This window comes from Globicephala melas, chromosome 6 (assembly GCF_963455315.2).
Source record: "Globicephala melas chromosome 6, mGloMel1.2, whole genome shotgun sequence".
NCBI lineage: Eukaryota > Metazoa > Chordata > Mammalia > Artiodactyla > Delphinidae > Globicephala > Globicephala melas.
Window position 1 is genome coordinate 44,963,336 of NC_083319.1, and position 103,983 is coordinate 45,067,318.

General features: G+C 40.1%; 2 protein-coding genes and 1 non-coding gene across 8 annotated transcripts; 1 reads left to right on the forward strand and 2 right to left on the reverse strand.

Annotated features, from left to right (window-relative positions):
- Positions 1 to 7,382: 7,382 nt before the first annotated feature.
- On the reverse strand, positions 7,383 to 57,659 carry OSTF1 (osteoclast stimulating factor 1). 3 transcript variants are annotated; one of them, XM_060300837.2, is made up of 11 exons: positions 57,242 to 57,659; positions 35,601 to 35,647; positions 29,538 to 29,588; positions 26,692 to 26,755; positions 24,756 to 24,809; positions 22,991 to 23,098; positions 21,821 to 21,870; positions 18,735 to 18,813; positions 15,436 to 15,534; positions 9,593 to 9,623; positions 7,383 to 9,179 (listed from the first exon to the last, which is right to left on the reverse strand). In XM_060300837.2, the coding sequence occupies exons 1-11, from the start codon at positions 57,273 to 57,275 to the stop codon at positions 9,140 to 9,142; spliced, it is 657 nt and encodes a 218-aa protein (XP_060156820.1). In that variant the 5' UTR covers positions 57,276 to 57,659; the 3' UTR covers positions 7,383 to 9,139. The 3 variants fall into 3 exon arrangements, with proteins under 3 accessions (XP_060156820.1, XP_030732846.1, XP_069901840.1); XM_030876986.3 differs by lacking the exon at positions 9,593 to 9,623 and having other exon boundaries at positions 57,242 to 57,652; XM_070045739.1 differs by lacking the exons at positions 35,601 to 35,647; positions 57,242 to 57,659 and adding an exon at positions 32,580 to 32,644.
- Positions 45,283 to 45,355, reverse strand: TRNAA-UGC (transfer RNA alanine (anticodon UGC)). Its single transcript has one exon. It is a non-coding gene; the product is annotated as a tRNA-Ala (tRNA).
- Positions 57,660 to 57,756: 97 nt separating the features above from the next.
- On the forward strand, positions 57,757 to 92,585 carry NMRK1 (nicotinamide riboside kinase 1). 4 transcript variants are annotated; one of them, XM_030876989.2, is made up of 10 exons: positions 57,825 to 57,984; positions 58,512 to 58,615; positions 70,552 to 70,605; positions 74,989 to 75,079; positions 75,375 to 75,423; positions 82,186 to 82,333; positions 82,414 to 82,485; positions 83,099 to 83,205; positions 85,459 to 85,542; positions 89,752 to 92,585. In XM_030876989.2, exons 3-10 carry the CDS (start codon positions 70,577 to 70,579, stop codon positions 89,769 to 89,771), a joined length of 600 nt encoding a protein of 199 aa, XP_030732849.1. In that variant the 5' UTR covers positions 57,825 to 57,984; positions 58,512 to 58,615; positions 70,552 to 70,576; the 3' UTR covers positions 89,772 to 92,585. The 4 variants fall into 4 exon arrangements, with proteins under 4 accessions (XP_060156821.1, XP_030732849.1, XP_030732848.1 ...); XM_060300838.1 differs by lacking the exons at positions 57,825 to 57,984; positions 58,512 to 58,615 and adding an exon at positions 57,757 to 57,817; XM_030876988.2 differs by lacking the exon at positions 58,512 to 58,615.
- The last annotated feature ends 11,398 nt before the right edge of the window (positions 92,586 to 103,983 follow it).

Genomic DNA, 103,983 nt, shown 5'->3' on the forward strand with positions numbered 1-103,983 from the left:
ACAAACTGTTACATTCATGAAGTGGAATATTGCCTAGCAATTTTTAAAAAAGGAACTGTTGATACATGCAACAGATTTGGATAATCTCAAAGGCATTATGCTGAGTGAAAGAAGTTTGTCTCAAAAGATTATATATACTGTATGACTCCATTTACATGACATCCTGGAAAAGACAAAACAGGGATGGAGACCAGATCAGGAATTGACAGTAGATGGAGTGATTGGGGTGGAGTAGGGGGGAAGGGTGTGACTAAAAAGAGATAGCACATAAAGTTATCTGGGGTGATGGAACTGTTCTGTATCCTGATTATGGTGGTTATACAAATATATACACGTGTTGAAATTCATAGAACTCTACATAGAAAAGGGGAAAAAATCAATTTTACAGTATAACTTTTTTTTTAAAGCACACTTAACTCTATGCCAGGCGCTATGTTATCTGAGGCAAAAACAATGAGCTCAATGAGATAAGGAGTGAATATAAACACAAAGTAACTATGGCACAAAAATATTTGATATATGATAACTGAAAAGTAAAAACAGCAAATGTTACAGGAAATTAAAGGAGAAAGAGATAATTTCCAGCTTAACTGAACAGAAAATGCTTCAGAGCAGAGGTTGCCTTGGATTTCAGTTTCAAGAGCAAGAGAGGACAGAGGATCATTCCCTATGGAAAATAGTCAATTAAATAATTATGTCAATAGTGTGCAGGAAGGAACGGAACAGAAAGTGCCTGAGTGCAGAAAGTGAGTCTGGTTAGATGGCAAGGAATTTGGGGAGAGCCTGAGCTGGGAAAGTGCCTGAGTGCAGAAAGTATGCCTGGTTAGATGGTAAGGCATTTGGGGAGGGCCTGAGCTGGGGTGCTGGCCATATAGCACAGCAAGCCTTTCTAGGCAGCTAGACCCACACCTGCAAGGTACCCTGGAGACCATGTATAAGGTTCGCCTGGTCCACATCTTAATTTTATTCCCACCAGTTGAGTTTTTTGCCTCATTTACAAATGTGGGGCACATCTTCATCTTCCTTGCTGCAACTTTGGCTCTTCCTAATTATACTGTCTCTTAACTGCAGTTTGTCCTCAAATCCCCAAGGACATCCCTTTCCAGCTTATTTTATTTACCAGCAACCTCTACTCAGATGCTACCCCCAAAACAGGGTCACAAACTCCTCCTTGAGAATCCAGGCAGTAGTAGTGGAAATGGAAAGGAAAGCACAGATTGAGAGACATCATTTTGGAGTTAGGATTGACAAGGGTTGTAAATTGGATGTAAGGGATAAAGGAACAGGGAAGAAAGAACAAATACAGGTTTTAAAGTTCTAAAAGGAGGAAATGCAGATAGTGATAATTTTATTATTATCCAACAATTGCATTTAAATATTAGTTTGCTTTAATCAATATTTTAAAATGAAACCAATTTTTCTTCATTAAAAAAATACATGCAGGGCAATAAAAACATGTTCGAGAACAGGCCATTCCGACTTCAAATTAAAACCTTAAAAGTATTTTAAGCAACAGCATGATGTAATCCAATTTTTTAAAAAATCAAATAATAGACAATTCCTCAGATCACAATTAAAAACTCCTTACTGGTGTGGAGATGAGAGAATTTTCATGGATTTTATAAAATACAGAACAAGAAAATAGTATATAATCAAAGTATTCTTTAAAAATAAGTATTGGTGACTTTTCTCACAATAAAGAAATTATGTTGAAAGAGAAATAAAAATGACATATAGAGAATAAAGTTTGTTACAAAACTTGCAGTAAAAAGGAAAATTTGATAGTACTGGATGTATATTGTTACGGTTTTAGTACTAAACCACAATTGTATGCAGCAGAAGGGATCCACAAACTAATTTGAACACAATGAGATTTTTCCTATTGGTATGAATTTATGTGAAATCATTACTAACACACCAATAAAAAATACAGGCAGGCCATTAAAATAAGCAAGGCACATCAGTGAAAACTGAGGAAGTGAAACTGGCCTTTTATTCTTACTCACTTGAAGTCATTACAAAGTTTACTGGGCTCTTGGTTCAAAGGAAACATAATAGACACAAATATTTACCTTTTTACCATGGTTTCATTCTTAGGATTCCTAGGTGGGTCTAATGACAATGCTGTTAGACAAGTACTAAGTAAAACCATTCAACATATTTAGTTATTCTTCAGCTTAAAAAGGAATTCCTTAAATGCAGAAGTGTTATCAATATTTGCTGAATATTCAGCAATATTCATTGCTGATAGATGAAACAGAGAGAAAACACAATGAACACTGATATTCTGTGATTGGACATACTCTATGGAATTGAGTCATCTTATTGTAGTAACTCAATAAGTAAAATTAGAACACAAGAGTTTCAACTCCTTTTCATCTAGGATAGGTAATAGGGGCCAGCCACAAAACACAGATGATAAATTCAATCCTTTCAGATTTCACTTTGGCTAGCATTTCCATTTCTTCCCATACTAACCTTTTATCAGGAGATAAAATTTTAAAAAAAATTGATTCAATTAGGCCCTTCCCATTCCCCCCGTGTGTGGCTAAAATGTAGTTAGAGAAAAAGAAAAGAGGACGGCAAGTCAGAGCTGAAGATAAAGAACATGGAAAATCGTCTAGAGGAAAAAAACGCCTGAAGTAGGAAAACAGTCTCTCACACAGCAACATGATTTAGAAAGAAACACCCATGGCAGCTATTTCGAATCCTCTGCATCTGATTCCTCCTTGGTGATCAGCTCTGCCATTAATTTACTGTTTCTAATTAAGACGTCACTTCTGGGCCTCAAGCTCCAGCTTTTAAAAAGTGGAGAGGGGCCAGAAATTAGAACGAATAAATAACATCTGAGGAATGTTCAAGGATGCAATTTAAGAACAATTCTCGTACAAAAAGTTTTCTTGCTGAAATTTCCCAGTGGGGAATAAATGCTAAATAATCAGATGTAGTGGTAGTAACAATTCACGTAACAGTACAGAAGAAACCATTACTAACTAAAAATGAAAAATGGAGAGAGAGAGAAGGCAGAGTTTCCATTTTGAAGAGGGAGAAGAAAGGCATTCACAAATTTGATACAGTATCTGTAAGTAGTGACCAAGTGGTTAAAAACGTGGAAATCGACACAAGAGGGAGGAGATATGGGAATATATGTATATGTATAGCTGATTGACTTTGTTATACAGCAGAAACTAACACACCATTGTAAAGCAATTATATACTCCAATAAAGATTTTAAAAAAAAACAAAACGTGGAAATCATATGACTCATAGAAAAGCAGTATCCCCAGCACTGATGAATGCAGACCTAAAGATAAGCAAAAACCTCCCACTACACCACAGCACACTCATACTCAGCTGGGTTGAAGACCTCCAAGTGCCCTTTCATCCTGAGATCCACCATCTGAACCCCATTTCTGAGATTAAGTGCAGGGGTTCTTCATGTGTCCTGCTGCAGATCAGGGGGTATCACATGATGGAAAACTGACACAGCAACCACAGTGACTTATGCTGTAATCTGAGATTCTCAAAAATCAGATCCTTGATCGAGGTCCTCTAAAAAATTGCAGCAATGACACTTGGCATTCATACAAGGAGCCAATGTCACCTGATCCTCATTACAGGGGCATCAAGGGGCCTGGCTAGTGTCACAGCGCTCAGAAATGACAGGGCAAGGGCTACAGGCCAGGTTTCCCTGAGTCCTGGTGTCATGGTGACAAATCCTCTCTACCTGAGAGCTTTTCGGAGCTGTGGACTTCCCTGCAGCTATTTCTAGTTTCAGTCAATGACTGGCTTTGGCTGATTCTCCACACCACCCAGTACCCAAACAGGCCTCACTTCTACATCTGAAACTTCCTCTTGGAATAAGAAGGCATTTTCCTGGTGGCCCCAACAGTTCCCCTCCTGGAGTGGCAAATGATGAAATACCCAATTTAGTTCTTATACTATCGCCTTCTTGTTCAAAGTTAGTGAGGATTCTATGATACTTTACTTCCAGGTGTCTTAGATTCTCTACTGTATGTCATTGACACTGGGAGACCAAATTCTTGAAGCTTAGACCTTACGGGGGAAACATACAAAGCTGAAAAGCTTATCCATTTAAATAGACACATTGTTCCCATTTTGAAGGCGTATGTAAGAGCAAGATGCTAACACCAAATTAGAAATCATCCAATTCCAATTAGAAATCACCACATACCAAACATTGGACCTATGGTCTTTCTAAGCCCATCAAACCACTCCAAAGCAACAATATAAAGCTGAAGCGGTGGTAGAGACATTCTCCTCACTTGACGTTTGAATTATTTTAATAATAACAACAGTAATAACCAGGTCTTTTCAAGTTACACATCTCTTCCTGTAACTCACAGAAAGTATATTTATCTTGAAAAATGCTACTATCACAAGTAAACACATCTAAATGACTGTAAGGAAATATCATTGTCCTCCACCCATTTTAAAAGCATTTTAGGGAATCCCACTCTTCACAATAATGGTGCCTTTGAAAAACATTGTTAATACATTCTTCATCTGTACACATCTATTTGTTTTTCATGAAAACTTCCTCATCCAAGCTTATGAGTATAGCCAACATTTATTTAGCCGTTACTCTGCCAGGTACTCTCCTAAGTCATTTACACAGATCATTTTATTTAATCCTCTTAACTTTAAGCAGTAGGTACTATTACATCCCCCATTTTACAGTTAAGGAGTCTGAGTGTTTTAGGTAACCTGTCCAGGTCACTCAGCAACAGGCAACAGAACCAGACTTGAATCCAGAGAATTCTACTCCAAAGGCCATACGCTTCGCCACTTCTTGAAGCATTCTTATGATTTCATATCAGAACTATGGGTAATTTAGGAAAGGTCACCATTCCTCCTTTGCTGTTTAGCCTCTTTCCTCCTTGTCTCTTCTTCCATCTTCCTTCCTGCTTCCTCTCAGTCTCTCTAACTCGCACCTTTAGATTCCTCAGTTTTCTTTTCCAGCCACAGCCAGGAACCTGGCCTCACTCCAGCTCCTAGCTGGCAACAGTGCAAGTTTAGGTGGGAGCCTGTTGGGAACGATGAGCAGATGGCCATTGGCAGAAGACACAGCGGAACTGCCTCGGAAGCGTGAGGTTACCTGCATGTCCATGATGACCTCCCATGCTTGGGTGAGAAACATTCTCCGACCCTTCCCAGGGACGCATTTATTTTCATGGTGAGGTGGAAATATGTGAGGAGCCCTCAGACTCTCAGGGAAATGTTGAATTTAGCAATGCAAACTCAGAGCAAGATGAACAGCTGCTATTCTAGACTTTCCTTCTTTCATACTCTGTCTGCTATGCATTGAGTTGGAAATTTTGGAAACTTAGGGGTACGACCTGCTTCATTAAATCATATTTCTTCAGGGTTACTGGGAACCAAAAAGTTTTGCCAAAATTTTTCTGGGGAAAAAAAAGGAGATCCTTTATTAAAAAAAAAAATGTTTTTTTAGAGGGTTGGTGTAAATAACATTCAATTACATTAGCTCAATTTATTAGATACTACATCCAAAGCTTGAGTTGGAAAAGGAGCTGGTCTCTGTCTACATATTTTTCTGGCAGCATGTGAATGGCGTCACCTGTCAGTTGCAGTAGGCAGCAGATGCATGAGCTCAGGAGTCGGCCAGACCTGCATTTCCACCTTCCAGCAGTGTAACCTTGAGCCACTTACTTAACTTCTTCAAACCTCAGCTTCTCTGTAAAAAGGTAGGGGCGTTAATGTTCGCCGCCCCAGGGTTGCTGTAAGGATCAAGTGACATCAAGTCTATGAAAGTACCTAGCACAGAACTAGCAGAGTAGGCATTTAATAAATGGTTGTTTTATTTAATTTTACGTCATTTTACGGGAGAAGATGTACAGACTTGTTATTAAGAAATAAGGAGACAGAAACCGTAAATTTGTGGTCTGTAATTTTTCCTTCATTTAAGAAAACTGTTCACCAAAGCTATATTTTCAGTTAAAAAGAGAGAGCAAAATCTTTTGCAATACCTCTCCCACCAAAACCTCAACTTTTAGTAATCAGACACTTCGAAGTTTGACTGCACAATGTATGGCTATCTGTGTATTACTGCTACACACATATTTACAACATAAAATTCACGAGAACAAACACAAAAAAGTCAACAGGGAAATGCTGATCGTCAGATGTAAATGTTAGGCTCTTGTGGCCTATCAGAAATCATCATTTACAAAGAAAAGATGAAAAATACGTGATTCACAAAAGAAAAAATATCAGTAAATCAGAAATTCTACACAATAAAGAACAGTTATGAGGAAAGTTTATACGGAAACATTATGTTTTCAACTCTGCCTAAAATTATCTCAGATTTCAGTTTTAGCATTATTTCCAGTTTGATTTTTAAGATAAAAAAAATACGGTCACCACTGCTTTGCTCAACATTTCCCTTTGGGTAACAACATACCCAATCCTATTTTAAAAAGCAGCCAATGGGGGTGCTCACTGAAAAAACAGAAACTGACAACTGTAATGCATGCCAATCTAGCAACAAATAATTTGCAAGACACCAGTCCCAGAAAGAAACTAAAATGGGAAACTATGATTAAAAACTGTTCTTTGCATGAGGTTACTGGGCCTATAGCTGGACAAGTCTCCCACTGCCCAAGGGGCTGAAAGGCATTTTCTATGTAAAGGATGCAGTGTCTGGGAAGGAGTTCAGGCCACAGTGACTGTCAGAAAGCTCGGGTTACAGCAAAACCTTCAAAGTCATTTCTAGAATATAATCAAAGCTCTCCTCTGCACAGAGTCAGAGTGGTGGCAAGTTCCTGGAACTGAATTTTTTTGCTGAGTTCAGCATTAAACAATCTCTGCAAAAGCTCAGATAAGCTAGACTGAATAAACAAGCAGCAAAGTAAATTTTCCCATGGAGTTTCAACCACAGCCAAATGCATTGTGCTGTTTCAACCAAAAAAACTGTGCATATACCTAAGTCTACCCTCCACTGCCAAAAAAACTATACATAGTTGGCCAACTTTCTAGAATTCTCTTAGTTTTGATAATGTTAAAAGCAATGACAGTGAGGCTTCTTTTCCTCAAATACATTATAAGTCTACAACAAGCACGTAGTACTTTCATAAAAATTATCTATATTCCTACAAACTGTGTTCTCTCTACTGATGTTAAAAAAAATTGAGTGGGGCTTCCCTGGTGGCGCAGTGGTTGAGAGTCCGCCTGCCGATGCAGGGAACACGGGTTCGTGCCCCGGTCCGGGAAGATCCCACATGCCGCGGAGCGGCTGGGCCCGTGAGCCATGGCCGCTGAGCCTGCACGTCCGGAGCCTGTGCTCCGCAACGGGAGAGGCCGCAACAGTGAGAGGCCCACGTAATTGAAAAAAAAAAAAAAATTGAGTGTTTAGTTGGCATCTATCCTGATTACCCCCGGTCCAAAGTATACAAGAGTAAAAAGTGAGAGATTTCCAAAAGCTTTTTGTTAAGGCACAAGCCCTATTTTAAAAAACAAATCCTTAAAAGGTTCTGTGGGAACAGAATTTCAATGAGAATTTCATATATTCAAGTTTATGCTTATGAAGCAATAAAAATGTTTAATTAAAATTTACACATTTGTTTTGAAAATAAAATACTAATTTTAGATTTTGTGCTCATCTTTCGCTGTTACTACTTGTACAGATGTCCTTCTACTAAAATGTATTTGGGGTATTTGATAGACCTCTACCAGGCTTCTCAGGGTATCCTTTCTCAAAGCACCCACAGAGAGAAAAGCCAAAGTCACAGACAGAGGAAACTCCTCTAAAGGCAGTTATTCATTTCCTGAGCTAACCCACTTCCTTCTTCAGACATTTTCTTCTCTTCATCAATGTGTGTTTTTGAAATTAGCATCAAAGGCTTCTTGCAAAATATACTTCTGGGTCTGGGGCCTGGAATCCGGGCAAATGCCAATGGCTGTGTCATTTCTAATATCATCACTGCAGTGATACAAGATTAGAATCTCAAATGAAGTGTCACTTCAGTAGTACAGAAGGCTCCCTGCAATGTTAAACTGATGTTTTAGCAAAAGAATCCAGATCATTACGAGGTAGAGCCATGTTTAGAGAAAATAATTGTCACCAAAGTGAAAAACTGAACGCTACTCCACTATGAAAAATTATAGCAGCTTCCATAATAAGGAAATCAATTTTTTAATCTTTTAAACCTTAAGCAAACTTTAATGAGTTGCTGGGTTTCTTCATATTAAGGCCAACATTGGAGAGAAAATTGAAAGTCTCATAATTATTAAAGTTTATATATTTTATTAGAAATGTATCTCCTCAATGACTGTTGTCTTCACTTTAATCAAAGCAGATATAGAAGGCTGAACAGAAGTTTGGCTACTATGCCAACTGGATCCCCCAAGACACTGAGAATCTCCCGACCTCCACACGATTTCCATCCCAGACCCCCTAAAGAAGGGGAGGGGCTTAGGGAGCCCTACTTTGTCATGTACCATCAACAAAATACACTGTATCCAGAAAAAAAAAAAAGAAAGAAAGAAAGAAAATTTGGCTACTATGATTCTTCTGTGCTAATAATACAAAATGTTATTTAAAAAATCAAATCAGTCTTTACCTAAATATAAATATAAAAAGCTTTATTTATTTACCAGCAAAGAGTGATACCACAAAACAAAGGAAATAAAGTCTCTTAAAATGTTTATTTTTGTCAGAATAGCTGACGATTTTCTATTAAGTCTTTCAGTTTATTATTATAATAAGCATTCCCCCCTTGAAAAATCCATTCAAAATATCTCAATCCTTGAGGTAAAGAACTTTAAAAAAAAAAATCCCGATTTTTTTTAAAGAAAAAATTTCTTAAAATTCTTTTAAGCTTGATAAATAGAAATAATCTCTTCTTGTTCTACTCTGGTGAACAAAAATGTACTTTATACAGCAAAATATCCAGTCACTTATTGGCAAACTGAAGGTGAGACCTATTCATTTACATGTTTTATTCAAACAGTGCAATACTGCCACGTTCATATAGACTTTTTTTTTCTTTTTTTACAGTTACCAACACTCTTCTGGCAAAGACAAGGTTTTGAAATGGCAAAAGCAACACAAGTTTTAGATCTCAAAGCTCTGGAAAGGAATTAATCTGAGTCTTCATCATCAAGATAGTCCTCGGCATTGCTTAATGTTCGGACTGCATCTAAAAGGAATGGGGGAAAAGCAAAACAGAGAAATTACAAATGGCTCAGATTTTGTTTTTACTTTCAAAGCTCCTGACAATTCAAAACACTGTAATCTTCCCTCAGACCTACGGGTTGTATTTTCTCCAAGGATATTTTTCTACTTTTGCTTTCCAGTCTAACTGATTAGTTTCTGTTGCCACAGAGGCTGACAAATACATATGTCTGCATGTTACCTAGACATGCAGAAAAGTAAAGCACATGGTGCTGAGGTACCATTAGTCTATCTTAAACAAAATACGACAGCCACATGCACCATGACCAATGTGGAACACACCAGAAGCCCGTCCACCCTGACAACTGTGCATCCAACCTCCTTTCCCAATGACAAGTGCACAGGTGGCTTCAGTCAGTCGACAACCTGTGGCCTTACCTGAGGGCAAGGTCACTGGGTAGAAAGATAACTAATGAGGGGGGGAAAAGGAAAAGAAAAAGAAAGAGAATGAAAACACAAAAGCTTCAGTTTCATTTTAGAAAACATTGATAAAGTATACTCAGAAGCAAAAGAAACTGAATTGAAAAATAAAAGTTTTAAAATAGAAAGAGCTGAACCCCATCAAATGTTAAGTCAACCTTAAACAGAGTTCAAAAGGAAGACATCTGATCTTTAACTGTTCACCTGTCCAGTCAAATTCAAACTGTCTCGTCAAATTCCTATAGCAACAGGTTACACGAGGTATAGTTTTAAGGGGAAAACTGAAATGCAGTATAAGCACATTGTTAGAGCTCAATAAATGTATGTTATATATAGCACCCAGAACATGGTCTCTAAATACTATAAGCCCATGCTCATTGGAGATATGACTGATTCCAAGTCTGGGGAAGAAACTGTAAAAGAGAGACCTGAAACCTCTTGTTATGCCATAAAACAAGGATCCTAGCAAAGACAGCATCATTTTAAAAGGGCTCAGGATCCAACCAGAAGAGGCCTCCACTAGCCAAAGATAGGCTACCAGTAAGGAAACTATGCTGGATTAAAACACAGCAAATATTTCAACACACACCAAAGAGAATTCATTGGCCCCCTTCGAAAAATAACAGGGAACCAGCAGGTTATTTTGAAAACTCTTAAAAGGTAAATAAAAATCAAGGCTTTATTCTGCCCCTGATATACAAACTACTGCTCGAGTAACCAAAGAGTTGATAAGGGGAAATTTTTCTTTATAGAATGTTCCAACTAATAACCAAGAAAGGAGTGACAAAATTAGAATATCACCATTTTGCAACCATTAGTGAAATAATGAATCTAGACAATGATCTATGGATGCTAACATTGCAGGACAAGTGACAAACAGATACTATGCGCCTCTGATAGAAGAACACAATTTTCTTTATGAAGTATTCTTCCCTCTATCCCTAAGATAGATAGATAGATACATAGGTAGATAGATAGATCGATAGATGATAGATAGAATCCAAATCTAATCAAACCTCTAGATGTAACACCAATTGACAAAAATACAGAGGACAGAGGAGCATGACAACACCATGGGAATGCATGCATGCAATGTCTACACTGGGAAATTCAGGGAAATTGGTCCAGTTTCTTTAACAAATAAACTGCAAGGCTAAACAAAGAGGAAAAGGAGAGGGAAAGGAAACATTAATTGAAAAACAAAGAAACAAGAGACATAGCTATCAGTTTGGACCCTACTTAAAAAAACATAAATAAATAAGCAAAGAATAAAAAACATGTAAGAGAAAATGGTAAATTTAGACCATCACAAGACGTTTGATGATACTGTAGTTTTTTTTAAGTCTTCATAGGTTTAGAAAAATGATTATTGAAAAAAAAAGGAAGGGGCAGGGGAGAGGGCAGGGATATAGAAACCGATTTATCTTATACAAGAGAGAAAGAAAGGTAAAAGAACAAGTGGCTTTACGCAGAACAGAGGTGGCCTTCAACGACTTCAGCTTCCAAACTATTAGAAGTCTCCGGGTTGACTGTACTCTTCTCCATTCTCCTTAAGAGGAGTTCTGGAGACCTGGGAGGAAGGTATTTTGTTCTGTTCCATACACACCCACAAACTTCAGGACTGGCCATGAACTTGGTAAAAGTAGCCTTTTAAGCTAAAGACAAAAAGACAAATAGCAAAGCTCTTCCCCTTTCTACTTTGCTACTACAAACCTGTGTTTTTCAATATTGGAGATATTCCTTGTCCTTCAATGGTTACTTTGGCACTTTGCTTTAAGCAAGAGGAAGATGACTGGCCACGGTGCAAATTCTGACCAAATAAAGTGAGAGCCAGGCAAATAAACTTCTCCTTCCTTCCTTCTGTGGACTGCTCTGAGGCACAGTTTCTCTGGAAACTTCTCATATGGCCAAGTGCTGATAATTAGCGGTATCTTCATAGCCCGTCTTGGGGCATGACTATCATGGTAATGTATCCCCTAGCAGTGCTTCTCAGCCTCCCCTACCTCACTTCCATATTTTTTCTCATTCTCACTGCCCTGGATTTACATGTTCCAAAGCACCAGAACTTAGATAGACAAACAAACAAATAAATAAACAAACGGTGGAGGGATAAACACAATAACATGTAAAATCTCATAGACGTGTTACGTGAAAGAAGTTAGACACCAAAAAGCACACACTGTTTGATTCCATTTATATCAAGTTTGAAAACAGGCAAAACTAATCTATGGTGAGAGAAGGAGAGGATTCTGAGGGAGGCTTCTGTTGTGTGGGAAATGTCCTCTATCATCTGGGTTATGGTTAATAAGTTTAAGCACAGTGGGAATCCCCTGGCGGTCTAGTGGTTAGGACCCTGCACTTCCACTGCAGGGGGCCCAGGTTCAATCCCTGGTTGGGGAACTAAGATCCTGCATGCCGTGTGGCACGGCCGGAAAAAAAGGTTAATTTCATTGTGGATTAAATCAGGTTAATGAATTTAAAAAAAAGTGTAAGCACAGTAAAAAAAAAAATCATCAAGATGTACACTTAAGATTTATGTACTTTACTTAATGTAAATTATACCCTAGTTTTTAAAAATTGGAAAAAGAACTGAAAGGTTCAATCCTCAAGTATGCCTTGACCCCACCCTATATCCTAAAGTTACCCTTCATGGTAACTGTAACATGTAAATTATTTTGTCCTTATAAGAAATTCAAGATGTGGTGGTTTTTTTTGTTTTTTTTTTGGTTGTTGTTTGTTTGTTTGTTTTTTTGCTGTACGCGGGCCTCTCACCGTTGTGGCCTCTCCGGCTGCGGAGCACAGGCCCCGGACGCGCAGGCTCAGCGGCCATGGCTCACGGGCTCAGCCGCTCCGCGGCATGTGGGATCTTCCCGGACCGGGGCATGAACCCACGTCCCCTGCATCGGCAGGCGGACCCTCAACCACTGCGCCACCAGGGAAGCCCTCAAGATGTGCTTTTAAAAGTGGACCACGATGTCAGAATATACCTCCTCTGGCTTAGAGCTCATGCTGGCAATTTGCTATATGGCCAAATATTCAAACTCTCATTCCAACGAGGATCAAAATACAAATTAAAATTTTTTAAACTGGATAATTGGGCAAATGAAGAAAAAGAAAACAGAGAAAAAGGTAACATGAAAAATGAAATACGAAGATTCATTTCTTGGCTCTGTGTGCCAGGCCCCAAGATTAATTACCTCATTACTGAAATCAGTAGAGCACAAATTTAGGAAGGTAAACTAAAGAAACTTGGAGTAAACAGAGAAACAGAACACCAACGTCCCTGCCCTTTTCTACAAAGACTACAGAAAAATGAGGAGAAAAAGAGAAAAGTTTGCCACCTGCCTCTTCCAGCTCCAGTTGTTCATGTGGAGGCTTCTGGGTGTAGCTCTCTGGGGTCTGAGCAGGTGTGATATTTTCATTGTCTGTCACCATCAAACTCATAGTGTGCATGAGACCCTGATAACCGTTAGCTCATAAGAAACCTTACTCCTCAGTCAGGATGTTTTGGAGGTGCCCATATAGCGGCAGGAAGTCAGTGGCAGAGAAAGGAAATTAGGTCATAGTCCTTCTTCCTGACCCAACCAAGGCAGCAGGGCGTGAGAGGTCCACCTCAAGTAAAAGTGTTTCAACCACATGGCTGCAAATACGGCTTCTCAGTCAAAATGTAGCTAGGGAGCACCACTCAGCTGGTAAACACTTTCTCACTCATTTGGTAGACCCTATACACATCTATGCATGAGTAATTACTTTAAAGAAAGACTTGCTCTGCCAGCAAACATTCATGGCTTAAATAATTAAGAAGTCCCTAACTGCTTAATAGTTTACATTATACCTGAACTGAGGTTAAATAAGAATCTGGAACAAACACTTATCTGAAATAAGGGACAAACGGAACAATGGATTTGTGAGAATTATGATGGGAATTTGATGATAGGTAAGGAAGATGATTCTGGGAAGTTCCCTTGGTAAGCCACAAAGAGAGGGGGGCTGTTTGCTTTCTTTAATTGACTAAAGCAGGAAACCAGGGGACTGATATACTTTGCTGCTTATGCTAGAAATGGAATATGGGACAGCATAATATTGACTCTTCTCATAAATCAAGGGATACCTGAGGGAGAAATAAGTTTTCCAAGGGTTCAAACATTAATGGGAATTTGATTCAAATGATAGAAACAGAAATGAGCATCTCATTACCCAAGTTGGAGAACTCTGAAAATAATAATACCCTAAGGATAAAATGAAAACACATGCACTTAGCCTCTATAATGGAAATTTCTAAAAAGGTGTCTTGGTGATTCTCCACCAACATGAACCAGTCTAAACTTCAGACTCTAAAGCGATACTAAAAGAGTCCAGAATGATGAGTAGCAATGCAAAGACTTGCAGAAGGTGAATCCTCCATTATACTAGTTCCTTTCTAGAAAACGGCAGTAAAAATATATCCATTACAGGCTTATACTTCAAAGTGGAATTAAAGTGCCAAACAGGAGATAATTAAGTAGAATAAGGCTTGAGAAGTGAGAAAAAAGAGATCAAATGTTCCCTCCAACCAAGCATCTTCCACCTTTCTTTTTTTCTACCTCTCTGGGTTTCTCATGGGCCAGGAGACTGATGATAAATGAAAGAGGGACAGAGGAGAGGTGGCAGAGGAGAGGTGGCAGAGTTCACACCCCGCCACTCCCAGTACTCCTTTCTGGAATCACCATGTTAGAATGAATCTAGGGGAGCACATTCAGCAGGCTATATACTGAGAAGTCTAATCAACAGCCAATCTCTGAATAGTAATCACGAACAGTGCAAATGTGTTTAACACCTCTATTTCCTTTAACACCTTTTCAAAACCACCACACAAACTCTTCATTTTTATAGAATTGCATGTGAACTTTTCAAACCTCTTCTCCTACATCAATAGATATTATCTTTAAGAATATACACTCTATCTTCAGACTTCCCTGGTGGCGCAGTGGTTAAGAATCCACCTGCCAATGCAGGGGACACGGGTTCGATCCCCGGTCTGGGAAGATCCCACATGCCGCGGAGCAATGAAGCCCGTGCGCCACAACTACTGAGCCTGCGCTCTACAGCCCGCGAGCCACCAGCTACTGAGCCTCTGTACCACAACTACTGAAGCCCACGCATCTAGAGCCCGTGCTCCACAACAAGAGAAGCCACCGCAATGAGAAGCCCGTGCACCGCAACGAAGAGCAGCCCCCACTCGCCGCAACTAGAGAAAGCTTGTGCGCAGCAACAAAGACCCAACACAGCCAAAAATAAATTAATTTTTAAAAAAAGAATATACACTCTTATCTTTAAAAAACCACGCATAGAACTGTGAAGAGATACCGATACATTTACAAAGTCTAGAATAATTTTGATTACAAAATTTTGATTACAAATAATTTTGATACCCTCATTTAAAATAGAAACAAAATATAATCATAAAGCTCTTGAATGCATAATTAAAAAATATTTAGTGATAACCACTCATAAAAACAAATCTGAAATGAGAATATGGAAACAATGGTTCTCTGATAAGGACTGTAATGGAAAGCAAAGTAATTAGAACTTGATTGCAAGGAATAAAAGAAACATACTAATCATAGCAAAAAATCGATGTCTCTTCAAATTTGTTTGCATAAAGGTATTCTTCCATGTTGAAGTTCTGATTCAGACCAAGGATGTAAAATCTAACTTCAGAATCACCTGAAGAATTTACCAAGAAAAAATCTTCCCTAATATTAAATCGATAACTCTTAGTCATGATGGCATCAGGAGGAAGAAGGATTAAAATCAAGTACCTGTTCCCTGTTTCTTTTTCAGGAGAGATGCACAGGCAGCATTAGTAGCCATGTCCAGGGCCAGCTTCTTCTCATTGTTTCTTAAGTCTGTTCTAGCACCTTCCCCAACACAAGAAAGTAAATTAGGTGTTTTGAAGACTCTATAGTAGCAGCCAAACCTTTTTTTTTTTTTTTAGTTTCTTTTTTCTCTTTTTCTTTTCTTTCTTCCAGTTATATTGAGATATAATTGACACACAACACTGTATAAGTTTAAGGTGTACAGATAATGATTTGACTTACGAACATCATGAAATGATTATCACAGTAAGTTTAGTAAACATCCATCATCCCATATAGATACAAAATTAAAAGAATATAAAATTTTTTTTTCCTTGTAATGAGAACTCTTAGGATTTACTCTCTTAACAACTTTCTTATATAACAAACAGTAGTGTTAATTATATAGCAGCCAATCCTCTTTCCATCAAAACTAATCACTTTTGGCAGAACTAACTAGAGAACCATTCTGGCCCCTAACTAGGCTCTTTCCAAACAGTAAAACTTTCTCAAAACAGTAATAACATATTTGGCAGCTTTAATCAGGGAGCTTATTGCTGCACCTGTAATAATTATACACAATTAAAATATAGCCTTCCTTTCGAGTCCCTATAGAATTGCATGTGAACTTTTCAGTGAGGAGTTGACTGTCCCTGTGGACAGTAAATCAGTTAGACTCAACGTGCCTTGGCACGAGTTTTTGGAGATTAAATTCAATACACCCTTTGCCTCTTCTTTTCAAGAAGGTCTTTAGAAAAGACCATGTAAGTTGAGCTTGAGGAGATTAATATTTATCTTAAGTATACTCTCATGCTTATTAGCAGAATTAGTAACACTAAAATCTAGAGGCAATCCATTGTTCCCACAGCCCATCTTCTACTCCCTTTTTTCCTTGTCTTTATTATGTGATAAATTACATCAGAATTCATAAATCTTTCTCATTGTCAAAGATTCAAAAATACAGATGTATGCTGAACAAAAGCTTATGTCTCATTTCAGCCTGCAACTAACCCCTTCCTTCCCCATCTTCTACCTTCCCCAGAGGTGACCATTCCCAACAAGTGGGCATCAGTTCCCATCTCCCTTATGTGCAAGAATGCATTCACAGACATATGTGGACATATACACAAAATCATACTCCATGTATTAGTCTGTAATTTGATTTTTTTTTTGCCAATGATATTTTCCTTTTTTTTAGTTGATGTACAATATTTATAAGTTTCAGGTATATAACATAGGGGTTCACAATTTTCAAAGGTTATATTTCATTTATAATTGTCACAAAATATTGGCTATATTCCCTGTGTTGTACCATGTATCCTTGTAGCTTATTTATTTTATACACAGTAGTTTGTACCTCTTAATCCCCTACCCCTATCTTACCCCTTTCCCTCCCTCTCCTCCCTGGTAACCACCAGTTTTGATTTTTTTAACTTAATAATATATTATCGTATTCATTCCTTAGTAGTACACATACTTATAACCCAATCTATTTAAATATTTATAATTATTCCATTTTGTGGGTATTCCAAAATTTATTTAACCACTCCTCTATTGAGGGGTGTTTAGGCTTTTCCTAATTTTCATTATCACAAACAATGCTGCCGTGAACCTCCTTGAACAACATCTTTGTTTATATGCATTTCTGAAGGATGGTTTCCTAGAAGTGGTGCTGAAATGTAACGATATGTATGTTTTCATTCTGCTAGCTACTGTTAGACTGCCTGCCAAGAAGGCTTACCAATTTACACTCTCTGCCACAGTGTTTGAGAGTGCCATTTTCTCTACAACCACATCCTCGTCAGTAAACAAAATATAAATGTCCTAAAACTCAAAGGCACAAAAATACTGTCAAGAAAAGAATAGTATGTTTAATTAGGAATACGGTGACCATGTGTGAAAATCTCTCATGAACAGATTTAGATATCCACAGCTGGCGTTATAGGGAAAACCTCATTCTCTCGCTGTACTACAGGTCAAACATCCTGCAGGTTCATAGTTCTGTGACTGATCATACCTTACTTTACACTTGAGAACTCACATACATGATTTCTGTCAGGATGGGAAATGTTCAGAGACAGGATGCTAGAGAAGAAACTCAACCATTTCCTGTGTCCCTCTCAACCAGCGCTGCCCAGAAGAAAATTATGTGAGCCATAGACGTAATTTAAATTTTTCTAGTGGCTACGTTTTCAAAATGTGAAATTCATTTTAAGAATATATTTCGTTTCACCCAGTATATCCAAAGTGTTATCACTTCATCATGTAACCAATATGAAAATTACTGTGCTACTTCACTCGTTTTGTTTCTACTAAGTATTCAAAATCTGGTATTCATCTTACACTTACAGCACATCTCAATTCAGACTAGCCTCCTTTCAAGGGCTCAGTAGCACGTGTGGTTAGTGGCTGCCATAGCAGACAGTGCAGATGTTGGCATACCTCTGGGGGGCACTACAGTGGTCCTCAAGGTGTCTGATCTTTTGCACCTGGAGTTTACATCATCAACATCCTTTAAATCAAAAACATTTCCTCTCATATAACCCACAACATTGCTCCAAGGATCCCTAATGATACTGCATCCATGTGACATGTAGGCTGGGGATTCAAGCATCCTATATTACAGCCTTCTAGACCAGGGTGCAGTACGGGGTGATATCCCTGGCCTTCTATAAGGGTTAACTAATATTTGTGGGACAAACAGATGAATGGATGGTGAGTCCATAATTTCACTGCTGCTTCTGACTTGTGTAAAAACAGGGAATCAACGTATCTTCTTGTTTTCTGTACATCTAGCATCTGCTCAGCTCAAAGCAGGACATCGCAGCCACAGCATTCCTTCTTATCTATCAAGCTTTCCTGTGAGAACAGGGGCCTCAGCAACTTCACCCATACAGCTTTCTTAGAGAGCTCTCCTCTGTATGTGTGCATGCACATGTGTGCGCATGCACACACACACACACACACACACACACCTTCTTTCTGAGGCCCTTTAATCCTGCAGAAATGTACAATAAATTCTTACTGAGGGTAATATATGTGATTTTAAAGCTTACCAAGCTTTTGAGTTAAAATTAAAAGCTTACACAAATCACCTCAATTTTATCTTATGATAACAACTCCGTGATGCAGACAGAGTAGAGACCACAATTCCAGTTTTAAAATAAGAATCCTATTGTTTTCCCTACTATTTCAAGTGGTAAAAGTGGACGTAGCCTATTTTTCAGGGTAAGCAAAGACCAGAAAAACTAAGCACACTTTACCTTTTGCCAGAAGCAACTGGACAATATCTGCATAACCCTTCCAGGCAGCAGCATGCAAAGCTGTGTCTCCCAACTTGTTCTATGGTGATATAACAAGAGAAAGCAGCATTTTAAAAAGAGAGTGTGGATTGAAACCGTGCATGAATTTAGGTTTACTCTAACCTAAGTAAATCTAAAATGAGAACGAAGTTATAAAATCATATAAAATTCCAAAGAGGGAAAGGAGACTCAAAAGATGAGAGGTGAGTCATTTGGGGAAAGGGAATGGGATGGAAGAGGAGAAGTGGAAGTGCACAAGTGGAAGTGCAGATGCCTGCAGAGGGAGACGCCAGGAGGAAACAAGCAGATTTGTCTCCGCAGAAACCAGCATGAATTAGGAACTGGAGATGCCTGGAGACACGAGAGCAGGAATGAGGCATGGGAGTGAAACCAAGAGTACTGGGTGAAAGTGTTTCTCCGGAGTAATTAGAACCCCAGAACCCCAGATCACCTTCCTTTCTCCCTGCTGCCAGATGACCCAGTACACATGGTAGAATTACCCTGTTGAGAAATTAACCAGATAGCTTCCAAGCTCATGGAACTTGCAGGCACAAGAGAAGGTGGCAATTAGGCTAGGAACTAAAAGCAGGGGGCTAGCTGAAAAACCTGCAAACTGAGCAGTAAGACCCCTCTCCCAGATGCCTTTACCTACCCCAGTGCCCCAGTGTGTACAGTCTAGCATCTACGCCCAGGGAGGAGGCTGGAGAATACTTTTCTGGGAGAGCTGAACAGTCCCAATGCGGGGGAGGAAGGGAATATTTTAACTGGCATCTGGGTATAAGCCAGCAGAACATCCAGGACCTCACCACTTCACCCTACGGAGGAAACCACCAGTCAATAAGCCCCACAAGCACACAGTGCTTTCAGTCACACTCAAACATGAATGGACAGACAAAGGTACTGTATATTTGAGGACAGCCTCCAATATCCAAAGAAAGATCAAAACAAAGCTAATGGATTTCAGAGGAAAAAGACACAGTGTAGTGAATAGCAGAAAATGTTTTAAAATATGTATATAATTAATATATCAGAGATATAATATGACATTATGTTAGGAAATGACAAAAAGATGCTATGTAAAAGTAAAAATAAGAGTAAAAGGAGGAGCTTATGGTAGAAAGAATTCTAAGACAGCCCTCAAGCTCCCTGCCCCCTGGGATACACCTCCCTGTATAATTTCCTCCCCTTGAGAGTGGGTGAGACCGGTGAATATAACAGGATATCATGCCCATATTTTCTAATCAGTTGATGTTTACCCTGGGTGGACCTGACCTAGTCAGGTGGGCCCTTATAAGGAAAGGCATAGCACCAGCAACACAATCTCCTGCTGGCCTTGAGGAAGAAAGCAAACAGCCATGTTGTGAACTGTCCATCAGGAGGGGTGGTCTCTAAAAGTTGAGGGCCTCAGTACCATAGGTGCAAGGAACACAATTCTCCCAGCAACATGAATGAACTTGGAATAGGACTCGAGCTCCACATGAGAACCCCACTCCAGCCAATACCTTGATTCCCACTTGTGAGACCCTGAGCAGGAAACCCAGCTACGCCACCCAGAATTCTCACCTACAGAAAGCATAAGGTAAATGGGTATATTTTAAGTTGCTAAATACGTGGCAATTTGTCACACAGCAACAGAGATCTAATACAATGCTCTGGGGAATTAAAAAGGCGACCAAAATCAAACACAAAGATGAGAAAACCTCTGAGGAAAACTAAGAAAATTAGAGGCTCAATCTGAGAGCCTACTAATGGGCATTCGAGAACCAAAGAGCAAAGGAAACAGATAAAAATATATAAGAAATAATACAAGATATTTTTCCAGGCTGAAAGAGTTCACTACCATTTTCAGGCAAAGACCCATTCTAAAAGCACATCATTGTGAAAGTTTGGAATACCATGGATAGAGTAAAATTCTAATCATGAGAAAACGCAGGGAATTTCCTGGCCGCCCAGTGGTTAGGACTCTGCACTTTCACTGCTGAGGGCCCAGGGGCCTGGGTTCAATCCCTGGTCAGGGAACCAAGATCCTATAAGCCTCGCAGCACGGCCAAATAAAAAAGGGAAAAAGCAGTTAATACACAAAGAATGGGACTCAAAAAGGCATCAAACCTCTCAAAAGCAACCCTGGAAACTAGAATACCATGGAGCCATGCCTGTAAAATTCTGAGGGAAGTCATTTTCAACCCAGAATTCTATCAGCCAAATAGTCAAGCCCAAGCTCCCCTTTCTCAGGAATTTACTTGAAGGTATTGTTCAACAAATGGAAGACAGAGGATCCAGAAAAGTGAGGACACAATACAGGAGAGAGGTGAAGCGTTTCCCAGGAAGACAGCAAAGGGCACTAGAGACCAAGTTGCTCCAATCAGAGAATGAAGATGGAAGGCTTCAGTATGATTCCAGGAAGAAAAGAAAGAAAGCAATTATCTTATACAATTTAGAAAAGTATATCAAGAGAGTATAAAACAGTGTCGAGGTCTTTGTGAAATACCAAAAAAAAAAAAGCACTAAATAAAAGTCAATAAATACAGAAACAAAAAAGTTACACAAGCAGTGAATGATATTTAAATAGCCATAATACCATAAGCATTATATAGTAATATAAGCAAAAACTATGCTATGTATGAAACATTAGGAGGACCGGAGGAGGAAAGATTGGGCGCTGGGTGCTGGAAGATGACAGCTGGGCGGTTGACAAGCGTAAACCTTCACCTACCAGATAGGATACCAAAATACTTTATGAAGATGATGAATTATTAGACAGCTCCACAAGCATATTCCTTAGTAACATGAAGGTAAGAGGAAAGCACTAAAAGCTGAAAGTGATATACGAGGAGGAGTATGGCAGGAATTGGGGGCTTTATGCAATTTGGACTTTAATCATAATTTTTTAACTATGTGCTTGTTGTATTTTGATTAAAAGTTTTATGAAAAATAATAAATGGGAAAAGGTGAGTTCCAAGACACCAAGACAGGATTTTACACACACATAAGCTGTACCAGGAGAGCAAGGTAGGTGGGTTAAATGGCTTCTGCATAAGCAATCTCACCTGTTGGTTCAGTTCAATGTTTGGTTGAGTAAATAGCACTTCCACTATATCTGAAATTCAAATAGAAAAGATTTTTTAAAGAAGGAGACTAAAAGTCTGACAAAACTCAGCATAATAATTTTAAAAGAGAGGATTCTTTTTAGAAGAATCATCAAGAAAATCGTTATAACAAAGTTTTCAACATTTATGTAAATAGAAGACCTAAGACTATAAAAGGTAGAATTACTCAGGGAAAATTTTTTTCTAATATTTTGGCTTTTGTATTTTCACATGACATCTATGATAGGAATATTTTTACATTTGCTGGGGCACTTAATATTCATACCACTAATTTGTGTTTAAATTTTCCTTTGGCCACGCTATTTAATTTGTTGGATTCTTTGTTTCTCATTACTGTTGGGATCATTTTCTGTGTGTTGTAGAGAGAGGGAGAAAGAGAGTGGGTGTGGTAGATTCTCAGCCAGGCTGAAATACATCTAGAAATTCCATTTGTCATTATTATTGATTATAACAGAGGAAGTTATCAACTGAATCACCAACTCAAGCAAATGCTGTCTCTTTCCTAAATCTTAAGCTTAGAATGTAAATCATAAAAGCTTCCTGGGAGGGCTTCCCTGGTGGCGCAGTGGTTGAGAGTCCGCCTGCTGATGCACGGGACACAGGTTCGTGCCCCAGTCTGGGAAGATCCCACATGCTGCGTAGTGGCTGCGCCTGTGAGCCATGGCCGCTGAGCCTGCGTGTCCAGAACCTGTGCTCCGCAATGGGAGAGGCCACAACAGTGAGAGGCCCGCGTACCGAAAAAAAAAAAAAAAAAAAGCTTCCTGGGAAAAACTAAGTCAGAGGAATCAATTCTGGTCCTTTCTTCTGTGAGATTAGACAGTGGGGGTTGTTTTTATATTACTGTTGTTTTCCTGTTTTCTCAGACCTTTGCAAGTCTGAGAGAGGAAAGGAAGCTTCCACTCCTTCAAGTGAAAAGGTCTGTGTAGTGAGGCTGGCCAATCACATTCTACCTACTGTTTTACAGAGCTTCCAGGGACTGGGCTTTTGGCTGACATTCTGAAAAATTTGAAAAGAATACCAATTTTTTTTCATTTGTGTAACTCTGGCTCCCCTAGATGAAGCACATTTTCAGTAGCACAGATATTTATGATAACAAACAAAATGTAATACCTTTGTGACCCCCGTGACAAGCCCAGTACAAGGCGGTGCTTCCAGCTTTGTCCAAGCCATTAACACCTACTCGGTTGTCCAAACACTCTCTCAACCAACTCAAGTTGCCTGAAAACATTTTACATTTATAAAAACACATGAAAAAGGGTTTTAGTTTTCTTCGTTTTGCTTTTCAATCAATTTCATCCTGCATAAATTCGCATTTGCAAAGGATTAATCAGTAAGTCTGAAATTAAAACCTGCCCCATAACGCATTCTCTATGGTACATTTTGACTTCCAGTTTATTAATGGAAAGCATTAACATCAATTTTTAATGGTAGGTTAATGGGAAGAGTTGCCTAAATGGGTCCATTTAAGGTATTTTTACCCTGTAAAAAAAGCTTTTTTTTCCTTTGTGAAATCCTGGAACTTCGGGAAAAAATTTCAAACCTAAGAACAAGCAGATACTACTCATATTCATATTTAAAATGCATTTTCAGTTCCTATAAGAAAAGAAAAACTAAATAACCTACTCAAAGCTGCTGCTCTTATATGTTAAAGTATAACTATTCATTTAATATCCTGTGGCTAATGCCCTAAATATCTAGTTTACAAAGAATTTTTTAAATGTCAATTTAGTAGTTCTACTTATGCACAATCCTAAACCAATAATTTCCTTTTGCACATTCAGATTTCAGAAATATCTACAATTAAATGAAAGAGAGCTTACTGTGGCCTTATAAAAAATTCCCCACGATCTACAGCAGGGTTTCTCAACAGCGGCCCTACTGACATCTGGCGCTGGAGGGTTCTTTGTTATGGGGGCTGTACTGCACGATGTTTAGCAACATCCCCAGCCTCTACGCAAAAGGTGCCAGCATCCCGCCAGTTATGACAGTCAAAATGCCTCCAGAGGACTTCCCTGGTGGCGCAGTGGTTGAGAGTACGCCTGCCGATGCAGGGTACACGGGTTCGTGCCCCGGTCCGGGAAGATCCCACATGCCGCGGAGCGGCTGGGCCCGTAGGCCATGGCCCCTGAGCCTGTGCGTCCAGAGCCTGTGCTCCACAACCGGAGAGGCCACAACAGTGAGAGGCCCGCGTTCCGCAAAATAACAAACAAACAAACAAACAAAAAAATGCCTCCAGATACTGCCAAATGTCCCAGGGTTTGCAGAGAGGAATTACCCTCTGTGGAGAGCCACTGATCTATGGAACAAAGCCCCACGTACAAGCCCCATCCCTGGTGCTTCCTTCCTCCCCAACCCCAACCTCACCATTCATACTTGCAATATACTAACACTCTCCCAGGTGCTGGACCCCTGAGAAGCCCCCACCCTCTGCCCTCCTGTTACTCATTCTGGCCTCTATAGCCTGTTTAACTGAAACACACTTCAACCGCTATACTTATCACACCATCTTGTAATGATCTGCTACACACATCTCTCCCCTGCCAGACTTTGAGCTCTGCGAGTCACAGAGCATGACTTTCCACTTGCAACTAAGCACAGGGCAGGTAAGACTCAAAAGTTATTTGTTGACTGACATTTTAAAAATTAAAATCACACATTTCTATAGAGTGAAAGAAGGCCAGAACAGAGATTGCCTCTGGGGGAGGCAAGGATTTAACTGGGAAGGGAACTTTCTGGGATGACAGAAATGTTCTGGATCTTGATCTGGGTGTTGGTTACACAGGTAAATGCATTTGTTAAAAGTCATCAAACTACATAATTAATATGTCTGTGTTTTACTGTACTGTTTATCTCAATCAAAAAGAATCAGACCTACCTCTTTTTGCAGCTTCATGCAATGGATTGTCAATGGATTCTGCCTGCTCAGCCACTAGATGGAAAAAAAAAAGATGCAAATCAATGTTGAGAGGGCCACCCAAAGGATTCCCTGAAGCCAGTTCAGTGTCCCAGCTTCAGAAGTGCCAGGACCTTCCACCATACAGCTTCCCTTACTTAATGTGAGTTTTTAAAAATGGCAGAAAATCAAAAGTGATGTTTTGTGCTTTGAAAGAAGCTGAATTATGTGTCAAAAGAAGCCAAGCTAAGACAATAACACAGCAATTAACTGGGAGTATAAACAGAAACAAACATAGCCATTAACTGGAAGTATAAATAGAAACAAACAGATCCAAGGTCTGCCAACCAGTTTGCTCAAATATTTCACCAACAAATTTAGTCAGGAAAGTGCAAAAGAAAGCATTTGAGGTTCCTTTTTACATTCTATAAAAACACCCTAGGGCTTCCCTGGTGGCACAGTGGTTGAGAGCCCGCCTGATGATGCAGGGGACACGGGTTTGTGCCCTGGTCTGGGAGGATCCCACATGCCGTGGAGCGGCTGGGCCCGTGAGCCATGGCTGCTGAGCCTGCACGTCCGGAGCCTGTGCTCCGCAACGGGAGAGGCCACAACAGTGAGAGGCCCGCATACCACACACACAAAAACAAACAAACAAAAAAAACACCCTGCTTTGAAGATGGCTAAAAATAATTGTCTCCCTTGTGTGTGTGGATATGAAGGGTGAGGTAAAGGAGAAATATTTTGCTTTCTATATTCAGAATGGGCAATCAGCATACCTGCCTGCCCCTAAGGAAGGTGTATTCACTGCTGTCCTAGAATCAGTAGGAGTGACCACATGAAGACTGTTGTTCAAATGAGACTTCACACCCACCCCTCCCACCACAAAGGGCTGTAACTAGATACTCCCTTGGCTACCAGGGATCTAGCAACTGAGAAACATTTTGCACCCTCAGTCTATGACCAGCTGGAGAAGTTGTTTATTTGGGATTTCAAAGGTTAGAGGAGTGTAGAAATGCTTAGTCTTTTAAAATCCAGAATGATATGGCCCTTAGACCAGGTAAGTGGGGCCCATGTGTTGAGCCCCAGGTCTCACTCATTTCCCTCCCCCCACTTTCTCTCCTCCCCTCCACCTCCTCCCCTCCGCTCCCCTAGGAGCTCTGAATTGCCTTCCTTGAAATTTCTAAGTCCCCTTCCAGTGTTTGGAACTGGTGCCTGATGTCAGCCCTATTGGTCTAAGGAAGTATCTAATGCTAAAGTCCAAAGGAACCTTAGAAGTGATTTAAATCAAACCCTCTTGTTATACAGATGGAGAAACGGTCCCAGGGGCAGCAGTTAAGTACCCTAACTAAGGTCCCTTGCTGTTAGAAGTGGAAGAAGGATTAAAACCCAGGACCCTTGTTTATCAATCCTGTGCGCTTTTTACTTTACTCTGCTGATTTCTACGAAAGTCTGCTTTGTCCCCCTTCCAACTAGAAGTGCGTCTCACTGCTCAAGTGCCTCAAACTGCCCTAATGTTCATTTAATGAACATCACTGCCCCAAACATTAATTAACATAACAAGGCAAGGTTACTTCATCACAAAAGAAAGGGGGGCTAGTCTAAAAAAAACAAAGAAGAAAGAAAAGAAAAAGAAAAATGTCTAAGCGTTGAATAAAGTAAAACTATAAGTATTTTCCTGGAAACCTTAGATTCTTTCAAGAATGTTACAATGCATTTTCTTAAGCCAAGGAGTCAAGTTCAAGTACATCCAGCATCCATGACCACTCTATTAAGAGGAGGCTCAGAGTAGAACATGCCCTAGGCTGGCAATGACTCCATCGATTTCTCAGCCACAGCAGGAAGCAGAAAGGCCTCAGGAACCAGATAACTGAAAATACACAAAGTACAGCCCAAGTAAAGCCACCGCTGCCATACTTACCATAGTTGCTTGGGATTAGTCCCGTCCTGCCTTTGGAGGTGCCTTTCCACCAATTGGTATCACTCTGGTGAAAGAAGAGTTAAATTAAGTGGGACCGAATCCAGTTTACATTCAGTCATTTTTAAAACCATGTGGCGCATATTGGCCTCCTTTTGGCCTTTTCAAAGGGTAGAGCAGTTGACACTTTTTGTTTTATTTTAGATAAAATACAACATACTTCCAATTCAAATGCAGAGTTACTGCTTTACCAAATGTCCATCAGCCCTGGTCACACTGATCAAGCTTCCTCACTCCCTAGTTATGGATGTCCATTCCCCTTATCATTAAATTACAAATATACACACATCTGCCTGCAAAAAATCAAAGACACTTCATCATAGAGACTCCACATTCAAACAAATCAAACAGAGATAATATGAAAGAGAAGGGGAAAAATTATGTTTGGTTTAGACTATCTGTAGGATTTTTTGGTCCAGAGTCTAATTTCTCTTACTCTCAAGATATGCATATATTTGCTTTTCTAAAGATCTCTTTATTTCACCTTTGCTTTTTTGGTAACTTTTTATCATAGAAAAATTCAAACCTATACCAAAGTAGAAGGAACCATATAAGGAACCTACACATACCCATTTCCTAACTGCATGAACTATTTACTCATGGCCAATACTGTTTCATGCATATCCTCACGTACAACCTCCCTCCCCTTCAGATTATCCTGAAATAAATTCTAGACACCATATTCTTTTATCTGTAAATATTTTAATACGAATCTCTGAAAGATAAGGACTTTTCCATAATAATAACACCATTATCATGTATTATTTTGTTTGCTAGCTTAAAATTTTTTCAACAATAATTCCTTAATATCATCAAATATCTACAATACTCAAAATTTCCAGTAGGTCTTATAATAAAGTCCATACAGTATGATTGATTGATTTGCCTCTTAAGTCTCTTTCAGTGTATAGTTTCCCCATTCATTTTTTTTTTCACTCCTTCACAATAGACTTTTCATAGAAACTAGTTTGTTCCGAAGAGTTTGGAAGAGTCTGGATTTTCCTTGTTGTATCCCTTGTTATAAAAAAATGTGTTCCTCTGCTCCCTGTATTGCCTATAAATCGGTCATTAGTTCTAGAGGCTTAATTAGATTCAGATTCAATTTTTTAGCAAGACTATTTCATGTGTAGCATTGATTCTTCCATCAGGAGACACACAATGTCTCTCTTTTTGTAACATTAGTAACCACTGATGAGCATTATTTGGATCCATTATTTCATAAGGGTTGCAAATGGTGACAGGCTAATTCTATCATTCCTTCTTCATTTAAATAACTAGAATATTACTTTAAAGACGAACTTTCCCTCATCAACTCTCAGGTTACCCAGAGATAAAGTTCACGGAGAAAGGCACAATAAATACTGATTCTTTTCCTTTAGAGTTGTCAGAATAAATACTGATTCTTTTCCTTAAGAGTCATCAGAATAAAAAGTTGGTTCCCTAGCATTCTCTCAGGTTGACCAATGATTTTTGTTTTTAAGTATCATTAGGAGCTCATGAATTTAAATAGAGTAGATTTGTTTCAATCCTTGGAATTGTTGCCCTAACTGATTGCTCAAATTGTCCTATCTTTGACCAGTGGCAGCCTCTTCAATTTAGTTCTGTGTCTTTCCAGTGGGACCCTAGTAGTCTTTGGGAGTTTCCTTGCTTTCTAAGAACAAGATGTCCTGGGATTATCTTGTACCTTTCCTGCCCCCAACCTGGTACCAGACATTTCTCAAAGGAACTTTGTTCCTTTTAATGGGAAATAACATATTATTATTATTGGTCTTTTTTTTTTTTTTTGGCCTTTTCAAAGGACAGAGCAGAAATCCTTTTGTTTATTTTATTTTAGATAATATACAACATACTTCCAATTCAAATGCAGAGCGACTTAACTTCATTGATCTTACATCTATCTGTACATCCTTTCTTGCAGGCTGAAACTGCCAGTTTTCTACATCATTGACTTAATGACTCATTTGCTCTAAACTGCAGTACACATGCATCAATCTCAGAATAACAACACCAACACTTCTCCAACATCATGATTAAAAACTGTTTATAATTTGGGGGTAGAAGTTCTTTTTGTTCTTCATATTATTCTACTAGAGATATTCAGTTGAAATGCTGAGTTTTAAAGTCACTTGGAATAGTTCCTCTCTGTGTGTCATGCCAAATACCTGGGGTACAACTAAGTTCATTTGATTCATTCTGCTTTTAATTTTTAGGGATTGCTTTTTATCATTTAATTTAATTTTATAACTATGCAAAAGTTTACATGATTCCAAAGACAGATCTCCAAAACAAGGTGTAATTTTTAAAAAGTCTATATTCCATCTATGTTTCCTCTACCCTTTTCCCTTTCCTTTCAGAGAAGAAACTACTTTTTAAAACTTTATGACTCCTCCTTTGACTTTTAATTTTAAATTGAGGAAAATATGTATATGTATATCCTCTCACCCTTTCTTACTTACATTAGCAAAGGCACACTATCCACATTTTTTTCACCTTGCTTTTGTTCACTTAAATTACTCCATAATATCATATAGAGATATTCCTCACTCCTTTTTATAGCTGCATAATACTGTTTGTAGATACAGCAAAGTTTATTGAACTATTTTCCTATTGATGGAGTAAGGGCTACTTCCAATCTTACGTTATTACAAATTATGCTCAGTGAGTGAACTTGGGTATATGTATTTCTATACAGATATACATGTAAATAATGTACAATATTACAGCTATACAAAATAGTCTTATACATCTTTAGTTCATGCGTGGTATGACAAAATATTGGCTGGGCTTACCATGTCAGTAATGTAGATAATATCACCTTCTTCAAAGTACAATTCATCTGGCTAAAAAAAAAAAAAAAAAATTAAGTTTTACTCCATGTGATTTTTTCATGAATTAGAATTCAATGATGATGATAATTATACAAATTCCACATTCTAAAATCCTTATAGACAGCGTAGTTTTTATATACTTAAATCTGCACATAAACCATATAACATTATTGACAAGCTAACACATGCACAGAAATGTGAATTTTCCCACGATAAACTTCAAAGAATATAAGAAATAAGAATTCCTCCCCACACACCCACACACCTTATTTTCTTCCCCAATGAAAGCAAGGCATTTTTATACCAAAAAATAATATTAATAAAACTTTTTCATTGTAAAAATTTCAAAAGGTGATATATATTTTTTCATAAAAGGATAAATGTCTAGAACTAAAACCATGAAAAATAGCTAGAAGCTTGGCTCTCTCCTAAACTATTAGCCTTCAATCCTTAAACACTTTCATATCAACATCGCTCTCTACTTATTTTGAGAAAACCATTATCTTAACTCTTCATGTTCAGAGAGAATGAATATCTTATATATGAGAACAGTTAATACATAATTCAACCATTAATAAGACTAAAGAGGGCTTCCCTGGTGGCACAGTGGTTGAGAATCCGCCTGCCGATGCAGGGGACACGGGTTCGTGCCCCGGTCCGGGAAGATCCCAAATGCCGCAGAGCGGCTGGGCCCGTGAGCCATGGTCGCTGAGCCTGTGCGTCTGGAGCCTGCACTCCGCAACGGGAGAGGCCACAGCAATGAGAGGCCCGCGTGCCACAAAAAAAAAAAAAAAAAAGACTAAAGAGCCGAAAGATATGAAGCAGCAACTCGTTCTAGATCTTAAGCAAGCTCTAAGGGGTTAATTAATTACACAGACAATACATGCTCTTATACCAGCCAAATGTCCTACAAACTCCCTGAATAAAGCCAGGCACTTTAATTAAATATCTTTTTCCCATCAGTAGATAACACTTATCAGCATGACTGTATGAGTAAATAAAATGTCTAGGGAGTTCCCTGGTGGTCCACTGGTTAGGACTCAGCGCTTACAGTGCTGTGGCCCAGGTTCAATCCCTGGTCAGAGAACTAAGATCCTGTAAGCCGCCTGGCGTGGCCAGAATCTATATATATGTATATTTATGTCTACTGATGAGCAAGTTTCAGATATTGGGAAATGTTTACATTGTCATGCTAAGTGAAGAATGTAGGGCACAAAATTTTACATAGGATAAGATCATAAGCACATATTAGTTTCATAATGCTGGTTGGAAAAAAAAAATTTTTAAAGGCTTTGATATTTGATTCCAGTTACTGCTCCACACAAATAAAAATTATGCTAGTGAAACAAATTATTTCATTCTTTCATTTTCCTTTTGTTTATCTCTCTCAGCTGCAGACTACGGCAGTAAATGTGACTCTGCAACAGTCATTTACTGAGTTTCAAAGATGATCTCTATTATTTTTATAACTATTTCCCCGTGAATATAGATGAAGACTATATCAGCTATATCATGCTTTAAGCAACCATAATTCATATTTAGATGCAATATGCATTCAAATATAAAAATTAGCAAATGATGATTAATGAAACTAAAAAATGTGAGTTCCTCTAAAAAGCACTTTCTGAAGCATTTCTTAATTTACACTTCGATCTACAGAGACTAGACTTACACATAGCATATCTATACAAAATTAGTTGAGCCTGTGTAGATCAATGACATACATTTTAATATTATTGGAAATAGGCATTTGGAAGAAAAAAAGTAAAGCCTTCTAAGACTTTTCTCAATTTTTCCCTAAAATGTCCTGATGATCTATGATCAATATTACTACCAATATGTGATGGATATAGAAAGTGATTAGGGAAACAAATTGTTTACTTTAGCACTTCCCTGCCGTTAACTGGCTCACTTCTCAGAGGCCAGAAAGGTGACTCACTGCCACCATAGCATCCCAGCTGGTGGGATGGAGTAGCCATCCTTACAACAGTAAGGAATGGGTGGGGAGAATGAAGCAGGATGCAAGGAAGTAAAGAAAACAGAATATATGTGAAATCTTAGCATTTTTCTGGAGTGACTGAGTTTCTTGGAGTTTTGAAAGAGTTCAATGTCTTGAAGAGAAGCTAACCTTGCCCACTTACGTCTAACAATCAATCCTCCTCAATCAGTGCTTACGTTGAAGTGAAGGAGTCATGTCTAAAACCACAAAAGTCAAGTTTGCCTGAATTTCCACACTTAATAAGATCATTCACCCTTGAAACAAAAGGCACATTTTGAGAAAGTGCCAAACACATAACTTAAAAAACAAAGAACATACACAAGTCTCTGTAATTAGTCTTCCTCATAAAAAGGAATAAAGCCTGGAAGAATGGGAAGTCAGTGTTTAATGGGTACAGAGTTTTCTTTGGGGACAGTGAAAGTATTTTGGAACTAGACAGAGGTAATAGCTGTACAACATTGTGATTGTACTAAATGCTTCACTGTTCACTTTAAATACAAAAAATTGTTAATGTTGTGTTATGTGAATTTTACCTCAATTTTTAAAATCATATGGTATTTGTAAATAATTCTTTTCTTTTGTGGTTTGGTAAAAGGCATGATTTGGAAACTGTCACCAAGTACAGTCATTTCAAAACTTCTTGCGCTGTTTCGGATTTTAAATTAATGGCTGCTCTTCCATAGCAGTGCCTGCCTCAGCTACCCATTAGATCAGACTTGTTTTTCAACTAAGGGAGCAACAAAAGGCAGTCGATTTCAGTTAGGTAAAAAAAGGTCTCGCTAAGTTTTCATCCTGAGAAAAGAGAGTGGAACGTTTATTTTCTTTTCAATCAATAGCTCCCAGACACACAATGCTACCCCCGCTAAAATATCTTCTTCCAAAGAAGCTAGGGGCGGTTTTTCCTAATGTAGCTGAGGAGGTCGTTTACCAAATTCTTCAGACTGCTGGTGGCAATATAAACGACAAGGTAATTTCATGATTTTAAAACTCAGATAGATTTGTACCTCCGATATTCACACTTTCCATTAAGAAACCACTTGCAGGACACAATGTAAATGTTCAGTGAGGATCGACTTTTAAATTCTTGGCATCGTATTCAGGGACTATGATGGGAAAAGAGTGACACAATCAAGTAAGCACTTGTCTATTTCTAGTCTGTTCTTTGGTTTTTAACCACATTCTTCTTTTCCTCTCTCCTTGAACAACCACAAGGTATCAGAACAAGTAAATTGTTGGCCACTGGGATGTTATAGGGATGAGTACCCACTTGGTAATGTATATCCTGTTCCATATATTCTTGGTAACATATAATTCTCAAGGCATTAATTTTGGTTGGTTTATGCAAATATGTATTTTATGAAAAATTTTGGAAAGACCGTGACGTCCTTTTGAAATTTTCCACATTTGTCAACCTGGAGCCCTGAGAATTAATAAAAAGAAAAAAAAAATCAAATTCTCCACAGATGTTCTCATTTAGCACTTTATAGTATTATCATGTGCCTGGCACTGGTCTGGACACTTAGAATCTCACAGCAACACTGTGAGGTGGGTGCTATTCTTATCATCACATTATAGATGAGAAACTTGTCCAAGGCCATACAGCAGGTACATGGTAGACCCTAAACTTGAACCGTGACACTCAGATTCTGGAGTCCCTGCCCTTCATCACCACCTCTGCTTTCTCTCATACAGAAGGGTCATGCATAGCCATTACTGGTTGCCATGGTGTCATGATCAGGATAAAAGGCAATGGCTGTGGAAAATATCTGTTGTTTCTCTCTTCCCCACCCCAACATAATGCAATACAACAAAATCAACAGCAGTGCCTTATACTTGCAAAGCATACTTAACGTCATTTGATCCTACAACAGCCCATTAAGGCAGGGCTGGGTCATGGGTATAATCTCCATCTAACAGCCAGTCTCAGAGAGGTTGAAGAACTTGCCACAAATCACACAGTTAGTGAGTGGTAGGGCTGGGCTCCTACTTCAGCTTTTGGAATCCCATCCTAGGGCTCCTTCCCCTACATATAGTGCTATAAACCTAGAGGAGTCCAGCAAATGTTACATGATAGAGAGGAGGATCCTGCTGGTTTCCTTGCAGAAATCAATATACCTCCAGCACACAGGAAATGCTGTTCTCTCTCCATCAGTGCAACACTGGTCTATCCAGTCTTACCAGGCCTCTATATGACACTTTATTGGATTGGGGGTTGGGTAAGAAATAAGAACCAAACAGGGCTGGGTGATGTCAGGACTACCTTGCCTTCATGCACGACAGAGGAGAGAAATGCACTGACAGGAAGAACCAAGAGTGACAAGCTTCCCAGTGGATCACCGAGATGAGTTGGGTATTGCTGTCCCTATCCCCTGAGAGTAGTACAGTAGCTAAAAACTGGACCCAGGTATTTCTGGGGTGCTGTACATGTCAGTGATGGACTCACAGAGTCCAGCTCAGCCCTTCCAACTTCTTTGTCTCAATGACTTTTAGGTGAGTTTAGGATATCCTGGGGTACACCCATCCCACTAGAGAAGATGGCCACTGGGCCCAGGGGAGAAAGACCAAACCGAGCTTGTCCAAAAGAAATTCTCATTCAGAAAAGTATGTTAAGATGAACCTAGTTCTAGGGTGACATTCAAAATACTGAACAACTGGTACAGCATGGGCACTTAAGCAGTCAGGAAGACCCCTGGGACCTGATCAGCCAGACACCTCCCCTTCAACGTCTGTATTGAGGGGAGATGGAGAGGAGCAGAGTGTGGGAGCAGCAGGGCATGAGGTAGCCATTACTGACCATCCAGCACACACAGGACGAATTAGCGGCACTGCTCTACAGCCTAGGATGCTTGGGACCATGGATATTAAAAATAGCATTTTAAATGTGGAATATTCAAAAAACCTAGTGAATTAAATGTCTGTTTTCTCCTGCGCATTCAATAATAACCAAGACTTTTAAAAAGCTGTAGAGGGACCTCCCTGGTGGTGCAGTGGTTAAGAATCTGCCTGCCAATGCAGGGGACATGGGTTTGATCCCTGGTCCAGGAAGATCCCACATGCCACGGAGCAACTAAGCCCGTGTGCCACAACTACTGGGCCTGTGCTCTAGAGCCCACGAGCCACAACTACTGAGCCCATGTGCCACAACTACTGAAGCCTGCGTGCCTAGAGCCCGTGCTCCCAAACAAGAGAAGCCATCGTGATGAAAAGCCCGCGCACCACAACGAAGAGTAGCCCCAGCTCGCCGCAACTAGAGAAAGCCCTCACGCAGCAATGAAGACCTGATGCAGCCAAAAATAAATAAATAACAGTAGAGAGACTCCATCCTGGAAAAGAACTGGAGGTGAATTAAAGTAATCAATACATCAACCAATCAAAACTATGTGTTAAGAGTCTATGAATATAGCAACCACTACCCCTTCTAATAGTAACAATGACTCCTTAACAGTAACAGCAGCTTTACACAATCTCACTTAATTCTCACTAAAACCCTATGAGATTATTATTATTTTCACTTTACAGATGAGTACACTGAGGCACAGAGGTTAGGTAATTTCTGAATTTACCAGGTCACACAGCTGCTAAAAGAGGCAGAGCGGGTCCTAAACGCTACTGTAAGTTCTAAACCCCTGTGTTCTGCACCCTAGACACTGTGCTGGTGAGCAAGACTGCAATGCCAAGTGCAGAAATTCAGAGGCGGGAGAGACATCCCACTCCTCCATGGGGTGATCAGAAAGTCTTTATGGAAGAGGAAGTGTGTGATCAAAGCTTAGAGAGGTGCAGAGCCATGAGTCTACAAAGAGTTCAGACATGAGTTGTACTGTGCACCAGATCCAGACTGGAATGGTCCACGAAGGGGAAGGAGTGGAGGATGGCAGGACTAGAAAGGGGGCTGGACCACAGAGGACTCTGTCCTTAGTCAAATGAAGGGCTGAAGCAGCTGATGACCATTTAGGACAGAGGAAGTATCTAAATGAAATCACTTTTGGTTTTTATGTCAATTTGAAAGTGAAAAACTGAATACTTACAGTTCTGGGTTCAAACGTATAAAGAGCTCTGAACACTTTAACTTGCCCTGAAAGAAAGGAAAGAAAAAACACACGATCAATTCTTCCATTTCTAAATTTGCTGTAAACAGTATTTTCCTTTATATTCTTCAGAATTCCTTAACTAAAAGCCCCTATGAGAAATTTATTTTGGAATTAAGTGTTTTTTCTGCATAGGAGGTATTTTTAAAATATTTGTTAAATGAAAGTATGAATAAACACATACCTTCCCCCTCTCAAACAACAGGAGCTACCTAATTATTTGTACTTAGCTTCTGTCCTATGTAGAACCTCTCCAACCCTAAGATCTAAGTTTAAAAACAGAAAGGTGAGAGTTTAACATAAAGAGATACTTAATGGGACAATCAACAGTAGTTGAATATTCTTAAATTAATGGCTTAGGATTTTATATTTTCCAAGAGAAAAGAAAATATCAGGGAGAAAAATTGTACCTGTTGGAGAAATCTGTGATTCCATTAAGTCCCACAACAGAGTTCAATAACTATCCAAAAATGAGTCATGTTCATGAGAGCTGTCCATTCTGCCAAACCATCTCTCTCTTTCTATGTCCCTTTGCTGCATTTCCATAACACCTGGTATCAGAATAACTGATTTGCTGGCCTGTCTCATTTGAGGGCAGGAACCCTGACTTGTTCAATCTCCTGGCATCTGCCTGACATATAGTACGAACTTAATAAATGCTTGCTAAATAAATATATAAGTATAAGAACAAATTCAAACAGTGTCGGAAAAAGCCTACACATATCAAAATAGAAGAACTACCTACTTAAAATGTGATAACAGTTCAGTTTCAGTACTGGAAGGACCTTTAGAGATGACCACCTAGTCCAAGGGCATTATTCAGAACAGTGGTCCCCAAGGTGGGACACAGGAAGACTACTTCAGAAATTATGTACATTTTTATCTTATTCATTTTCATTCCTATTTTAACATGTTTTAAAATATAACAGCATGATTGGGACTTCCCTAGTTGTTCAGTGGTTAAGAATCCACCTTCTAATTCAGGGGATGCAGGTTCTATCTCTGGTCGGGGAACTAAGATCCCACATATCGCGGGGCAACTATGCCCGCATGCCACAACTACTGAGCCCATGAGCTCTGGGGCCCGTGCGCCACAACTAGAGAGAAGCCCATGCACCGCAACGAAGAGCCTGAGTGCTGCAATGAAAAAAATCTTAGTTGCGTGCCGCAACTAAGACCTGATGCAACCATAAATAGATAAATAAATATTTAATAAATAAGTAAATAAAATATAACGACATGATAGAATACACATACAACTTATAAATACATTTACTGGGAGTAGTCAAAACCTTTTGCTGATAGAATGTTAAGCATTATGAGGGTAGGTGTTTTGTTTTATGAATGATATATCCAAGTACCTAGCACAGTGCCTGACACATAGGAAGCGCTTAATAATTATTTATTGAATGAATGAAGAATGGATGAATTAAGGAATGGAAACATGTACTCAAAAAAAAAGTCTGAAAACCAGCAGTTTAGAACAGCACTGTCCAATACAACTTTATGCAATGATGGAAAAGCTCTACATCTGTGCTACTCACATATAGCTACTGAGCACTTGAAATATGGCTACTGACGAACTGATTTTTACACATCATTTAATTTGAACAAGGTTAAATTGCCACAAGTGGCTGGTGGCTAGCATACTGAATGACACAAATTTAGAACATCAGAAAATGAGAAATGACATGATGTCCATTAAGAAGGGACTATGTAAATCAACTCTGATTCAACCTTATGATAAAGTCATTTAAAAAGAATGCTGCAGACAGACCCACAGACACTGATGTAGCAAAAAGCCTGCAAAATATTCAGTGGAAAAAAACAAAACACGTTATAGAACAGTATGCCAAGTACCATCTATTTATGTTGACAGCACACAAACATCTTGAGTGGAAACACCAATTATGGGAATCTTCACATTCTACTTTACACGCATTGTTTAAATTTATTACACTGAGCGTGTATTACTTTTATTATCAATGAAAACAATAAAGATACTTTCACTGCGGGTATAGCGGGGTGGGAATCATTCTTTCTTCTAAATGCCCTAATATAGAAGAGCCGTTCAAATCCCCTGTTACTTAGTGTGGCTGCAAGAAAACATTATTTCTGCGATCTGAATTCTAGTGCAACTTCTAGAAGCAAAAGTGAAAACTCTTTTTTGTTTGGAGTTTGTTTTTTACCCCACACCCTTAGACCTAAGAAAGGAAACATTAAATGGAAGGAGGAGCTGCCAGGAGAAATATTTTCTGCTGACCTGTCTCTGAGAGGAGAGATTAACTATCTTGATTACTTCAAACTTTCCAAAGAGAAGTTACACAAGGAAGCATCCACTCGTGACCAAACTCAATAATGACAGAATTTTCTTGCTCCTTTGAGGGAAGGGCAGGGATGACACAGGCTATGTATGATTTTGGAAACAAGATCCAATGTCAACTTAACGAGCTTAGAGAAAATTCAGTATAAATTTTAAAACCTGGAAAAAGAAAACTTGGAGTGTGACTAAGCCGCTGAATTTTGTAACTGTATCTTTTGCGATTGTCTTACTTAAAATGTTCACAACTTAAAAGGAAGTTGGAGATTTATTTGCATCTTGATTTATACTAAACAGAGGACATCAGGCAACCCTCTAGGCCATTATATGAGGGAACGCTCTCTCTATGTAATGCTGTAGAAAACACTTTCACATACACGATCCTTTTTCTCAATTAATGTTGAGACATTAGCCCCTTGTGGGTCCCTTTTAACTCATATATTATAAAAGTTCTAGGCCTTAATTTATTACATTCCCAAAGCTGAGTCAAGTAGAAATGAAAGAATACAAAGAAGCAGGCAGAGGTTATGAAATAGCATAAAGAAGCAAAACAGATGACTTTCAACCCTGGATATAGCCTCTCAAGAGAACAGCAATTAATAATACTTAATTCACTGATCATTTTTACATCATATTTAATTCAACTGTGTGCAAGATTCTATAGCACAGGTTTACACAGAGTACTAAAGGGGAAAAAATCAGGGTACTCTGTGTTTCTATAGTATCGTCCTTGCAGACATCCAAAACACAAACAAACAAAAAAACAATCTTAATAAGTCATCAAGAGCAGGCACTGATCAATTCCAAACATATTTAATGAAGGCAGATTCACAACGTAAAATAGTTGTGTTCTTGTATGTGCAGAGAGGCTAAATTAGATGCCTTCTTCAGATACCCTCCATCTTGACCATTTTCTCACAGAAGTTTGGTTACATACAACGAAGGGAGAAAGTGGAACTGAGAAGATGGCATGAATTACCTGAAGTCACCCTGGAATTCACCCTGAATTAAGACTGGAAACAGGCCCAATCTTTTGCCTGATGCTTTACGTGACTCTCATAAAAATGAACTAGCATGTGAATGGTGTTAAGGATTTCAGCAGGGCTGGCCTCCTAACATAAGCAAGATAAGCAAATTCCTATGACACCAACAGCTGCTGGCTCCTCACCTTGCCAGGCACACCCTTCTCTTTTCTTTGCAACCCCACCTAGACCCTGTAGTGAAAGGCTGAGTCCACTAGTCATCAGCCAAACACTATTTTCCTCTGGAGTCAGGCTGACCGCTTCCCCTACTACCACCTCCCAACCTCCCCTCACCCCCGACTTCAATAAACTAATCCTTGTCCATAGCAGTTGAGGCTGATAGAGGGAAGGGGATCTGGGATGGGGTCTCGAACAGGCAACGAGTAAGAGAATTTGCTGTTTCTGAGGTCTGCAAAAAGAATATGTATTGTTGCAGCACTAAGGCCCTGAAGTAGCACATAGAAGGACTTGGGGCTTCCAAACTCAAACATACAATTTCTAATCTACTTTATTCTCTGTTGGTGGAAGAGTGGAGGAAAAGCTTCTAGAGTGAGCCACTAGGACAGCATTAAAAGCAGACTGCTCACCACAATGGATAGACATACCATAAATGGCAAGAAGAATGACTATTCAAAACATCAGAACTTAGTCATCTGTAACAGACCGACTATTTCATTTACATTCTGCTGAAAAATGTTGGGAGGCATGAGACATTTTAGATGGACTTCATTTAAAATGGCTATGATAACTACTACACACCCACTATGATAGTTAAACCCCGAAACACTGACAACGCTAAGTGTTAAGAAGGATATGGAACAACTGGAATTCTCAGACATTACCAGTAGGTGTGTAAACTGGTACAACCACTATAGAAAATTACTTGGCAGTAGCATTAATTCATTTTTTATGTCTTAACATGTCTTTGAGATCTTAAATGCATTTCTGAGGAAGAAAACCATCCTTATTTTGCATACAAAAATGACCCCTCCCAGACAATGTCACTATCCCCAGAGTACAGTGAGTCTCAACATTTTTAAACTCTAGATCATGACATATTAGTAGATGGTAAAACTAATTTAGTGGCTTTTAAAAATATTAAATAAAACAGAAAAGACCAGAGTACTGTAAATAATAGAAATAATTATGGCTTTGTGAAACTTTTGTTTCACTAGGAGGACTGGACAGATGGATGCAGAAATGAATGTTTATTTTAGAAATTTACCAAATACACACTTTGGCATAATGCCAAATGGCCAAATATTAAAATCAACATTTGCCAAAGCTAAATGTTGCCTTTACAGAATGAACTACTGGGAAAGAAGAATAAATCTGAAATTTTATTCAAAAATTAATTATGATTACAATTTTATTATTAAAAATCCTGGCAGAACCATATTTAAAGTTTGATATAAAAGGGCAGGAACCATAATTCCTCAGCACTGTCAACTGCAGCCTGATAAAACTTCTGCAAAACTAAATAAATGTTCTCTTTAAAATGAGGTCTGTGTAAAAGCAAGATATTATGGTGCTACTTCTGCCAGTGTAGCTGTTTCTGATGATGATTTTGCCACCAAGTTAGTAAGCTGTCCTTCCTCCCTAATAGAAACTGACTGAAGTCAAGACTTACCTCCTCTTCATCTCCCGGGCTTGAAGATTTGCTCAATGCTGGTGATGCAATTTCATTGAAAGCAATCCCACAAAGGAGACAACCGTTTCCCCCAAATTATTAGGGACTGTATTCTCTCAACACTGTCAATCCACACCTATGATTTTTACTATTTATATAATAACATTTGGACATATAAAACTCATAGCCTCACAATCATCATTAATTATCACAATATTTTATTCTCCAATAAAAAATGTACATTTATACTTTCAGTTGACTGAGGGAATTTTCATATATAAAGTACAAAGAGGCCATTTGAATTAAGTTACATTTAGAGTATGTACCTATCTTTCAAAGTGAATATTAAGAAAACAGTAAATCCAAATGGCATGCCGTTTGCATCACTGGCATGGCATAAGGGATACCTATGCAATCTACAATCCTTGATCAAGTACAAGTCTTGGTGTGCCAAAACTGACACTGAAGTAGGCATTCCATCATTTGGTCAGTCATCCAAAGCTGAATGGCAGACTTTGGAAGAAATATGAGGGGAAGGTAAACTTCTGTGTACCCCTATGCTCGTGTGTGTGTGTGTGTGTGTGTGTGTGTGTGTATTTTTGAATGTACCAGGTCATGAAGTAAAACATATATATTTCTTATTGGAGGTCAAGGTCAAAAAAAGTTTGAAAGCCACTGCTCTAGACCATCTGATCAAGTTAGAAATTTGCTACAGGACTCTAAAGAATGGGTAATATTCTTCTACTTTATGAATCTCAAAATTCAGCCAGCATATAAAATATAATATTCTCCTATCACCCCCAAAAGAAGATATTATAACCAATTTTAGATAATTATAACCAATCAAAAAGAGAGATGAGGAAGGGAATTATTTGAACAAGGAAAAAATATAGAAAAATAAGAATTTACTATGTACATATATTTCTCACATTTATCTAAGCAAATGCAGGGAGTATTAATCTTAATTTATATCCTGTGGGTATAAAAAAATGTGTCTCAGGGTAAGTAAAAGTATTAATGTTATATCTACGAGGCATATTTAAATTATTCTATTAAACAAGCATGATGAAACAGGATGTTTTCTGCTCAAAAACAAAAAAGAAGGAGTCTATGTGATAGTATCCAAGAGTCAAGGTCATCATTTCTATTGCTGGGGTGAAAGGAAACAGCTGTGCTGTTAGGCCAACACGGGGCTCCCCTGGGCTTTGTGGATTCCAACGCCCATAAATGAGGTGGTCAGTTCAGAACAGGCTTCAGGGTGACGACCTCTATTTGTCAGTCCACAAAAGCCCAGTGCTCTTGAAAAATAAATGTTTTTCTTGCAAAGAAAATCATCATGTGAGTAGAGCAATGTCCAAGAGTTTCCAATGTAAAGAATAAGTTTCTTCCCTCATACTTATATTCTTGGATGAATTAAATCAAATCCAACGAACTCTATTTGCATATACCTTTAAAGGCTATAACTAACAAAAAAGACTATGAACGTCATGTTTTCATCTCTCCTTACTCCACTACCACCTCTCCCCTGCTTCCACCCTATGCAATCCAAAGGGGGAAAAAAAAAACACTAAAGAATTTGAAACGTGTCTTGACTGCAGCTGCAGGAATGGCAGACTCATTAAAAACAGTAGGCAGTGTGTTTTCTGACAAGAGGGTTCTGTTTATTAACAGTGTGCCTTTCTTATCCATTTTTTCCTTTGCTTTATACTTTGCAGTGCCTTTCGGCAAAGCTGGTTACTTTCACATCTTGAGGGGCCATATCTGCTGGTTATTTTTATTTCTTCTCTGCGGTATAACACAGAAGTCCGTAAGAGCAGGGTTCAAAATTTCAAAAGACAAGCTCACTGCCAACCATGTCTTGACTGGTTAAAAATTAGACAAAAGAGCAATGGCCTGTAAAACCCTTCATCTCTAGACACCGTGCTTCCAGCATCAGTTTGAAAAGGAGACCGGGGAGGAAGAATGGAAGAAAACTATTTATTTCAGTCCTTGGAATTTAAAGAAAAAAGGCCACAGCACCTTCTGCAAAAGGGCAAGATGAGTCTGAGGGCTGACTCATGACAGCAACGCCTGTTTCTGTACAACCTGTGAGCTAAGAATTAAGAATGGGGACATGTGTATGCATATGGCTGATTCACTTTGTTGTACAACAGAAACTAACACAGTATTTTGAAGCAATTATACTCCAATAAAGATTAAAAAAAAAAAGAATGGCTTTACATTTTTAAATGGTTGGGAGGGAGCGGGGGAGGGAGGATCGAAAAAATATTTCATGACATATGAAAATTATCTGAAATTCAAACTGCTGTGTCCATAAATAAAGGTTTTCTGGAACGGAGCCAATATTTGTGTATCCTCTACGGCTGCTTCCCCATTCCAATGGCAGGGTTGAGTGGTTATAACAGAGACCATCTGTGGCCCACAAAGCCTAAAATATTTACTATCAGTACCTTTACAGAAAAAGTCTGCTGCCCTCTATCCCATGGTCCCCATTTTCCTGTGAAGGACAAGTCAGACCAAAGAAGCATATGTCACAGGCTGAGGAGCTGTTGGGCCTGCCTCTCACTGGCCCCGCAAGCAGTCTGGGGCTCGTCCTCGTCCTAGGGGAAATGAGTGCATACATCCAAGATTGAAATAGAAAATTCCCTAACACTGGAACCTCTAATCTAAAAGGGAATGACCCATTTAAGCTCACATTTATGGGACACTTACCACGGACCAGACACCGTGCAAAGTGCTGACTTGCAGCAACTCTTTTAATCCTCAAAACAATCCTGGGACATAAATACTTTATTAAGACTATGTTACAGCTGAGGAAACGGAGGTTAGAAGGGGTAACTAGTCCAGGTCTACACAGCTAGGAAGCGGCAGAGATGAGGTTTAAACCCATGCTGTCTGGCTCCAGGGCTCATGCTCTAAACACTCTGGATGTGACTCCAAAAGATCTGAGCTGTTCATGCTGGCACACGGGATTAAAGGGGTTTAAACAAACGTATACATGTAAAGTACTGAGTGCAGTTCCTGAGGTATTGCATGTGCCCATAAGTGTTAGCTTTTATTAATTACTATACGTTTTTATCTTATTCCTTATTCCTTGAGTTTTTATCTTCACTGGCAAGATGGCCTTATCAAAACCCTATATATTACATATATCCTGTATATTCGATATATATATCCTATATTATATATATACCCTATGTATCCTGTATATTAGATAATTTATCATTCACAAGACCCCCACAGAGAAACTGAAATGCTTTTGTTAAGCAAACAAAGCATAACATCTAATATTATATCCCTTAGTGGCTATTAAAAAATTCAGTGGGGGGCTTCCCTGGTGGCGCAATGGTTGAGAGTCTGCCTGCCGATGCAGGGCACACAGGTTCATGCCCGGGTCCGGGAGGATCCCATATGCCACGGAGCGGCTGGGCCCACGAGCCATGGCCGCTGAGCCTGCACGTCCGGAGCCTGTGCTCCGCAACGGGAGAGGCCACAACAGTGAGAGGCCCGCGTACAGCAAAAAAAAAAAAAAAAAAAAAAAAAAATTCAATGAGAGTTTTAAGTTGTCATTTTTGAAACCTATAGTCATTGTCCTCAGTCAGCTCAAGCTTCCTCAACAAAATACTATAGACTGGGTGCTTACGCAGCAAACATTTACTTCTCACAGTTCTAGAGGCTAGGAAGTCCAGGATCAAGGTGCTGGTCAATTTGGGTACTGGTGAGAGCACTCTTCCTGGCTGGCAGATGGCTGCCTTCTCACTGTGTGCTCACATGGCCTTTCCTCTGTACAGGCACAGATAAAGAGATCTCTCTTCCTCATCTTACAAAAACACTAATCCCATCATGTGGGCCCCACCCTCATGACCCAATCTAACCTTAATTACTTCCCCAAGGCCCCATCCCCATCACACTGGGGGTTAGGACTTCAATACATGAATTTTGGGGGGGCATAAACATTCAGTCCATAACAGCAATGAATATAGAATTACAGAAATGCATGAACATGTAAATGCATACATATGTTGTTATACAGGTTACCACAATAATAATAAAAAAAGGATTTATGGGGGCTTCCCTGGTGGCGCATTGGTTGAGAGTCCGCCTGCCGATGCAGGGGACACGGGTTCGTGCCCCGGTCCGGGAAGATCCCACATGCCACGGAGCAGCTGGGCCCCTGAACCATGGCCGCTGAGCCTGTGCGTCCGGAGCCTGTGCTCCGCAACCGGAGTGGCCGCAGCAGTGAGAGGCCCGCGTACCGCAAAAAAAAAAAAAAGGGATTTATCATGATCTTTAAAAAAATTAGCTTTGGGGGATATGCTTATGTTATGTAAATATCATATCACTGGTGGTAATTTATACATACAATCAGCTATGTAATATAAAGATATTCACAGAAGAAAAACTGGGAGGAAACAACACAATGTAATCTCTGGGTGGTAGAACTATGAGTCATGTTTATTTTCTTCTCTATTTTCTTAATTGTCTACAAAGAATACAAATCCCATACATAACCAGGAAAACATGGTCTCTTTTAATGCCCTATTGAAGGACAACCTAAAAATTACGTGTACTTTATTTATCGGCAGAGTATTTATTAACATGAGTCCTTTTCTTTTTTTTGGCCACACCGCACGGCTTGTGGGATTTTAGTTCCCCAACCAGGGATCGAACCTGGGCCCTCAGCAAGCAGAGCATGGAGTCCTAACCACTGGACCACCAGGGAATTCCCCTCCTTTGTCCTCTTTGACTCTCTGATCTCACTACTAAGAAAAAGAATTGGTGGAAAGACAAGCAACTGTAATGCCAAGTATGCTCACAAAAATGAGAATACAGGGATCATGTAAGCAACACAGACAGTGGGTAAACTCTTAGGTCAGTGCTGGCTGTATGGGAGAGGGCACACACTTTGTTTTTGGAAAAATGACAGGAGTGGCAAAGAGAGGCAGACGACAGGGTAGGGCAGACCTGGGAAACAGAGCAGTATACAGACAGAGGGGCTGGAGGCCAGAAAGGGTGGCCTAGGAATGTCACGTAGATCAATGTGCCTGAAGCCTGGCAGGAGAAATGGTGAGAGATTAGGCTGGGGACCAGAGCACAGATGGGCTAGAGATTTCTCAAATTTTTCTGATACCCACATTAAGAAATATTTTGCACATCAGGACCAAGGAAACACACACACACACACACACACACACACACACACACACCCCAAAAATTTTTCACCAAAAATACTTATCCTTACATTTACTGTATGGATGTGTGTAACCAGTGTTTAGAGACCATATGGAAATTTTTCAGATTTAGATATCTGGTACTCCTTGCAATAATAAAATATTCTCAGAATATATTAAAAAATGGCCTTGGAAATTATTTTATTTCAAGAGATTTTTTTTTTAATTTGAGCAAATAATAAATGGACAAGCTTAAACTTCAGACTTCATGAATGACTAATTCCTTGGGAATTAGCACATGGGAAATAAAAATTTGCAAAAACAGCAACAAAAATGGTTTTAGCCCTCTATAAAGACACACGCTAGCAAGATAACATGATGATAAAAATGTTTCCTTTATTTCAAGCAGAACCCCTTTAAAACCTGATATAGGGACAAAGATATACACTGTATCTAAAGGAAGAATAAGAGAATCTCTAGAGATATAGAACAGAGCTTAAGTAAAGTACTCACTTCATGCTTACCGGATGGACACACAGGGGTCAAATCTGTAGCGAGAGCATTTTACTATTTCTAGTTAATCCTAGAACTCTTGTATAATAATACAAACTCTGGATGTGTGAAAAATATTATCAAACACAACAGGAAAAAGTAATTAGATGGCAAAGAATAAGCAATAACCTTGAAACTGAGCCCCTCTCAGTTCAGAAAAAGAATTAAAATTTTCTTCTGCAGCACATATGAGAGACTCTGAAAAAGTCCCTATCCACCACAAACAATAAATGCTGGAGTGGGTGTGGAGGGAAGGGAACCGTCTTGCACTGTTGGTGAGAATGTAAATTGATACAGCCACTATGGAGAACAGTATGGAGGTTCCGTAAAAAACTAAAAATAGAACTACCATACAACCCAGCAATCCCACTACTGGGCATATACCCTGAGAAAACCATAATTCAAAAAGAGTCATGTACCACAATGTCCATTGCAGCACTATTTATAATAGCCAGGACGTGGAAGCAACCAAAGTGTCCATCGACAGATGAATGGATAAAGAAGATGTGACACATATATACAATGGAATATTACTCAGCCATAAAAAGAAACTAAATTGAGTTATTTGCAGTGAGGTGGATGGTTACCTAGAGTCTGTCAGACAGAGTGAAGTAAGTCAGAAAGAGAAAAACAAATACTGTATGTTAACACATATATATGGAATCTAAAAAAAAAAAATGGTTCTTAAGAACCTAGGGGCAGGACAGGAATAAAGACAGACGCAGATGTAGAGAATGGACTTGAGGATAAGGGGAGGGGAAAGGGTAAGCTGGGATGAAGTGAGAGAGTGGCATGGACTTATATACACTAGCAAATGTAAAATAGATAGCTAGTGGGAAGCAGCCACATAGCACAGGGAGATCAGCTTGGTGCTTTGTGACCACCTAGAGGGGTGGGATAGGAAGGATGGGAGGGAGACCCAAGAAGGAGGAGATATGAGGATATATGTATATGCATAGCTGATTCACTTTGTTTTAAAGCAGAAACTAACACACCATTGTAAAGCAGTTATACTCCAATAAAGATGTTAAAAAAAAAAAGTCCCTATCCAAAATTATAACAGAACCAAAACCAGGAAAGTGAATTCAGAGAGGCCATCTATAGGAAACCAACAAGATGTCTAAGACATTCATTCCTTCTAAGATCATCTACTCACTAAGACAACAGCTTTTAAACTGGAAATTGTTTCCCTAATTGCATCCTTTCTCAAGTCACACAACAGTGCTCCTTCAAAAGGTTTATGAAGTATTCCAAAGGGTCACGTTCCTGGCATGAAAGTGGTGAGCCTTGCCCAGTGGCCCCAAAAACGTTGGACATGACACCTCTAGTGGAACTACGCCCATCGGCCATTCCAGGGCCAGACCTGGCATTGTTGAAGACTCAGCCCTGGCAAGGGGATGCCCTAGGTGATGAGTTCCTCTGCCCAACTCACCTGGTCCTGAAAGTCAAGATTGTCTATGGAAAGGAGGGGCTACAGCTGGAAGGTCTGGGAAGACCCAAAGAGACCAAGTGACTCCTGGAAAAGGTCAGGGGAGAATCTTAACCCCAAGAAATGTTCAGGTATTTTCCCAAACCAGATCAGCCGTTGGGAGGAGGAACAGAGGAAGAGAGAAGGGAGTCCTTAGGATTTCCCCTAGAGAAGGACAAGGCTACAGAGAGACAAACAAAAAGCTCTAGTTTTCTGGGGTTATAATTAACATAGGGTAATAATTACCGGACCATTCTTATGAAAATCTCCTTTCTACTCAAGGCCTTGGGCAGGAGCTGTGATAACATTCCTGAGGGTTCTACACTTGCTTTCAGTGACTAACCTCAGCCACTAGAAGGCCCAAGGCACCTTTCACAACTACTCCTGAGACTGCAAATTGCTCTGGACTTTTTCTTAACTCTTTTTCATTAATGGATGCCCAGAAGATCACGTCTCTTTTTTATTAACACACGGTCATGGGGGAAGGCAAAGTATTGAAACATTGGAATTTGTTCTTAAACTTCTAGGAGTACTGCTGGTCCCTTCCCTTGAGCTTGCAGAACTATTCGCTGTTTACAATTGTGGATGGGTAGACAGTGAAAATAACCTCTCTGCCCACAGGGACAGAAGAGGGAAAACTCCACGCTCTCTAGGGCAGTGGCTTTCCACCAATATGCAACGGTCATCCAAATTGCAGGCTTTCATAATAATTACTAGGAATTTGCCCTCCTTCAGTACCCACCGTCCAGATGCAGAAGTACCCCGCCTTCTCTTGTCATCTGTCCTAACAAACTGAAGTTCTTTACCTATAGTCTTAAAGATGTTTAGTGGAAAATTAACACTCAAGAGCACTATAATAATTTTTAACTATGAAACAAATTTTTTGTGTGTGAGTTCTAAAGTTATAGCAATAAAACTTATTCCCATCAGTACAATTCTATGTTATTAACACTCAAGAGCACTATAATAATTTTTAACTATGAAACAAATTTTTTGTGTGTGAGTTCTAAAGTTATAGCAATAAAACTTATTCTCATCAGTACAATTCTATGTTATTAACACTGTCATTATATCAGAAGCCCTGTAAGCATGTAAATGTTATTTTCTTTAAAAAGTTGGTTTCTTGTGTCAGATCTACATAACTGACAGAGCGATGGGTGGGCTGAGAACCACTCTCTTAGAGGAAGACTGTCAATCCTCTTTTAGAGAGAAGCACTGAAAACCCTCCTTCCTGGAATGAAATGTGAGAATTTCTATACGGCGAGGTCTGAACTTGAATTCATGGCTTAAAACTATCACCTCCAATAAAGACAGGAACAAAAAAAACAAGGAGAAAAGGGGATTCTGAACAGTATTTTACACAGAGAATTAATTTCTAAAAACTAGCCAAAGGGCTTCCCTGGTGGTGCAGCGGTCAAGAATCGGCCTGCCAATGCAGGGGACATGGGTTCAAGCCCTGGTCCAGGAAGATCTCACATGCCGCAAAGCAAAGTAGTGCCACAACTACTGAGCCTGCCCTCTAGAGCCTGTGAGCCACAACTACTGAGGCTGCATGCCACAACTACTGAAGCCCGCGCACCTAGAGCCCGTGCTCTGCAACAAGAGAAGCCACCACAAGAAGCCCACGCACCACAACGAAGAGTAGGCCCCCCTCAGCACAACTAGACAAAGCCTGTGCGCAGCAATGAAGACCCAACGCAGCCCAAAAAAACAAAAAACAAAACTAGCCGAAGATATATTCTTAGATCTCAAATCTATGGAGCTGATATTATTGAGTTATAATTAATGTCATACATTTTCCAAACACAAACGTCCACATGATGGCTACATTTTGCGAGGGTCTTACTGGAATCCGTGCATGCAGACCCCAGACACATTTCTGCAGAGCCATCCCAACGTTGCCTTCTAGGCAGCTGCAAAAAAAAAAAAAAAAACAAACCCAAAACTCCACTGCCCTGTGTAGCCAGAGACCTAAATGAAATCAGATCAGACCTAATTAAGAATACATTATGTCCCCACCCTAACCCACTTCCCATCCTTCTCTCTCTTTTCTCTCTCTCATAGAAATCTGGATTTATGAACTGCCTTTAAAAAGTATTTAATTCCTCCATGTTTGCATTCACGTGGCACTGAACACTGATAGTAGCAGGAAGATGGGTAGGGCTTATCGAAAATGTCCAGGGCCTCTATAAAAAGCACAGGATGAAATCATGTAGAAACTTGGGGAATTATCTGAAAAGTCAGCCTAAGGCAATAAAAATTCAGAATCAGATTTAGAATCAAATGAAAAACTGAGGCCCAGAGTAGTCTAGGGACTGCTTATCAAAGTGACCTAGCAAGTTAATAAAAAAAAAAAAACTGGGACCAGAACTTCACCCCAAAACTAATGTCCATTTCCCATTACTATATACTGCATCCCTCTCCTCCAGATCACAGCTTGGTTCTAGAATATCTGCCCTAATTAGCCCATCTTTATGCTTAAATTCCTATTACTAAAGGCTAGTTCATTTGAAAAGCGAATTTCTGTCTCAGAAATCTTACTTATAGCTTATTTTTTAATGTAAGCACATTGGGGAAGGGGATTTTGATAAATCAATGATTGGTTTAATACTGCAGGTGAATTTACTCATCAGATGTGAAGCAGTGAGTTTATTCTCAGAGGCCCGTGGAACTAAGACAAGAGGAAACCAAGTTCCAGGTGATGCCAGAAACGAAAACCAGAATGGTCCTGAGTGGGATATTATAAGGCTCTCTGGGCATGTGGCCCTGGTCCCAGAGGTACCAAAATCAGAGCTCCAACAACAACTGGCTACGGCATTCAGGTGTGCCAAAGGTTAGGTCTGAAGGATGGGTGCCCCAGGGGAAATCCATCTAAGAGCAGACACAGACCGATGCCAATCCTAAGGTCACAGCATATTGGAAAGGCACGGGTGCGTTAGCCAAAGGGCCGTACGACATGGAGCACGTGTCCAAGCAAGCTAATGACAAGGGTTCAGGGCAGCAGATATCCCAGGGCCAGTTAATAAGAGAGTGCCTGGCTAGATGTCAAAACATCAGAGAGACCCAGTACCAACCACGAATCAGGAAATGGGCAGGAACCCATTATGGAGAACAGAGCTCCTACTAAACCAGTGTCAAGTCCTAGGGACCATTTAGAGACCCAATATTTAGGTATAGAATTGGCCCTCAAGAGTGGCAAGGTGTTAGGCAAGAACTAGAAGCAGCCCTATGGATGGGACAGACTCCCTGAAAGAGGAAGTGGGCAGTCACCCTAAGCAGTTGACTCCCACTTCACGGCTCTGCTTAACGTAGGCCCAGGCTGTGGTTAGCAGCTGCTTGGGTGTCTTAGATTTAGAACCTGAGTACAGACGAATAACAGAGAATGATTTACTCCTCAACAGAAAAACAACGTCGAAAACTATCTCCGGTTTGGTATACCGTTCAGAAACGAACTTTGGAGGGAATGGTGTCTGTTGCTATGTTTGCCAGCCAGTTTCTTTGCCTGAAAAACCAGTTTAGGTCCTCCCAGGGCTACTGTCAACAAACTTGCACTGACTCATCAAAACAATGGGCCCAAAAAGCAGCCCCCAAACCCTGTAAACATGGATAGGCAACATTTTAGAGATAGTTCTAAGAGTCTGGTTTCCAAGAAAGGAAATATGAGACTCTGGAATCTTCCAAATCTGGAGCCTTGAGATACCTGCCAACTGTGCCAAAAGCCTGGAGGAGCTCCTCTCAGCCTCTAGCTGCCCTCATCTAGGCTCAGAGATCTGGAATTGGAGGGGTCCTCCCCCTAAGCATGGATTGGGTCAAGCAATTCCAAGAAGATAACAGCCACTCCAGAACACTCTCCAGGTGGAAGTAATTTCCTTGTCTCATACAAGTGAGTTGAATCAAGCCTTTCCTCACAGACGAGAGAATCCTGAAATAGAACCCATGAGTTTCTCAGAACCTACCAAAATCCCTGGAGTGAGGGGATGCCAGAAAGACTCTCTAGGGCTGCTTTCAGATCATTGTGAGAGGCTGGAGGCAGACCCTCCAGCAAGAGAATCAACTTGGTCTAGAGACCCTAGATCCATCTCTAGGGTCTTCCTGAATTTGAATTTAAATTGCTTTTAGGTTCCCTGGGAAACAGGAGCACCAGACTGGGAAGGAACCCTCAGATCCCTCCCCCCAACCCCGGGACCCCCAGCCTCTCGCCATCCCACTGTCCCCTCTGTGGCTTGCCCTCCTGCTACAGCCACCACCTCCACCTTTTGCCCGTCTTACCCAAGTGCCCTTCCCAAAACCCTGAGTGGCACCGCCCTCCCTCCCAAGCTTGTCTCTCAGTGGCTGAAGACCCCTGGGGTGGGGGGCTTCCTCACCGTCCTGCCCACCTAGCCGCAACTGGAGCCAGGCACCTACGCTCTCCACACCCTCTCGAAGCTGCTGCTCTGCCGTCGGCCCTGACACTTGGAGGGTGAAGAACAGCCTGTCTGCTCGCCTGCTGACTCAGTGCTCTACTGGCTGTGCCCCCTCCGGCCTCCTGTCTTCTTGGCTTCAGGCTGGCAGGGCTGCCCATGCCCCCTGCCCCTTCCTCTCAACCTGCAACTTGTACCCACTCTGACCTGGCTCCTCTAATAAATTCATGTCCACAGGGGGTACAAAAAAAGAAAAGAATGGGTACATTCTTTCCTTCCAAGAATATAAAACCGAGGTAATTTATCAAATTCTAAGGAATGCTAACAAGTCGAACATGCTAATCAAAATGCACAAATACAAAACTCTCCCCTAACTCTTACCCTGAGAGTAGGTTGAGGGATTTGCCTTGTAACTTTCTAAAAATTCTACAGATACTCAAACAGTGAGTGGGAAACAACTGGGAAGAACTAATAAAAAGGAGGTGGCCTCAGCAGTCCCACCAGTAACTTGTGTAAGTGAGCTGAAGCTGTGGCCCTCTTTAACTCATTTCTGCAAACTACCACCCACAGCTCTTGTTAACACTCTAACAAACAGAGAAGCACATGAGTAGACGGCTCACGTGTGGACGTTCCAATGCTTGCTTTCTGTGTGGAGCGATACTGTTTTCCACAACCTGCTACGCTAGGCAAACGGCTTTCTCTTTAATTCAGAACAAATTTCTCTGGTTCACAGTTCCACACCAAATCCCCCGGCTTCTGTGAGAGAAGCTCAGCTCCTACGCAGTCAATCAAACGTGGGCAGGACGTCATGCCAAGTTATTTCATTTCTGTCCACGTCAAACGACTTTTCCCTCTTTTCTGCCTACCAAATTCTCACTCAGCATTCAAGACCCTGCTTAATTTTCCCCTCTTCTGTGACACCTTTTCGGCTTCCTCAAGCTCCTTGCCTTGTACTTCCTAGACCTCTGACCACACTTTGATAATATCTCCTATCACGTGCATTGTAATTTTTCCATGTAAGGCGTGCTCACACATTTTTGGTAGGAAAGTATATTAGTACAACCTCTTTGGAGAGCATTTTGGAAATGTCTGTGAATATGGCAATGCACATACCCTCTGACACAACAATGCCACTGCCAGGACTTTGTCCTGTGGATATACTCACACAGGTAAGCAACAAGGTTGTTGTAACACTATTTGTTATAACAAAAGAGTGGAAACAATCGAAGCACATTTTAATATGGGTCTGGTTTAAATAAATACAATAGAGTACCATGCAGTAAGAATCAGAAATCTCTTTCCATACTGGTGTCTGAAACTCTTTTCCCAAAGTCCCTTAATTTATCTGATAGAGAATCTTTTTTCCCCAGCTTTATTGAAATATGAATGACAAGTCAATAGAGAATTTTGACTTAATAGTTCACATCAGCCCACTAAAAGGGTGCGTCTGCCCCCTCTCTCTCTTCCTCTCCTCACCCCCATGTATTTTGCTTCCCCCGGCCATTAAGCAAGTGAGGACAAATTTGGCGATGGTCTTCATTGGACGTGAAGTATGAGGTGAAGGGGATCAGAAAATATCAACCCAAAATATGCCACTTTGGCATAAGGATTATTTTGAGTTGAAGGCAATTGAGAAAAAGCAGACACAGGAAGAACTCTGAGCCCTCCCCCATCTGCCTGAAAGCAAGGCATAAATTCCCCATGAAGGTATCCTCCTCCTGTAGGTCTCCCATTAAAGACAGAGGAGAAGAACCCTTATCACCAGGGATAGAGATGGCACAGAGATGAGTCTGCATAAGCAAACCTTACTAAAATAACTCTTATTTTCCATTAGTTTCCCCATATCTCTACCTTCCCACAATTTACTCCCCCAGAAGTTCAACGTCTCTTTCCTTTTAGTCACTTCTCTACAATGTGTTGCCCTTTGTTAAAGTGGTATATAAACGTCCAAGTCTAACCACTTCTTTGGATTTTCCCTTCTTTTCTGTATAGCCCTTATACACATAAAATTAAAAACATCAATTCAACTTGTATGCCTTTTCCTCCTGTTAATCTGGTTTTTTGTTACTTTAATTCAGTTAATTCACAGTAACTAGATATCAAACCTAAGAGGGGTAGAGGAAAAGTTTTTTTCTCCCTTACAGAGGCATGTCAGAAAAGCTCATCACTTAGTCCCATTGAAGTCAAACCATGGGAATGCTGAAAACACAAGAGGGAGGGGACCCCACTACTTCCAGAAGTCGTGTTGATGGACACTGCCTCCAGCCTTTGCTATTTAATGTGAAGCTACAAGATATGCCCAATCACAGTCTCCCCTGCTTTCTTCTAGACAAAGACTTTATTATGTATCAAGACTTTTTATGTAACTGCCACACATACAAAGTTTAGTTGCTGTGCAGTTACAAAGAAACGAGACTATTCTACTCTCAAAAAGTGTCAAATATTGTTAATCAACTATGCTCCAATATAAAATTAAAAAACAATTTTAAGTGTCAAATAGTCTAATACAGATCCAATTAAAGAGGGGAGCTATACAAAGCAAATGCAAATAATACAACTGCGTAAGTTAATAAAGGTTGCTGCCCAAGTAAACCCGGTCCAACCTAATAGAACCCTCACAGGTTTCTCTGCCCAAAATGCATAGACTCCAGTTAAGGCTTTTGTTCCATTCCCAGGCCAAACCAACCACTTCCTAGCTTTGAGACCTTACAGAGTTTATTTAACCTCACTAAGTCCTATTTCATCCATAAAATGGGGATATTAGGATCCACCTCATAGGGAAATTAGAACAATTAAATGAGACAGAGCATACAAAGTACTTGGCACAGTGCCTGACACTCAGGGCCAAATAAATGTTAACTATTACTATTATAATCATCATCATCATTCTGGAGTTTTCAAGATGTTTCTCAGACTTTATTCTGCCATCAGGTATTAACAGAGCATCAAGTTTATGAAGGAGAATTATTCATGTGCACACCTCGAGCCAACTCCGTATCTCACCTTTAACTAATTCATTTATTCAGAGAAGAAAAAATTATACAAAACTTCAGATCATTTTAGGTGAAAACCTTTTCCCTCTCAAAGGTGTTATATAAGCAACATATGTGAGACATCTTTGAAGTTTTATGGTGTTTTTACTGTAAATATGAAAGAACCCAAAACACTGACATATGCTTCTTCAAAGTCCCACTAATTTATTTTCCCAAGACAAGCGAAATATTTATGCCACTTTACTTCCACCACCAAAATCAATAAGCCATTTAAAAGAATTGGTCAAGGTCAGACATCAGGCTTCCAACTACAGAGGAAGGTTATCAAACGTGCTTAAAATGAGAGGATTCTAGTCCAAATCTCATTCAACATCTTTTGGCCCATCTTTACCTCAAGACTCAGAATAAAGTCTCTTTTTAAAAAGTCTTTGTGAGAGAGTTCCTCGGTGGCCTTATTGGTTAGTATTCCGGGCTTTCACGGCCATGGCCGTGTGATCCCTAAGCCACACCTCAGCAAACACACACAGACACATCACGTTGATGTCCCTCCTGCTACAGCACAGACATCACTTAACGTCTAGAGATGAAAAACCTCATGAACGGCTTTTCAGGACCTTCTTTGAAATAAAGTACTCTGTTTAGCTATCAAAGAACAACTCTTCTTTGTTGGTTACTTGAGGTCCTGATTTACATCTGAGTTTAAAAGGCTGCTACGTCCTACAAACAGACTTAAAATGCAAATTCCTCATCAGACTCCATATCTAAAGAAGCAAAGAGCCCACTTCCAGCCTTTCTCCACCATCGCTCACAGCGGAGCCAAAGTCCCAACAAAGTCACACCCAGCCCAGCAAAATTTAAGTCCTCAGTGAATGACTATGTCATATATGTGAGTATGTACATAATTTTCAAATAAAATGATTTGAAACTACCACTGTATGATGGTAAAGGAAGAAAACTGGATAATCATGAAAGTTGAAGTGCTTGACTAAAGTTTAGAAAAATCAAGAAAAAAAATTAATCACTGAAATTACTCCTTCCTAATCAAGGTTACTTCGAAATTTGATGTAAATGGATAAATTTCAGCCTGTGCTATACTGAATGAAGTTGCATGAGATTGGAAGAAAAAGTTCAGAGTATGTAAGAGCCACTTCTCTTCCATTTCCCACGTTTTCAGTAACTACCTACTCAATGAATGCACGAAAGAGTTTATTACAGTGTTGAACTGAAATACCTCAGTCGCTTTTAAATTCTCCTTTCTCCATGTCCCAGAAAATATTCCAAGGATCGAATAAAAAATGAACAAGGACTATCGGCCAAGAAAGCTGCTTGAGGAACTTAGTAAGCTCACCCTCTCCAGTTTAACTCGCCTAATTCACTGAGGGAGCGGAGGCAAACGGCTTGTACTGCATGATAAAGTGACACTTCCGAATAGTAATAGCTGAGATTACTCTGCCGCAGCCTAGATTCTTCTAGTCAGGAGCTCGAGTACAGCTTTCTAAAAGCTTTTCCCAAGATGTCGAGGTCAATTTGCGGACACTCATTCACCCACCCCACCCTACCAGCAGCGCACTTCCCGTTCGCTTTGGCCGGTCAAGAGCTCAAACTTGACAGCGACACACACTGAAAAAAGAAAAAAAAAAAAAAAGAGGAAGTGGCTAAAAAACCATTTCAAGACATTTATTTAATTTTTTTTTCCTAAGGGAGATCAATGGCCCTGTCTTCCAGGAAATCTCAATGGGACGTAGCCATCACGTCGACTGGAAAGTTGCAGCGAATGACAATGCTGCAAAGCCGAGGGTGACTCCTCTTTAAAAATCAAATTTAAAAAATTCCTCGAAAATCTTCTTGCTATCCAAAACGATCCGTCCCCTGCAGCGAACACAGCAACGCTAACAACTCCCACCCTGGTGGATGGCATCGAAAGCGAGGCTCGGGGCCGGGTACGTGCCTGATCTGCCCTGCCAAGTGGCAGAGGGAGCGCAGGGCACGGCAGCGGCCAGGGGACCCAGCGAGCACCTTCCTTACCTGGTTTGACCGGTTTGGGTGGCGGCTTCGACATCTCTCTTCCTGGAGCGGCTGATTCTAAAGACCACGCACGAAAAGCCAACCGAATGCCCCTCCAGCCGGCACTCCGGGCGCCTCAGAGTTTCTTTATGTCTGGTTTGCAGTGGTGCGCCTTCAAGGACCTGCGTCCACCCCGGGAAGCCGGACGAGCAGAGGCAGGCAGAGCAGCTCGGCGAAGTGCCCCGCCCCGCCCCGCGGCCGACAGAGCTGTCCAGAGCGCGCAGCCGGGCAGACGAGGAAGTAGCCGCTGCCTCGCGGAGCGCTAATTGGCTCCCCGGCTGCCAGCTTCGCCGCTGCAGGAGCGCGGGCGGCGCGCACGGCGGCGCGCACGGCGGCGCGCGCGGCGGCCGAACCAGCGGGAGCCGAACGGGGGCGCCGCAGGCTCGCGCCGGGGCCGGCCTGGCTGCGCGCGCGCCCCGGACGGGAAAGGGCTGGACTGGGCAGGAGCGCGCGCGCGCAACCACGCTCGCCGGAATCCCGCCCCATCCAACGCCGGCCGGACCCGGGCGCCGCGTCCGCTCAGGGTTGGGCAGAACTGTAAGTGGCCACCTCTACCCTGCGTCGCCTCTCACCCGGGAGGGGCACGGGAGAAGGGGCCGTGGGCCTCTCGGTTAACGAGCTTCGGGGGTTGCGGCGGGTTAGTGACAGGCGCGCTTGGCAATAGCCTGTGCCGCTTTGCTTGGGACCACTCGAACTGGCGCCCGGTGAGTACCTGCCTGACGCCCCGCCGCGCAGACTCCCTGGGGCCTGGAGGTGTTTCCAGAGTGTTACTGCGCTGGAGCCCGAGCCCCGTTGTGTCTTGCAAGCCCTTTTGGGACTCCTACCACCCTAAATGGGCTGATAAGTGGCCTGCCAAGGAGGACGTGCACTCGTGATGTGTAGTGCCCTCACGCCCCCTTATAATCCTGAAAACGGGAGTCTGCCTTCTAGAGACCGGACAGGTGGTTGGGAGAAGTCACTGAGGTCAGGGTCAGGTCCCTGCCAGAGGAGACAGCTTGACTCCTCTAGCGTTGAGGTTGACTAACTGCGGCCCTCTTGCTGCCTGTTATTGTACAGCCTAAGAATTGTTTTCAAGTTTATTTTAATGGCTTAAAAGAAATCAAAAGAAGCAGATTTTGTGGCACGTGAAAATTATCTGAAATTCAAATTTCAGTGTCCATAAAGTTTTATTAGAACAGAGCCACTGTCATTTGCTTATGTATCGTCTGCGGCCGCTTTCACTTCCTAACAGCAGAGTTGAGCAGCTGCCCGCAACGCCAAAAACATTTACCATCTAGCACTTTGCAGAGCAAGTTTGCCGACCCCAGACCTAGCCAACTGAATTTCCACTGAGAGGTAAGGGCTGGAGCAGACAATAAATGCACCGTGTGTAAATTCAAAATAGCACAGGCAATATGATAAATCGCTTGTATGTTTGGGGGAAGAAAAATTGAAAAGAAAAACTTTACGTGAGAGTCTATGTAAAATGAAGCTTTGAAGTTTCTACTAGGGGTTAGTGACAGAGTGATTCCAAGAGAACTGGGCAAGGGTTGTGTATTCAAACACGCCAGCCTTGGCATTTACCAAAAAGGAGCAAAGTTTAGAAAATAGTAGAAAAAGACTACCCTGTCACATAGAAGATAATCAAAATATTGAATTAAATAAATGAGTGAGAAGTCCTGAAACATTTCACTCTTTTAGAATCCAAAATGTACCGTATTTAGTAGTGAAATAATTTAAATATAGTAAACACATACCAGTTATGAAAAAAGGACTCAACAACATATTTTACTTAGGGTTAAAAAAAGTATAAAAAAATTAAAAGTACGCATTTTGGATTTGCTGTTTGCCATCTTCATCTGTTCTCCTCCTCCTAAGCAAATTCACTCTGCTGTTGAGGAAAGCCTTGCACTTACTGGGAGAATAGAGTACAGTTGACCCTTAAACAACACAAGTTTTAACTGCATGTGTTTATTTATACTCGGATTTCTTTCACTAAATTCATACTGCAGTACTACACAATCCAAGGTTGTTTTAATCTGAGAACGCAGAATGGTGGATACAGAGGGCTGAGTAAAGTTATATGTGGATTTTTGATTGTGAGGAGGTTGACATATCCAACCCCTGAGTTGTTCACGGGTCAACTGTACATAAATATCCCACAAGAGTGGCAGTGGTATGTACTCCTAGTAATTGGCTGCCCTGGATTGAGGAGGTTAGAAAGTCCAAATGGTTGTCTCTCCGGAGACATCTAGTGATTTACAGTTTGTAGGGGATGGAGATTGTGTTTCATTCATTGAAGTCTACTTCTATGTATTTTTGGAGCCTGGCACCTCTGGAGTGCAAGCTTTTTAAATGTGATTTTAAAATAGTTCTTAAACGGGACAGCAGGCAGTGAAATAATAGAACATGGTGTGGAGATGGACAGTGCCAGGGCTGAGCTTGGAGTTCACCTGAAGCTGCCCTGTGCATCCAACACTGGTTTTGAAATACATGGCTTCTGGGATTGCTATACCCATCCCACACCCCAGCCACTCAGCCCAGCCGTAGGTCTTGCTTCTGCTTCTCTCAATTCCCTAACCTCCCACCACAGTGTCACCTGTTCATTGCTAATGGACTGTGCCCAATATTTACCCAAACACTGTCTTGGAAAGGCTAAAACTGCTAACTAATATAGAAGTGAGGGTTCCTATTTTGGTAAAAACTGGCATTTGACTGGGAGTTCTCTCCCGAGCCCAGGAGATTTCATAAGAAGATTCTTGACTCCCTTACTGTTAGTTTCAGAATTGTTAGATTTTCCACCCAAATAACCGCCTCAAGCCTATTTCAAGTGCTTCAGCCACACTTCCTTGTTATTTACATGCTATGTAATCAGTACAACATCCTCATGTGTACGCATAGATGTGGCAAGAAGCACAGGAGACTAGTAGTCCTTGCCATTCAGTGGATACAGAAAATACCCCATCAATAATACATCAATCAAAATAACATCTATTATACATAAGAGCCTCACAATTAAGCCAGCACCTGTGCAACATCCTTCCTTTGCTCTTGGTAATAAAGTGCTTTTTAGCAGCTTAGAAAGATGGAAAGAAGTTAACTCACTTGGTTTAGTTTTGTTTCTAGTTTTCTTTTTTGACCACGCCTCACAGCTTGTAGGATCTTAGTTCGCTGGCCAGAGATCGAACCCTCGCCCCAGCAGTGAAAGCGCTGGGTCCTAACCACTGGACCACCAGGGAACTCTCTCTAGTTTTCCATTTACTATCTGTGTGATCTTGAACAAGTCACTCCATTGTCTGGGCCAGTTTCAACTTCTGCAAAATGAAGGGGTAGACTGTGTGATACCTAAGGCTATATTTCTCCAGGCTTGAGAATTTATGCTCTGATGAATTATCCAAAAATAGGTGACGTGGAAGCAAGGAATAACAAACTTTCATGAATTTTTTTTCTTATTTTGCCAACTGAGGACATCGATGTACTACTACCTAGCCAGCATGATTTCATAGGAGAAAGGACATTTAGCACCAAAAAATGTAAGCAAGCTACCATCTTGCTTGTAAAAGGGCAACCTTTCCTTTCCCAAAAAAGGATAGTTGGCAGCCTTACTCTGACATATTAAAGGTAATAATAAGGTAAAACATAATTCAAAAGCAGAAAAATTACAATGTAAAAATTTATTTTACAATACTCATTATATGTAATTGTTCCCTTGATATACTGTGGCAATGTGGATGGAGATAAATATTCAACAATGCAGCTCCTGGTGAAACTCAGATGTCCAACTTGATATGTTATTTTATTTCTGTCACAATCACATTCTTGTCTCATGTAGTCTAGTAAATGAAAGTGGAACCAAACCTTACTAAATTGCACTCAATTTGGAATACAGCTGTTCCTTAGTAGGGGTGGTGGTGGTGATTGGACAACACCCCCCAACCCAGGAATACCAGAATCTGCAGATACCCAAGTTCTTTATATAAAATGGCAAAGTATTTGCATATAACCTATGCATGTCCTCCCACATACTTTGAATCATTTCTAGATTACAGATAATCCCTAATACAATGTAAATGCTATGGAAATAGTTGTAAATACAATGAAAATACTATGTAAATAGTTGCTGGTGCAGCAAATTCAAGTTTGGCTTCTTGGAACTTTCTAAAATTTTTTTCCCCTAAACACTTTCAAGCCACTGTTGGTTGGATCTGTGAATGTGGAACCATCAGACATGGAGTTCTGAAAAAACTGAGGACAGGCCAAGGAACAACAGCCCTCTCTCCACCACGCTCTTCGCTACTACCTCCCCACAGGGGACACAGGATAGGAACTGGGAGGGTAGCTGAGAGCCTCCAGCGCAGCCACCACACACCCCGGGTGGCACAGCTTAGGTTCCTGGTCACCCCACCAGAGGAGTCAGGAATAAAGAGCAGCATCAGTCAGAGGCAACCTTCTAGAACCACTATGCTAAGGTTCCCTGCAGCTGAGCTTCATCTTTTCACTTAAAGAGATGACAGTGGTCCTTGGAATATCCACAGGACTGCTTTGGTGAGCCTTAGGGGGCCATGCATGAAGCTGTCCTCCACCCCTCATACCAGGGGTCAATAAGCAATGGGCTGCAGCTAAAACCTGGCCCCCTAGGGACTTCCCTGGTGGCACAGTGATTAAGACTCCGCACCCGGAGACCTTCAAGATGGTGGAGGAGTAAGACGTGGAGACCACCTTCCTCCCCACAGTTACATCAAAAATACATCTACATGTGGAACAGCTCCTATAGATCACCTACTGAATGCTGGCAGAAGACCTCAGACTTCCCAAAAGGCAAGAAACTTCCCACATACCTGGGTAGGGCAAAAGAAAAAAAGAAAAAACAGAGACAAAAGAATAGGGACGGGACCTGCACGAGTGCGAGGGAGCTGTGAAGGAGGAAAGGTTTCCACACACTAGGAAGCCCCTTCACTGGTAGAGATGGGGGGGGTGGGGGGAAGCTTTGGAGCCATGGAGGAGAGCGCAGCAGCAGGGGTGCAGAGGGCAAAGCGGAGAGATTCCCGCACAGAGGATCGGTGCCGACTGGCACTCACCAGCCCGAGAGGCTTGTCTCCTCCCCCGCCAGGGCAGGTTGGGGCTGGGAGCTGAGGCTCAGGCTTTGGAGGTCAGACCCCAGTGAGAGGACTGGGATTGGCTGCGTGAACACAGCCTGAAGGGAGCTAGTGCACCACAGCTAGCCGGGAGGGAGTCCGGGAAAACGTCTGGAGCTGCTGAAGAGGCAAGAGACGACTGTTTCGGGGTGTGCAAGGAGAGGGAATTCAGAGCACCGCCTAAACAAGCTCCAGAGATGGGTGTGAGCCACGGCTATGAGCATCAGCGCGGACCCCAGAGACGGGTATGAGACGCTAAGGCTGCTGCTGCCGCCACCAAGAAGCCTGTGTGCGAGCACAGGTCACTATCCACAGCTCCCCTCCCGGGAGCCTGTGCAGCCCACCACCGCCAGGGTCCCGGGATCCAGGGACAACTTCCCTGGGAGAACACATGGCGCGCCTCAGGCTGTTGCAACGTCACACTGGCCTCTGCCGCGGCAGGCTCACCCTGCATCTGTACTCCTCCCACCCCCCGGCCTGAGTGAGCCAGAGCCCCCTAATCAGCTGCTACTTTAACCCCATCCTGTCTGAGCCAAGAACAGACACTCTCAGGTGACCTACATGCAGAGGCAGGGCCAAATCCAAAGCTGGACCCCAGGAGCTGTGCAAACGAAGAGAAAGGGAAATTTCTCCCAGCAGCCTCAGGAGCAGTGGATTAAATCTCCACATTAACTTGATATACCCTGCATCACTGGAATACCTGAATAGACAACGAATCATCCCAAAATTGAGGCGGTGGACTTTGGGAGCAACGGTAGACTTGGGGTTTCCTTTCTGCATCTAATTTGTTTCTGGTTTTATGTTTATCTTAGTTTAGTATTTAGAGTTTATTATCATTGGTAGATTTGTTTATTGATTTGGTTGCTCTCTTCCTCCTTTTTTTTAATATATATAGATATATATATTTTTTTCCTTTTTCCCTTTTTGTGAGTGTGTATATGTATGCTTCTTTGTGTGATTTTGTCTGTATTGCTTTGTCCTAGGGTTTCTCCTAGGGTTCTGTCTGTCCATTTTTTGTTTGTTTGCTTGAGTATACTTTTTAGCACTTGTTATCATTGGTCGATTTGTTTTTTGGTTTGGTTGCTCTCTTCTTTCTTTCTTTATTTAATTACTTTTTGATTTTTTTATTTTTAATAATTTTTTTTATTTTAATAACTTTATTTTATTTATTTTTTTCTTTCTATCTTTTTTTCTCCCTTTTCTTCTGAGCGTGTGGCTGACAGGGTCGTGGTGCTCCAACTGGGTGTCAGGCCTCTGCCTCTGAGGTGGGAGAGCCAAGTTTAGGACACTGGTCCACCACACACCTCTCAGCTCCACATAATATCAAACACCGAAAGCTCTCCTAGACATCTCCATCTCAATGCTAAGACCCAGCCCCACTCAATGACCAGCAAGCTAGAGTGCTGGACACCCTAAGCCAAACAATGAGCAAGACAGGAACACAACCCCACCCATTAGCAGAGAGGCTGCCTAAAATCATAATAAAGTCACAGACACCCTAAAACACACTACCAGATGCAGTACTGCCCACCAAAAAGACAAGATCCAGCCTCATCCACCAGAACACAGGCACTAGTCCCCTCCACCAGGAAGCCTACACACCCACTGAACCAACTTTAGCCACTGGGGGCAGACACCAAAAACAACAGGAACTATGAACCTGCAGCCTGAGAAAAAGAGACCCCAAACACAGTAAGTTACGCAAAATGAGAAGACAGAGAAACACACAGCAGATGAAGGAGCAAGGTAAAAACCCACAGGACGAAACAAATGAACAGGAAATAGGCAGTCTACCTGAAAAAGAATTCAGAGTAATGATAGTTAAGATGATCTAAAATCCTGGAAATAGAATGGAGAAAATACAAGAAACGTTTAACAGGGACCTAGAAGAACTACAGAGCAAACAATGATGAACAAAACAATAAATGAAATTTAAAATTCTCTAGAAGGAATCAATAGCAGAATAACTGAGGCAGAAGAACAGATAAGTGACCTGGAAGATAAAACAGTGGAAATAACTACCACAGAGCAGAATAAAGAAAAAAGAATGAAAAGAATTGAGGACAGTATCAGAGACCTCTGGGACAATATTAAACGCACCAACATTCAAATTATAGGGGTCCCAGAAGAAGAAGAGGAAAAGAAAGGGACTGAGAAAATATTTGAAGAGATTATAGTTGAAAACTTCCCTAATATGTGAAAGGAAGCAGTCAATCAAGTCCAGGAAGCACAGAGAGTCCCATACAGGATAAATCCAAGGAGAAACATGCCAAGACACATATTAATCAAATTATCAAAAATTAAATACAAAGCAAAAATATTAAAAGCAGCAGGGGAAAAACAAATAACATACAAGGGAATCCCCTTAAGATTAACAGCTGATCTTTCAGCAGAAACTCTGTAGGCCAGAAGGGAGTGGCAGACATATTTAAAGTGATGAAAGGGAAGAAACTACCACCAAAATTACTCTACCCAGCAATGATCTCATTCAGATTTGACGGAGAAATTAAAACCTTTACAGACAAGCATAACCTAAGAGAATTCAGCACCACCAAGCCAGCTTTACAACAAATGCTAAAGGAACTTCTTAAGGTACGAAACACAAGAGAAGGAAAAGACCTACAATAACAAACACAAAACAATTAAGAAAATGGTAATAGGAACATACATATCAATAACTACCTTAAATGTAAATGGATTAAATGGTCCAACCAAAAGACATAGACTGGCTGAATGGATACAAAAACAAGACCTGCATATATGCTGTCTACAAGAGACCCACTTCAGACCTAGGGACACATACAGACTGAAACTGAGGGGATGGAAAAAGATATTCCATGCAAATGGAAATCAAAAGAAAGCTGGAGTAGCAATTCTCATATCAGACAAAACAGACTTTAAAATAAAGACTATTGCAAGTGACAAAGAAGGAGACTACGTAATGATCAAGGGATCAACCCAGGAAGAAGGTATAACAATTGTAAATATTTATGCACCCAACATAGGAGCACCTCAATACATAAGGCAAATGCTAACAGCCATAAAAGGGGAAATCGACAATAACACAATCACAGTAGGGGAATTTAACACCCCACTTTCACCAATGGACAGATCATCCAAACTGAAAATCAATAAGGAAACACAAGCTTTAAATGATACATTAAACAACATGCAGTTAATTGATATTTATAGGACATTCAATCCAAAAACAAGAGAATACACTTTCTTCTCAAGTGCTGATGGACCATTCTCCAGGATAGATCATATCTTGGGTCACAAATCAAGCCTTGGTAAATTTAAGAAAATTGAAATCTTATCAACCACAATGCTATGAGACTAGATATCAATTACAGGAAAAAATCTGTAAAAAATACAAGCACATGGAGGCTAAACAATACACTAGTAAATAACCAAGAGATCACTGAAGAAATCAAAGAGGAAATCAAAAAATACCTAGAAACAAATGACAATGAAAACACGATGACCCAAAACCTATGGGATACAGCAAAAGCACTTCTAAGAGGGAAGTTTAGAGCAATACAATCCTACCTCAACAAGCAAGGAACATCTCAAATAAACAACCTAACCTTACACCTAAAGCAGTTAGAGAAAGAAGAACAAAAAACCCCAAAGTTAGCAGAAGGAAAGGAATCATAAAGATCAGAAATAAATGAAAAAGAAATGAAGGAAACAATAGCAAAGATCAATAAAACTAAAAGATGATTCTTTGAGATGATAAGCAAAACAGATAAACCATTAGCCAGACTCATCAAGAAGAAAAGGGAGAAGACTCAAATCAATAGAATTAGAAATGAAAAAGGAGAAGTAGCAACTGACACTGCAGAAATACAAAGGATCATGAGAGATTACGATAAGCAACTCTATGCCAGATGGCTTCACAGACAGATTCTATCAAACATTTAGAGAAGAGCCAACACCTATCCTTCTCAAACTCTTCCAAAATATCCCAGAAGGAGGATCACTGCCAAACTCATTCTACAAGGCCACCATCACCCTGATACCAACTCCAGACAAAGATGTCACAAAGAAAGAAAACTACAGGCCAATATCACTGATGAACATAGATCCCAAAATCCTCAACAAAATACTAGCAAACAGAATCCAGCAGCACATTAAAAGGATCATACACCATGATCAAGTGGGGTCTATCCCAGGAATGCAAGGAGTCTTCAGTATATGCAAATCAATCAATGTGATAAACCATATTAACAAACTGAAGAATAAAAACCATATGATCATCTCAATAGGTGCAGCAAAAGTTTTTGACAAAATTCAACACCCATTTATGATAAAAACCCTCTAAAAAGTAGGCATAGAGGGAACTTACTTCAACATAATAAAAGCCATATATGACAAACCCACAGCCAACATCGTCCTCAGTGGTGAAAAACTGAAACCATTTCCACTAAGATCAAGAGCAAGACAAGGTTGCCCACTCTCACCACTATTATTCAACATAATTTTGGAAGTTTTAGCCACAACAATCAGAGAAGAAAAATAAATAAAACGAATCCGAATCAGTAAAGAAGTAAAGCTGTCACTGTTTGCAGATGACATGATACTATACATAGAGAATCCTAAAGATGCTACCGGAAAACTACTAGAGCTAATCAACGAATCTGGTAAAGTAGCAGGATACAAAATTATTGCACAGAAATCTCTTTTTTTTTTTTTTTTTTTTGGTGGTATGCGGGCCTCTCACTGATGTGGCCTCTACCGTTGCGGAGCACAAGCTCCGGACACGCAGGCCTAGCGGCCATGGCTCACGGGCCCATCCGCTCCGCGGCATGTGGGATCTTCCCGTACCGGGGCACGAACCTGTGTCCCCTGCATCAGCAGGTGACTCTCAACCATTGTGCCACCAGGGAAGCCCTGTGCAGAAATCTCTTGTATTCCTATATACTAATGATGAAAAATCTGAAAGAGAAATTAAGGAAACACTCCCATTTACCATTGCAACAAAAAGAATAAAATACCTAGGAATAAACCTACCTAAGGAGACAAAAGACCTGTATACAGAAAACAATAAGACACTGATGAAAGTAATTAAAGATGATACAAGCAGATGGGGAGATATACCATATTCTTGGATTGGAAGAATCAATATTGTGAAAATGACTATACTACCCACAGCAATCTGCTGGTTCAGTGGAATCCCTATCAAACTACCACTGGCATTTTTCGCAGAACTTGAACAAAAAATTTCACAATTTGTATGGAAACACAAAAGACCCCAAATAGCCAAAGCAATCTTGAGAAAGAAAAGTGGAGCTGGAGGAATCAGACTCCCAGACCTCGGACTATACTACAGAGCTACAGTAATCAAGACAGTATGGTACTGGCAGAAAAACAGAAATATAGATCAATGGAACAGGATAGAAAGCTCAGAGCTAAACCCACGCACATATAGTCACCTTATCTTTGATAAAGGAGGCAAGAATATACAATGGAGAAAAGATACCCTCTTCAGTAAGTGGTGCTGGGAAAACTGGACAGCTACATGTAAAAAAATGAAGCTAGAATGCTCCCTAACACCATACACAAAAATAAACTCAAAATGGATTAAAGACCTAAATGTAAGGCCAGACACTATAAAACTCTTAGAGGAAAACATAGGCAGAGCCCTCTATGATATAAATGACAGCAAGATCCTTTTTGATCCACCTCCTAGAGAAATGGAAATAAAAACTAAAATAAACAAATGGGACCTAATGAAACTTAAAAGCTTTTGCACAGCAAAGGAAACTGTAAACAAGATGAAAAGACAGCTCTCAGAATGGGAGAAAATATTTGCAAATGAAGCAACTGACAAAGGATTAATCTCCAAAATTTACAAGCAGCTCATGCAGCTCATTATCAAATAAACATACAACCCAATCCAAAAGTGGGCAGAAGACCTAAACAGACATTTCTCCAAAGAAGATACACAAATTGCCAACAAACACATGAAAGGATGCTCAACATCACTAATCATTATAGAAATGCAAATCAAAACTACAACGAGATATCACCTCACACCAGTCAGAATGGCCATCATCAAAAAATCTACAAACAGGGGCTTCCCTGGTGGCGCAGTGGTTAAGAATTCAACTGCTAGAATCCACCTGCCGACGCAGGGGACTTGGGTTCTAGCCCTACTCCGGGAAGATCCCACATGCTGCAACTAAGGCCGTGTGCCAGAACTACTGAGCCCGCGCGCCTAGAGCCCGTACTCTGCAACAGGAGAAGCCTGCACACCACAACAAAGAGTAGCCCCCCTAGTCGCAACTAGAGAACGCCCACGCACAGCAACAAAGACCCAACGCAGCCGAAAAATAAATAAATAAAATCTACAAAGAATAAATGCTGGAGAGGGTGTGGAGAAAAGGGAACCCTCCTGCACTGTTGGTGGGAATGTAAATTGACACAGCCACAGTATGGAGGTTCCTTAAAAACTAAAAATAGAACTATACCATATGACCCAGCAATCCCACTACTGGGCATATACCCTGAGAAAACCATAATTCAAAACGAGTCATGTACCACAATGTTCATTGCAGCTCTATTTACAATAGCCAGGACATGGAAGCAACCTAAGTGTCCATCGACAGATGAATGGATAAAGAAGATGTGACACATATATACAATGGAATATTACTCAGCCATAAAAAGAAACGAAATTAAGTTATTTGTAGTGAAGTAGATGGACCTAGATTCTGTCATACAGAGTGAAGTAAGTCAGAAAGAGAAAAACAAATACCGTATGCTAACACATATAAATGGAATCTTAAAAAAAAAATGGTTCTGAAGAAGCTGTGGGCAGGACAGGAATAAAGACGCAGACGTAGAGAATGAACTTGAAGACACAGGGAGGGGGAAGGGTAAGCTGGGATGAAGTGAGAGAGTGTCATGAACATATATACACTACCAAATGTAAAATAGCTAGCTAGTGGGAAGCAGCTGCATAGCACAGGGAGGTCAGCTTGGTGCTTTGTGACCACCTAGAGGGGTGGGATAGGGAGGGTGGGAGGGAGATGGAAGAGGGAGGAGATATGGAGATATATGTATATGTAAAGCTGATTCACTTTATTATAAAGCAGAAACTAACACACCATCATAAAGCAATTATATTCCAATAAAGATGTTAAAAAAAAAAAAAAAAGACTCTGCACTGCCAATGCAGTGGCCCTGAGTTCATTCCCTGGTCAGGGAACTAGATCTCATGTGCATGCCGCAACTAAGAAGCCCGCATTCCACAACTAAGACCTGGTGCAACCACATAATAAATAAATAAATATTAAAAGAAATTTTTTTCAATAAAAAAATTAAAAAAATAAAACCTGGCCTTCTGCCTGAACACCTGCAGTCCCTTTTTGTAATAGGAGACACTCACTCTGATATCCAATAAGGGAAATGTTATCCCAATAGAAAAGGAATTCTATTTTCATTTGTAGACATGAATTACGAGGAAAAAAAAATTGTACTCAATTATTATGTTTTGACCTCCATCAGAAAGTTTGTGGAAGTGTTTTCTCTCTTATTGTATAAGTACCTACATAATAATCTTGATTTTGTCTCTTGGCCCGTAAAGCCTCAAAGATTTACTAACTGGCTCATTTCTGAAAGTTTGTCTACCCCGGCCCTAGGGTGAGGAAATAGCATACTTAAAGGGAATTCACTTCCTCTTGCCTCTGGCCAGCAGTGACTGTCTCCTCATTTCAGAAGGAGAGAGAGGCCATCTCTGCCACTTCTCTGCCTTGGGGGTAATGGGTCATCCCTGGGTGACTGAGTCATGCAGGTGACAGGCCACCTGCCTGAGGGGAGCATGAAACTCTGTAGTGTGCCTTGTGGCTCAGCAACTCTTCCATGCCCTTGAAAACAGACCCTCAAGTATGTATGCTTGGCCGTGGGGGCCCCTTTAGTTCACCTGACTTGCTTACAGGCCCGGAGCACTTCCAGCTGTTGGCACGTAGCAGGAGACTGTGGCAGAGAGAAGCCAGTATAGTGTGAAACTTTCCCACAGAATGTGGGTAATCCTAGGGGGGTAACCCAAAGATCACTGACGTCTTTCCCCCTCAGCTGGCCCTTGTAAGTTAGGACTCTTATCTCTTTAGACACCTAAGTGATGTGCTTTCGATTTTTTTTTTTTAATTTTAGGAAGACGTGATTTTCAAAGCTAATTATGAAAACATTTGTCATTGGAATCGGTGGGTGAGTAATTTTGCTACAAACAGCTGATTGAGATACTCAGGATGTCCAAAGGGTGTTTCCATGTGGATGTGGTGGGGGAAGGAGAAGCAGTGAGAAGGATTCCTGAGTCCCAGAAAAGAGAACAGGACACTTGAATTTAAAACAGTGGAGCACTGGCTATGTAAATGCCAACAGGAGATGGGAGAGTTTCCTATAAACAGAAACAGGGGAGTCGGTACACAAAGTTTACCTGCTTTACTGTTTGTTTTCTAAAGCTGACACCAGAGGCAAGGCCTGATCTAATGCTACGTTGGTTCAGGGTGATTTATCGTTCTCCATACGGCTGCTCCTCCAGTGTGACATAGGAGAAAATCTATCATTTCTTGCCAGTTATGCCCAGCTTTGGACATGTGGAATAAGGAATCACCTCACCTCTACCCCTTTTCCCCATACTTTTCATCTTGAGGTAGTCCTTATTTCCCTGGCATGATTATTAATCATTCACCCCTCTCCGTCTCAGAAGTGTCCTAAATTTTATGGTCACCCTACCCATGGTACCAAGAAGTGGGCAATCAAATAAGACAACAGCAACTTAAAAGGACATTATTTGTTTTTTTGTTTTGCTAGTGTATTATGTTCGTCTTTCTTCTGAGTCCTTTCACATTATGTGTAGTCTAGTTAATAAAATATTTAAGGCTATTGAAATTAAAGGTTTATAATTTGGGGGAGATCAATGTATTATTGCATTACATAACTACAATTAATCTAATTAATTAATTAATTAGACTAATTAGATTAATTACTTCTAATTAATCAATTAGAAGTAACATTGAATGAATTAAATGCCAGAACTCTGCCTTGACTTGCTCCCATCTAATCAGAACCAAGTTCAGTTTTTCTCTGCGTTGCTTCTCATCCCTCCTTTCCTTTCCACACTCACTGCCACCATCCTAATTCAAGCCCTCATTCCCTAATTCCAATCTCCTCCTCTCAATCTTCCCTGCATACCTGTGCCAGTTTAATCTTCATACAGAATTTTTAAATTTTCTCTCACCTGATGAACAATATTCAGTGGTTCCCAGTTATTTAAAATGCAGTCTAAATTTCCTGATATATGAAGACCATCCAAAAATAATAAAATGTATTAGCTTCGGGGTGGGTAGATAGGCAGGGTACAGGAAAGATTTGATACAGGAGCTTAGTGGTGTCACCAAAGACTCCGTTTCTCTCTGCCTCTTCTCTGTGTCTTCCTCCTTTTGGATTCATCCTAAAGTTGGCTGCATTTTTTGTCTCAAGGGACTACTAGCAGCTCCTGGGACCTCATGCTTCTCCTTAGCCTGTCACTAGGGGGAAAAAAGTGCTTTGCTTCCCCTAGGTCAAGGGTCTTTGACAGGACCACCTGGGTCACATAGCCACAGTTACTGTGGCAAAAGCGAGGGGATTGCCTTGATTGGTTTAGGCCATTGGGGCCCTTGCTCTGGAGTTGAGAGCAGGATCAATCCCAACCAGACCTTGGAAACAGGGGTGGAACCTGGGGAGGCCACTACCAGGTCCACTACAGAATCCAATCCGACTTCTATTCTGCACGTGTGTGAATAAACTCCCCTCATCTCAATATTCCAGTATAATGCCCTCTGTCTAGAAACCTGTGTCATGCTTTCGTGCCACGTGCATTTGGTTCTATGCATAACTTCCTAAGAAAGCCTCTCTTCATTGTCTCTTCCTCAGCAAGTGTCAGGATTTCATTTTAGTGCTGCTGCTTCTGCAAAGCCCCTGCCACACTCAGCTGCAGTTCCTGCCTTCCTTCCTCCAAACTCACTGTGCTGTATCTCTCCCATGTACTTACCACTTGCTGCCCTATGAACGAAATATTCAGTTGAGACTGCAAGGAATAGTAAAGGTTCTAGAGGATTCAAGTGGCATCCATGAACCTCCTGAAAACTTAATGCATGTGTGAAGATGTTCATTTTTCTGGGGAAAGATTTTATAACTTTCATCAGATTCTCGCAAAGTTCCTTAATGTTAAAAAATGTAAACTCCATGGGTGTTAGAGTTGGACTTTGTATCTCATCTCCATTACTTGCTAGTTGTTACCTTGAGCAAGTTTTATGAGAATACAGCTTTTCAACCCTTAGTTTCCTCAACTGGACAATGGGAAAATTATTATCTACCTTGGGCAAATGGATTGCAGAATGGGTTCTCCACTTGTTGGAGTAATTACAGACAGCCTTTTTAACTTCTTCCTTCCCAAATGCCATGTTCCAAATACAGTGACCTCTCTTCACCTGTCACATAAAAAACAAATGGACTAGGAGTTGTGCATTTATTTGGGTGTTATGAACAAAGGAGCAAGTGGGCCCAAGGAGTCCCCCATTTCCTTCCCTAGACCCTAGGATAGAACATGCTCCTGTCTGGACACTCTGGCCCCAGGGTTGGAGAGCACATGCATGAAGCTGTGAGCCTGCTGGTGCATGGTGGGTATGAGCATGCTGAAGGAGAAGGGTTGAGTCTTAAGGTGTCACCTGACTTGGATGGTGACAGTCTAATTACAGGTCCTAGGCTCAGACTTGTTACATGCTTTTCCCCCTCCCTCATCTTTCTGACCTGGACTGCCTTCTAGCTGGTCCATCTCTATCAAGTCTACAAAAATGGGGTGCTTTTTTCTCATTGGCTCTAGCTAAGTCAGTGAGAAGGGATCTAATTACTGTTGGTTCAATTGCATGATCTTAATTAAAGAGGTAAGTCTAGAAAATGATACATTTTCTAGCCAGGTTGCTCATACTGTAATAAAGTTTTCCCTGTTTACTATGTATTTTAAACCAAAATTCAATAATCTAACTATGGGCATTCAACATGGATTATAGACATTTTCTGTAAAGGGGGAAAAAAATTCTCATAACAGTATTTTCTCAATGCATAGGGTAATACCCACCCACTTTTCCATTTTTAAGGAGATTGCCCATATCCTACCCAATTGTGTGATCTAAGGTTAAACAGAAAAAAAAACAAAAAAACAAAAAAAGTGTGAATCAAGTTTATTCTGTTAATACTTTGTAGGTGTAAGATATTTGGCTAATAATTGAATTATATCCAATAAACAATTTTGATGAATAAGTATTAGTTCCTTTCCCCTTTCTAGATTATAAACCTACTGCAATTCATCTTACCTCGGAATAAGCACAATTCATGTGCAGTCAGAAGTTTTTTGTGCTGTAGGCATTTGGTGGTATGATGAAGTCTTGCTTTCTCTGAGTAGTGGTTTTAAATGCACAAAATAAAATACAGAAATACAAAGGAAACCAGTTATGATAATATAGTTATAAAAATATTTTTAAAAGAAAATTTGTAGCATTATGATACACATGCTTCTTTGTTAACTCACTAAATAACTGTGTCCTGTGGTGAGTCTAAAAGCTGCTGTAAATTTCAAGTAATAGAGTGTCAATGATACTTCCAGATGTCTGCCCCAAGTGCAACATGATATGAAAATACCTGTCTGTGATTTCTGTTGGTGAAAAAGCCACAGGTACTATTAATAATACTGTTGCTTGTGACATATTTTAATTAAAGGAAATGCCAAAATTCTGTTAGAATTTATTGAAAATAAAGATATAATATCTTTCAAGTTCACAAAGATCCTGAATCTGTCCATAGACTCTTTGGAAGTACATAAGCCCCAGGTTTTAAAAAAAAACTCTGAATGACTGAGTGGAGAAGTGCTTCCCCCCCAGCTATGCATGGTTCTGGGTACTGGAAAATTGGATACATACACAGAGGAGTTGGTCAGGGTCGCCATTCTCCTTGATGTCACAGTCCAGCCAGAAGGGACAAGTAACTGACAGGATGTGATAAGCTATAGTGGACCTCCCAACCAGCGCCAAAGTGGAGAGAGATTGGGGAAAAGGAGGCATTCCAAAGGAGGTGAAAAGTCATGATAGGTGGGCTTGTAATAAGCCACTCCTCCATTTTTCTTCACTGTGCATTGAAACAAAATCACAGTGACGACGTGCAGTTTTATATACTTGCACTAAAATGTGCTACTCATATTCTCTGTGTGGCATGTGAACCTTATGAATGTTTCAGCATAGACAAAAATTTCTTTTTCTTCCAATGCAATAGCTGTAATTAAGTCTTAGTATTACGCAGTTCACTTGCCCAATATTAGTTACCTTTCTGCTCCATCCTTTCCAGCTTATTTCTTATCATTTGTTGCATCAGACCTGCTTGAGCCTATGATTTTTGCCAACAAAGTCCTATCTATGAAAGAAATATTTTTTTCTTAGATATTACATATTGTTTTAAATATCCTTTTTCTAAGATCAATTTAAAATGTTTTATGTTCTTGTAATGCATCTTCCTTCTTGGTATTTTCTTACTTTGTTTTCTTTTTTTGTTGTTGTTCAGTGTGACAAATGGTGGGAAGACAACACTGGCTAAGAATTTGCAGAAACGCCTTCCAAACTGCAGTATCATATCTCAGGATAATTTCTTTAAGGTATCTATAAAACTTCTCAGATAATTTATTTAACCAAAAGAAGTCATAGTAGCAAAGTTAATTGAATTACATCCAAAAGCATTTGCTAAGTGATTGTGCTTTTGTAGTGAAGGGAGGCTCAATGCAGTAGTGTTAGTTCTCCACTAGATGGCACACTTATGGGAGCTAATCTTTGATTTTATTTATCCTCACCATCCAAAGCATTTGTTAAAATAAAGGTTTATCAACTCTTCATTCTATGATTGCATTATTTCTGCACTGCACAATTTTTATGGGTACTTTATTATTTTTCCAGCCAGAGTCTGAGATAGAGACAGATGAAAATGGATTTCTTCAGTATGATGGTAAGTAGATGAGCTTACAAAACATTATGCAATAATGTTTGTTTCCTTTTTCAAACCCAAATAACTTTGCTATCTCTGAAGAGAGTCTCAAAATAAGTTTAAATTATGTTGCTGTACTTTAAGCATGCTTTTGTACGGGTTTCTGATTTATGTTCAGCTATTTAAATAAATGAAACCTTTTCTCCACTTTTATAGTTAAAACTGAAAACATTGGAAAATAAATTTTTCTTTTGAAGGTGGTGTAAGGTGGGTCTCTGTTAGTCTACTCCTCTTGCTTGTAGCGAACTTTAGGGCTCTTTATCTTCTGAGCTTACTTTCTCAGTGACCAAGGTACTGAGTCTTTTCACTGCTCAAAAAGAATAGTGAATATTTTTTAGATGGATTCACTTTACCCTCTTGCCCAGTCTAACACTGCTTTGAAGCCAGCGGAGTAAAGTCCATCAGAAAAACATCTATATAGACCTGCAAAGGAATGTCATACTAGTAAACTATATTTAATGGTCTTATCAACATTTATAATTAACAAGATGATCATTGAGTGCTTATGCAAACTAGCAATAGAGAGAGCTCTCTTAAAGAGCCATAAAATTTGTTCTTTATTTTTAACTTTGATAACCTTGGAGGAAAAATGTTGTGTAATCAGTTCTTACAGAAACATGATAGTTTTAAAAGAGGCAAAATCCTTGACTGGCTATCTATTCTTGTGTCTTGAGCTGCAGCTAGGATATTTTTTTCTTCTCTCCTCCTTTTCTAAACGTTATTAAGGAAGATTATTACAAAGTAAGAGTTAAACAAGGAAAAACGGTTTTCAACAATTGACGAAGAATTATTCCTAATCTAAATAAATTCTTACAAACTGATAAGAAAAACACTAATATCCCAATTGAAAAATGTCCAATGATGTGAATAGTTATTCACAGAAGCAAAAGGTTATATGATTAATGAATGTACAATAAAAAGTCAACCTCAAAAGTAGTCAAGGGGGGCTTCCCTGGTGGCGCAGTGGTTGAGAGTCCGCCTGCCGATTCAGGGGACACAGGTTCGTGCCCCGGTCCGGGAGGATCCCACGTGCTGCGGAGCAGCTGGGCCCGTGAGCCATGGCCGCTGAGCCTGCGCATCCGGAGCCTGTGCTCCGCGGCGGGAGAGGCCACAACGGTGAGAGGCCTGCGTAACAGCAAAAAAAAAAGTAGTCAAGGAAATTCTCTGGCGGTCCGGTGATTAGGACTTGGTGCTTTCACTGCCAGCGCCCGGGTTCGATCCCTGGTTGGGGAACTAAGATCTTGCATACTGCACAGTGTGGCCAAATTTTTTTTTAAAATTTGAAAAAGAAAACTAGTCAAAGAATTATAACTTATTTTTTCCTCACTTACCTAATAGACAGATTTTTAAAAGATTAATAATTAGTAATGGCATAGGCCAAATAAAACAAAAACCTTTTCTGGAAAGGAGGTTGAGCACATGTCCTAAAGACAGTAAAATATTCATGCCATGTGTTCAGGTGTCCCACTTCCAGGAATCTGTCTTAAGGAGAAACCTGAACTTTTAGGTAAATGTACAAATTTAAGGTAAGTCAAGGTAATGTTGAAATCTTTGTGATAACTACCAAAACAGTAGTTTTAAAGTATATAGCTATCAGTACTTCCCTGGTGGCACAGTGGTTAAGACCCCACACTTCCAACACAGGGGGCCCGGGTTCGTTCCCTGCTCAGGGAAATAGATCCCACATGCATGCCTCAACTAAGAGTTTGCACACCACAACTAAGGAGCTCACCTGCCGCAACTAAGGAGCCTGCCGCAAATAAATGAAATAAATATTTTTTAAAATAATAACAATAGTAATAAAATAGATAGCTATCACATTTATAAGTAGGTAGAATTATTAAAATATACCTGATAAATGCAAAAGAAGTAAAAAACAGAACTAAAATATCAAAGGATGGTGGAAAAATAGAAGATGATAGTAAAATGATAGCTTAAATCAAACATATCAGTAGCTATATTAAGTTAAATTAACTAAAATGAAATACTCAAAAGTTGTCAGACTGGATTTTTTTAAAAAGTCAACTATAAGCTCCTTATAAGAGATATATTTAAACATTAGGATATAGAAAAGTAAATAGTAAAAGGCTAGAAAAAGATATACCATGCAAATACCTACTGAAAGAAAATTAGTATAACTGTACTAATATCAGACAAAGTAAAATTTAAGGCAAAGAGTATTACTAGAGATAAAGAGAGCTCAATGAATCAATTCAACTGGAATATAAAAAATCTAAAATTTGTATGCACTTAATAATAATGACCTCAAAATACATTAAGCAAAAACTGACAAAACTAAGAGGACAAATAGACAAATCTATAAGTATTGTGGAAGACTTTAATACAATTTTCTCAGTAACTTATGGAACAAAGTCACAAAAATTATGAGTCTAACAGATTTGAACAACACAACAAACTTGACCAAACTGACATATATAGAACATGTACCCAACAACAGCAGAATACACATTTTTTTCTGCAAGAATGCATGGAACATTAACCAAAATGGAAGGCATACACAAGGACATGGAACAAGTCCTAATACATTTCAAGGTATTGAAGTAATATAGAGATATCTTCTAATCACAGAGAACTGAATTAGAAATCAATAGCAAAAGAGTAAATAGTAAATTCCCAAGCGTTTGAAAATTAATCAGTACCTTTTGTCTGATTCTTAAAAACTTTTTCTTATGCAAAATTTTAAACATATACAAAGAAAGGCGGAAAAGTATAATGAACTCTCATGAATTCACCATCCTGTTTTTAAAATGATGAACTCTTGGCCAATTATATTTCATCCATACCCTCACCCTCCTGCTCCTTCTATATTATTTTGAATCAAATTCCAGACATCATCACATTTGATCTGAAGCAAAACACTTCTGTATATCCCATGGGTCACAGAATAAATCACAATGAAAATTAGAAAATATTTTTAACTGAATGATAGTGGAAATACATTAAAACTGATGGTACGTCTGGTTCCAGCCAAGATGGCTTGGCCCCATTCCTTGCTATTCCTCCCTCTTATAACTAAAAACCACGGATGGAATACAACAAAAAGGAAAAACTCTGAAAGATGAAGAGAGAAGACTGACTGGGGGATTTGGATCTTGAGGAATGACATAGCTGTGAGTTTCCTGTTCGATTTTTGTTTTTTGTCTGTCTCTTATATATCTGGAAGGAGGTGACTGGTGATGGAGAAGTGTACAACATGGAACCATCAATAGGTACAACCCAAAATTCCCAAGAAACCTGTTCCCTATAGTCAAAGGACTAGAAAAAGGGTGGCCTAACAGAATAGAAAATTAATTTGTTAATATCCACCTTACTGTAGGCAAACAAAAGGAAAAACCAACTTCCCCTCATGGTGTTAGCAGGGCCTAGTGGAGGGCTAGACTTTTAGACCCATCAGCACCAGCAAGGTATGGTGAGTTGGCTTTCCACATCATCATAGGGATCATATCAGTGGTGCCAAACGGAGCTGAACTTCCACACCTACCTGGCAGCAAAGAGACCGAATAAGGCAGTGTGAGGTGGTGCTAGTTGGCACTCCACTTTCCTTAACCAGGCAGTGTCAACTACTGTCAGCAGGACCCACTTGAGAGCTGAACTTCTATCCTCACTGAGCTGTAATGAAGCCACACCCGCATGCTTTCCTCTCTTCCCCCCACAGTCACCCCCCACCTCAGTATTGGTGAGGCCCAGCAGGCAGCTGAACATCCACCCCACCTGGACTTGCACACTACACCTAAACAGGGACACTGCCTGCAAAAAAAAAGATTAACTAGGATCCAGAGCCTCATAGCAAAATTTCCAGGATGAGACTAAAAATCATTTGTCATATTAAGAACCAGGCAACTTTCAACTTGAATGAGAAAAGACAATTAGACACTAACACTGTGAGGACACAGATGCTGGAATTCTGACAAGGACTTTAAAGCAGTATTCATAAAAAGGCTTCAGTGAGCATTTGTGACCATTCTTTTTTTTTTTTTTTTTTCTGGTACGCGGGCCTCTCACTGTTGTGGCCTCTCCCATTGCGGAGCACAGGCTCTGGATGCACAGGCTCAGCGGCCATGGTTCACGGGCCCAGCCGCTCCGCGGCATGTGGGATCTTCCCAGACCAGGTCACGAACCCGTGTCCCATGCATCGGCAGGTGGACTCTCAACCACTGCACCACCAGGGAAGCCCTGTGACCATTCTTGAATCAAGTGAAAAATTAGAAAGCCTTAACAAAGAGAGAGAAGATGTGAAAAAGAACCAAATAGAAATTTTAGAACTGAAAACTGATACAATAATTGAAATTTTAAAACTCACTGGATGGGTGTAACAGCAGTATAAATATGACAGAGGAAAGAATCAGTGAACTTCAAGACAGAACAATAGAAATTATTCAATCTGAACAAGCAAGAGAAAGTAGACTGAAAAGAAATGAACAGAGGGACTTCCCTGGTGGTGCAGTGGTTAAGAATCCACCTGCCAGTGCAGGTTACAAGGGTTCAATCCTTGGTTCGGGAAGGTCCCACATACCGTGGAGCAGCTAAGTCCGTGTACTACAACTACTGAGCCTGCTCTCTAGAGCCTGCGAGCCACAACTGTTGAGCCCACACGTCACAACTACTGAAGCCCACATGCCCTAGAACCCTCACACTGCAACTACTGAGCCCATGTGCCACAACTACTGAAGCTCACGTACTCTAGGGCCTGCATGCTGCAACTACTGAGCCCATGTGCCACAACTACTGAAGCTCACGTACTCTAGGGCCTGCATGCTGCAACTACTGAAGCCCATGCACCTAGAGCCTGTGCTCTGCAACAAGAGAAGCTACCACAATAAGAATCCTGTGTACCACAATGAATAGTAGCCCCCACTTGCCACAACCAGAGAAAGCCCACATGCAGCAATGAAGACACAAAGCAGGCAAAAAAAAAAAAAAAAAAAGAACAGAAATGTGGGACAATAATGAAAGATCTAACATTTATATCATTGGAAGCTCAGAAGGAGAGGAGGAGTGGTACTGAAAAAGTATTCAGATAAGTAATGATGTAAAACATCTCAAATTTGGCATAAGACATAAACCTACAGATTGAAGAATCTGAGTGATCCTCAAAAAAATTAAATAAGACCGATCAATAAAAAAATAGAGAAGGCACAAATTACATATATCAAAACCAAAAAGGTTAATATCACTACAAATCCTGCAAACATTAAAAAGATGAGGATATTATGAAGAATTTTATGCAAATAAATTTGAAAGCTTAAATGAAATTGACAGTCTTACCAAATGCAAATTAATCAAAACAAACACCAGAAAAAAAGAGAAAATCTTAATAGCTCTATATCTTTTAAATGAATTAATTCATAATTTTAAAACCTTCCACTAAAAAACCTTTAAGAACAGATGGCTCAGTTCAGTCATTCTGGAGTGGGGCTGAGAATTTGCATTTCTAATAAGTTCTCAGATGATGCTGATGCTGCTAGTGTAGATAACATGCTTTGAGAATCACTGTTATAGGGTACTTTTCTAGCATTAACAACTGTAAACTCTAAAAGTATGCACATTTTAGAATTTGAATGTGACATACTTGTATCCTTTGTAAATTCTTTTAATGATTTTCCTCCTCTTATTTATCTGTAAGAGCTCTTTATATATTAAAGATATCCATTCTTTGCCAAATACATTGCAGGTATTTTCACCAGTGTGTCATATCTTTCAAACTAATTTATAAATATTTTGTTATCCAAAAATGTTAAACTTTTATATAGTCAAGGGGGAATAGAAGTTATAAATAAAGCAATGAGTTTATAATTGTCAAAGCTGGTAATGGGGACATGGGAGTTCATTGTACTCTACGCTCTACTTTTGTATATGTTTAAAATTTTCCAGGAGTTTCCTGGTGGTGCAGTGGTTAAGAATCTGCCTGCCAATGCAGGGGACGCAGGTTTGAGCCCTGGTCCGGGAAGATCCCACATGCTGCGGAGCAACTAAGTCTGTGCGCCACAACTACTGAGCCTGCGCTCTAGAGCCCAAGAGCCACAACTACTGAAGCCTGCACGCCTAGAGCCCGTGCTCCGCAACAACAGAAGCCACTGTGATGAGACGCCCACGCACCACAACAGAGTAGTCCCTGCTCGCAGCAGCTAGTGAAAGCCCACGTGCAGCAACAAAGACCCAATGCAGCCAAAAATAAATAAACAGATAAATAAAATTTTCCAGAATGAAAATATATCAAGCATACTACTTTATCAATATTAGAGTTTATATTTTTTGTCTAAAGCATTTGTTAATTTGGTGTTTTTTTAGTCTTAGCTGCGGCGCACAGGCTCTTAGTTGCGGTGCACAGGCTCTGCATTGTGGTGCGTGGGCTTCTCTCTAGTTGTGGCATGTGGGCTCCTCTCTAGTTAGAGCACGTGGACTCAGTAGTTGCGCCACGTTAGCTATCTGGTTGTGGCGCGCAGTCTCTAGAGCGCTCAGACTCAGTTGCCCCGCAGCATGTGGGATCTTAGTTCCCAGACCAGGGATCGAACCCGTGTCCCCTGCATTGGAAGGCAGATTCTTAACCACTGGACCACCAGGAAAGTCCCTAATTAGGTGTTTTGAAGGGTAAATAAAATAGTGTTATTTTATATATTTATAGACCACTGGCTGTACTCATCATAAAAAGCCACAGCGTAAAATTTTGTTGTATTGATTTCATATTTTTGTGTTTGTTTGAAGTGCTTGAAGCACTTAACATGGAGGAAATGATGTCCGCCATTTCCCACTGGATGGAAAGTGCAGCACACCCTCTGGCATCAAGAGACAGGGGAAACACTGAGGAAATTCCCATCTTAATTATCGAAGGTTTCCTTCTCTATAATTACAAGTAAGCATTCCCCACTCTAATATTGACTCTGAATGAATGGGAAAAAAAAACTTTGTGCACTAAATATGCTGTTAATTTAGGCCCCTTGACACTATATGGAATAGAAGCTATTTTCTGACCATTCCGTATGAAGAATGTAGGAGGAGGAGGAGGTAAGTTTTGAAATTGCCTTTGTGGATTGTAATTCAAAAGACAAACTTTAGGAAAAACAAGGAAACAGCATTATTGAGCAATGTGTATGTCATTTTTCAAGCAAGAGAAGCCTCAATTCTTCATACAAAGAGCAAGACCTTTTTCCATAAATGGTCACCCACATGGAGTAATGCAAATTACTTTTCTAAGAAAAGGCTCTTGTACAAGCTCTTTGGCTTATCTTTCCTAAATCCTCATATGAAGCAATCCCATGTTGATTATGGTTTTAAATTAGGGGGCCTGTATTCTGCTACAGCCACAGAGAACACCGATTAGTTTAAAGCTTACGACAACATCTCAGTATCTCTATCATTATTTACATTAACATTTGTCTTTCAATTCTTTTATAAATCACTAGAGGGGGGAAATAATTATGAATGGTAGTGAATTAGAGTTCATTTTTTAGATCAGGGGACTAAATCCATTGGGTGTTGTCTTTGTAACTGGCATTGAGTCTAAAAAGTGTAGTCGTAATCCTGTTTAGACAGTCTCTGAGTGATTTCCCCGTTGTCCATCATTTTACTTTATCAATTGTGTTTATGTCAACGTAAAGTTTCCTACGTATTTTGATAGTACAAGGATCTACGAGCCTCCAGACACCCCAGGGTACTTTGAGGGCCATGTGTGGCCCATGTATCTAAAGCACAGGAAAGAAATGGAGAACATCTCATGGGAAATCGGTAAGTGCCTTTTCTTCCCTCCGCGGAAGCCTTTTTACTTGTCATTGCCTCAAAGTACACAAAAGAAAGGACTTTAGAAGGCATTTTTCTCATATATTAGATTATAAAAGGACACTTTAAGCTAGAACGCTCTGGGCTCCCCCTTTTCCACACTGGCTCTCCTGCCTTCTGTTTCTCTGTGGCTCTTGTGAAAGTTTGTCAACTTCTAGATGGTCATTCATTCAGCAAATATTGATTGAATGCCTTCCATGTACAAGGCACTACCCTGGTGATATCAAGGGAAATAAGGCAGACTCAGTCTCTACTCTTATGAACCAGCATTCTATCAGGAAAATGGATGTTAAATGGATGACGCACAAGATTATCCTTTTTAGCTGTGCTGAGTACTGGGACACTGAGCTTCAGGGGGACCGCACAAGTCTCAGCAATCCGGGAAGGCTTCCTTGAGGAAGCCATATTTAAACCAGATGATAGATATAACTGGACAAAGGGAGGTAACTTGGGGAGATAGAAGGTCACCCCAGATGGTGGGTATGGTACATGAAAAGACCAAGGGGCACCAGAAGGAAGATTGTGGTAGAGAAAGCCAAGGCAAGAGATGATGTTGCTGATACAGGAAGGGTCCAAACCCTGCAAGGCCATAGATCAGTTAAGGACTTAGGTCATTATCCTAAGGAAAGTGGGAAGCCCTGTACAGAGAGGCTTTATACAAGGATATGGTAGATATAAAATTTTTGTTTTAGTAAGATCCCTCTGGCTATGTGAAGGGTAGATGTAGAGGGTGCAATATTGGACATATGTACTCAGAAGAACTGCGTGATAGGATAGACATGGAGGGTCCAGGCCACTGAGGTGGCAAGGACAACAGCTCAGGAATTGGCAGGCATTATTTCAGAAAACAGGAAAAAGTGAAGGAGTCGCAGATTTGTAAGGAGGAATGCGAGTCTGTTTCGCACATAATGAAGTTGAGATGCCTGAGGGACTTAAAGCAGTGATTTAGAAATAAATATCTGGATCTATGGACCTGGGCCAAGAACAGATCCTTGGGATATAGAGTACCACATGGAGAAGATGCAGGAGGCTGGAGAGAGAAGGGTTTTGGATGGGGTAGAGCAATCAAAACTGACGTATCTTTTCAGAATAAAGGGAGTTGCGCATATTGTGAGAAGCCTCGTGGCCTCTTTGGTAGCTACAGAAAGCACACAGGGCCTCCCCATGATCTGGCAGCTGTTATGATCCCTTCTTCAGTCCAGTTCAACCCCTCTTCCCCATCCACAGAGCCTCTCATGACATTCTGGCCACACCACTCCCAACATGGACCATTGGTTGCAGGGATGTCTTCTTACTACCCCTCTCTCTCTCCATCTAAAATGCAAATCCAACCATGCTCCTACCTTGCTTAAATACCTTCAGAGAGTCTCCAGCCCTTCAGTATAAAATCCAAACAGCCAGACCTCAAGGCCACTAAAGACTAAGGCACAGCTCTAAAATCTCATCTCTATACTGTTCCTGCCTCCCCACATTCTAGCCTTTCCAAACTGAGCATCTTTTCCTTAACAGGCAAAGTTCCTCCTACCTCCCTAACCTCTGCAGTTTTCTGACTAGAAGGCCCTTTCTTTCCTTTAACCTACATAACTTCTGCTTTTTATCCCAAACTGACTATGCCAGTTTTGTTAAAAATATATATCTCATGGGCCTGGAGAATTCAGATTCAGTACACATGTGAACTCAGACCCCCTGCATGGTTTAAGAAGCCTCACAGGTGATCCTGATGTATAAGTAAGCTCAAGAACTACTCCCTTAAGTGGTTTCTTTTTCTTTCTTTCTTTCTTTTTTTTTTTTTTGCCATGCTGTGCAGCTTGTGGGAGCTTAGTTCCTGGACCAGGATTGAACCTGGAGTCCTAACCAGTGGACTGCCGGGGAATTCCATAAATGATTGTTTTGAGAAGGGGGGACCTCTTCAGTGCTCCTAAAGTACCATATGCACAGTGCCACTTAACTCTGTTTCTTTCTTTTTAAATTTTCACATCAGCTAGTTTGAATTTTCTCTGCAGTAAATCAAAATTTCTTACCCGTTGTACCTGGCTGTGATATACTTCTCTCTTTAATGGCTATTAATTTCTTTTTAAGTTATGTTCCTGGGTTCTTTGATTAAACCTATTGGTGTTCTCAAGAGATGCCAAGTGCCAGAGTAAGCATCCTGTATTAATAAGCCTGTTAGCATTTAAACTGCTCTCTTTTCCCCCTTCTCAGTTTACCTAGATGGAACAAAATCTGAAGAGGACCTCTTTTCACAAGTGTATGAAGACCTAATGCAAGAACTAGCAAAGCAAAATTGTAAGTATTGTCCAATCAAAGTGGATTGTGAAGGAGCAGCCAGGAGAAATAGTTCATTACATACCCAAGAATGGTATACCAGACAGCTAATGTAGGAGTGATTGTATCTATTCATGCATTGCTTTGAAGATAGTACAGAATCAGACACTCTGAATGGGTCTAGGGACTTGATTACTTTGTGAGGTTTTTTTTAAGGGTGAAAATATTCACCCTTTGTTATATCTCTTAATGATATTTATGTTATTTAGTTTAAAATTTTTAGTAGATGGCTGTTATTTCAATGGGACTGAAATTATCCTTTGAGTCTAGTGAAGTTAAAATGCTGGTGATCTTCTTTTAATATGTATAAAGTTCCCTTTCTCATTTATTCCTCCTAAAGATTTTTCATAAATTCTATTCCCAAAATAAACAAAAATTTTTTTTAATTACTTACTGTTTCTTCAAGGTTTTCATATCAGGCAATACATTTTGCAAGTGACAGAAATCCTCCTAAATCTGGCTTAAGCAGAAATAAAGTACAGGAGTGGCAGTGGCTTCAGGCTCAGCTGTATTAAGGAGCTCATATGGGGTCCTCATGGTTTTGCCTCAATTTCATTTTCTGTTTGGGTATATTTTGAAGTCAGTCTGTCTCCACTGACAGATATGATGTCTTTTGGCCACACCATCCTCCTAGGTCCAACAGCCCCAGTAAAAAGACAGTTTATTCTTTTTCAAGATTGTCTATGAGTTGATAAATGTTGAAGCTGGGTGTTGAGTACAGGGGGTCTATATATTATTCTCACTCGTTTTGCATATGTTTAAAATTCTTTATTTTGAACATTTTTTAAAGCATTTTAGCCCAGTGGAAAAGTCCCAGGAAAGATTTTGATTGGTCCTGCTTGGGTCACATGACTTTTGCTAAACCAGTCACTGTGCCTGAGGAGATGGTTTATTCTGATTGGCTAGGACTGGATCATGTACTCATCTTATAATTGAGTACCTCTCCTAAGACCTCCTGACTTAAGGGGAGAAATTCCCCAAGGGAAAGCAGGACAGGAGGTAGAAACCAGAAGAAGAAAGATGACAAAGTGTGCTGGGAAAACAAAACTATAGATCTAGCTGTTTCATTGGAACTGTTTGAACTAAAAGGGTTTTCATGGCTAACATACAAAATGCAGTCATCAGCTGGCTCAAGAGATGACGTATGAGCCAGTCTGGCAGTGAAGAATATTACATGCTCTTTTGGTGAGAAACAAATCCCCCAGTCCAAATCTCAAAATCTCTCAATAAGAATTAGATTTCCTATGCCCTCAGTAAATTCCTATCTGACTAGCAGTCTAAGCCCAGCCAGGCAGCTCATTGATCCTGACACATTCCCAATTTCAGGATCAGCCCTTCCTGTAGACATGAACCTATTTAAAGAAATTTCAGGACCATATTAAAATTTCTTCCTTTAAGTGGAACTTAAAATCCTTGCCAGGAGCTGATTCACTTTGTTATAAAGCAAAAACTAACACACCATTGTAAAGCAATTATACTCCAATAAAGATGTTTAAAAAAAAAAAAAAATCCTTGCCTGCTCAGGTATGCCTGCTCACCCCTGCCATCTGTTACTCTGATAGGCCTCCCATGATGAAGCTCAGGCACCAGCATAAGTGGATACAGAGTGTAGGGTGAAGACAGGGGCTCAGCCTTTGTAAACGATAGCACCTGAGCCAGAGCCACTTCTCTGAGAGTTATTGGCTTCCTTGCTGACCTTGATAAGATACTTATTGGGTGTTTCAGCAGTTGGACATCTGTACCTTTCCATCCTCTCAATAATGGCTAATGCTTGGGTCCAATTTTCCTTTAATGACCAAGTCACAGGCTGAAGTTTGCCCTTATGATCCACCTGCTGATAAAAGTAAAGGAGCCTCGGGACTTCCCTGGTAGCACAGTGGTTAAGAATCCGCCTGCCAGTGCAGGGGTCGTGGGTTCGATCCCCGTTCTGGGAAGATCCCACATGCCGCGGAGCAACTAAGCCCGTGAGCCTCAACTAAGCCCCTGAGCCGCAAGTGAGCCTGCACTCTAGAGCCCTCATGCCACAACTGCTGAAGACCGCGCGCCTAGGGCCCGTGCTGCGCGACAAGAGAAGCCACCGCAATAAGAAGCCCGCGCACCGCAACAAAGAGTAGCCCCCACTCGCCGCAACTAAATAAATTTATTTATTTATTTATTTATAAAAAAATGAAGGAGCCTTGATCGTGTAGCTCAGGCAAATTGCACCTAATTCCATACCAAGTACCAGCTTGTGCTATCTGGTCCAAGGCCCAAGAATAGCTGGCATGTTTTGATGAGGGCTGAAAGCCCACAGCAAAGTACATTTCTATGTGTGTGACACCCTCCTCTTTCCTTGCCTACATCCTAGAGGCTTGTAAGGAAGTATTCCTTTGTAAGGCTATCTTCCTTGTGTTCAAGATATTGCATAAAGCTTAAAAAGAAAAAAAAAATAATAGCAAAATGTTAGAAAAGACGTAAAATCCAAAGAAGATCAGCTTTTCCTACCTCCAAGATCTATGTTCATTTTTTCCAGTTGCATAAATAAGTTACTGCATTATTTATGACACATCACATTTCCCAGTTCTTTCAACCACAGCACCTGCCAAAGCCAGCCTGGAGGGATCCTCAGCATAGCCTGGTTTAACCCTCAGTACGGGTCTGAGCTAGCCAGGAGACCTTTCCAATGTTTCAGTCGACTACACCTCCAGCTTCTGATAGCATCTCATAAACTGTTTAACTAATTTTCTATTCTAAGCATATAGAATCATAATTGTGATTAAGTAATAATAATGAAAGGCAAACAACAAAGACTGAATTTAATTATTAATGAAACAAATAACCCAGGAGAGTAAGTTTATAAAGTTATATGTTTAATCCTTATTTAAATCCAGACTTTGAGGCAAAATCTAATCATTACCTACTCTCCCTATGACAAGGCAGCCCTAGCTACCAGGAACATTCAAACTCCCTTTAAATAAAATGTTTATTTTCATCTCATTATAAAAACATAATAATTTTTTTAAATTTTTAATCTTTTAGAGAGAAAATAATCACCTATATTCCCACCAATCATCACTGTTAACATTTTGATAAGTACATATCCCATGTTTTTGCTATTCCCATCAGTCTTTCATATGGTTACATGGTTTACATAGTTAATTGCCATGCTTACTTTTGTTTTTAAATTAGTATTTAATATTTAATAAGCTTTATAGAGTCCATTATGTAATGAAACTGAATAAGACTGAATAGTTCTCCCAGTTGAAGGATTCAAGGCTGAGTTCTGTTTTGCTCGTTAAAAGTAAATTATAAGACCTGACAGTGACATCTTACTACAGAAGAAAGATGTCAAATCAAAGGAACAAACATTGTAAAATAAAAATTTAATAAAATGAATTTGGGATATTTTTCTATATTGAATTTAAAATAGTTTCCAGTTACAAAGTAATAGTAGTATAATTATATAGTATAATATCCAAATTAACAAAATTATTGAACCATTTCCCAATTGTTGGATATTTTGTGTTGTTAGAAAGCTTTTTACATTGACAAATAACATGCGGTAAAAATATCTGCACAAATTACTGGTTTTCTTCTTCTTGAATTAAAATTTTTCAGAAGTAGCACTTGCTTGGTCAAAGAGTATCATCATTTTTATATTTTACATGCTTCAAAGATTAAATAGTATCCTAAAATAGGTGTGCTTTTCCAGCATGAGATATGTAATAAGAATGCGGTAGGCTTATCACTGAGTTTCTAAGCCAAAGTCACTAAGTATTCAGCAAGACTTCCTTACTTTAAATAAATAAAAAATATTAAAAAAATAAAGATTGACGGTAAGAATACTTCTTTCCTCAAACCAAGGATAACATTCCAAAACAAGAATTCTACTGTACCAGCCACCTTTTGTGTTTTTCTTCTAGTTCTCAAATTATTTCATTCTTTGAAGTCAAGGATTATTATATCAATTGCAGATGATATTGGATATCTGATAGCTGAAAATAGGCTTAAATTTAACACAAGGATTAAATGAATGAGACTTGGACTCTATTTAGTTCTTTACAGAAAACCAGCATTTCTTGCCCCACAATCCCTGTAATCTTAACATCCTTAGATGTTAGTGTGAAGATTTAATAAAATGACTATTGGAATTCTCCATTAATTTCTTTTCTATTTATCATTATTCCCCAGGTCTGCAAGTGACAGCGTAGAGTTGGAATGCACTGAATCCTTCCTGGAGTGAATTAGGACATTCAAAGGAAGCTATGCAAGAACCTTAACCAAGATACAATGTGTACTTTGGTATGATGACAGCCTGTTGTTTTGTTTATTTGTTTCTCTGTTTGTTCTATCACACATGATTTCCTTAACACATGGAAAAGTGAGTAGTTATCCATGACAATGGACAGGAATTTACTTTAACTTTGTTCTCACTCCAGGAAGTACAAGACACAGCATAGCTCACAAAGAGTGAGTCAGTTTCTCTAGACCAGTGATTGTCAAACTCTTCTGAATGGGACCCGGAGTAAGGAATAAGATATAGATCACAATCCAGTATATATGTAATCTATTGATGTGTGTGTTTGTGTGTATGTATCTATATGTGTTGCGTGTATCATATCAAGAATTATAAAATATTTACCTCACATACAATGTACTCTTGATATTTCTCTATTTTTAATTTTTTAAAAATATTGGTTACCATCCCATACCAATGCCCACCTCCTGCAAATAAAGGGATTACCAGGAGTAGTAATATTGGTAATCATATTGAATAATCAACAATTTGCCTTTTTTGTGTTTTGTGTTTTGTCCTTGTTGCCGCTGTTACTGTTTTTTTTATATGCGTCTGAAACCACTGAATCATTTGTGTCACTTATGTTGAGACTTTGTTACAAATAAGGTTTTTATGTGCATGTTTTATTTTGTTTTTGTCAAACCGTTGGTCTAAAATAGCAGAAATAAGTTACAGTTACTTCAGTGATATGTAATACAGGGGAGCTTTCATTGAAAAACACAACGGGAGATCTGTATAATCATATCATTTCTTTGAGGCCTCATTCAATGCTGGAAGTTAAATTAGTGATCAACTTGTTATTTATTAATAATAGATAGATTGCTCACACCCTCTCAGTCCTTACAAATATAAAATATATTCTTACATTAACTTTAAACATTCTCTACAGACTCATCTGATCAGCACTCAGAACTTAGAAATTTGTAACTAGCTTACACTCACCCATGACTAGGGGGTTTTTTGGTCACACACACTGAAAAAAAAAAAATCTGGGCCCAAATTAAGTTCATCCTTTTAATAGCTATATGTCTTTGATCAAACCATTTAAAGTCTATACTTCCTCTTTATAAGAAGGGCATATCAACAGTGCTTAGTGTGGGTTTAGTGGAGAGTAAGGATAAAGTTCACAATCCTTCATATGGCCCCCAAGACATTCCCTGATCTAGCTTATGAGTGCCTCTCTACCCTCATTTCCAGTCACTCAACCCACTGCTGTTCAGCCATTGGGACCTCCTCTCCTCAAACTTACCAGGACCCTTCCTGCTTCACAGCGGGCTCATGTGCTGCTCCCGATACTTAGAGCAAACTTCTGCAACCCTTCCCTCCAATTAGTCTGCTAACTCCTCCTCCTTCAGAAGATGCTGCTTCTCAGAGGATTCCCTCCTCCTTGCCCCGCCCTCATAGGTGCTCTCAAAGTTCTACTTTTCCTTCAAAGCGTTAATCACAATTGTAGTTATACTGCTGCTTACAGAATCACTCATTTAGTGGCTGTCTCTCCAGCTAGACTGCAAGCTGCTTGAAGGCAGGACCTACCTCTGTGACTTAATTACAAACACACCCCTGCTAACTAGCACAGTGTCTGGCACATAATGAACACAATAAACGTTGGGTACTTGTTATAAATTACTACTATGTCAGGAATGAGTTCACATGCAAGCAACGTGTTACTTGACTAATACTAGCTTATTGGGGTTTATTATTTTTACATAACCAAGAATTATGGGTTAGAGTTAGAGTTAGGGTTAGGGTTAGCATTGTCAGATTTAGGGGGAAAAAAACAAAAAGAAAATTAGAGGGCATACAGTTAAATTTGAATTTCAGATAAACTATAAATAACATTTTAGGGTAAGTCCCAAATATTACATATTGAAGACCTGTTTTTCTGAAATTTAGCACCTTGAAAGTGTTATGGAAAAGCCAGGGTCTTTCATCCTTGCCTTCGGAGCTACCCCAGGAGGTCACAGGAAGGCAGCAGAAGCTCCCCGCACATTGTCAATTATAAAGGCAGGAAGCTGGGTAGAGGACGCACAGCCAGCCGCAGGCCTTCCAGAGTCACCCAGCAGTGACCCCAACAGCCAGAACTGCCTCCATGGCCACTTCTCACTGAAAGAGAGGCTGGGAAGAGGCGTTCTGAGAGGTTTGAGCTCATTGTGTTTCATTGTCTGGGGATGTTGCCACGGGAAAGAAAAAGCTTTTACTAAGGAAGGAGGAGAAAATAGGTAAGCAACACCAAGTATTAGCACAACCTTTTCTCTGCTTATCCTCCCTGGCTCTGATTTTAGCAAGCTTAGATAGATGTAATTTGTGTTATCAAAACAAGAGGTTGTTTTTTTTTTTTAGTGTAAAAGTCTAGATATGACTTTTCAAACTTTATTTTTTCCAAGAATTTCTGAAATACCATCCCCCACAGAGGGCGATTGTTGATTGAGAAGCATCATACTTGACGGTCATTTCCCCCCATTTCAGCATGTGAAAACAGGTCAGAGAAAGACTCTTTATCTTGAGAAAAAAAAAACACACTTTAACAAACATTAAAAATGTAAACGATCAGGGCTTCCCTGGTGGTACAGTGGTTGAGAGTCCGCCTGCCGCTTCAGGGGACACTGGTTCGTGCCCCGGTCCGGGAAGATCCCACATGCCGTGGAGCGGCTGGGCCCGTGAGCCATGGCAGCTGAGCCTGCGCGCCTGGAGCCTGTGCTCTGCAATGGGAGAGACCACAACAGTGAGAGGCCCGCGTACTGAAAAAAAAAAAAAAAAGTAAACGTTCAAACGGGGAAGAAGTAAACATTTTTGCTTACTACTATGAGTGAGAAATAAATCAGGAATTTGAAATAAAGAATACTAGTGCTTCATTTCCAGTGTATGCTTTCACATTTAGTTACTCTTATCAAAGCAGTTAATGGGATAGATATCTGTTTAGAAAGACACATGCTCTTTATTTATTGAAAAGGAGCAAATCTGCTGAAGACTTCACCTTCTATGTATAAATAACCTCAATCCCTTTAGGATGAATTTGCTGTAGGAAGGTTTCATTGTGCTTAGTGTTAAACCCAGAGGAGGGAATTTAGAAGAGGGCCTCATGCACAGACTGTTACAGTAAAGGGTGAGATTCAAGCCCACCAAGTTACCTTTTAAGGATACGCTTGTGGTAGTGCATAGAATCATAAACTGTTGGAGGAGTATCAGCTTGTCTAATGCTCTATATTTATGTGTAGAAATTAGAGCCAGAGTTGGTGACCTGCCCAACCCCATGCAGCTAGTTATTGGCAGGACCAGGGACAGGACATAATCCCTACACCACATGAACACGCACACGCATATTTTTCATTTTAAAGTGAAAAACGGCAGAAAAATATCTTGCTAGCATACATCTCACCATCTTTCCTTCAAAGGGAGCAAATTGGAAAGGCAAAGGCTATGTCGGGAAAATGAAGCTTTCTGTTCTGGGCTGTTGGAGCTTTGTCAAGGACGCGAGCCAACTCATGAGGTTATCTGAGGGGCGAGGAGCAGTGGTGAGCTAATGTGAGCTCCATGCCACTGTCTGCTATGCTGACCTTAGGTTTGTGGCTCTAGCTCTTCTTCTAGTAACTGCAGTCATGGTGGAGACCTAGGGAAAAGCAAGGGTATGGAAAATGTAGAATGGGCATTACTCTCCACTTCTGTGTACTCACAGAAACAGATGAAAATTGCAATAGCAGCTTTGGGGCCTGCATCAAGGTAGCCTGACCTGCAGATAAGAGAACATCAAAAACAGAATTTCTTACCAAAGTGAACATAGCTGATGCATTCATGCCCACGAGTCCAGAAACACATCATCAATGTAAAAGTAGAGATTAAAATATTATTTTCCATGCTAGCTTCCAGATCCCAGAGAAGTTAGGTTGTGTTCTTCAAGATTAAAAATTGAGACTAAGGACGTCCCTGGTGGCGCAGTGGTTAAGAATATGCCTGCCAGTGCAGGGGACACGGGTTCAAGCCGTGGTCCAGGAAGATCCCACATGCCGCGGAGCAACTAAGCTCATGTGCCACAACTACTGAAGCCTGTGTGCCTAGAGCCTATGCTCCACAGCAAAGAGAAGCCACTGCAATGAGAAGCCCGTGCACCGCAACAACAAGTAGCCCCCCCTCGCTGCAACTAGAGAAAGCCCGCACAGCAACTAAGACCCAAAGCAGCCAAATAAATAAATAAATAAATTGAGACTAAAACTCATACAGATAAATCCTTATTGACTCTCCTCTTTGTGCCTGCACAGCAAGTTCCTAGAACTTACTGTTATAACAGTGGTTCTCAAACCTTAGCATGCACCAGAATCCTTTGCAGGGCTTATTAAAAGAGATTGCTGGTCCCCAATCCCAGAGTTTCTGGTTCAGTTAATTTGGGGTAGGGTGCTAGAATCTGCATTTCTAACAAGGTCCCAGGTGATGTCGATATTGCCTACTCAGGGCCCAGGAGGAATTACTGCTCTATAGTGGGCAAATAAGCACCTTGCGGGCCCAGGAGGGCCCAAACTGGCTGTTATTCAGACACTACCAGACTGAAATTATCAGTACTGTCGGCTCCTAAAAATATTACAGAATAACTCTTGCATCAGTTATTGATTTTATTCACTCTTAGCTCCAAATGCTGCCTTTTTGCTTTTTCTGTGAAAATGAATCTGGGCCTTCTAGATAGTTTTCCTTTGCCGAGTGGAACAATGTTAAGCATTGTCAATAGAGGGCACTGGAGAGCCGTTGCAGGAAATGGATTTTGCTTTTAGGTTCCTGTGGGTTGGCAATGCAGCAGAGTGTCTCTGGTGAGACATCTGCTGGGGAACAGCTTTGCCATGGCACCCTAGAGGGTGGATTTCCCCAAAATTCCAGGGGATATATTTCCAGCAAGTTTTGCCAGCATTTCACCACAGCTGCTTCCTTGACACTCAGTGAGCCATGGCAGTGCCTTCTCCAACAAGATCTGGCTGTCATTAATAAGGGGGGAAGGGGTTGGGGGGGGGAATAAAACCTCTTCCTTTGGACTCAGACTGATAGATACAACCACTGGATATACTTTTCAACTGATTTATACAAGACAAACTTGGGCAATTGCGTGGCTGCTTTTTCTTCTTTTTTTACCTTTGTCATGTATGGCATAAGGAATACAGTCAATAATATTGTAATAAATTTGTATGGTGACAGACAGTAACTAGGCTTATTGTGGTTACCATTTTGTAATGTATATAAATATTGAATCACTATGTTGTACACCTGAATCTAATATACTATTGTACATCAATTATGCTTCAATTTTTAAAATGTCAAAAAAACCCAAAAAACACACATACACATTTTGGCCAATAAAAAGGGCCATGATCTGCAATTCTATGATCTTTACCTTAGTATCCTTTCTATAGCAGACTTTAAATGGACTTCCTAAGGATATCTTGGATATTCTCAATTTGACAATAAGTTTTTCATGCAGGAGGAGGGGCTCAGTTTTTTGAATGAGGCTTTCAGGAAAGTTTTTAAACATGACTTATCTTTTTTAATAGATCTATCATCTGTAAGTCTGAAGGTTATATTGGAGGACTTTCTTAAAACTTCAAAGTGACCATGATGAAAAAATCCAACAGGGAAAAGATTTCCAACAATGACGATGCTTCTGTCAAAGTATGGTATTTATTTTACTGTATGGGCATTTGGACTTCTATCTAGTGGCCTATAAATTTATAGAAATAACTAACCTTTACTGAACACCTACCATGTTTCAGGTATGGTGTCAAGTATTGTCAAGAAAACTTTCCAAAACTGGGAAATAGGCAAAAGGGCTACTGCATGTCCTTTCAGAGTTATCTAAGCATTTTCTAGCCAACCCACCTTAGCCAGTTCTCTGGGAGTGTGTATCTTTGTTTGACTTGCTATTTTCTCTTGATTAGGATATTTTAAATTTCATAAGAGTAGATGTTAACTTGTAGAACTTGATACACAGGTTTCTCAACCTCAGCACTATTGGGATTGGAGGCTGGAAAATTATTTTTTGCGGGGGGGGGGGAGGGCTGTCATGTACGTTGAAGGATGTTTAGGACCACGCCTGTTCTCTACCCGCTAGATGCCAGTAGCACTCACACATACCCTCACCCCCCAGCTATAACAACCAAAAATGTCTTCAGCCATTGCCAAATGTCCCCTGGAAAGAGAAATTACCTCCACTTGAGAACAACTGCTGATTGTGATGAAAATGAAATTTGTTCACTAGAGATGCAAATTATTTATCTGGTAAAGAAGACAACCCCAAAAGTTACAGTTTTATTGCCCTGTACATTAACCAGTTTTGTATCTAAATTAGCCAGCTTTTTCAAGCCTTTTTCTTTAGCCACTGTAAATACTTTGCTCTCTCCAGTTTTCTTTAAACCATCTTGTCAGTTCTCTCATTTACATGTGAAATGAATCTTTGACGCGTGCTCACTTTATATTTGTATGAGAGTCATGTTTTTAACTTTTTGGGAAGTATGTTTTGACAGTACCTTACATGCATTACTTTATTTAATTCTCATAACAACTGTATAAATCTCAGGCTTTGAAAGATAAAGTAACTACCCAGAGTCACACTGCTAACATTTGTTGGAACCAGGTTTGGAACCCAAGACTTTATGACCCCAAATAGTGAATCACTGTGCTACTCTGTATTATGAGGCTAGTCCTGAAACTCTGGGACTCGGCTTGCTGTTGTCATTGTGCTTAGCTTGCAACTATACCTCTGCAGCTCTTGGCCACCCCATTTATACACTATGAAAGGCCTTCGTAGTTAAAAATCCAAGGACCAATCAGAGTAGCCTTCTAACTTTGGACCATTCCATGCTCACTTTATTATAATATCACAGATGTCAACAGAATAGGAGGCTGACAGAGGAGACCTGGAATCTGTAGCAACTCAACTCAAGACTCCATGTTCAACACACTTCTTGCACTTATCTTTGTGAGTGAGTTGCTATGCACCTTCTCCCTCTCTCTCCCTGCACCCCCCCTCTTTCTCCCCCAACCCTGTAAAAGACCCAGCAGGAGACTCTGTTGGAACTTGCTTCCCCTGGTAATCACTTTTTGTCCCTTTCGCTGTTTTAAAAATGGGGGATGTGGTAGAATAAGGCAGAAAGGCATCAGGGATTCATGACATCAACACTTAAAGCTACTTTGTTTAGGTCTATGCTGATCTTCATGTCTTCTCTGTCTAGTCCAATAATACTAATTACAGTAGGCAGCATATAAATGTTTATTTGACCCACTGGTTAAACAATCAGTTTCCTGAGTCTTCAAATTTTTAGGAGGTAACTTAGCTTTATGAAAAATACATGCAATAATAAAAATAGGTCTCACCTGTAGAGTGCTTACCATATACCTGGCATCATTCTAAACTCCCTACATATATGATCTCATTTAATACGCATTAAATCCTACTAGAAGATAGTATTGTTTTTCAGATGAAGAAACTGAGACACAAAGAGGTAAAGTAACTTACTCAAGGCCGTACAAGTAGTAGCAGAGCCAAATCCAAATTTGATTTCCAATTTCATGCTCTTAACTACTGTACTCTACCATAATAACAGGAATGCTTGAGTACCCGACTGGTAGGACTGGAATGAGGGGGTTAAGGGATAAGACTTCATTGAAGATATGACTGGCTGAGTATCCTGTAAGCCAGGATATATAGGGTATGTAAGAGGAGAGAACCTGCAGACCTCTGTTTTGATGTGGTCCTTACTGAAGCAAAGGTTGTACAGAGCTCAGAAAAGGTGCTATGATTAGCCTGACAATATTGGATGGAGGCCATATTGCCTAGCTAGCCTACAGCTGCTAAAAATAGCAGATTTATTTGGTGGGAGACTTAACATCTATTTTGGATTATCTCAGGTCATACTATTGCACATTGCTTTTACTAAGCCACAAACAACATGGAGGTGTAACTGCATATTTATAAGTTAGAAGAACAGTTAGAAGTTTGAGGCCGTTAGTAATAGAGATGACGTTTACCTCTTGAAAATCATTTATTTCACTCAAACACGTGTAGGAACACAAAGTACATCTTATCTTTCATGCCACCTATCCTTCCACACCCATGAAAGTTAGGCCAACCTTAAGAAGTATTACCCAACTTGACAACAAGGGAAAATGAGATGCCAAGATGTTACTTGTGGCCACTCAGGTTGTCTGCTTTGGAGACAGATTTTTAATAAAAATCAAACAAAGGTAGACGTTCCTAGAGAATTGGATTTTTTCAGTATAAACTGCAAACTAGGTATCTTTTCTTGTTCAATATATTTTTTTCTCTGCCTTTCTTTTTTCATTCCAATAGGCTTGTAATGAAGTGGTCACCAAAATAACAAGGGAGAACAAAACCCAAAAAACACCATTCTTAGGGTACTATAAGTCTGGGCCTGCAATTTTTTTTTTTTGAATTTAATTTAATTTATTTTTATACAGCAGGTTCTTATTAGTTATCCATTTTATACATATTAGTGTATATATGTCAATCCCAATCTCCCAATTCATCCCACCACCACCACCCCTGCACCAGCCTGCAATTATTGAGTCCTCTGTCTTTTGGGGAGTCCCATGCTACCATAAGATGAAGGTTAAGTCAAAGGTGTAGCATGTGGAGAAAGTAGCAGCAGCGGTTGTTATGCTGGAAAGGGAAGCAGCCAAGTGGAAAGCATGTAGGACTGTGAGAAGGAAAATCTGGGTTCCCCTTCTGGCTCCAATGCTCGGCTATGGGCATGTAATTTTTTTTTTTTTTTTTTTTTTTTTTGCTGTACGCGGGCCTCTCACTGTTGTGGCCTCTCCCGTTGTGGAGCACAGGCTCCAGACGCGCAGGCTCAGCGGCCATGGCTCATGGGCCCAACCGCTCCGCGGCATGTGGGATCTTCCCGGACTGGGGCACGAACCTGCGTCCCCTGCATCAGCAGGCGGACTCCCAACCACTGCGCCACCAGGGAAGCCCTGTGGGCATGTCATTTAACTTCTCTGAGCCCAAGGAAGCTAAGCCTCCTTCAAAATTGAAATTACTAATATTGACCTCATGGCATTTGGTTAAAAAGTTTATGAATATGAAGTATCTAGTCAAATGCCTGGCATCTGGTGGGTGTTCACTATTATTAGCTCTGTCTTTCAGTCCCAATCCTCCTGATGCCAGCCTACAAACCTAACATTGTTCTTAAGATCAAATAAGATGTTATGAAATCATCCGAGAAACTCTAAAGGGATCTGCAAATGTTAAAGGCTTATTGAGACAGATCTAAGTCTATTACCACAGTTAGAGGTGAGTCATAACCCTTGAGGTTTTTAAAATTATTATACTTTCCCCTTCAAGCCTTCCCTTGATACTCATTTTAATCACTTTCACCCTATAAACAATGAATGGGTGTGTTGGAACATATGGTATGTTTGCTCTAGGATGGTCCTCAGTCTTTGCGACAATAGACATCCCACCTGTGATGATGCCCCTCTTCCTACTCAAAGACACCTTCATCCGAGCCATAAAATCGTATCAAGCTGCTTCAGCCTTGTTCTCTCGGATTGCTTGATCTGGGGAAAACCAGGCAATAAATTGTGAGAAGACTCAAGCAGCCCTGTGCAAAAAACCTGCGTGGCAAAATGGTTTGCCAGCCATGTAACGGAGCCACCTTGGAAGTGGGTCCTCCAACCCCAGTCAAGCCTTCGGATGACTGAAGCCCAGTTGACACCTTGATTTCAACTTCGTGGAAGACCCTGAGGCAGAACCCCCAGCTAGGCCAGCCCCCAAATGTTGATCAACAGAAACTGTACAAGGTGTGTTTTAAGCTGCTAAGGTTTGAGTTGGTTAATTTGTTATGCAGCCTTAGATAATAATTCACAACTCACTCCAAATTGTGGCTGAGGCTGATTTGAGTTGCTCTTTTGCTGTTTTCAGTCAAAGAAATTCTGAATAATATGCCTTCCGTACCAGAATCCCTTGGGATGGGTCTTGGGCATCTGTAGTTTTTTAAAGCTCTGCAGATAAACCTTATGTGCAGCTCAGTTAAAAACCTTATGTGCAGCCCAGTTAAAAACCTCTGTTTTATTGGGAAGTATGAATGTTTAACATGCAATTATAATCCATTGGCTTCAAATCAGCTAAACTCCCTTCTTCCCGCCATGATGCACTGAGGTCAGCTTTTAGGTCAGTGGAAGCTCAGGTAGGTTTCTCCAACATCAGGAAAATCCGAGGTTTCTTCCTCTCTTCTATCTCTAACATAGAAATGAGCAAGAAAGGTTAAACTTCACTGCTTTCATCTTGAATTTCCATCTTGGCTTCACTGTTCCAGGTTAAGACCAGAGCCAGTTTATTTGAAATACTTCTGGCCATGAGACAATTTTCAGTGGCTTTCATCACATTCTGTTGTCTCCCTTGCCCCTGACTCAAACATACTAACTCTTTCATGCACTATTCCATAAATATTGTCAAGTATGTATGAAAAGTCCCTTTTACCCAGTGAAAATGAGGGCTGTGATGAGATGCTGACTTCTCTCTCACTCATAGATACAGAACAAAGACGCTGAATTTCCAAACCTGAAACTTGAAAACAGGAGTAAATAAATGGCCGAAGATCTCTTTCTTCCCCTCTTTCTGTATCTTTTTGTCAGAAACATGCAAACAACATCTTATTGCAGCCACACACCAGCATATTATTTTTTTAAAAAATCTTATTAGGGAATGTGAATTACAAAGATCTTGGCCACCAATTGATAATGGAGTCAACCATCTATCTGATATCCTAATATCCTAGTAATTATCCTCAGTTCCTCTGTCACCTCATTTCACTCATGGAAACAACTCCCCAGATCCTATTCATTTTACTTTGGGAATCTCATATTCAGACTTTCACCCCCATCCCTACAGCCACAGCCTTTGTTCAGACTACCTTCATACCCTGCCTATTCTATGACAACCGCCCCTTAATTGGTATCTTGACAACAACCTTCCTTCACTCCTGTTTACTCTGCACCTCACTGTCAGAGTTATCTTTCAAAATTGTAGATTTTATCAGGCCACTCCCTTGATTAAAAACATGCCATTTACATCATGTACTCCCCAACATGGTGCACTGGGAAGGGCTCATCACATCTGCGGTATTCTTGCCAAAAATGCATAGCCTCAATCTAAACATGAGATAAGCCCAATTGAGGGCCATTTTACAAAAAAAATGATCAGTACTTTTCCAAAGTGTCAAGATGATGAAAGGAAAAGAAAGACTGAGGAGCTGTGACAAACTGGAGAAGACAACGGAGGCATGATGAGTAAATGCAATGCTACATCCTGGATTGGATTCTGGACCAGTGGAAGGACGTAAGTGGAAAAACTGATTACATTCATATAAATTCTGTAGTTAATGCTACTGTACCAACTTCTTAGTTTTGATCATTGTACTGTGATTGAGCAAGATGTTAACATGAGAGGAAGCTGGGTGGAGGGAATACGAAAACTCTCTGTACCACTCTTGTAACTTTTATAAAGTGAAAAATTATTTCAAAAGGTAGATAAAAAAGAGACCAGAGGGACTTCTCTGGTGGTGCAGTGGTTAAGACTGCACTCTCCTATTGCAGGGGACCAGGGTTCGATCCCTGGTCAGGGAACTAGATCCCACATGAATGCTGCAACTAAGAGTTCGCATGCCACAACTAAGGAGCCGGTGAGCCACAACTAAGGAGCCTGCCTGCTGCAACTAAGGAGCCCATGTGCCACAACTAAGACCCGGTGCAACCAAATAAATATTAAAAAAAAGAAAAAGAGACCAGAAGAAAAATCATATGCTATTACAACAAATTCCAAGTAACTATAGAAGCTTAGTAGAGAGGGAGAGAGGGATAGCTGGAAGGAGGAAAGGGAGAAAGAGAGGCAGAAAGACAGAAAATGAATGTATGTTGGCAGGTACCACGGGATAAGACATGAATTTATACGATCTCCCACTAGTGCCTCACATACACATATAGTATGAGCATCCCACAATGCTAAATGTGGTTCACTCTTTAGAAAATACACCCCCTAAATGCAAGCTAGTTACTTCATCTGGTGCTCAGCTGAAGAAACAGTGATCTGTTCCAACAGTAGAGGAAAAACTGTGCTGATTTATTGAATGTGGCAGAGAAAGCCTCCCAATTTCCCACTGCCCCTCCTTTAGCAATAAAAATCCTGGTTTTTCAGGCCAGAGCATTGTCACTGAGCTATAAGAAATCTAAGAGATTATTTATTTGGAAAAGAGTATAATGTGGCAGTGAAAACCAGGGCTTGGTGTCCATCACATAGAGCAGAATCAAATCTAGCTCTGTGATCTCAAGCAAGTTATTATCTATGTTGAGGCTTAGTTACCTTGTTCATAAAATAGAGATAATGATAATGATCAATTTACTTTATAAATTTGCTGTGAAGATTACATTTTTAACCCATGCAAATGCTTTACATTTAACATAGTAATCTGGCACAGAATGTGTGTTCATTAAATATTTGTTATTATTTAAATTTATTTTTATTCATTATTTAAATATTAGTTACTTAGAGAAAATGTCTAAAATTTGTAGCAGTGGAAGGTTAGTGACAAGACATTCAAGTATGACTCCAATTCATGCTCCATCAATCCAGTAATCAATATTTTTTAAATTAGGAGCTGTTACTCAGCTTTCTTTTTCCATTCTAGACTTTACTCCTTCAGTAATTCTCACAGTCTCTGTATTCTATCCACCAAATCATTGAATCTCTCTAGCTTCCTAAAATGAGGAATCCATCCTCTGATCTAGTGACCAGAGAAGGAAAGCTAGAAGGGAAGATGAATGTCTTTGCCTGAATGCTAATGTGAGTCCCATCCCCCATCAAGAGATAGCTTTACCTCATGTACTTTTCATCTTTCCTCTTCGCTCTTTTCTCTTCCCTGTGCCTATGTGTAATTAGTACTCCCAATTGAATAGTCCTAATTACTAAGATTATATAAATAAGCTTTTATTTTTTAAACAGCTGACAGTTATAAATAAGAATTTCAGAATTCTTATTTATATGTATATGTGTACCACATCTTCTTTATCCATTCATCGTTGAAGGACATTTAGGTAGTTTGCATGTCTTGGCAATTGTGAATAATGATGGTATGAACATGGGAATGCAGATATCTCTTCGATACCCTGTTTTCATTTCCTTTGGTGGGGGGGAAGTATTTCAGCTGTATTAGGGCACTGTTAAAAGTTGCTTAAAAAAAAAAACAAAACTAGTCTAAAAATTTGTGTTTTCAACCCGAGGGTGAAAATAAGTACATAATTACTAACAAGTAGTGCTGGATTATATAAACTAAATGTGAATTAGGGTATCAATAAGTAAATTTCTTTTATTTTTAATTTAATTTTTAAAACTTTTTATTGGAGTATAGTTGCTTTACAATGTTGTGTTAGTTTCTACTGTACAGCAAAGTGAATCAGCTATATGTATTCATATATCACGTTTTTTGGATTTCATTCACATTTAGGTCACCAGTAAATTTCTAATGAGAAAATTTTGTGATTGTAAAAAAAAACATCATTTGACACATCATGACCGTTGGACTTCTTATGCTTATTTTACCATTTAATATTTTTATATGGAATCACATATGATGGTGGAGTTAGGTACCATAATCTTTCAGTACTTAGACCCTTCAGCAGTCTATATCCATGCTACTGAAAGAAATCGTAGGCTAAGAGAGTAGGTGGGAGCATTGGGAGAAAGGGAAACCCACTCTCATTATAAATTCCTATTAGCAATAGTTTTGTAACTGTAGCTATGACCTTTGTCATCCCTTCTGATTCTTCTCTTCATCCCTGTATTCAATTTAGTCTTTTCTTCCTTGGAAAGTAATATCTAGATTTACCTTAATCTCTTCCCTTCACTATTACTGTCTAGCATAAATCTTTATCATGTCATTTCAGGATTATTTGAACAATCTCCTCATCTGGTCTTCCTGACAACAGCTTAGCTACTGGCTCTTGTCTGATTAATTGTTCTGTAATACTGCTTTTACCATATCACTCTATTGCTTCAGAATCTAAAATGAATCTCCACTGCTTAGTGAGTCATTCAGTCTCTTCAGTCTGACTTTTAAAGGTTCTAATAATTTTACACCACC

What these genes read in the sequence shown, in the direction of transcription:
- NMRK1 (XM_060300838.1), top strand. Translation starts at nt 70,577, where the DNA reads ATGAAAACATTTGTCATTGGAATCGGTGG. An exon ending in TTTGTCATTGGAATCGGTGG is followed by an intron (nt 70,606 to 74,988) that starts GTGAGTAATTTT and finishes GTTGTTGTTCAG; the next exon opens with TGTGACAAATGGTGGGAAGA. An exon ending in TTCCTTCTCTATAATTACAA is followed by an intron (nt 82,334 to 82,413) that starts GTAAGCATTCCC and finishes CTGTTAATTTAG; the next exon opens with GCCCCTTGACACTATATGGA.
- OSTF1 (XM_060300837.2), bottom strand. Translation starts at nt 57,275, where the DNA reads ATGTCGAAGCCGCCACCCAAACCGGTCAAACCAG. An exon ending in ATACGTTTGAACCCAGAACT is followed by an intron (nt 29,589 to 35,600) that starts GTAAGTATTCAG and finishes TTTTTTTTTTAG; the next exon opens with CCAGATGAATTGTACTTTGA. An exon ending in CCAGTTGCTTCTGGCAAAAG is followed by an intron (nt 15,535 to 18,734) that starts GTAAAGTGTGCT and finishes GTGTTGGGGAAG; the next exon opens with GTGCTAGAACAGACTTAAGA.